Raw genomic sequence first — 141554 nt, forward strand, 5'->3', positions numbered from 1 at the left:
GAAAGGTTGATGGTCATGAAAAGATATATTTGTGGTTTTAAGAACCAAAAACCGGCTCAGCATCGTTTTACATCTCCTCTCTGGAGCTCTATTAACAACAAGCCGCTCAGCCAAGAAGACAGAACATGAGCCTCTTCTGATTTATAAACCCAAAGACCACATGGAGGTCTAACTTCAGACAGAACAGCTAATTAAAGAAAAAAGACAGTTTTTCATTCGGCACGAATTTGTGCACTTTTTGTTTGTACTTCCTGCCAGCTCGACGCTCAAATGTTTAATTTCCCTGTTAGTGGACTGTGAGTGCGAGCAGTTCTGTATGTGTTTTATAATCAGGCTGCAGTGACGTCTGCATGCAGCAGGTTGGTTTTGGCTTCACACTGCAGAAGAGAATAAAACCTGCAAGTTCTCTGCAAAAACATTTGTAAAGGGTGAAATGCTAAAAAAAAAAGAAAAAAAAAAAGGTCACGGTTAGCAGCTCGCCTCTGGACGGAGGCGAAGCAACTGGATTCATGGGAAATGTGGTCTTGGTTTGCTCAAGGGGACAGAACAGAAATAACTAAGACACTTTTTGGGGAAGTTGCTCTTTTTCCTGTCTGAGAAAGCCAACTAACATTTAAATGACATTTGTGTCTGTAGCTAATTTGTATGAGGAGTTTAGAGTTTCATTATTCAGACAGCATTAACATTCCTGTAATATCAGCATCTGCCCAAACCCCCCCCCCAAAAAAAAAGCTATTTAAAATGTATTTTAGTCTCAAAGGTTCCTCTCAGTCCATGCTTTAGAAATTCAAAGCAGTTTCAAGTGAACCAGCACACGACAGGCTGAAAACCAAAAATAATATTTGACTGTTGAAGCAACATCTATCCTGCAAAGGGGAAACATACAGAAGCTCCAGTTTAGGACAGAAAGGTGAGGGACATTATTAAAGGACGAGGAATACACCGCAACGGGACAGCTGGAGTTCAGCAGGAGACTAAACTCTAATATAAGTTCATTTTAAAAACTTTTCGGAAGCTGAAAGTGGAAGAATTGTTGAGTGTTTCATCAGAAAAAACACAATTCCTTCAAAATAAATGTTCTTTTTCTTATTTTCTAAACGATTAGACGCTTTAATGAGAAAAATAAAACACCAGAAAGAGTACGCACCGTTCTGTTGGACATTAAACAGAGCGGACCAAAGACTGAATGTCATTCAGGAGGCGACTAGTCAGTTGGCATTGAAGTCTATGGGAAAGTGTCTCTCATTCTCCCTGATTTATTAGCTCAGTAAATGTTTCCCCGATGAGTTTAAGGTCTCATTCGTTAACACAAAACGATCTTCACAGAAAAAAAAAAAAAAAAGGAAAAGAATCGGGAGCATGCCTACAATGTGATCGACAGACAGTACAAAAAACAAAAACAAAAACAAGATAGCCAACGACGCAATTAGAAGCCGGAGGCTCCAAAACAGCAGCTCACAAATTAATACGCGTCAGTAACAAAGAGGAGATTCAGTCTTTCAGAAAACAGTCCAGCACAGAATACACTGAAACACAAAGAAAGGACACAAAGGACAGAATGGTAAAGTGAAAATCTCAGCAAACAGCAGCAGTAAATACGGCGTTACACACACTAACAGGACTAACAAGGCCGTCTGGGGTTTTCCTTCGTGTTTCTGTCTAATCCACAGTGAGAGCATCAGAATTCTTCTCCCTGTGAGCTGTAATTAGTGATTGTGACTCTTTCTTCTCTCTGTGTGTGTTTGAATAGTTATGGGAAGGAAGTGTGACTACACCAGCACAACAAACACACACACACAGGCCTGCTCTGAGATTCAACATGAAAAGCTCCATTTCTCAGCATGTGACCAACGTGATGGATGATGGGATTCTTCTTTTGTATATATATAAAAAAGAGGAGAATGGCGGCGCATGTTTGGCGTCTGCTGCTGCGTTATCTACTCTGCGAGGATCTGATGTCCTGATGGCCAGCTGCTCTCTGTCTCTGAGCAGGATGGATGGATGGGCGGATGTCAGGATGTGGAATGACATCATGTCATTACTGAAGTTATTAATTCTCATACGTGAGCAAGTTGCTGTTGCTTTTTGTCCAACATCATCCACTTCGGAGTCATTTCCCTGGCTGATGCACAGATTACATGAACACTGGCACCTCCTGGTGGATAAAACGCCACAAAACTATCCTCTTTATTTCATATCATCTATTTCCATGCTTCATTTTGCTGTTGAATAATCTCAAAATATTTCTTAAAGTCTCCACTTTGACTTGAATTTTATCCTGAAATTATTATTTCACCTGTTTTTATGTCAATCAAGCTGCTTTCGACTAATAATTTACATATTTTTTCTTCAGGTATTCAGTTTTGACTTTTTTTTCTTTTTGCATGAAGACATTAAAACTTATTAAAGGAAAATTTAAGATTGACAGACTTTACGACGCAGACTGATGTCTCTCTGAATGTCTGTTTGTGTTATCGCCGCTCTCTGCAGGATCATTTTTAGTTTTTAGGGTTTCTGTTTCTCTGTGTGTTTCAAACATTAACTCAGTCCACTTTGACTGACTTCATCAGAACACATCAATTTCTTCACCTTTAAACATGTTTGTTCGTCTTTTACCCAAAGAGACAAATGTCACATAACAATAAATCGTGATCAGTTTCAACTAAGTGTTGATCATTAATATCTAAAAAATGAAAAACACATTCGTTTTGCTTGCATAAATTAAAAGCTTATAATATTAATTAGTCTCAACAATGAAAAAAAAAACCTTTCTGTGATTCATAATTACAAATAAAAAGCACACAGACAAACTGAACATGTGAAATTGTGCAGAAATTGATGCCACCTTCAGTCTGAAGTGAAATGAGTCCTTCCATTTAGTTTCAGTTTAGCATGAGAGTGAACGGCTCTGTGCTGCATTCACGAACCCTTCAAACGTCCGCGACGTGTATTTAAAACAGCTTGTTGCACAAAAATACTCAAAAAAACGGAGAAATAAAATGTGGACCAAGTGGTTTATTTTCTAACTGCATCTTGTTAAAAAGAAAAATTCCCTCCACTTTTTTTACTTCCAGCTTTAAACTGGATTGTTTGGCACTGTCAGCTTCTCCGGTGGGGATTATTCCCACAGCCTCTGAACGCCTCACTGCATCGTGGTTGCACTGCTGCAGCATTTGTTCTGAATCTGATGTCAGACAGTCAGATGGAGAAACCATCACCTCTCTGGACTCTGTCGGGTTTCTCAGGTCAGTGCAGCCAGTTTGTTGCTCACTTTGTAATATTTCTGCCCCTTCTTTGATGTTGTTGTGTATTTTTCTGAGTCTTTTGTGTTGAAGTGAAAGTGGGCTGCGTGTGTCGTTTCTCAGTCGCGTTTTGAACAGGAACTTTTATATTAACATTTAAAAGTCAAACTCTATAAAACAGGACATTTTATCAAGATATGTCACGTGTTCTGTGTGTAATCTAAACAAAAGCAGATAAATAAATAAATAAAATTCTCGATAATATTAACATTTACATAACTGTAGATGTGAATTGTGCGTAAAGAACATCCCATGTTGCAGCTTTCCAGATCAAATTTGATTTCAGTAACTTTAACTACTTTATTTTTCTGCTATTTAAAAAAATCTGTTTTATATGTCATGTTTTCTGCTAAATAACTGATGTGTATAAATATAGTGGAGCAAAAAGTACAATGTTGTAACAATGCAGCTACTACAACTACTTCATTCGGATTTTAAGACCTCTAATATATAACATCTCTTTCTAAAAATGTCCCTTTGTGCAAAGCGAATAGCAAAACTTTGAGATGAGAGAGCGAAGAGGTTGTAAACCACATGCCCTTCAGAAGTGGGTCGAACTAAAAGTTCTCGTAAACAAAGACATTTTTGCAGCAGCTGCAAAGACAAAAACAATTAAATCTCAACACATCTTCGCCTTCTGACTGACAAGACTTTCAGTTCTGCAGTGACAGAATTTCATTTCCCATTAAGTCCGCCCCTTCCTGTTCACCTTCAGTTCGACTGGAAGACAGATTCATTGATGTGAGTGACCACGTCGGAGACACGCTGAGTGTCGGACGTCCTGTCACTAACAACAGAGGCCTCCCCCTCCTCCTCCCCCCTCCTCCCCCCTCCTGGCTACTTCAAAAAGCTTTGGTGAAACAGACACGTTACTTTGATGGGGTTTGCTGCAGAGCGTCAGATGGAAGGCTCCTTTGGCTTTGCTCTGGCTCATAAAAGGTTTCTGAAAGGTCACCGGCGCTTGACCTTCCCTCGTGCTCCGCGTGGGCTTCCGAGGGCATCGGAGCGTGGACGGGCGAATCGACCCTGACAAACACAACAAGAGCCGACCCGCAGAGCTCTGACGGCTCAGGTTCACCGAATACCTTCCATCAGACACATTAGCTGCTCGTTTAAAGCGCATGAACTGAAAAAATGGCAAGCAGAGATTTTTGCAGGGTCAAAATCAGCTGGCTTTAACAATGACCCCTGTGTCGGGCCTGTCCAAATCCACTTACGTGGACTGCATGGTTACTTTATGGGGAAGAAAGGGGGGTATAGACGGATTAACCCCCCCACAGCGCCCCACAGGCCCCGGCCTCATTCTTCGCATTGCATCAGAGTTTGGTGCAGCTGAGTCCAACGACCTCGGCCTCAAACATTAATCTGCACTAATGGCTCATAGCTAAAGCGAGGCGACCGCCTTCAGATGGGAAACAAGCAGCCGTAACCGTGGCAACAGTAAATAACTCCCTCACATCTTGAGGGGTGAAATCGGACAACATCCTTTTATTTATAGCTCGGCTCCAAAGTAGTTGCAGGCACAATGCTGCCAACTGAGTTTAGCAACAGTTCGGAAAGTCCCCCCCCCTCCCAAAAAAAAAAACCAATAACCTCAGCTTCATTGGGATTAAAAATTAATTTAATTCAAATTAGAATAATTATCCGTTCACTTTGGCTGCTTTCTTTAATCCGTGCAGAGGAAACCCCTTCAGCACCTTTGGGGAAGCATACACGCGGTTGCAGCTTTTGATTGTCGAGGCGTGACGCTTTGACAGGCCGATCAGCATCAAGGTTTCCAGTCAGGATTTTAATCTGAGGCGTTTTTAAACTTCAAATCACAAATTACGTCACACATGTTACTGTGTGAGAACAATAGACATGAACTTTATCTGAATTATTTAGGATTTATGATGCTGTTCACACTGTAAATACAGTCGTGAAATATAGTTACTATATTTATTACAACAAATGCAAACAACTTCTGACATTATTGTAAAAAGTGTCTAAAATACTGATTGGGACTTTAGTTGTTGTCATATTTTCACATTTAAAGTTTTGTTGTTTTTCTTTTTTCGTTTCTCTCGAGCAGGCCTATTTTATTTTCTGTGGTGCTTTTCAGTCTCTTCTTTGAAACAGTCCCACCTGTGAAGCTTCGAAACGAAAGATTAAACAGGAAGTGTGGTTACTGCATCGTAACTACAGGCACCGGAAGTTTTACTCCTCCTCCGTAAAGGCAGTTCAAACTGTGCAGGAGACTGCAGCTCTGCATCTTTCACATGTTTGAGCTATAAACTGAAGATGTTTGTCTGATTAGATTCATTCAGGAAAAAATATGATGGTAATCTGAGACAACGTGCTGCAAAATGAACATTTGGTTGCAAATGAAGAGCATAATTCAACACGAATGAGCTGATTCACAGCTGAATGTTTGCCTTCATTTAATTTGAACTTTGTTCAGTACGTAGGTCAGAAAAGCGGACCGAACCAGATCTGTCTAACATCTGAAACAGAAGACGATACCTGCTGGACATTTGGTGCCAATTTGTGCGCTGGGCATGTTTGAGATGTGTTAAAAGAAATCCAATGATTTCAGTAACATCTGCAGCTCCTTTGAGCAGAAAACAAAGAGCTGCTGCTGAAATTGAGGCAGTGAGAAATGTGAAAGTGAAGCAAAACTGAAAAATTTGTGGCCTGCAAAAGCAACACAAGTCTCTTATACACGCCGTAAACCAGAAATGGATCCTGACCGCACTAAATCAGCTTTGAATAATTTAAATCAGCAAACGTATCCTGAAAAAAGTGAGTTTTGGATTTGAATTTAAATCCATTCAAACAGTCTGAATCTTGTGACGCTGTGTGAGGTCACTTCTGTCAAAGGACCGCTCTGACTCAGGGTCAGTGGGAGTTACAGTAACGGACATGACTCGGTGCCCAACATCCCACGATGACGGCCGTGACGGCATGTATTGAGGACTCGCTCTGCGTTTAGTATTTCAGCTCTATTAATAGTCACCCATGAGCCTCCACTGTCACAAAAACACACAAACACAAATACACACAGGCCTCAAATATCACATCGACCGCCACCAGGCTGCAGAGCAGGCAGTACCGCACAAAAGAAGATTTTATTCGCTTATTTCATTTCAACAAGCTGCTTTTCAAGGCTCTGCCAAGGTGGACAGCTGGTGTTTACACGTCCTGAAGGTACGAGTGGAAGCCTGCTTTGTTATCTCGCTTTGGATGTGAGCAAGAGCGAGACTCCTCAGAAATCTTCCCCACACAGTCAACAGTCCAGATTTTATTTTCTCTTTTTACATGTTCTCCGTGCAGGGAGATGTTTTCTGGCTGCTTTTGTTTGAAACCAGTCTTTGACAACCAGCTGGGGAAGACTTAAAGTTTTGAGTGTGGAGAGCCAGCTCTTGTGGTTACCTCTCTTTCTCACTCTTCCTTTCACAGTTTGTGTAAAAGCGTCAAAGGCGGAAAACAGTGAGCCTCCTCCTCCTCGTCCTCGTCCTCCCTCCCCCCCCCCAGCCCCATCTTTCCTCTGGAGGAAAAGAGGCAGTTGCCAAAACGCTGCAGCAGAGGGAAGGTGGCTGACGCCGACCACGAGAGAAAAATCTGGCTAAATCTCAATCGGTTGGAGCTGCTGCGGTGCCAACGTGAGGTTTCCTGGAGATTTTTGATATTTTTTGGGGGGGAGGGATATTATTTAAGTGGAAACCAGAGAGTCCGCAGCCATGTCGCCTTTCCTGAGGATCGGATTCTCCAAGTTCGAGATCGATCCGGGTCTGGCCTACCACGAAGAGGTGCTGAACGCGTACTGTGCTGTTTACATGAAGGAGGCCATCGACACAGGTCAGTGACTGTCTATAAGGAGACAAACAGCTTTTATTTATGTGCAGATTTCACATCATCTCAAGGGCCAGGAAATGTCCTTTAAATGGCTAGAAATCAGAAGACTATCAGATTTTATAGTTATCTAAACGCCGCTGATTTGATTCATTCAGCAACGGCTTCATCGTTACCAGCGTCTAGAGCTGATAACTGATGAGCGGCACATAAACGTGACTCCGGCTGCTGATAGGACGACAGTCAGCTGAGCTGAATCATCAAATGGATAGTTTTGATACAAATATTTGCGTGAATATAAATATGGTTGTAAAACTAAAGCAGACACAGTTTGGTGATTAATCAATTTGTTTTGCAAATGAACTGACTTTAATAATGGAAGAGCATCGATTAGTAAACTGAATATGTTTGTGTTTCGGCATTTTCTACTCTATTATTAAAACTATTGATCGCATCTTTTCATTTAATACATTCATTTACTCTTTAGTATTTAAACTATATTTCAAGTTCCTCTCCTCCTGCCCAGGAAATGATGTGTTTAGGGTCAGTAAGGCGACAGCAGTGTGTGTCAGGAGTAAATATAGAGCTGGTGAAGTTGCATGTTTATTTTTAGCCTGTTTGACCTCAGCTGACAGCGGGTGAAATGTCAAAACCGATCAGCTATAAATATTCTGAGGTTTAAAGATTTCATGTATTTTCGGCTCCTGTGTTATTGGAGCAGCTCGGCTCCAAACACATCTGGACTGATGGGATTCAACCGTCACTGTAAATGCTCCTCCTCCTTATCCTACATAATTTTTTTGGGGTTGTCGCGGTTGTTGGTTCGCGTCCAGCGTCACAACCTCCCAGCACAATAGTAGACCGGCAGCAGATATCTCTGCTCCGCATCTGACTGCTGGAGGATAGAACTTTAAAAAAAAAACAAAAAAACGGTGTGTCACTGAGAGGACAGAGGCCTCATGTGTTTCTTTTTCCTCTTCAGTAAAAACCACAAAACTAGTCCTGAGAGGCAGCAGACGAGTTTCATTTACACTTCTCTGACTGACTGGAGGGACAATTTTGCTTAGTTTTGCTCGACTTTGCCTCAGATCCAAAAATCTGTGACGTGGTGACGATGATGAAAAAACCCTCAAGATGGATTTAAATAAAATAAAAGTTTACTCATGTTTGGGAGACTACAGTGGCCGGTGGTTTCATATTTGGAGGTGAGAAGTAACCCGGTAGATCTAATCCATCCTCTGTTTCATGATCTGTTTTCCTCTAAAGATGAACATCAGGCTCTATCAAAGAAGACTTCAAACTGGAGACTGAGACTAAGAACTGATTCAACAAACGTTTACTGAGCTAATAAATCAAAGAAGAAGTAGGCACCTTTTCCCATAGACTTCAATTCGACCTTCCAAGCTCTTCTGGTTTGGCTTTACTTTACAGACCCAGAGTGCAGTTCCAGGTCTGAGACGGAAAGGTGTTAATTTGCAGGTGGATAATTTTCAGCAGAGGATTAATACACTGCAGCGACAACACGTGTGCGTCTGTGTAGGATGGAGTCAAAACAAACTAGTGTGTGTCCGTTGTGTTGAGACTCACGGAAATTTCTTATATTCAAGTTTTGCTCTCCAGATATCATAACATCTACAGTAACGTAACACCAGAATGACCCTGCAGTTGCTCATGTAACTGATTTTGAGCACCATTTCCTCTTTTTTTTCTCGTTGTGCTATTATGACCTTTTTCATTCTCAGAGTTAATAAAAAATCCTCGTCCACAGCTCGTCTCTGTGATCACGGGCACCTTCCTCCTCTATGATCTTATTCAAACATGCCCAACGAGCTGATGTGCTGCTAACAAATACATCTAAATCAAAATAACTAAACTTTGATCACACTTGTTCCCTGATTTTGCACTTTTTGTTAAATGTAAGATGTTTAATTTAACCACATTTGTCTCATTTTCATACAATTATCACAACAAACTCAGCTAATTATAAATGTCCCTCTTAGATTCTTATTTTTCAAATAAAATCTCAAACTCACTAACACTCACTAACTTCAGTGTGACTTCTGTTTTTAAATGCCTGCGTATAAAACATTTCTATATAATAATAATAATAATAATAATAATAATAATAATAATAACAACACAGAATTACATGAACTTTTAATTTGGAGCTCTCAGGCGAGGTTTAAAATAGAAACTCATGAGCGCACACTTGAGTCTAAACGTCTAAATGCCACCCTTGGTGCTTTTTTCAAAGAATAACACAGGAACTGTGTGACACCCAGAACACGTCACCTCTCGCTCTGCAGAAAGGAAGCGCTCATTCACACTCAGTTTGTGGAGAAACGGACATATTTTCCTCTCTGGGTGCCGTAAGCAGCACAGATGGTAGCTGGATGGCCGAGCGATGAACCGTTGATGGAGGCGGCGGTGGTGAATCACTTTTGGGAGGAAAAAAGCTTAGTGGGCTTTATTGTTGAGGCATGTGGCTGTTATGTAAGTGGATATATGGGATGTTATCCGGGAAGAAAAAATATGAAATCAGCAGATGTCAATAACGAAGGCCAGGATGTTTTTTTTTTTTTCCCCCCCACCAAACGCCCCCTCAGGCCATGTGGTCAAATATTCACATCACGCAAACTAAATGTGCGACATATTTTAACTAATAGCAAGTCAAGGATTTAACTCCAAACGGCGGTTTGGAGCTCTAAAAGAACATCTGTCACTCTGTACATCCATCAGAGTTTATCCCGTTTGTCCGGATTAATTCCTGCTGTCAGTTCGTCTGAATGTTATTTCACAAAACCTGAGAAGTTTAAGGCCACTGGGCGTTTGTACTTCTGTTCACTGTCCACGAATGTTGTCTTCAATCTAATCAACATCAGGGGGCCAATTTAAAAGAAGTCAGTGGGAAAATACTTAATCATTCAGCTGATAGTTCAAGTCTTCTTCAGTAGAACATGATATCATGACCATAAAACAGGGACGGCTCACCTTCTCTAAATGTGTTTTCCACTGTTTTCAAAAAATCCAATATGGTAATAAAAAGTTGATGGTGACAAATTTCCACAGTTGGGAAGACCTCACTTATTTTTGTATCTTATTAATGACTTTACTCAGGATATTTCGAATTGCTCTTCATCAAAAATGATGAATCTGAATTGTTCTGCTGTAGGATAACCCCGATATGAAAATGTTATGTTGAAGATGTTGACGGAAACCTCCTTAGAGCAGCTTTAGTGTTGTCAGTTGGTGAGACAAATCAAAATGAAGAATAGTTTTTTCTCGTTTCCTCTACAGAGAAGGGCCAAGTGTACAAGCAGAAGAAGCCGACCATGTACCCGCCGTGGAACACCACGTTCGACGCCCACATCCACCACGGCCGCATCATGCACGTGATGGTGAAGGACCGGACGGCGGAGCTGAAGTCCGAGGCCACGGTGGCTTTGGACTCGCTGGCGACGCGCTGCAAGAAGGAGAACGGCAAGCTGGAGATCTGGGTTGGTGCAGCATCCACAGACCGGCCGGTTCGGGGTACTTTAGCTCCGCCCAGATGGGCGTTTGGGTCAAAAGGCCGATGAATTATAAGTCCTGGTTGTCTCATCTGGCCCACGTTTGGCACAAACCTAACCAACTTAGCAGAGTTTCCTCCTAAACAGCCGACGTCGACCCTAAACTGACAAACAAAATAGAAATAAAAACAGATGAACCGAAGTGGAGCTGGAGTTCCTGCCTGGTCAGGGACAGTCTGTCTGTCTCAGAGCAGCCGCACAGCTCAACATGCATCATCATTCTGAATCTACCACACTTCCCCCTTTTTCCTCTCAGCCTTTTTTCTCATTAATTTCCGTTTCTCAGTCGTTCGGGCTGTTTCAGTTTTCCTTTCTCTCTGTGTTTCAGTTGGAGCTGAAGCCTCAGGGTCGGCTGCTGATGGAAGCCAGATATTTCCTGGAGAAAAGTGGTGAGTGGTCTGTTTAATGCTCTCGTAGCTTCAGTGCTTTTTTTCCAGGAGTCACTTGTGTGTGACCACATATTTATTTTCAAACAAATGGTCGAAGATAAATAATTTCCACATTCCTTCAACAAATATAAAAAGTAAATTTGACCAATTAATAACTAAAATATGTAGAATCAGTATATTATAAAGCCAACAACAAAAAGAGCAGAAGATCATTTACAGAGCACTTTTTCATTTTATTCATTTAAAAGCCTGGATGGAAATACTGCATAACAGAGCTTTTCTTTTTTAAATGGAAAATCAAACTTTGTGCCGTAGCTCCTTTTCTCTCTCTGACATTAACTCGACGCTGCGGCCGGCCACAAGTGTCACCAGGACTAAAAGGAACAGGCCGCCTCATCTTCCTATATTTAGAGCCATCAAATAGGAAATTAGAGCTCAGAATAACAGGTGGCACTGTGACAGAACTTCCTCCTCGACTGCGTGTGAAGGCACATCCTGCTGCGAAGTGTGTTACTGAGCTCTGACTGACTGATCATGCAGACTCACCTGTCTCTGACTGACAGGAGAAAATGGAGATTGTTGGGATTTGTGTGTTTCCTGGAGCTATTTCTTGGCGGTCAACGATTGCAGCTGTAGGAAACATCTTGGACTCACTTTTATATTCAGAACATTAACGACAATATGAAGTAAAATACTGGCAGTAAAACTTCAGTTTTATCATTTTATGATTGACGTGCTTCATTACAACTAGCATGGTTTTCCAGGTGGACTGAAGTTGTAGATCAGATTGACTCTTTTTCATCAAAACTCAAACTCCTATTGATGCCTCTCAGTCTGTGGCGAGTAAAACTGTTAAAATACTAAGTTTATTGGAGAGTTTCTCTGAGAACAGAGCCTGAGGGCTCAAGTTGTTTTTTTTTTATTGATCACAATGATTGAAATTTGCGGTGCGTTCAGTGACATTTGGTCAGAGTTTGAGTGATAAGCATCACTGCGAATACATAACTTCGAATGAATTTTTCGCCCCGGTTCGATTCCTACGACAGCTGAAATCTTTTCTGTTTTGTTTTTCATAAAAATGCAAGAAAAGGAATAACCTTTAAATGTCAGGTTTTCCTTACAGTTGTGAGTGGCTCCCCCTATTTTTGGATGCCTTGGTGCCTTTTGTCTCTCAGCCAGATGTTACAGTGGCATTAAAAACAACCAACGTTAAAAATGCTGAGCTCAGCTACGTGGTTGATCAATTCAAAGTTTCACAATGAAAAATTCTGAATTAGGACGGAAGAATTTGCAAATACGTTCTAAATATAAGGTTTATTTTCTGCTTCGCTGACCTTTTGACATTTACAAAGGAGGAATTTAAGACGACAGCTGCTGCAGCGATGGGAGGAGAAATCCCAGACAGTCGGAGCTGTAAGACGAAAACTGAATCCAGTACAGATGTGAAGTTGTTCCAGCGTTTGCAGCTCTACATTAAGTCTGTTTTCATTTTAAGAGGACGATGTCCTGCAGGAACATCAAGGAGAAGAAGTAAAATATTCACATATGAAGAACATTTCAAGAACAGGCGCTCTAGTTAAATTTTGACCACGTTGAAGTGTTAAATTTAGCTGATGTCATCTTGTTAGTATGAAAGTCTTTGCAGATAGTCTCAGAGGAGCAGAAAAGGTGAGAAAGCTGAGCTCAGTGACGTCCCTGGTCCTACTTTTTTAATGTTAAAAAAAAAATAAAAATAAAATAATGGTCCTACGATGTGTTTCAGATGCTGCCGGTCAGACTGAGGGAGACCGCGAGTCAGAACGCGAACAAGACGGACTGTTCGCACTCCACCATCGCCGCGGCGCCATCAAACAGGCCAAAGTTCACGTGGTCAAATGCCACGAGTTCAGCGCCACATTCTTCCCTCAGCCGACATTCTGCTCTGTCTGCAAAGAGTTTGTCTGGTAGGCGAGCGGCCCTCAGACGTCACAAACTGCCAAATCAATCCTCTTTTTCACTTCATCTGATTTTCTCCCCCGCAGGGGTCTCAACAAGCAGGGGTACCAGTGCCGACGTGAGTGCCGCCTTATTTTCCACCGCTCTTTTGGAGGTCTTGGCGATGCTGCCTTCCCTCTGACCCTTCTCATCTTCGTGTCTTTTAGAGTGCAACGCAGCGATCCACAAAAAATGCATCGACAAGGTCATCGCCAAATGCACGGGTTCGGCCGTGAACAGCAAAGAAACGATGGTAAGTCAGCAGTTCAACCAGAGTAAACCACTGAGCGCCGACGCAATCGTTCCGAGCAGTCACTCTTAAACCTGGCAGTTGCTGACGCAGAGTGTGTGTAAAAGGTCTGTAAAATTGTGGTTTTAAATGCTTACTAATCAAACCATCAGCCTGCACAGCAGTAACGTTTACAACAGATGCTCCTTCATTTTGTCTCACTTGCCACTTTCATCTTCTCGGCCTTGTTTCACTTCCACCTCAGCTGCATGTCTGCCGAGTTAAAGCATCAAGGCTGTGTGTTGGCAGACACGGCAGACCTGCCACCCACTGCCCAGATAAAGAAAGTGCTTCTGCTGATGAGTGTCCCAGTCTTAGGTTCATTTCTTTCTTTCGTTTTTTTTTTTTTAAGCCGAGGAAAGTTGTGTTAAATGACCTGGAATTATTTCAGCAGTAGCTCTAAACTATCAGTCTTAACTGCTTCAACTACGGAAACATCAGACCTTCCTTTGCAAAAGAAAAGGAGGAAATATCACAATTACAACGCCTCAATGTCTCTTTAAACTTTTTGAAATTTACAGCCCAAATTTAATATCATCAGGAAAAAAAAAAGAAAAAAAAAAGTATTTATTATAACTAAATGAAGTCGACTTAAAAGGAAATGTGATTTTTTTTTCAGCACCACGATCGCCCTGCTCATCTTTCCTCAAAGTGTTTATGAAAGGAGATGATTTAGACTTTTGTTGTGTGCTCGCTGTGTTTTGCAGATCCACAAGGAGCGCTTCAAGATCGACATGCCCCACCGGTTTAAAGTGCACAACTACAAAAGCCCCACCTTCTGTGAACACTGCGGGACACTGCTGTGGGGGCTTGCCAAGCAGGGGCTCAAATGTGAGGGTGAGAGGCGGGAATTTTATGATTTCTGTGTTGTGACTTGTTCATCTTAGCGTTAAAGGTCACACCTATTTTTGTGTCAGTTTGCCGTCACGGCCTAATAAAGGAAAAGCTCATAATTACTGCTTTTGGATTTTGTTGTTGTTGTTGCCAATGTTACGGCAGAGCAGAGATTTAAAATAATCTGACTGATCTGGCTGCAGGTTTCGGTGGATTATTTCCTGAACTGGATGACAGTGTGTCATTAATTTGATCCAGTTCTTCACATCATAGTGCAAAGTAGTTTATTAAATATCAGTATTTTTCTTATAGCTCTAAATGGCTGGTAAACTCTGAGTAGCAAAATGAGTAAACTCATAAAACAAGCAAAGGAAAGTTTGATTTAGCTGTGAAATTTAAAATCAGGACGTCCATGTGTTTATTTTACTGGGCCGCTAACGTCCACAACAGCTGCCACATTTCCGGTCTGAAATAGTCACCAAATTCTTTGCGTGCGTTGGATGATTGGTCAGAAATGGAGCACAGCTGCCGCAGCAGGTGGGAAATTAATCACCAGTACGAGCCAACACAGTTAGTTGTGCCGGCGCAGGCAGACACACAATGGGAAGAATACACGGGAGAAAAATATGAGGAACATGAATTCCTTTAGCCTGATAATTACTCAAAATTCTCTTCACATTATAAAATGTGAAGATGCGCAGCGGTAAAAGCAGGAAAACATGAGAAAAATACAGTTGATGAAATATGATTACTGTTGTCGTCGTTAACTCTGGTTTCTGTGCAGAGTGTGGGATGAACGTTCATCACAAATGCCAGAAGAAAGTTGCCAACCTGTGTGGGGTCAACCAGAAACTGATGGCCGAAGCTTTGGCCATCATCGGCAGCAAACAGCAGGTCAGACGCAGACATCCTCTGCACATTATCCTAAAATAACTTTATATAACTTACTGTGGCCTTTCTTAAACTGAGCTTTTTCAATTGATTTGAATTGTAAATTTGACCCGAATAGAACCACGAACTATTCAAACCGGCTGTAATCTGTTAAATTTTTCGTTTTGGTGATTTTGCTGCCCAGTTAAGACTGAAAAAGCTCCCCTGTATGTGAACATAGAGCCGAATGTGTGATGCTGGTTGTACCTTTAATCTTCAGGCCAAAAGCACCAGAGAATCTGAAATCATCAGTCGAGAGGGTCCGGTAGGTGTCGGCCAGCCGGGGGTGGTCCGGGCTCCGTCGGGGTTAATTATGGGTTTAGCTGCCACGGCTACACCTGCAAACAAAGGTACCCACGCTCTAAAAATCATGCTTTCCGTCACACCTGGGACTCGGCTTGTGTTTTGCTGACGTACCTGCTGTTGCAGAGATGCAGGGAGTTTCGTGGGAGGGACCGGCCGACGTCGGCGGGTCTGTCACCGAGGCGCTGACGGAAGAGGAGCCCCTGTATGCCGTCCCGAGGAAGGAGAACCAGCCCAAGTTCACCATCGACGACTTCGTCCTGCACAAGATGCTCGGGAAGGGCAGCTTCGGCAAGGTACTGGATCTGACCTGAGTCACAGAAAAAAAAAAAGACACAAGTGACGTCAGAACTGAGCAACACGGGGGAAAAAGTGGCTGCAGCCAAAACAACATTCACACTTTCAGGGAAAAACGTTTGTTTGGTGCAAGACTTGTGGTCACATTTTCACGTAGCCTGTTTCCACTGAAAACCACAGACCTGCTGGTTTCACACGAGTGAAAAGGGGGACATGAAGCTGGTGGGCAACAGGAAGAGAGTAAGAAACACGAGGGAGGCTCAGCGGAGGAAAATGTCACACCTCAGAGGAAAATATTCAAATTCATAGAAAACAGATCTGCCCCCAAAGTCTTATGGTCTGTCTTTCCGCTAAATTCGGCGAAAATCGGTTCATGTGACAAATGTTCTTGCCATGTTTACAGGTGTTTCTGTCCGAGCTGAAAAAGAGCGGGAAGTTTTTTGCAGTCAAGGCTCTAAAGAAGGACGTGGTCCTGATGGACGATGACGTGGAGTGCACCATGGTGGAGAGGCGGGTCCTGTCTTTAGCCTGGGAGAACCCCTTCCTCACGCACCTTTACTGCACCTTCCAGACCAAGGTAACGACCGCAAACATCTGGACACGCACATTCGCACCGCAGACCTGACAGCTCGGTGATTTTGTCCGTCCAGGAGAACCTTTTCTTCGTGATGGAGTATCTGAACGGAGGGGATCTGATGTTCCACATCCAGAACTGCCACAAGTTTGACCTGCACAGAGCCACGTATGTTTGGGGAGACGGTTCCTTCTGGTTGATGTCACTGTAAACGTTTGACTTTTTGTGTTACATTTGAAGATGAGGAATTACATTGACACCAAGACTTTCCAAACTTTCTGTCACTTTGCTGGCTTCCTCCGATTGACTCGATCGGTTGAACAACACATAGATGTTTTTGTCCCTCCACAGCTTCTACGCAGCTGAGATCATCTGTGGGCTCCAGTTCCTGCACGGTAAAGGAATCATTTACAGGTAAATGTGGTGACGTCTCAGACATCCAGGACACCAAACTGAGGACCGTTTCCTGACGTCCTGCTTGACTTCCTGTTCCTCTGCAGAGACCTGAAGCTGGACAACGTGCTGCTGGACTCCGAGGGCCACATAAAGATCGCAGACTTCGGAATGTGTAAGGAGAACATGATGGGACAGGAAATGCGGACCTCCACCTTCTGCGGGACGCCCGACTACATCGCCCCTGAGGTGAGCACAGATCGCACAGAGTAGAGCTGAGCTTCCTGTGAACACACCAATAAGGCGTTTCACGTTTTACAGGTTGAGTCAGAGAAGGAATATCATTCCCTGATTAGCTGTCTTTGGTGTTACTCGTGTTAATTAAAGACAACTGCCTGTGCCAACGGTGTGTGATTGTGCGTTTGTGCATCAGATCCTGCTGGGTCAGAAGTACAACAGCTCGGTGGACTGGTGGTCGTTCGGGGTGCTGCTGTACGAGATGCTGATCGGGCAGTCTCCGTTTCACGGCCGAGACGAAGAGGAGCTCTTCCAGTCCATCCGGACGGACAACCCCATTTACCCCCGCTGGCTCACCAAAGACTCCAGGGACATTTTGGTGAAGGTCGGGACACCGTGTGCGGCCCGTTAAAGCTGTCTCTGAATGTTCAGGGATCTGGTCTGGTCTGTAAAGGACTCTGTCTTGTTTCTGTGCTGCAGCTTTTTGTTAGAGAGCCCGAAGAAAGACTGGGAATGAAAGGAGACATCAGGCAGCACGGTTTCTTCAGCAGCACCGACTGGATCGCTCTGGAGCAGCGGCAAGTAGCACCGCCCTTCAGGCCGACCCTGGTGAGTACAGCAAGGAGTCTAAACCGACCAACTGACTGCAGGAGTGGAAGACCAACCAAAAAAAATAAATAAAAATTCCTGTGCAGGATCCAGTTCTTCCCTTTTCCTCCTCCAGCAGTCTGGTTCAAATCTTTTCATTTTTCAGTTTGTGTCGTTTAAAGCAAATGTTAAAAGTCTGCTCATGAATCTTGAAAGGGGGCCAGTGATGAAACTCTCAAATGGGATTCTTCTTCCTGTCTTATTGAAAATCTGTTTTCACAGTCGTCCCCAAGTGACTGCAGCAACTTCGACAAGGAGTTCATCAACGAGAAGCCTCGGCTGTCCTGCGCCGACCGGACGCTCATCAACAGTGTGGACCAGACGATGTTCAGGAACTTCTCCTTCGTGAACCCGGGAATGGCTCACATCACGGCGCGCTGACTGCCCGACCAACAACCTACTACCTGACGACCAGCACTTCACTGTTCAACAAACTTCAGAGACTTTTAGACGCTGAATGTCACGAAGCCCAACTGCATACATACATGTTAATAAAACCACTAAGGGGGTGTTGGGGTGCGAAGCACATACAAACACAACTGTGTTATCATTTAACTTAAAAATAACAATATCCACATGCGCACACACACACAAAAAAAACCAAACAAAACAAACATAAAAAGGTCTTTGCTGAGAAGATAAACCAAGACTCTTTCCATTTACCTCATATTCCCCCTTAAATTAGCCACATCCCTGAACTGTCTTCAGTGTTTAGCAAAAGAAAACGTGCTTGTGATGAACTTAATACTTGACGTAGTTGATGTCTTTGAGTGAACCACACAGATATTTGGTGGCAGCACTTAAATCAGTTGTCCTGTTTTACTTTTTGTCCTATTCTGTAGGAAACTGAGTCTTTTATACCTCCATTTCGGGTGCAGATGTTTGTTGTGTAAATAAATGTTGTGTAATCTTGTTGACACACTGTACTGTTGTTGATCTGGTGAATCACAGGGTTTTTTTTTTTTACGTATATTTTATGTGTTTTTATTGATGCTGTTATGTGGATAGCTCCCTGCTGTAGTAATAAAAATATGTGGTTGGTTTTTATTTTAGACCACCGTCTGTTTTGTTTGGTTTGTGTAGGATTAGTCATCTGATACACCGTGCAGAGGCAGAGGTGCTGATACTGAGAAGAACTCAGTTTTTCCATTTGACATTTCTCTCAAATATATATTTTCCTTTTGCAAAAAATGACTAAGAAGTGGAGAAATTCTCTAATTTTATAGTGTTCGGTCAAATGAGAGAGAATTGGCGTTCAAAGTTCGCCAGCTATTCAGGATTTTCAAATGTAATCTTTAAAGTAAACATTCAACAGCAGTAGGAACAATCATGCATGAAATTATTTATCAGGGTTAATGTCAAATATTAGTTATTTTCATAGTAATATTATGATTTGCTCAAAACTGTAAATTTCCAGCTAAAGGTACATTGTAGACAGACATAAAGAAACTGAGCCGCTCCTCTGCAGTGTTTCTTTATTTGGAGTGTAGTGTGACATCAGATGTGTTCCTAGTAATCAAAGATAATTTGGTGAACAGTGATTACTGTAATTTCTCTCTAACACGGCTCCATCCAGACACATCGGTGTCATGACATTACAGCCTTGCTGTGGTTTGGTGAGTAGCTGGATGAATCATAATGTGATAAACTGTCTCGAGAAGAAGAAAAAAAAAAAAACAAAACAAAACAAAACAACATTTTCCACAAACAGTGGAAACTACATAAATAGAAAATGTGTGAAAACTGTAAAGATACTGAACACAGTTACAGTGGCTAACAAGATTGATTTGGACAGTCAACTGAGAGTAAAAAAAAAAAGCAAAACAAAAAACAAAACTAGTCAAATTTAAACCCACAAATACGATGGACACATTTTCAGATGTAGCGTGACTGACTGTCTCTCTTTCATGATAACAAATGTCCATTTAAAATAAAATCCCATAAATACACTTGAGACAAAAAGATGTTGCAGAATCTGCCTGAGAAACGTCACATTTTTTACATTTTTCCTCACTCTCGTGTTAATTCAGTGATACTTTTTTGGCAAATTTTACGTGGTGCCAATTTTTAAATGTAAACAAATATGGATAAAAAAAAGAAAAGAAAAAAAAAAGGTTGTGATAAATGGCTTAAATTGTTTTTTTCTTTAATTCAGGTTTGGTTTTAATCCAATATCAAATTAAACAGCATCACCAACATCAGTACCTATAATATAGGATTTTCTTGCTGTTGTTGGGACTATTTTGATTACCGCCATATTATTTGCCAAATATGAGGCATTTCATTTTCCAATTCTCTCTTAATTTATTTTCGTGGTACAGAATTTATTGATTATAATATATATATATATAAAAAAGAAAAGAATATTCCTCACTTCAGGTTTAAATTGTATTTTTTCTTCAGAAAAAACTATGATCAACTCTTAAATTTAAAAGCAACAATTCATTGAGGCTAAATGTCATGTGTCTGCTGTCTGAAATATTAAACTGACTTTAAGCCCTCCTCTTGGCTACATCTAAGCCTCAAGCAGGATATTCTGCTGCAGCTGTGGCATTTTTTTCCCCCACTGAGAGGCTGTTTTTGTTCCCCGAGGCCACAACGTGACTGACCATACTGGGATTTTTCCGTCATTCTATAAATCATTTATTTGTATTTGCCTAACTGGGTTGCATTAAAAAACCCAGTGACAAGCTGCGGCTTTGTGGTGACTTTCCGAATAAGCATGCTTTCAATACAGTCGGGCTGTTTACACTTGAAATCAGAACCTTTTTAAAGTCCTGTTTATTCCATGTGTCATTTTCCTGCTTCAGCCTAATAAAATTCACCGTATAAATGAAACCGCTTTCTTCTGTTCAGATTCGTCTCATTTCATTTACATACTTCACCTTTCGAGGGTCAAAACAAAACTCATTCATTAATCTCCTCCATACTCAGACATTACATTCCTTTTGTTCAACAGACAGGACACACACACACACACACTTCATGATTCTACATTTACATAATTCCTTAGGTACACCTTGTTTATTGTGTAGTTATTTCTTTAATTACTTGGCATCGAAACAACTGGATGGCTATTGTGTAATCGCACAGGAAAAAGGTACTTCATTGTGTTGATACTTTGTCTTTGTGAGTCCACAGTGGAAACATGTCTGTCCAGAGTGGGTCCTTAGTGGGGCTTAAAGAGATCCAGAAGCAACGTGCTGCACAAATTCAGTGTGTAGAGTCCGTAGAGCACAGTCTTTTGAAACGCGTTCGACTGTCATGGCTTGTGAAATTCAGGTGAACTTAACATTTCTAGAACTTCATCTCTTCTAAATAACAAAATGGGCTATTTTCAGGCAATATGGTGCAAATCTAAGATGATTTTTTTTTCTTTTTTTTTACTTCATTGTTTGTTTGTTTTTTATTCCTCCCCCCAGCGTGAGTTCAGGAGCACGCAGGTTTTCATCGACTCCCTGTTGTGCTTGCCGCGCTGCTGCGGTTGAGGTTGCGGCTGAGCTGGGGGAAGTGGACGGTGGGCGTTCTGGACGTGGGACCGTAGAGGCCGAGGTTTCTGGCTGTGGCCGATTTCCTGGGCTGCTTTACGCAAGGGAACGGGGAGAAGACTTGGTGCTTCGGGGTGGAGGGGGTGCAAGAGAACGTCGGGGTTGACGGGGAGGTGGAGATGTGAGATGTGGTGAGAGAAGAGAGGGAGGGCGTGGAGGGGGAGGAAGTTTTGTAAAATGCAGAAGAGGCAGGAAGAGGCAGCGCAGATAAGCCATTGGCAGAGGAAGAGGGCGGGAGGCGGGGTGTGGAGTTTGGCGTTGGGGGGGACGGCGGCGTAGGAGAGGATGAACAGGAAGGAGCGAGAGAGGCCGACGTCAGGACCGGGGAGGAGGATGAACTCGGGGAGCTGGAGGAGTGGTGAGGTGAAGGCAGAGCTATGGAGGGAAATGGTCTCTCAGAGGCAGTGCTCCTTTCTGAACCTGAGGAGTTGGACTCTTTGTGTCGGTTTGAGGACGGCGGTGGAGGGAGGAGAGGAACTTGGGGTGCAGGCTTAGACTCTGGGAGTGTGGGTTGTGGTTTTGGGTTTGAAACCTTGTCCTCTAGATCCAGAGAGTCCACCTGAGCCACCACCTGTGAAACCTCTGCTTCCTTCGTCTCCGGTGGAGCTTCCTCACATGCAGAGCCGGTAGCAGAGGCATCAGAGGGGCTGCTCTCTTCTTTCTGCTCCTCCTCGTCTCTTTTGTTTTCCTCAATCTTCCTCTCCCTTTCCCCCTCCAGACTCACTGATCCTCCATCCTCCTCTTCATCCTCATCTTCCCGTTCCTCTGAATCTCCAAAGCCCAGCTGAGCTCGAGCCCTGGCTATATTCCTGCGGTGAACCCGGATGTGAGCTCGCCAAGGTGACCCGGAGCTCCCCGGGGACCCAGAGCTGTTGGACGGCAACGAGCCACAGCGATGCCTGGACGGGGAGCCCTGATTCGGGGTCGGAAAAGCGGGTCGGCCCCCTGGGAGCGTGGATGTGCCGGTGGAGCTGCGGGGGCTTCTGTACGATTTCCTACCCAGAAGGAGGTGGTTGATCACAGAGCTGGACGGGTTGAGCTGGGAGGCCAGGACACGGGTGGCTGGGCACTTGTCTGGAAGGACGGGTGAAAAGTAAGGGGGCAAAAAAAAACAAAAACAAAAACAAAACAAACAACAAAACAAAAAACCAAAAAACAACAAGAACAGACTTACTACAGGTAAAGTGTTGAAGTCATGAACACGCAGAAAAAATAAGACTGTCTTCTATTATAAATATGAAACATTCTCCAAACTGATGCTTTAAACACATCTTCTCACTATAGAGCTGTATTTTGCTTAAATGATCAGGGAACATTTTTGGACATTTATACTGACTGATATTGATTTCATTGCTTTACTGCTTCAGCCGGACTGACAGAAATGATGCTGCAGATGCATCATCTGACACTAGAGGGCGTCCTAAGCTTTTGGATTTAACCTCTGAAGGCTTTTTCTATCAGTCCTCTTACTGATCGGCAGTGACAGTTTGGGATTATTGGTGAAGTGTATAATCCTTTCTTTTAAAAAAAAAAGGAACATTATATAATATGTACAGTAGTGTTCAGTATTTTGGCTTTTTCCCCAAAGTCAGTAAACCATGTTAATGTAAACAAGACTTTATAAAAGCGGATTGCAGATTTTAGTTGGTAAAAAGAGATGAGTTTGTGTTTTCAAGGGGAATAACATCAGATCTCAGTGTAAAGCTGTTACACAAGCCTAAAATCACAAGTTAGTATGTTTATGGAGGGCAGAGTTAGTGTTTGTTAATGAAGGTTAATAAACAGGAAGGAGTTCAGAGAAAACTTCCACCAAGCAGCTGGAGAAACTTGACCCGTTTGGGACATAATAGGACATAAAAAAAAAAAAATCAAGTTAAACCGGAGACACCAGTCACTGCTGAAGATACGTTATCTGTAACAGACTAAATCATGTGATTTTAGCATTTAAGTACGAGTCAAAACAAGTGCAATGCTTTTCCACTGTCATTTTGTTTTTTCTGGCATCTGCTCCCATTAAAGATGGACCAGTTTCTATTTAAAAATTCGAATTCCAAAATAAAAATTTATCCACAATAGTAACAGATGTCTCCAAATAAAATGTTTAGAATAAGCTGGTTTAGTATTTATCTACTGCAAACGCAACAAACCCATCACCAGCTGGCAGCAACAGAATCCCTCGAACCAACCAAAGAAACATTTCTTATTTTATAAACTAAATAAAATTAAATGCTCCCAAAACGTCAGTCAGAGGCAGCAGCTCCTCTCGTCTGCAGACTCTCAGAGAAAACGAGCGTGACTAACCATTTTTATGCTCTGAATTTGTTTTCTCAACACTGCAGTATCTTTGATAAAACTGAACACGTATCCAGCCTGCAGCATTTTGAGAGCATGACATATTTTTAACCCAGTACAACCATAACCTGATTGTGTTGACAGTTACACAACCTGGAAAAGATTCACTGTTTTGGAGTCAGTGGATCCTTCATCAGATTTCCAATGTTTTGTTTTTTTATTCCCCTCCCACCTGACAGAGAAGATCAAGGGAACGCTCTCGATGGTTCAGATCAGCATATAAAAAAAAAGTTTTGGGTTTTATTCCTAACAATTTAAATTTCAACTGTGAGGCTGCATAGTTTGACTGGTAAGACAAAAAAATCCAAAACAAAACATAAGCAGATCCCCTGAAATCAGCCCATTGATTCTGAAACAGCAATAAATCAGCCCCGGAACACCCAGTCTAGGAGGGTTCAGCACCAGTACCGTCTGTGTGTTGGTCTCTACTGTCGCTAGGTTTGCTGAGAGTATTCTGAAGAACTCCTGGACTTGGGGTCACTTCAGGTCCAGGTCCTACAATCATTTATCATCATCGTCATTGTCATCATCCAACAGCTCTCTCTTGTCTATTTACTCTGTTCTCCTCATAGAAATGTTGGTGTTGGACAAATACCGCCACTGTAAAGCCTTTTCTGTTACCACAGTAACTTTCAAACAGATACCAAGTTTGAACAATAAAACAACAACGGTTTATACTGCACTGACTTTAATGCATATTGTTTATGTATTCAGTAAAAACTGACATTTAGTCAACGTGATGTTTGATTTCAGGGATCAAATACCACATTAAAAAAAATTATAGATCAATCTTGTGTCACCCTTTCATTCGTTACGGCTTCAGCCTGTTAGCAGATCTGTGATCTGAGCCAGTTTTAGAAATATATATAATACACAAATAAAAAAAGTCACCTGTGCGTATGTACAGTTGCATAGCCTGTTGCTGCTGCCGCCTCTTGATGCGTGCATATTGCTTCTTAAGAGCGCAGATGTCAGTGCTCATCCTCTCCATCATCATGCTGTTGATGGCAGCTTGGTGCTCCGCCCTGGCACCACCACCTCCTCCACCGCCTCCTCCTCCTCCTGCCCCTCCGGCTCCCACTGCTCCGGGGCTCAGCTCTGCAATGTTTCCCTGCTCCGCTCGCTGGTCTGGAGGTTGGGAAAAAATGTAATTAGTCAAAATATGAAGCCCCTTGGCTGCTGTTTTCTGTTTCTGATGCTTTGAGAATTTGATAAACTGAATAGATTAAGGTCAAAGCCAAACACACAAATCAGACGTAATCCAATGTGTCTTTTCAGGTCTTTTAAAGCTCCTTTTCTAACTAATTTGCTCACCCAAAGATGCTTTAATCCAGATTATCTGACCACTCAATACTCAAAAACTATAAGCCTCTTGCTGTTATCTGAAAATACTGGCTGAAGACTGAAGGCAGACACAACCAGCCTTTGTTGTCATGTACTTCAAAGACTTCTGAGAGCGACCGCTCCAACAAACTGAGTCACTCCTTCCTGTTTTCATCGGTTCTTTTGTTGGGATAAATTTGACATTCACTGCTTTTGTCTTTAGCTTTACTGAAGAAATGTGCCGTTTTTCGGCAGCTCTTCCTGCTTTTGTGCTGCAAAGACCAAACTTAATGTCAGATTTATCGTGAATCCTTTGGGCAGTCCAGTTTGTTTACCGTTTGTGCTCTCTCAGAGCGACTGTGACGATTCACTGATGTTCATTTGCTATTACAAATGAGCAAAGCTCCCTTTTTTGAACCAGGTCAAGACTGTTGTGCTGAGATTTACTGATGAGGTTAAATGAAGAGCTCTCAGTCGTTTTGAGATCTCCTTTTGGAGTGTGACGACTACAGTTTCAGATCTTTGCCAATGTTTTGAACTAAATCCCTAAGGCTGTTTGCCTTTTTCCCCATGTTAGTGAGAGTTGCTGAAGGAGGAGGAAGCCGGGATTTGTCTGGAGGAAACAGATCAGAGACGGTTTGTACTTGGAGTCAAATTGGGGCCAGACCATGAAGATTTGAAGCAATAACCTGCCTGAGACCACTTGACTGCTCATGCTGTTGCCCCACAGGGTTTACCGCCTTAAATCCCGTGTACCGTTTTTTGTGCATGCTGCACTGACCTTTCAGATGTTTCTGGTATCTCTGCAGCTCGGGGGCCAGGAGGCCACCCAGGGGCCCGAGACATCCGAGTGCAGTCACCACAGAGTCTTCGTCATCCATGTCGGCGTCGTCATCGCTCTCCCAGCTGCCCAGACCACCGCTGGAAGATAGAACAGAAATAGAAATAAACCAAGACAATAATGAAATGATATTAAATGTTTTTCAAAGGGCACTAAAGAAGTCTTCAAAGCTGTGATAAGTGAAGTCCAGAGATGAGGGCCTTGAAATCTGTTTAAAGAATTACAATGGGAAGGAAAACAGGAAGGAAAATAGAATTCCTTTCACTGCCATAGTGAACAAGAGATAAAATGAAAAAACGTGAACTACGCTGTCTGTAATATATGAATTTAAACGTCTACTGTCATCAAGTCAGTGTGATACTGTATATATTTCAGCACTGTATATATCCATAGTGCCTCTTTTGATGAAGGGCTAATAAAATGCTCATAAAATCCAACAGACCTTCCATTGGATTTGACTGAGGTAGGGAACGGAGTGATGTTGTAGGTGTATTTCTCTCTCAGCTCAGCCAGTTGAGGGAAAGGAAACACAGCCATGGAGTAAACCTCCTGAGAGATGGACAGAGAGAAGAGGGATGTAATGTTAATAGTCTAAAATTAATGAATTTGAATTTAACATTATTAGGTGATTATCTAAAACGGCCTGAGCAGTTTGGATCATTCCGTACCTGCATGAGTTCTGCAGGATCGATGAGGTTGTGCTCCAGCATCTCCTGAGTGAGACAACCCATCGTGCAGTAAAACTCATCAGCTGTCTGACAGTATTCGATCCTCCTGGATAGGAAAGAGGGCAGATGGAAAGAAATAGCGAGAATACGCATTATAAAATGTCAGTTTTATTACTGAGAATTAGATTCGGTTCATTTGGAATCATCATGTGATGGTGATGTCACATTTAAACTTGATTATTTACTACATCCCAAAAACAAACACCAGGATCATCCCGAACACACCAGCTGTAATTCAATCAACGGTCCACTTACTCTCCCAGTCGCTCCCAGATGGCGAGGGCAACCCGAAACAGCACCTCTGACCCCTCGAAGAAAACCGAGTCCCAGATCTTCAGCACGGTGGACGCCGGCAGGCAGGTGGCGAACATGGTGAGGAACCACTGCATAGTGAAGACGTTGGTCAGCGGAGGCTCGTAACTGCCTGAAAGACGGAGACCTGCGCTTACAAAGACACGAACGCACAAAATTCTTCTGCATCTATACAATCACACAGATCTGCACCTCCAGCTTCTTTGTTGGCTGTCTTTTGAAGGTGGTGGAGGTGCTGGGACAGTCTGGGAAGCTTCACACGCAGCAGGTCTCTGAACACCGCCATGTCCACTGACATTAAAGATGAGATGGTCAGAGATTAAACATACATCCAGCCAGCTACTGAAGATAATTCATTATTTAGTTAAATCTTCAAAGAGCTGCTTTGGTGAGCTGTATTAACCTTCAAAGTCTATAATCCCAAAACCAATATATTGCTTTCATTATCTTCTTTTTTTTTTTTATATCATGGAAATAAAATACTTATCACATCAGGTTCCCAGAGGCCAAGTTAACATATTTTAAAGGGATCTTTTGAGCGATCAGTCAGTGATTAAAAAAAACGTCAAAGATAGTCTTCCATGAAACTACTTCAATTAATAAAAACTGCATATATTTATATTTCAGAACCTGATAACAAAACATTTTCTTCATTTCACCTGAAAAAATTATTGACAACTGTTGCAGATTAATTTTCTGATTGTCTGTTTGGCTCTACATCGGAAGAAAAGGGTACTATCCACAGTATTCTAATACGAAACTGTATCAGCAGAGTAGAAACATATTTTTCCCCTCTCCAAAATAAAATCTTGTAGTTTTTGTGGGATGAAGAGTTTATGTAGCATTTTATCCTGTTCAGACTTCTGGTTGTTTCATTGTGTTTACCTGACAATGCTCGAAGGTTGTTGGCGAAATAACTCTCTGGCAGCACTTTGTCAATGAGATAGATCATCACCTGGATACAGAAGAGGTCAGCATATTGATGTTTGGTCGTAATGCAGAGCATCCCAGGAACTCCACTGTAAAGTCTAATCAATTTAAACCCAAGGATTTCATAGAGCATATACTTCAATTTATACCTTGAGTGCATCGCTCTCGCTGCCCTCGGTCACTTCCAGTATGAGAGCAGCCAGTACGTTGAAGCCTTGGCAGTAACCGACAGCTTTATTCCAGCGTGCGTACGCCAGAAGCACCCTCTTCAGCACCACCCGGTCCTGCTCTCCTTCCTGGCCACAGTAAGAACTGCAGCCGGTCCTGTGTAAGTCCTGAACATGAGGAGGATGTGCAGTGTGAGTTGTCTTATTCTAAGTTGGTGCGCTGAGTGGATGAATCCATTTACGATGGAGACAAAAAGACAAACACAGAAGAGGCTGCAACTGGACTTTGCCCTGTTGATGGAAACAGTTATTATCTGAGTATCTGAGGAAAAAGAGAAAAGAGCACCGGTGTTTCCATGATGCAGCTGCTGCCGCTCTCTGACGCACAGCCATTAGCAAACATCTGACTGGACACTGCTTTTAACAATTGCATCATTTTACTGTCAATATTTGCTAAAATAAACCCAAATAGAAAATATCAATGATGGATCCTGATTCTGAAAACTATTTTTTATGTCCATTTTGCCAGAAGATGAAAATCACATGGAAACTCAACAGCTCGTATCTTTGTTGGATAAAACCTACATATTCTTGAACCTTGGTGGCACAAAGCGGCTACAGACACATTTATTCACTTGGCAGACACTTCAAACTAAAGCTGCCTGCAGAGGATCACATTACAGCTTCGGGGCAGTGAAAGGCCTTGGCCTATGTAGTAACTGCTACATCTATTAAATAAGAACACTGATGGTTCCACACTGCACTGCTGTATCAAGACACACACAAAACTGCAAACTGCACACTTTCAGCGTCCCCCAGCTCCCAACACAAAAATGCTACTGTTACCTTGACGATCTGGATGCCGAGGGAGTCGTCGTCTGGGTTGCTACGCTCGTTAAAGGCGAAACGAAGGGTCTTCTCCCAATCGATGGAGATGCTGCGGAGGTACTGGTCTGCTAGTGTTAGCCAGACCTGCACAACAACAACAAAAAAAAAAACTTTTACTTTTAGACAGTGAAGGCAACCAAGGAAACGGCGCTGACATTCATCGTCTCCACTGAGTTATATGAACAAATATTTTAATTGCACAGTTGTTCCTCCGGCGCTTTGCTCACTGTGACTCATTTTGTTTTTCCAGTTCACGCAAGAGACAAGATTTCATTGTTTTTCTCCTCGGGCACGATGAAAGTAATCGCTTCCATTTTCTTGCTCACTCATCCCAAGAGATAAAGCTGAGATGTGCAATGAATGAAACTTTGTAGACAAAGTGCCAGAGCATATTGTTATGTGTCCCTCCACACTGTAAAACCTTGCTTGGGGGTTGACAATACCAAAGAAAAATGTACTTTTCCTTTAACAGTACAACTGAGCCATCACTTTCTTTTACTAAATACCTTCTGGGTTCAAAGCAAAAGTAAACAGAGGAGCAAAGCCTGGCTAGCATGACAGTATAGACACAAAAGGAATTTAGCATGGAAGATATTTCTAACCCAACTGTTATGGCTCAGGGTTGGCACAGGCATTTTTCCCAGTATGCAACAATTACAAGGCTCCTAAATGTTGAGGCTTGCTGAACACAGCAAAGCACGACACAACCAACAAGGCAAAATAACAATTGTACCGACAAAGCCACACATCTCACTTTGTTAAAAAGGTACTTACCCGCTTCCTCCATTCCTTTGGTATGCCCGTAGGAAGCCGAGCCACTGCTTTGAGGGCGTCGTACCACTGCAGGGAAGAAAACACACAGTTTCACTGACATCCAATTAACCAGCACACAACCGTAATGGCCGTGCATATGTAACCTGGCAACCACACAATAGTGACAAATTTAATCAAGTTTGAAGTATAAAAGCATCTACAAATCACTAAAAGCAGAAATAACTCTGGGTCTTGACAAATCAATTTCTGCTGGAACATGTGGAGCTGAAAAGATGGGACTTAGCTCACCTGCTGGAACCCATTTTTTCCCAGCGAGGGTTCAATGGTAAACTTCAGCCTCGTGTCAACTCCTGGAAGCAGAAAGACAAAGTTAACACGACCAACTCTTAAGACCTACACATGACGAAGACGGAGTCAGAGAGCTGGTTTAAGATTGTCTGGAAGACGCACATCCATCCAACAGTGTTGGACTTAAACCAGCTTGGTTTAGTTTTTACACCTTCAGTCCTCCTCACAACTGCACACCTCCACAAAACAGGAAACTATTTCTTCTACAGCAGAAAAGCCGAAGTTGTGGCTGTTCTTTGATTTGTGAACCAAACTGATAAAGCAGAGGTATATCTTCAGGATTATCTGACTGTATTAAGGGAACTGGCAGATTTTTTTAATCTGTCGTTTGGACATTTAAAGCTGCAGCTGTGCGGGGTCGCTGTCCATTTCCTCATGGTGCTGAAATCTCGTTTCAAATCTCGCCTGGCTGGAAATCCCGTGAAATTTCGTTGCACGTACGCACAAACTTCTTTAGACAACGTTTAGATCCAGCGGGCTAGACCCCCAGATCCGAAATGAAGTTTTGATCTGAAGTTTAAAGAGGGAAAGTCCTGACATACTTCGGCTCCGGGCCAACCAGCTCCGGCTGCGGCCATTTCTCCTCCTCCTCCGGAGAGCGAGTCTCCGGAGAATCGGACTCTTGTCTCACTGGAAAGCCGATTAATAAAGTATGAAGAATGTATTTCTCATCTTTAGTATAAAAAGCCTCTTAAATAAAAGACTTAATCGGTGTTTCACCTGCACTGCCCGCCTCGGTCTTTGTGTCCTGCGCCATTGTGAACGATCGCCGCTTTATTCCGCGGTTTCCTCTCGGAGCTTTGGGAGAGGATTAACACGGAAAACCCTCCTACTTCCCTGTCACACATTAGTCCAACGACACTGACACAAAACACGTGTTTAATTGACACAAGCTGCACCAGCGCGGTGCATAGGGACAATTTGAGGGACACTATGAGGGACAATTTAATGGACGAGGAGGAGACGAAGAATCCTGTAAAGAATAAATACAAGTCATCATTACAGACCTCTGTACCTACAGATCATATGGATAGGTGGTTATCACATCCCTTAGTTTAAAGATTAAAACTCATTTAATTGAAGTCTTTAATGAGTAAGTGATTTTATCCATCATCTTCACAAAATCACAACAAAAATCAACACAAGTCATTTGAGACATTGTAATTGGTTACTTTACCCAAAGTAAAGTTGTTGTGTTCTTTAGCTTGGCTTTATCTACAGCGGTGTGTAACTAAATATGTTTAAACATATTGTTTGGAGGCCACTTCTTGTGTCAAACAACATAAATCAGTGTTCATTAACTACCGGCAGGGCTGCATATCATTGAATCAGGTAACTGCAGAGATACATCAGGATTTTTTTGCTCGATAGCACATCAGTGACCTACATCCACCAAAGGAGAAGTGAAGCAGTGAGAAACATCTTACTGTGTCTGGCTTGACAAACACGAGCTCATATGACACCTTAAGTGGAGCTTTGCTTTAGCCTTGGGAAATCACTAAACAATTCATCAGCAGTTGCTGAATATGTCGAAATTAATGTCAAGCCCTTGATAGTTTTTAGGGGCACAAAGTTGCAGCACGAAATGGGTCACTAGCTAAATGAGAAAAGTCTGCTTTCAGAAATAAATTAAAAGACACAAAGGAAATAAAAAGCCAAGGGTTTCTGTGAGAGCAGCTGCTGCAGGCTGCAGGCTGTGGCCACACAGCCATAAGACCACAGGTTTACACAAATAATCCACCAGACTATTATTCTGCAGATGGAGGAGGGGGGGGGGGGGGGTCACCTGGCTCTAAGGTGCAGAGCAGCCGGGGTGCACTCCTGGATATCCCGTTCCTTTTCTTCAGGACGTTGCTGATGATGTTGCCGACCCCTCCCGATCCCTGCTGCCGCTGCTTCACGCCCGCCCTCGGCCTCCTGCCGGCGGCGGGGAGCCGCTCCTGCCTCATCGGGAACCGAACCGTTCAATCGACCCGATCAGCTCATCGCTTTGTCCCGCTCGGTCCGGCCGAAAAAGGAGAGACCATCCCGCTGCTGCTTCTCCAAAACGCGACGGGATGTTGAGAAGAGAATCGACGAGGCTGACGCTTTAAACGTCTTCCGGTTTCGGCCGTGTCCCTAAACAAACCACGGACCGCTCACTTCATCCGTCACGTCAAAAACAGCGGCGGAAACAACAGATCCTGCTGCTTTTTGTTGGACACCTCCTCATCCTCCTCCGGCTCGGCGTCACCGGGAGGAGGTGCAAGGATGGAGGGATGCGGTAGGATGGGCAGACCCGTGGGGAGGAGATACGGCTGGATGAGGTAATGGAAGGGAGGAAAGAGGAAGGAAGGACTTTTGTTTCTTTAACCCACTTAACGGATGGAAAAATCAAAGTGACTCTGAGAGGTGAGCAGAGTCCTGCAAACAACCCTCCTGCACAGAAAGGAGCTTAAAAAAAAATAAAAATAAGAATCATATGGTCCAGGATTTCATTTAAACCGAGCAAAGACCTGCAGCTGAGTAAAAACAGGCTCTAAATGTTTACTGATTCATTAAAATAAAATAAAAAAATCCCCCATGTTGACTTCCTGATACAAACTAAATACAAGTCCAGCAGCATAAGTTCACATTTCAAACCAAAAACAAACAATCACAGCGTAGCCATGTCTCCTATTACATCCCTTCCTTTATGGTCTATTTTCCTCTAAATGAGGCCATCATTTAGAAACTGAGACAGTAAAGTTATTAGGAAAGCAGTTACTGAGCTAATAAAATAGGTCAATTTCCCCATAGACTTCAATGCGAGAGACTTTTCTTTTTTTTTTTTAATTTGGCCTCCTGATGGTCATTAGATTGAAAGATGGCTGAAGGCATTTAGTGCTGAAAAATCCAGTGTGGATCTGAAACTTAGAAAACATTAAATGTGCGGAAAGCAAGAATACAAATGACGTCTTCAAAGCTGAACACATGACGCGTGAATTTATGATTCAGTCTCACAGGTATGGTAAAAGCTTCCGGAGTGGAAAACACATCCAGTCTGAATAAAGATCTGAATCAATATCAGCAAATAGCCCCAGTGATGATAATGAAAAATAAAAACCCAGATAATGAATCACAATAAATTCACTTGTTGGTTGATGATTCTCAAAAACGTCGGCCTATATATTTATTTTGGCTCATTAGAAGCAATTATATGGTAAAACTGACATTTTATGTATCACTCACCCAATGAAAGTAATAAAAGTTGACACTGCCAGAAGCTTGGCCGATAAATCTTCAATGACTGAATTTTATTACTGACCATCTTGTACGTTTCCTGTGGGTGGTGACTGTTTTAAAGCATCCGCAAATCACAGTTTACTCCATATAATTTTCAACAACAGCCCCGTTGGCGGCACGGTGCCATATTTAAGTTGATTACAGGACCAGGACTGGAAACAACAGCACAATCTGGCCTTAAATACATCTGTAAACACCTATTAATTATTAAAAAAAACCAAAACGTATTATTTTACACCTTACCTGCATGTGAGCCACCAAACTGCAGCATGTTGACAGAAAAAGAACAATTGAATGATTGAAGGAGAAGCTTTGAAGTTGAAGCGTAGGAAAAACTGGGATATGAAAAGAAGTATTCAATTCTTGAACGCTGGGTCCGATGCGCAAATTCAAAACAGTAATTTCTGAAAGGGCTGACTCTGGATATGGAGTCTGTGGTTGGTTTGCAAAGATCATACTGAAGATTTAGATGAGAGTTAAAAAAACCCAAAAAAAAAAAAAACCCGAAACAACAAAACCTCAAAACAAAACTACAACATTTTCAGAATATATTATTTATCATTGACTGTTCTTTGTTTGGATTTAAATAGCATGCTATACTACATAACAGCTCAGTGCAAAATTGGATTTCAGGGGGAACAAAATTTGATCAGATGAAACAGACGCTTTGTTTGAGATACCATTTTGCTTCTTTTAAAATATAAATAGGTCAGACCGGAGCTGTATGCTGCTGTTTGTTCTCAGAGAAACCAGGTACAGAAAATACATCGCACATTCACCAGACAACACTCAATCATACCATCTGCCAGAGACTGGTCTTATTTAATATTAAGGGAAAGGCAGTAACTGCATATTCTTACTTCGTTTTTGTGAGACGGCTTGAAGGCACGCTGTGATAATGTCGTAGTTCTTCTGTAGTTTGTGACACAGTCGGTCTCGCCTCCTCAGCTGGCGAAGGAGTTTGGCTGACTGCAGGCCCGTACGGTACCTCACCTCCTGGATAATGGACTGCAGCTCCTCGGGGGCTGAAAAGAAACACAGAGAGCATTAGTCGGCTCTTGGAACTATTTTTTTTTCCTGTGAAAAAAATTATTATATATTGGTTGCACCTGCAGGGTGTTGAATGTGAAATTGTGTGTATAAAATCTGTAGAGTTGTTGCCCATTTCACAAACACAACAGAGACTGTCTAAAAAGGTGACACTTTGTAAAAAAGAAGTCACTTCATACAGTGACGTCATAGTGTCTTCATACGGACGAACATGTGATGTGTCCATGTCACAGAAACAGCAGAATATCACAGTCATTTATCTTTTTTCCAAGCTGCAGGCAAAGAGGAAATCAAAACCAGAGCGTCGCTCCATATTAACAAAACAGTCTCCCATGTTAACCTTTCTGGCTGAAGAGCTATATGATTTTTATCTGAAGGTGATTCCAAGTAGAGCATTAAAGCCGAGGAAGTGCTAACACCTAAAATAACAATAAGGGACAACAGGTTGAAAACTTACTTCATAAGCTCACTTAATATACTAAAATGCTACTGACCAATCAAACAAATTTGTAGCTCCACCAGATCAGACCATTAACTGCACACATTAGACAGTAGTCATTTATTCTATGAGGCGTTATCAGAGCCCTTCCTCTTCCTGAGCATTGGCCCTCAACATTGTTTAACTTGACCAAGCCTCATATGTGTGGAGGGCAAACAGTGAACTTACCGGCTTGGCTGTGTTTACTGTAGGATTCCACTTCAACAGAGGATACAATGGCAGCATGACAATCATGCAAACATGCCTTTTAAGACTCCCAGGGAAACACTAGAAAATGAGCTGTCAACACACTAATTGTCGTGCGTGAGTATGTAAAGAGCCGTCTGCCGTCTTCCCATTGAACCCTTCACATTCTGATTATTACAGATACCTTTTATAGAATGAAATATAGGGCATGAGTAGTTTAAAATGCTAAAACCAAACCCTATCCTAAGCCCTCGAGGTCTTACCTGAGAAATACCTTCAATGCAAAACTACCCCGTATGTCGTGGTAAATGAAATTCCTTCACAAAACTAGCAACAGTGAGTTTATTATTTTTTCTAGAGAAGCAACAGCCTGTAGCCAACCTCACTGAAAGATTAGTTATCTGCCAGACATGACCAATGCACATTAAAAACGTTTCGTTATTTGATCACTGCAGATGTAGATGTGTAAAATAAATAAATAATGCTATTTCTTTAGTTCATTCAGTTCCTCTGGCTGCTGGATTGTCCACACATCTGTACACAGTCGGAAAAAAAACAACTGTGTGAAACTGTTTCCTTTACCTTAGTGCATCATTCTTGAAAGATGTGATCATCCTCGGTTACACAAAGTGATCCTTTATGTCGTGCAATGAACACACAGGACTAGAATACCTCCATATAGCTCATGCATGAGTCCAATACAAGCTGACATTGTGGGACATGTGCTACATATGTCTGTGTGTCTTTTTGTGCGACTGTTTTTCTTTTTTGTTGTGCATATTTAGCTTCTGTTTTCTATACTTTGTAAATGTTGTTTTGTTTGTTTTGCACTGGAAAATCTGCACTTTCAATGTCACACTAAAGTTTTCAGTATAGATATTGGGCCACTTGCAGCTTAGCAGTGCCAAATTATCTTAGAAATGTGCACACCGTACAGGTTTTATAACATCTTGGGGCAAAAACATAAACTTAATGCATGAATGAAAAAGCGACCCTGCTGCAGCTAATCCAGCTATCCTTCACCTTTCTGGGCCAGGTAGTTCATCTGATGCCGCCTGGTGTGCTTCTCCTGGAGCTCCTGCAGGAAGCCGGAGCCGGAGTTACTGCGGCCCAGGAAGGCGTCGGACCCGGACGCCTCGGTGGAGCTGTCCCAGCTGTCCGCGTTCCTCCTGCTGCCTCCGCTGTATGTCTCATACAGCTCCACCAGCAGGCAGTCCACGATGGAGGTCCGGGGCGCCTTCAGCCCATCACCCCGGCAGTCGGAGTCGCTGTCGCCGGGGACCGGAGACGGAGACAACGGCTGCTGCGGCGGCTGGGGCGACGGTGAAGTGCCATTCGGTGACTCGGCCGGGCTGGTCCACCGGTGAAAGCCGGAGAAGTCGTCCTGGAGGCAGGCGGCGGAGTGGACGGAAACGCCGCCGTCACATATGTCAACTTCCAAAAGTTCACTCCCGTTTAACACGAACTCCGACGCCATTTTATTTGTTAATTAACGGTCCGCTTCTCTTCGGACACTTTCATCATATTATTTCTTCTTCTTCTTTTTTTTTCAAACAGAGTTTTTCGGAGTTTAAACTTTTCCGGAGAAGTTCCTGGAAGACTCCATTCCTCCCCAGAAAAGGTAGAAACCCGTCGGACTGCCTCCTTCTGTTCCGGACTCGGTTTTCCCGCCCCCCCTCCAGGATGGGAAAGTGGACCAGCCCACTCCGCTCCATTTCTCACCAACAGGTGCGAGCAGGTGCCTCGAGCCCCGCCACGTCGACCAATCAGGAAGGAGCCAAAAAACAGCTCGACCAATCCGCTTTCACCTGGGCGGTCGCTAGGCGACAGTCAGTATTTCATTTAAGTAGAAAATATAAAATAATTAACTTTCTCATGTGCCAACAAAGTTTTTTATATATTAACTGTATTGTATTGCTTCTTTTTTTTTTTTTTAACAAAATGAATAACTATCCTGTTAAAACTAAACCTTTGTTTGGAAATATTACGCCGGGAGACATGATTTTATTTTATTGTCAATGTGGTTCAGTATTTGCTTTTTTACTTTTTAAAATCTTAACTGAAGGAAAGTAGAAGCTGATATTATGGGACCTCATATTGTGACTGAATAGGTTTAAATTGCTTGTGACAATATTGCTTTAGCGCATGCTAGAATCATAAACTGTACCTCTAAGCAAACAAAGTACACTAATAATTCACAATGCTAATATTTGTGTGTTCAGCCTATAGTTAGACAAATTGGGTTCAACATTAGTATTGGCCTAAAAAAATCCCCTAAGTGTTTGACAGTACGGTGGCTTTTGAGTGAGTCATCTAAGAATTATAAGAATAAGAATAAGAATATAAACTTTCCCAGTTTCCTATGCAGTTTGTTCCCTTCCATAAAAATTAAAAAAATATACAGGCATACAGTCATTATTTCTAAATTACATATCACATCTGTGCCAAAATGCGCTGTTTGTAAGCCACAATGTAGCCCTAACATCAATCTGGCAACTTTATTTGATTTATGAAATAAATATTATACAATCCTTGGCGAAAACATCACATTTTATAACAACAGCCCGATTCGTCAGATTTAACTTTTAAACTAATCAACTCGCTTCTGATTAATATATTTGCTCTTTAAAAGTATTCCACGTCAAAAATTTGTCTAAATTTAAGATTTTGAATATTATTTGTATCTATTTATTATAAACGCAGGCAGCATCTTCCTCGAGAAAATTCCGCTTTTCAGATCAGCTGACGCCGGCTTCCGTACCGGAGCGTCACGTGACCAGGAGTATAAGGAAGCGTTGTCTCAGAAACAGAAACAGGTCGCAGTCTGTTCTCGGTTGTTTTGTTTTTTTTCTTTTCTCTCCTCCGGAGCTTCCCTGTCAGAAACATCATCTCAGCCCGAGCTGACGGAGGAGAAACAGACGGACTCTTCTAAAAAAAATGGCCTCTAATCGCTTTTGTCCGCCGACATTGCTGAGTTTTCTCCTAATCTGCGTCACTTTGTGGAGCAGCGGGGTCTCCGCCAAATCAGCCCAGAGACCGAACATCGTCCTGATCCTCACCGACGACCTGGACATCGTTATCGGGGGGCTGGTCAGTTATTTATTCATTTACCACCTTTTTAAAAAAAAATAATAATAATTATTATTATTATTATCGCCCTGTTTTAGGCTAATGACCGCGTGCTTCCACCTGTGAGATTAATTTGACATTTAGTCCAGTCCGATCGAGCTGACGGCTCACATTCCTTGTTGGAAACATCATTTCGGCATCTCACAGTGTCAGCAGCCGAATCGGCTCCAGTCTGCTCCCCTAGGCCGAGCACACGCACACGCACACGCACACACACAAGCCCAAATTTAAGACTTCATCATCATGCAGGTCTGACAGATTTCAAACACTCAGACATCAACCGGCAAAGATCTCAAATAAGTCTGGCCTAAAAGAACTAAATTCCGATTTGCCAAGATATTAAGATATTAAAATTATATATAAATAATATTATAATATAATATTATATAATTATATATATATATATATATATATATATATATATATATATATATAAATAAAGCAAATATCCATTCATTATATATCACTGTAAAGTGGAAGTAATATCCATTCCAGATTTATAATGTAATCTGTGTATGATAAATACTCCTTTTTAATTCCTTTAAATAAATGAGATGGGATAGTGTTGGCCGTTGATGCAGGATGAAAACAAATAAGCTTAGTCATTGAGGCAGTGACACAGGAAAAAAGGTGCCTAGTCACTGAATTGGTTTTTTTTTTTTTTTTTTTTGGTGGCTGTAAGGAAAATAAGAGCTCATTGCACAGTTTTACATGGACTGAACTTTCAGTTAATGTTTAATTGTTTGCACCACATTTGTCTCATCACAGCAAATATTTTTCTTCCAGAGTCCACTTAACAAGGCAAAAAAACTAATTGGAGAAGAAGGGATATCATTCACAAATGCAGTAAGTATCATGACTCATGCTGAGGCAGCATAATTCAATCTTTAAAAAAAAAAAAAAAGCATTTTAAATCTGACCCATTTTCTGCGCCCCTTCTTATTTCCTCCTCTATCAGTTTGTTGCCAGTCCGCTGTGCTGCCCCAGTCGAGCCAGTATCCTGACGGGGAAATACCCGCACAACCACCACGTCATCAACAACACCTTAGAGGGAAACTGCAGCAGCAAAGCCTGGCAGAAGAGCGAGGAGGCCAACGCCTTTCCTGCCTTACTGAGGGCCCATGCAGGCTACCAGACCTTCTTCGCTGGGAAGTACCTCAACCAGGTGAAGGACAACAGACCATGTTATTTCTGTCAGAGGAATCCTCAAATGAGCTGAATAGTGTGTCAGTTTGCGTTTTCCTAATGAAGTCCGAGGTCCTTACCTAATTGGTCCCTTTTGGTCTCCTTCATTTTTATTTAATCAAAACGGGGCATTTAGTTGTTTACATTTGATACTTGCAGAACAAAGCAAATTGACTTTCTGTTGTTAATTTAAGCAGCTCTGAAATGTGCTTATCAGTGTTTTCAGGATTACACTGTTGTCTCAAAGTGCAGTATGGGAAATGATGAACAGACTGTTGTAACTCTGCATGGTGGGAACACAAAACAGTCTTGGACAAAAAATGTTAACTATGTTGTTAAACCTCCCATATTTGACTGTTTGTGTGTTTCAGTATGGGCACTCGGAGGCTGGTGGTGTGGAGCACGTTCCTCCAGGCTGGAGCCACTGGATCGGACTGGTAAGAATCAAAGTTCACATATTTAACCTCTTTAGAGATATTTCCTCCTTCCTGTCTGACATCGGATGATGGTGTTGGACATGTCATCAAAAGAAAAACTAAGCCTTCCTAAATCAGATCCAGTTCTGCTCGTTTCTCTTTGTTACACACGTTAGTGCTGATACAAGAAGTCAGTAGTGAACAACACAAAGACAACTCTGTTGGGCTTTTATTTCCCTTTTTAATGGACTTTACTCAGATCAATCTAATTATTTTCCATATTATCTTTGTAGTACACAGATGTTTTGATGAAAGTTGTGTTACTGGATGTTCTGCAGGAGTAGGAATAACCAGCAGGCTAAAATTGGATTTTCTTGGCCTCCAATAGGTCTGTGACTGGTTTACAGAAGTCATTACACAGAGGTCATGAGCAGAGTGCAACTTCAGACCAGTTTATCTTCATCAGTTCTTACTGAGCACACGTACACAAACTGGCCTCCAGCTTCTCATATCACACAGAGGAGACGTGGTTTCTGCAGAGTTGCTGTTAAAGCAGTAAATTCTATATTGCCTGTGCAAACCAGATTGAGAGGGAGCTGACACCGTGTCCAACTGCTGCCGTGAAGCAAAGATTTTAGAGCTTATCGTGGATCATGTGTCAGTTCATGTGACATGTGTCAATTTGAAATTTGCAAGGCTTGCGATCTGTGCTCAGAAAATCAAACAGTGTCCTGTTTGTGTGTGGGAAAAATTTCATGACCGTGTCTGCAGTAGAAACATGACTGGCATGAAACATTCTCAGACTGTTTTTTGTCCAGTGATTCTGTAGCCTGTTTTGATTACACCAAATTTAGGGCGTTTGATTTCATTTAGTTTGGACAAAATCATGATGATCGTAGTTTGAAGAGAAAGTGGTTGAAATGACCTGATCTAATTTAGCCCAGATTTCCATAATAAGGTTGAAATAAATCTAAACTTTTTCGGAGAAATGAAGGTCCGATTTTCTCAAACTTAAGACCAAATGTTAAATTTGTTGTCCTACTGATTGAATACTAAAATAAATCTTAAAGTTGCTGCTGTTGATTTCATATTCTGGTATTGTCATCTCCAGATGTGAAGGAAAGAGGGTTTTAAGCAAAAGTCAACAAAAGTCACATCATTATGGTTTTTATTTTCCAGGAGAAAAACTCTAAATACTACAATTACACCCTGTCAGTGAACGGGAAGGCTCAGAAACACGGAGCAGACTACAGCAAAGATTATCTCACCGACGTGCTGGTGAGGCGCTTTACAAAGAGCGTGTGCGTCCATTTCATTTTCTAGATCTAATGTATAATTATATCTTCTAAATATCGTGTTGAACCTCCCTTCTCTCTCAGGCCAACATGTCTCTGGACTTCCTCCAGTATAAATCCAGCTTCCAGCCGTTCTTCATGATGGTCTCAACGCCGGCGCCCCACTCGCCGTGGACCGCGGCCCCCCAGTACCAGAACAGCTTCAACGCCACCAAGGCCCCCAGGGACCCCAACTTCAATGTCCACGGGAAGGTGGGACTTGTGTCATTATCTGCTTTTAAAATGTCCCCTCTCGGTCTTTAGCTTTTTGACTGTTTGTCTCCTCAGGACAAACACTGGTTGATCAGACAGGCGAAGACTCCGATGTCCAACTCGTCTGTCCAGTTTCTGGATGACGCCTTCAGGAAACGGTCAGTCTCTTCACATCTTCACCTCCTCTGTCATCCTTCTCCTTTCTCCTTCTATATCTTTATTCTAGTCCGGAGTGTTACTTATTTTTCTTTCACCTTTAAACATTTTTTTTGTTTATGGCAGCCAGGCAAAAGCTTTTTTTGCCTGGCTGCCATAAACTTTTAAATAACGAAAGATTATCGCATTAATCATTTGCTCAGGTAAAATGATGTTAAGTTTCCCTTTTTCCTTTGGTCTTAATTGAAGCACAGAGCTTTAACAGCAGAGATAAAATAAGAGGCTCCCACCCAACTTTTAGTTTCACCTTAGAAAGGTTTCTCACTCATCTCAACCTGCAGGTGGAGAACTCTGCTGTCAGTGGACGACCTGGTGGAGAAGATAGTGAAGACGCTGGAGGTCAGAGGTGAACTGGACAACACCTACATCTTCTTCACCTCTGACAATGGCTACCACACTGGTGTGTACACAAACATGATTGTGTAGCGTTTTCTAGTGTCTGCCTAGAAATTTTGGAAAACAGAAATAGACACTAAAAAAAATCTGTCAGATAAATCTTATAAAGAACGTGTTTGCTCTGTTTTCTTTCAGGTCAGTTCTCTCTTCCGATGGATAAGAGGCAGCTCTACGAGTTTGACATCAGGGTCCCTCTTATGGTCCGAGGACCGAACATCAAACCCAACCAGACCAGCCAGGTACAAACACACGCAACAAAATATAATTTCACTGAATTTATTGGGATTAATCCAGCTCTTTGCTGTGTTTAACTCCCCCGTCTCTCTTTCTACCAATTCACCTCCTGTCTGTTGACCTCATCGTGTGTGTGTCAGATGCTGGTGGCGAATGTTGACCTCGGTCCAACCATCCTGGACATCGCCGGCTACAACGTCAACAAGACGCAGATGGACGGCACGTCTTTCCTGCCAGTTATGGTGAGACCACGACATTAATGTGTTGACACTAAAGTTACAGATGGAAAAACTGACCCAGAGGAACCAGCAACAAAACTGAAATCAGAAATGGAGGAACATCCAGCGTCTTTAGACTGGATGAAACATTAAGTCTTGCAAGCAAGAATTTTAAAGATAGAAATTATTTACTATTGTAAATACTACGCAATATGTGCAAATCAGTGTGTTCTCACCAGGAGGGGAAGATGAACAGCAGCAGCTGGAGAACAGACATCCTGGTGGAGTATGAAGGAGAGGGAAACAACGTGTCCGACCCCGCCTGTCCTCTGCTGGGACCTGGAGTGTCGGTACGCAGGGAAGCAGGGATGAAACCGAAGGATTATCTGTAGGAAAAGAGAAAGACAAACTCCTCTGTCCTCTCCCTTTAGGAGTGTTTCCCAGACTGCGTGTGCGAGGACTCCTACAACAACACTTACGCCTGTGTTCGAACTGTCGCTGCCTCGGCCAACCTGCAGTACTGCGAGTTCGACGACAACCAGGTATATTAAATTAAATATTAAATTATATCTTTAAAAAAATCTGATTATTGTATTTAGTTCCAAGCAAAACAACATAAGTTTGTACATCCAGAGGAGAGAAGATAGTTGGATTAATGTGGCATCATCTTTTTGGTGTTTCTTATATAATATTCCCCGTAAATCTATCAAGCAGCATCCATGTGATAATTCTCTCCAGTAGTTTTAAAAAAAATCTCCAAAAACGTGTTGTGTGTGTCCTCTGTAGGTGTTTGTAGAAGTCTACAACATGACCGCTGACCCCTACCAGCTGACGAACATCGCAGACTCCATCGGCCAGGACTTCCTGGAGAAGATGAACCACCGGCTGATGATGCTGCAGTCCTGCTCGGGCCAGTCGTGTCGGACACCCGGCGTGTACGATCCAAGGTCTGTGACTGCTGTCTATAAACTACACCTAAAAAAATTTATTATTTATAATAAGAGTCATCAAATGTAAATGTCCAACAGCAGCTATAATAGTATGCCGAATACTTTTTAAAATTAAACTGACCAATTAATCAATTTTTAGAATAATTTTCAGGGAAAAGCTTCATGCTTTTGTTACAGAAGACCTCAAATCAATTTGGAAATAAAATCTTCATTAAGATCCAAATAAATTACCAGCAACATAGTTCTGTGTTTATTTTGAATCATAGGTAGACATGTTGACCTCCTGTGAACTGCAGCTGAAAATATTTTGTCACAAGGGGAAATTAAAGCCACTTTCAAAATTGGTTCTTCTGAAATGTAAACAGAAGCACTGATGAATCTGTCCGTGTTTTCTCAGGTATAAATTTGACCCCCGACAGATGTTCACCGGCCGCAGCTGGAGGTTCAACAGACTCAGACAGACGATGAAATAAAAGCATCTTACCTGTGCCAGTCGCTTCTACAGACGGATGGAGAAGGGATCAGGTGGGCTCTTTATTAGGGGAAAATGAAGGTCCCGCCTTTTTAAAGATTTCCATTTGGGCTCCTGTTTATTGAGTTTGTCACCCAAGTTTGTAGCAGCAAAAAAACAAATGAAATGTCCTAACAGATGGATTTACAGATCTTAAAAAATTGTCTGTTGCTCTCTTCTAATATTTATTTTTCTGCAAAGTTCCTGGAAACTTTCCTCATCAATCCCTAAAAAGAATTAGCTGTGAATTAAATTGGTGTTTCCAAAAGAAGTACAAATAAAAAAATCGCAATTATAAGGGAAACGGAGAAAAAGCAAAGAAAATTATGTAGTAGGAAAGAGAGAAAGTTGATACACAATCAAAGTAATGAAATGAAATGATATTTTCAGGTCAAACTAATGAGTCAGAAAAAATATTATCAGGCTTTAAAGGTCGATCAATGTTCAGCATAAATATCAGTTAATATTATTCATCTGTGATTTATGGCACCACAAAATCTATGAAGCAGCTATTAAAGATACGAAGATATAAAAATAAGTAACTCTTTACCCCCCCAAAAAAAATCAACACAAGACTTTTTATAAGACACATTTGAGTTCACCAGCTAATTTCTCAGAATTTATGAGGATAATTTTCCAGAAAATGTAGGACGTTTAAAAAAAAAAAATAAAAAAAAAAAAAATCATTTGCTGGTTGATTTCTGTTGCATTCAGATGGTCCTTGTCAATTTGTCAGTTTTCACATTCCAGAAAACTGAAGAATTTATGGCATAAATTCTAAAGACTGCTTTTCATGTAATGTTGGCAAATGAGCACTCATGACTTCTATATTTCTGTGATTATGAATATAACTGAATTTAAAATGGTAAAAAACATCTGGAGTAACGTGACAAGCTGACTAGAACCAACTGAATGCAGTGAAGTGATGTTACCAACGAAAAACTAGTTCGTAACTTGATGGAAGTAAAACTAAAGTAGTAAGTTTACAAACGCAGAACAGCATTTTTTGCCAATTCTGACCTGCAGCTGGAGGATTCAGATAAACTCCGGCTTAAATTCATCTGTTGTGCAGAATTCAATAGATGTGAATGGGACCAAATATTTATCATTTCAAACAGTAGTGTGATGAAAGTAAAGTGCGCCTCCTGCAGAAAAATCAAACATTATAAACAGGAAGTCCAACAGAAAACACAACGAGTGCCTAGAAAGAGAGCCGGAGACCGAGGCCCGAATCCTTCATATTAAAACTGCACTAGAAACGCCGGAATAGTTCGACACAGAGCAGGACATCACTGAGTAAACGACAACAAACCTGCAGTGATGAAATTAGATCACATAATTTGGTCAGAGCATCAAATCATGTGATCTTTTATCTTCAGTGGGGGAAAAAAAAGACCCGTCAAAATCTAAAACTAGTCAGGAAGTGATTTAAGAATCATCAGTTGGCGTAAATTAATCTCCATCCCGCTTAAATTTCATTACTAACTCAGATAAAAACAATCATTCTCCATCTAAATATTTATATTATTAAGTAGTTTTCCTGTTTTAATTTCCAATTTCTTCTTTAAATTGTAAAATGTGGCCCAAAATGATGTTAGTGTTAAATCTGTAATCGATTGTTATTTATTGAGATAATTTATCCAGTTACGTCAGGATAAAAAATAAACAGAACGTTTTCTCTCCTCACAAATACAATGTTGATACTAAAAAGTAGAAAAACTATTTCATGCGATTAGTTGAATTGTTCAAATAAAATTTATTTCCTATTTTGTCCAACCAACAGTCCAAATCCCAAAGATATTCAGTCAACAATCATAAAAACATGGTATATTAATAATAGCAATATTTTCTGTGCATTTTTCTAAACTATGAGAAACGTTCATGCTTCTCTGTTCATTCATGACATTTAAATGACGTAATCAGGCGTCTTTTATTCCAGTTGTGGTCGTCTCCTCAGTATTTTCTTTAATCACTGTGAAGCTTTAAGTCTCTTACAACATTCATTTAAACCACTGAACATTGCACGTTTTCCAGCATTTCATGAAGTCCATTTAATAAAAAAAAAAAAAAAACAAAACTCTACATTGGCTCAGGACACAGAGAGCATAATTAAAAATATTAGTTTTGTTATTTTCTTTTATCTCATTTTGAGTAAAATTTGTGTTTCTAAGATTAATTCTGAATTTCTTATTTTGGGTGTGAGAACTTAAAAGGATTTAATTTGAGCAGTGAACATGTAAAAAGTAAAATCACTTGTTTCCTCCTTCAAACTTTGAGAACTCTTTTGGTGTTTCTAAAAAACCACCCCATGTTTTGAATCTTTCCTTTCAAGCCAATATTCTGTGACGACATTAAACTTCTTAAAAAGGCGATCAAATATTTTAACGTCCTACCAAAGATTAAAATTTTAAACATTTCCAGCAGGCTGACGTTCAGAAAGTCTGTCGAGCTTCGTCTGTGACGTCATTCTAAACGACTGAATTCTTTTTGTGTGTGGTGATTCTTTTTTTAAAATTGTGAATTAAGCAAAACGAACTGTTAGGTGTGAATCAGCCATTTTCACCCGTTCCACTGCTGCTGTTGTAATGCTTGGATAATAATGTTCGTTCAGCTCTTCCTCTGTAGTTTGTTCTCCATTAAAAGCTTTTAATGTGCAAACACTGAGATTTAAGTACACACGTACACACACACACACACACACACTTTTTTCACTGATGCACTTTCCAATCTGTCAGAACTGTTCTGTTGTTTTGGCACCTTTTAAGATTTATTTTTCAGAATAGTTTTTGATGATGATAATGTATTTTTGGCTTGTTTTTGTTCAAATAAAGAAATTGTCAAATCACAGAAGAGACTTTGTTAAATTATCTGCTTTCTACAGTCAAATATCTGTCAATTAACTTTTTAATTTTTATCTTCTACCGCTCATCTGTTTCTGGGTCATGGGGAGTTATCCAAATATCTTTCTATGAATTTCCCCCTTTAGATTTCTTTTAATTTTTAACATTTTTATTAAAAAATTACGTTTTTTTTTTTCCGTTTAGAATTTAAAATCTTAAGTTTTTGTCATATTATACACATTTTTCTCCAAAGAAGAATCTAAAAATGTAATTTGGTGTTCCATGAATTTGAATCAATCTAAATAACGTGTCGCTTGGGCCAATTAAAAGTTACAGTGTCCATCTACCTTTTTTTTTTTTTTTTTTAACATTTCCACTTTGTCTTTTCTAAAAATGTCTTCAGACGATCTCAGGTCAGTTCAAGTGTCAATCGAGCTGTGATTGATTCATCGTCCACATGTCCATCTGAACGCCAACTAAAATCCTCAGAAATGTCAAATCCAGACGAATCACACATTCTGTCGTACCTGTTCGACAACTCTGCCGCCCCGGCGTCAGCTCTCCCAGCCCTCCAGGACGGGCAGGAAGGGCAGGTCGGTGCTGCCCAGGTAGGTCCGCCCTCGGTGCTGGAACACGTCGCTGATGGCCCAGGTCAGCCGGCCCTCGGGGTCGTGAAGCGTTCCCACGAGCTCGCCGTCCAATCCCAGCTCCAGGACCAGAGCGTAGCGCGGCAGCAGGACGTTGTACCAACTCTGAGGAATCACCTGCAAACAGACACGACCAGATTCGTGGATTTATTTAGACCAGATAAACATTTTGGGTTTTGTCCACACTGATTTAAATGAACGTGACTTTTAACTCCTCGTGTCAAAACTCTCAAGAAAAACTTGATATGCGATATATTTTAATTAGCAGAGCTGAGATTCACTTTTAGTTTAATTTAGTACAACTTCTGGAATTCAATTTACCAAATTGAATTATGAAACAGGAAGCTCACAGCTGCTGTAAAATTAGCACATACGACGGCTATGATGTTTTAATTTTCATCAATCAAGATAGCCAGCAGAAAGAAAAATAAACAGGCGGGTTAGGTGCTATTTAACCACATTAGGAACAACGCAAGCTCCTTTTTTTGGATTTATTAAAACATGTTGATGAAATTTTGAAAATCATTTTGCAGTGTCTATAACTTTCACTCTGTACTTTGTAACTGTGATGTAATTAATCTTAAATAATCCTTTAATGTTAAACATCATCACCTGATTATATCCATCCCATAATAATCCTTTAATGTAAAACATCACCTGATTATATCCATCCCATAATAAGGATGACACTGACTCACCTTGGCCAGGAAGCGTTTGACTGCCGGGTACGGGGCGATCATATCCAGGAAGGGAGGCGTGAGCTTCCTGAACCGCGTCGTCGTTATGCCAACCAGGAAGGTTGCGTGGTCGCTAAGGCGGATGTTGTCAGGGTAACCAATCATGTTGTCCATGACGACCTCCTTGGTGCCGGCCTTCGGGCCCTTCAGCCAAAATCTGAGGGCAGAGTGAGAGTCTGCAGGTTAGCACCGCTACTGACAGATGTGTGTCGAGTCTTTGTGTTACCTTTGTGCGCTCACACCTCAGGATGCGTCCGATGCTGGTTTCAGCCAGCAGCAGGAAGTCCTCGTCGGGCGACAGGACGATGCCGTTGGGCATGTAGAGCGAGTCCAGCAGGACCTTCACGCTTCCTGTCTGAGGATCGTAGGAGAGGAGGCGGCCGAGGTTGTTCAGCTCGATTACCTGAAACATCCAACAGTTAGCTGAGCTTCATTAGTGTGTCTACAAAATATCAACAAACTGACACAGATGAGGCTGAAAGGTCCAGAGAAAGTTAAAAAATGTGTCCTTTTTCTATCTCAGTTTATTTAAAATCTGAGCTTAGTTTAGCTCAGCTTATATATTAAACTGCCTCGTTAGGTTTAGCTAAAGTAATCTTTCTTAGGCATCTTCAGGTTGTGTAACTTTTACTGTCCTTTGCTGATGTTACTTTAGCTTTGTTCACCTCGTATTAAATTCGTTTACATGCTTCAGTTAGCTTTGCTTTTCAGTTCAGTTCATCATTTGAGTTCAGCTTAGCTTTGATCACCTTCCCAGATGTAGTTAGACTTTTGTTTTAATTATCTTAGATGAGTTTTGAAGCGCTAATTTGAACCCTTTAAGTTTAATTAATTTGAACCTGTTTATTTACTTTGTAGCTGTAGTTGGTTTAGTTGAACGTTTCTCAGTTTAGTTTAGCAAAGTTAAGTTATATGTTAAACATTTAGATTTAAAATTAGATTTCAATGCAATTTGTGACTATTTAATTAAAATCAATGGCTGGATAAAATCAGGCCATTTTTTTAATTTTTATTTTGGCGAAAGTTTGATATTTATCACTTTTACTGGAATACAAATAATTGATATTTAGCCCCCTCTGAATTTCACTGACTGGGACAATGAGGAAGCAGGTTCTTCCATTTCTGTGGTTGTTTTGTTGGAAATAATCTGATTTTTTTTTCAGGTGCATCCAAAGCTCTTCTCTGCTGGAGCCTCATCAGTGGAGCTCCATGATTTCTTTCACTGAATGGACTCTCTTTTTTCTCTTTTCTGGCAAACAAGCAGACGGACGGCTAGAAAAGAAAAGTGTCCTCCAGTGTGTGTGTGTGTGTTTTTTTTTTTTTTTATAAAGCTGCAGTTTCCAAGCAACGCTGAAAGAAAAAGCCCTTTAAACGCGCTTTTCTTCGCGCCGTTATCTATTTGAAGCCTGAAAGGAGTCTTTCAGACTGCTTTTAAATCTGTAATCAGGTGACTGAGACCGAACCGGACTGATCCATCACCTCCAGTTTGACGTGTCTGCGTCCCCATCGGCTGGAGGAGTCTGTGAAATAAATGATCCCAGTTTGGGAGGAAATCTCCAGACCGTTTAAAAAGGCGAAGGGGACGCCGTCAGCGCCTGAAGGCCGAGAGCAGAGAGCAGGGATTTATTTGTGTTTTAGAATCTTTGCTTCATCTAACACAGCGCGGCCCAAACGCACACTTTACCCTGCGAGTTTGCCACCAGTAGAGTCTTTTCTCCCGTCGTCGGGTCGACGCTCCACAGCCCGAAGTAAGAATCAGCGACTATCAGCTGACCGTGGCGATCCAGGCGAACGCCATGAGGACGACCACACACGGGCTCGAAGTCCGTGCTGCTGCCTGAAGCCACAGACACACAAAACTCTAAAAACTGAATCTTTCTTTTAAAGCTCTGAATTTCAGAGATGTTCATAGTGGAAAAAAATCCACAATTCAAATATAACTCAAAAAAAAAAAAAAGACTCAATTTGAGGATTTTTTTTTTTCTTTTCTTGAGTTAATTTTTGCCATCGTTATAAATCTACACAAGTTAATTCAGTCGTTTTCCTCCTTTATTTCCTTTTTTAATAACAAATGACGGGATGTGTTGGAGGAACAGACAGGAAACAGGAACGAACCACATTCGGGCAGATTCTGTCCCATCTGCGTGACGAGGGTGAGTCCGTCGTCGGGGTCGATCCTCCACAGCTTTCCGTCCACTGTTCCCGTGTACACATTACCTGGAACACACATTAAAGACGATCAAATAAACCTGCTGATTTCACAAAACTGTCACTAACTCAGAATGACTGATTGTTGTTTTTTAATACAATTTAAATATTTCCTGTTTAAAGTTTCATAAATAATAAAAAACAATGTGACCAGCTGATGCTTTTTTTAATATCAGATGATAAAATCTAAATAGATTTTATAGAAACACACATAAAATCCAAAACACTCACCGTTTTCATCAGCAGTGAAGGATTCTGGTCCGTGTAGTTCACCGCTGAAGAGCCGCCGGCCTTTCTGCAGGCGGGTGTTGACGGCCAGCGGCCCCTCGAGGGCCGGAGGGGGGCCCTTCAGTCTGGAGGAGGGATGAGTGTTATGAGTGTTTATCACTGATGTGTGTGTGTTTTTGTGTGTGTGTGTACTCACACATGTGGTTTGGGGTCGATGGGTGAAGGCAGCATGTAAAGTCCAACAGCCACAGCAAGAAAAAGCACAAACAACGAGCTCCTTCGCCCCCTGAAGGGAAAACACACAAAAGCTCACCAAGAAAACTGAAAAATGTAAACAAGTCAAACACACACGTTTAATATAATTTGTGACACTGTGTAGTTATTCTATTAATGAACCGATATCCTCACATATTAAATTTAAATAATGTGACATTAAATATTTTTGTTATTCATTTATCTGAGTTAAGGAAAAGAAAACTCATGATGCCTTAACTAAATTTAAAAGCCTCAATTTTCCAAAATAAAAAACGGCGAACACGTTTTTATGGCGGTTTCACTTCAGTCTGAATGAAGGTGCACACAGTTCTGACTGTCAGCTGATTTTAGTCCCAGGCTGCGATGACCTTTGACCCTGATGATGCTCTAAAGGATAAGGAAAGAGCAACACTTTGGTTACACAAACACGGCAACACAAAGTGCCCTTTAAATTCTAAAGGACACACGGTGGTGTCCTTCTGATAAGATTATTCTACTCAGACAGTTTGCATAATTTCCAACCAGAGTCCCGATCCTGATCCTGATCCTGATCCAGATTCCTCCAGGATGCGTTCACTGACCCAAACTGATCACTTGATCTTCACCTTCTTGGCTTTGGTTTGTTATACTGTTTGTATTTCCCCATTAAATAAAAATAAAACCTAAATTTGTGCGACTGTTTAAACAGAAAAAAACTAGTCTCATCCAGATGCATCAATAAAAAATAAAAAGATCTGATTAGACACCAAATGTATCAGAGAAGTTTGAATTTCTGATCTGAAGTTAAATTTACATTTAAACACATTCATTAAAGAAGCTCAGCAGGCCACCCTGACCCTCCATTTTAGCCGAACCTGAAGCCGAATCGCAGATAAACTCACTCTGATTCGGTTAAATCGTGAAAAGTCGATTTGTTTTCGCGGGAAAAACAAACACACTTTAAATCGTTCGGTTTTTGAACGCAGTTTGGCGGAAAAGCCGCTTCGTTTCCGTTCAGATCGATCTGAATTTAAACAGTTTTAAAACTCACATGTTCGACTTTTGGGTCGACGTCTCTTCCTCCTGCTGGATCTCACCGGACTGAATGTGTGTGTGTGTGTGTGTGTCTGTGTGTGTTTGACGCCGAAAAGTGTGTAACTACAGCTGAGTCTCAGCAAATACTTCCGTTGAGGGGGGTTTCAAAATAAAAGCTGTGGTTCTTTGGGCACAAGTTTCCAGCTGATCTGGGACCAGAATTTAAAACCCTAAAATAAAAGTTGTTCTAAAATCAAATTATTGACCTTTATGACCTTTCATGAATTATAAATTAATGAAGTTAGTGACTGTTAAAGTTTTTTTTTGATGACCACAAAGAAGAAAAGTATCAACAAAGAAGAATAAAAAAAACCAACAACACAGACAGAAAACGTGAGAAATTTGATGATAAAAAGACGTAAGACGGCTGAAAGAGGTGAAACAAAACAACCTCAGACAGATGGAAAGTAAAAAATGTGATTTTATAGGTACGGATATTTATAGAAACAAGCCTGATTAAAGGTCCTCCAGAGGTTTTTATTTTGAAGTCTTTCTGGAGCTGTTCAGACCAAAGTCCTGCAGCTTCACAAACTTCAGGCTTTAATGGGAGTCTGGTTTTTGTTGTCTGAGGTTATTTGAGTTGGGGTCATTCAGAGGACAAGAGGGGGAGCTGAGCTGCGATTCAAACTTCTCTGAGCTGAGCAGACAGCAGCTTGATTAGCCTAGCTTAGCATAAACACTGGAGACAAATGGAAACAGCTAGCTTGTTTCTGGAGTAAAAAAGTTTTTTCCCCCCAAAATCTGACAAATCCAAATCTGCCTAAATACTTTTAGATCTCGACATCTGAAGCGAAGATGTAACTATTCAATATTTAAACTGAAGAATACTGTTAGAGAGGTGTTCAACTTTCAAGAGGCCTGAGGTGAAATAAAAATCTATTCAAATCTATTCAAATCTATCAAAGACATTCAAAGTCAAATCAGATTAGAAATAAAAAACTAAAATATCTCATTTATAACTCAAAACCTGAGAAGCCCGAAGAAAAGTTTTATAACAGACAGAAGAACACAAAGAGGCACACAGACTTTTTTTGTTTTTAATTTCGGCTTTAATAGATGCAGCCCGTCCTGTTTGAGAAAAGGCCACATTTGATTGATGGACAACAACAAAAACAAACCTGCCTCACAAACCATGAAACCGGTGAAACCTTCAGTTTTTGTCCCGCAGGTTTGTCCAACACTTTATAAAAAGGCACAGCTGATCTGATCGAGCTCAGGGCCAAAACTCATTCGACTAAATTATACCATCAGTCCACAAATTGGTGAATTTAAATGAGAAGATTTTGACTCAAAGCATCTCGTGTCCCCGTGGACAACAACAAAGAAAAGAATAAAATAAAAGTAAAGTTTTTGGCTTTTCACGTTCAAGTATGGGGCTGTTCAAACTGAGTCTGAGTCAAATGACATACACAAACATCAACACCGATCAGAGATGTCTACAGTTCGCTAATAAATGAAACAGCTCTGCCTCAGAATATTTATGTGGGGTAGAAACCTAATTTTGGTTTCAAGATAAAGTAAAATGTAAGTAATTTCATAAAGTTAAGAATGAACCTTCGAGCTCGAGAATAGTTTGCATGTTCTGAGTCCGACTACAACTTAACAGCCTTCAAACCAAATCTGTGAATACACAACAGGTATTGTTAACCTTTAACACTACTGGCCATAAAAAAAAAAAGCTTCATATGAGATAAATTCATCCACAAGCCTTATTTATAAAGCTAGCAGATCTGACGACATTTGAAAAAAAGACCAAAAAGTACTTTTCGAATGGCGTCTGAGTGGCGTTTTATAGACGTAATGTGATTTAATTAAACAGCCCGAGTGCGAACAGGAAGCAGGAACGAGGTGACAAACACGCCAAAAGTTTCTGAAAAGTTTCACAGTCAACAGCGAACATGGAGCAAATCATACAGCAGCTTGTTGAGCCAAAAACAAAATAAGAACAAAACGTCTCACTCTGTTTCTATTCGTTAAACAGAAAAATGATTGACTCCTTTTCAAATTAAGATGATTGTGTGTTAGATGTTACAGGATTAAGTACAGAGTGGGATAGTTTTAGGAAAAATCAAAAACCCGTCTTCCCTGAATTCAAAGTTAAAGTGCCCCCCAAAAAAAAACCAAAAGAAAAAAACTATTGGATACTTTTAGTCTGGATTCTCATTCAAACAGCCAAAGTTGTTCATAAGATACACAAACAACAACAAACACCAACATGGCTGTAAGATTCAATAACAGACTTTCGTATCACTTTAAATTAGAACATACGGAGGCAAAAAAGGGGCAAAAATAATTTGAATACTTGAAAATTTTGAGGTTAAATGTTGAATATTTCAAAATAGAGTCTGAATTTTTAATCGTGACATGAATATTGGAACTTCGACTTTTATGATTTTGGACAAAAAAAAAATCACCAATTCTGTCAGAGCAATTAGAATTTACAGCACATAAATGAAATGGCATTGATTCATTTAAATTTCTTTCATCTATTGCAGTCATTCTTTAAAATGTTGGTACTTGTGAAAGACTTTTAGAAAATAAATAACAAAATATAAGAAAACATCTGAGGCTAAAATATCAAACTGTAAAAATCCATTTTCAGATCTTCCCCTTTAAAAGCCAACCAGTAAAAGTTGAATTCACCATAAAGATTCAAACCTTTCTGGCCTTTTTTTGCCTCCACATGTCAACCCAGTGTTTGATAGTAGAATAAATTGGGGTTAAAAACCCGTTAAATAAACTCTAAATTATATGTTTTTCCCTCCAGTGGGAAGAAGCCTCTAATATATTTTTGCTCCAGGCAACACCACAAAAAAATATCTTTGGTTATAACGACAAAAGTTAAAATAAGATAAAAAAAAGTTTGACGCAGAAACGAGAGAACAGTTGCAGTGTTTGTCCACTGGACGGCAATATTGTACAACAGTGTTCTACAGCAACACAACCACAGCACCGTCAGCCTGACTTCATTCAGTACCTGCAGCTCAAACAACAAAAAGCTTTTTACATCCGGTTTGATCATTTAAACATTTGAAGATCGAGATTTTTGGGATTGTATTTGTCCTGTTTGTGTGTTCTTTCCTTAAATACATAAACGGGATAAACACTGATTCCAATATGTCTATATATATAATAAAAAAAGGTTTTTCTACCAAACTACATTTACCACAAGCCTCTTTGGCCTCCTTAAGCCGTTAATGATAAACTACATGTGCCAAAAAAGACGTTGCATATGTATTTAAGGCAACTATTTACTTGCATCTCCACCAAAGGTCCTTCCATGATCACAAAATTGCAGAAAAAGTCCTTGACTTTTTAAATGTTGTACCTTCTTTTGCACTTTCTATCTTAAATCTTAACCTCCCGCTGTAAATGCCCTCCGTCCGACAGTCTGCCGTCCTTTTCTTACTCTCCTCTGCCAGAAAAAAAATAAAAAGCTGAAATCCGAGTTGACAGGGAGGTCACGGCTGCACGTCTTAACTGGAGATAAAGGCACAAATGAAAGCGGACAACGCAGCAGTTTCAACCCGCAGCTTTCTGTCAGCAGCAGAATGGAGTGTTAGTGTAAAAAAAAAAAAAAAAAAAAAAAAAGTTAATTACATTACAGTGACTTCGTTTTTGAGGAAAATTCTGTCATTCACCTCAAAGTTACAGCCACGCTGCTTTTCTGAAAACAAATAAAGCTTCCTTCCTCCGTCAAATGTTTGTTTTCTACTTCCTCTAAAACCTTCAGTCAACTTCCAGAAAACCGCTCCATTATCACTCCTTCCCTCCCTCTTCAGGTCAGAGGTCACTTCAGTCCAACTCACGTCACTCTGTTCAGTTCATGCTTCATCAAACTCTGCTGGTGGCGTAAAAAAATCCAAACAAAGGCTTTAAATCCCACCAGTTTGTCACAATCAACACGTTTTACAGACAACCTAAAACTTTCTCTGCTCACTAGCATCTAAGACTTCTCTTCTGTTTTCAGTCACACTTCTGAATCTCACCACCTTTTATATCTTTATAAATCCATCTTTAACATTCACATTCTGAGCTACGGAATCTGAAGTGTGCCCATAATTACAGCAGTAAAATAAAGTAAGGAGTTTAGTTTCTATATGTTACATATGTCAATATAGATAAAGAAAATCAGATACCATCACTTTGGATAGAATTACTAGATTAAAATGGTTTCTGCTCTCAGCGCACCGACTGATGTGGCTGCTGATCAAACATTTATGAGATGAAATACAAAAAGGCAAGAACATTGGCAGGTGGAGTAACATAAAACAATTTGTTTTTCTAACTATTTCATTGAATTAATTCATGTGTGGTCTCACTTTACTGTCTGATTTGTCCTCGCTCCATAATATTAATAAAAACAGACTGAATCAGCTTTCTTATATTTAGAAGATAAATACTTTGGCACACCTGAGACTGCGTACGTAAACTACGTGCTCCTTTTCTGGATTTATAACAATTTCTCAATGTATTTCTGGTAGAACTTGTCAGATTGAGATCGACAACGAATGGTATCTGATGCTCATGTTGTTTGTGTAGTAGAAGTCTGGATTAACTATTCTCTGTGTCAAACTGTTGCTTTAACTCTGTAGAATAAACTAAGACTTTATTTTCAAAAGAAAAAAAAAATAAAACAACAAGAAGATTCACCCATATAATTTAAGAAAAAAATATGTACAAACAAATTAAATAAAACTCAAACTCAACACGTATGGCCTCGAGTCTTTCACAGAGGATAAAAAGTGGGACACAAAGAGAGCCCAGATGAACTGCATAAATCAGGTGGCAGCAGGACAGAGGGAGGAGGAGAAGCTGAGGAAGAGAGGGATGAAGGAATATGGCACAATCAGGTGAATCTTTGGTGCTTTGCAGGCAGGCGGAGCCGAATCCAACTCCAGCGTCGTGCCTTCATCCCTTTATTGTTCATCATTCATCAGCAGTTTCACGCTGTCCTCTTCTTGTCTCTTTATAATCCCTCGTTACGTCCGTTTCATCCCTCTCTCCGTTGATTCATACAACATTTTCTCCTCTGAGGATGTGATTGTAAAAAAATAAATAAACTACCTCCTCCGGGCCTCTAGGGGGCAGCAGTCCTGTTTCACGGAGGTTAAATCCTCTACGAGGCGCCTCGGACTTCCCTCAGCGCTTCCTGCAGTCTCTGGCGGTAGGCCTCGTAGCGGCGAATCACCGCGTCCCTCTGCTCCTGCTCCTCCTTGTCCAGGATCCGCAGGAAGTTGTGCAGCTCGGGGATGGAGAAGGCGTCCCACTGAGGAGACACGAGGAAATATTATTTATCCGTCACTTTTATGGAGGCTTGGTTACCAATGGCTGTTTTTAATGAAGTTTGGACCTTCTCTACCTAATTATTTCAGTTTTTATTGAATTATATTGTTTCCACTTTCAGCGGCCAAATTCTTCATTTTATTGTCTTGAATTCTTCCAGCTGAAGTTCTCAGTGTTTCTGTTTATTGTGATATTATTTTGGTTGGTGACATTTTTCTGGATTTAATGAGTTTATGGTGCCGTAGATTCTTGTGGAAAAAAACCAGGAAGTCAAAGGAGGACTAAAGAGGGACGTTACCATGACTTCTCCTGTCTGTTGTTCTCTCAGGACGAAGCTGAGCGTGTCGGCGTCGGGTCCCGCCACCAAGCGAAGAAACAACGGCTGCTCGCCATCCGCCAGCTTACACACATACACTGCAACACACACATGCACACAGTTAATTTAGTCAGTACAATATGAGCTTCCATCAAACCGCACACAAGCAGGCAGCTCTGCAGTGTGTGTGTGTGCGTTTGTGAGCAGCCCATGAAAGGATGGGTGTGGCACATTAACGACCAGTAATTTAAAAAAACAGAAAGATGGAGTTGGACTGAACTAGTTTAACAAAGCAATACAGACCTACAACAAAAACAACAACAACATCTGGTCCTTCATGGCTAATACTCTCTACTAAGCCTCGTATATAATTGGCTGAGGTTGTGCTCATTCTAATTTCGTGGCGACTTGGGAATATCTTTAAAGGATGACAGCTGGTCCAAAATAGGTCTGTTGGGTTTTTTATTATTATTTATTAAATTCATTAAAAAAACTTCCATAAATTCTTTAAATGAGACATAAAACAAGTTACATGGTCTTTGTTTTTTTGTTTTTTTGAATATAATTATACAAGAAACATTTGTGGTTTAAGTTCATGTATGAGACCTTTTCTTGTTCAGAGACGATGCAACAGCTGTTGATTCTGACAGAGTGTGTGTGTGTGTGTGTGTGTGTTCCTGCTGAAGTGTTGATAGTGGGGAGAGCCCTGTGGCATCTAGCAGCCATCAAGATGAGGGTGAGGCCTCTTGAAATACACACACACACACACACACACACTATGTCAGTGCCAAAGCATCTGATGCTGAAACCCGGCACGAGTGGCATGACGCACAATCTGCAGCCCTGTCGCTTTCACTGTCTCTCTCTCAGACACACACACACACACACACACACACTTACCCTGCTCCTCTCTGCGGCAGCGTTTGTACAGGGCGTATTTGGCCGGGTTGTCTGCAACTGTGAACTTGTTCAACAGAGCGACAATTACCTGCACACAGACACAAACACAGACACATGTTACAGTCGGGAGAGACTCAAAAACACACACATGATTTGTGTGTGTCAGTGACAGCACACCGTCCTGCTTGCTGATGATCATCGAGAAGTTTTTTTCATTTTGTGTTTGAAAGAGAAAATACAACTTGGACAAGTAAAGAAATGACGCCAATCAAAGTTGAATAAAGCTCAAACATCAGCCGGAGACTTCAGATCTTAATTAAGTTACTGAGGTGTGTGTGTGTGTGTGTGTGTGTGTCAGCCACCTGTCGGACTGTGTTATTGGAGCTGATGTGGAGGGTGTTGGTGACTCCTCGGGGCAGATAAAAAGCCTCCTCCACCACGGCTCCCCCTCCTCCTCTCTGACCCCCCCGCACTGTCACCGGCCTCCTCAAGTCCAACTGGACTTTGATGAAACCAGTATAGACCCCCGATGGACCCTGACAAAGAAAGAGACTCTGTTTGGACTTCACGTACGTAAAGAATGAGCAGAAATCCTGATCATATGAAGATGGAAATCAAAACACACACGAGGAACCTTCTCTGTTTAAACAATGCCAGTTTTTTTGTGTTTTTTTCTGAAGGACAGGTTCACTGAGTTCAGGTACAACAGTGTTCGTCTTTGGTTAACTGAATTAAATTTTACAGTAGCTATGTGATCTGTCCACACGAGACCAGTTCACCCAATCAGCCCTGTGAGTCCTGCAGGGCAGATGGCTGCAGACGGAGGAAGAGCTTCTTAATCCCATTAGTCCATATGGAGCCCGGAGGACGTGATCATATTTGGATAAACGACATCAGGAGGAACAGAAGTCAAAAAGCTCGACACGATGACGAAAAGAGACCCAGATGTCATAAACTGACAAAGAAATATAAATATGAAGGAAGACGGAAAGAATTTAAAAACACGTCTTCTCGTCAAGATGCTATCAGCTCTGACCTGCACGACGCTTCCGGCATTATTTTCTGATTTAATCTCATCCAACAGAGCAACTTTAGTCACCAACTGCTGCTTTCTAATAAAAATGTATTTGTTCTGTTGGACCTCCAGTCGCTGCTGGATACAACATGGAGTCACGGAGGCCTCACGGCGTGATGACAACTTCAGACACCTTTCACGCTGCCAAGGAAAACACCGTTGGGGGAGGAGGGAACAATAGCAGGAACCACATCACATCAGTCTGATGTGACTGCTGAGGAATGCTGCGAGCTGGAGGAGAGCAACGTGAATCATTCTTGATCTTGGAAAAAGCAGCTAAGCTTTTTTCCTTAAAGGTTCGTTAAAAGCTTTTGCATTTATGTCTCCGTTAATTTAACAGCTCTGGATGTTTATGTTCATATTTTAAATGTAACACGTTTGAGGAATATGTCACAGCATTCGTTCTCAGAGAATCTCAATCAGAACCGAACGTAACTGACAGCATCTCTAAAAAAGTTTTAAAAGGAGACAGCCCACTGGCTCAGCCACTGTGTGTGTCTGTGTGTGTGTTGTCCACTCACCAGTGTCATTTTCAGGTGGTCTCTGGTCACCATGTTGTACTGCTCGATCCGCTGCCTGATTTCCTCCCTGCTGAACTCGGTCCGCAGTTCTCTCTCCTTTTCCACATCCTGTCAGGACAGACGGAAACGTGACTCGTTAAATCACAAATGAACCAAGATCAAAGCGACGACGCTCTCCGTTTGGACGGAGGCAGGACGACACGTGGACACGAGAAGCTCTGTGTCCACATCAAGTCTTGTAAATGAAGAATTAAACCCGTTACTGTTTTTATATATACACGTGTGACGGTTTAGGTGTTTAGGTGTCAGACGTCTGTTGTCTGAACTCTAACACACTGTTTGCTCTGATTTCCTGCCAGATATGCAGATGTGTCTGCTTTAGCTCTACAGCCCAACACATGACCGGACGGCAGGGAATCTGTAGATTTAAGACTGATGACAGATCAATAATTCGCCACATCCTTCCTGAACCTCTGCACATTCCTCTTCTCTGTCTTTTGTCGTCACTTTTAAATATGCTAATGTCATTGGCTCTTTTGTCTTCTGCCACTTTTTTATTGTGATATTAAAAATCTAATTCTACAGTAAAACCTTCTTGGACTCACACAAAGCCTTCTCTGTTTTTCAACTTTTTGAATTGATAAAGAAAGTCTGAAATATTTACATCATCATTAGCCGCATTTACACATTCTGTAGTACACAGATTAAGGCATTTCTGTATTTTTATTTTTTCATAAAATGCCACTTAAAAAGTCTCCACATATTCAGAATCAGCACCATCTCAGTCAATGATTTAATATCACATCATGTATCTGTTATCTGAGAGAAGGTTTCTTTACCTCTGAGTTGGAGACCATACGATGTGGAGTCAGTCCCTGAGCAGAGTAACAGAGCTGCTTCGCCTTTTATTTGTTGTGTCTAATCTGTCATTAGGCGCCACTTTGGGGCACAATAGACCGTTTAAGGGCTCTTCATGTGACCCAGCCCACTTGTGAAGTAAAAACGAGGGAGGGGTTAAGGACCAGAGATCACATCTGTGGCTGAGAATAAAAGCACAACAACAACATGCAGCTTTGCCTCGTTTGAACACAAACACCTTCTGCCAAACGGCCGCAGAGACGCTGCGGTTGTACCGTACCGTTGTACAGGTAGCGTTTCTTTCTCCCATCAAAACGATCTGAGGCTCGAGCTGCTTCAGGGTCAACACATGACGAAATACACATCTCTAATCAGTCCAGGTCCCATGCTGAGCAAGTGACTTCTAAATTTAGACAAAACATGGTGAAAATCTGCTGCAGGGCACCCAAAGTCACACAGTGAATGATCCTACACAACGTGTTCCCAGGGACACAAAAGGCATTAGTTTGACTGCAGGTTGCGTGGGCCTGAGGAGTGTGCATGTGAGGGCTGAGGCTGCCACAAAGGTCAGCTCACCAAGAGCGTCCAGAAGCACTAAGCACACAGTATGCTGCTGAATTAATTCAGGGAGACAACTGGAATAACACAAACAGTGAGAAACCAGCAGCCCCAAACACTTTTAAAATTGATCTCAGAGTTAAAACTGACTCTGACTGATGAGGTCTGTGTCCGTGAATCGGAGGCCCAGCTGATATCTTCCTGTGTCTGCTGCAGAGTTGTTTTGAAGGATTTTTCCATCGCTGACAAAAGGTATCTCACACACAGGATAGGTGTCCGATTGGAGATGGAACCAGTAAATTTCAATTACAGCCTTTTTCATTAAAGGAAAAATAATCATCAGGTTACCGACTGTGAAAACAATCATTATCTGCTTCCTCACTGTAATTTAACGTTTTGTAGTTTACTGTTACGTAGCTACCACAAGTTTATTTCATCCATGTTAGAAATGAAATTATTTGAATGATCTTAAACAGATCACCCAGTCGATGATCACAGCATCTTATTTATTTTTATTTGATCTGCTCCAGCTTCAGCAGTGAGACGATTTAAAACTCTTTCTAAACAGAGAATAAACAACCACGAACTAAAGCAGCGGACCTCAGCTGTTTGACTTATTTTTAAATATTTTATGCTTAACCTACAAAATAAAACAATGCAGTCATTAAACTTTTCATCAGCTGCAGCTATGATCCACGTTTTCTCACGCTCTGTCCACCAGTATGTGAAAATAATCCCAGAAATTTACACACGCTCAGATTATATGGAATGAGATGGAAAAACTTCTGCACGAGTGCCAACACAGAGTCTTCAGCCTGAGTTTGATTCTGCTGTGTAGTCTGTGCTTACATGGGCATAGTGCAGCTTCCCTCAGCATCTATTAACACACACAGACACGCACGCCGCAGAATCCAGGGAGGCTTTGAAAGCCCATACACCCTTATATGGAAAATACACACTGCTCAAGGGAAAGCAGCACGAGCAAACACCACACACACAGACACACACTGCAGCTCTAACCTTGTGTGGACGTAATTGTGAGTTTGAGCTAAATGAAGCTGGACTTTTCTGCAGAACCTGTACCAGAACCAATGTTCTGCCATGAAAGATCGAATTGATTTCCATAAAACATTTCTGGTTGGCTCTGACAAAAACATCAGCGAGCATGTTAAAACACGTCTGACGTCACGGTGACCAAAATCTGTCAGTCAATCCGACACAGACAGACACTGACTCATCAGGATTAAAGGACGACACACAAGGACAACAAAGCAGATCACATGGACGCACACTAAGGCACGACAGCAGGTGTCTCACGTTTCAAGATGACTTAATTTAGACGCCCCTGTTTCCTCAGGTTAAATTTGACCTGAGGGTTTTTCCTGTAATCAAGCTCGACTGTAAGCACCGGCCAGGTCGAATGAGTCAAAGCATATTAACAGGAAGTGACAGGTAAGAAGATTAACGGACGTCCCTACTCGTGCTCAGCAGGGAAAAAGGCGAAACAGAGGAGGAAGAAACTAAAGGCACAGGAATGTGATAAATTACTTCCCACCAGGTGAATCCATCCTTTGTGACTGCGTTTGAACGGGTTCATTACATCATGTCCCTAAACATGGCGACCTCGTAGATTAAGTCAGTGTACATGAGCTGCTGTTACACAACTCCCTGACTAACAACACTGACTAATTTAATGGCATTCAAACAAAAGTTGCATCAGCTTTATGGCTGGAATTTAACATCAACTAAAACATAAATCACTGACTCAACAACCAGATGAGGAAAACAGGATCAAACATATTTAAAAGTTTATAGACTCACTTTGTTTTTGATTTTATTGTCAATATTTCCAGCTTCTTTTCCCTCATTACAAATTACAGCCTTGGAGGAAAAAGCTAATAAAATGTATTTTTCATTACACTGGAGCCCTTCAGGTGGTTTTGTAACTCACACACTCCCTGAAGGAGTTTCAACATACGTGTATCACCATCATCCATCCATACTGGCCAGTGTTAATATTTTTGCATGGGGGAGGTGATTGCACATGTTTTCTTTATGTGTAATTCAAATTTTACAAAAATATGAAATATCACAAGGCTTCAGTGTTTCCTCCAGACTTTTGTTCTCATCAGGGTGGGGGAGCCGCTGCAACAACCGTCACGGGACATTAAAACTCTCCACTTTGACTGATCATAATGAGACTGAATTTTTGCTGGTTTTGTTGTTTTATTTCATGATTCCTCAAAGCCATTATTATTTTTCCAAGTAAAAACATTTTACCTAGCAATGGCCAGAAGGGAAATCCTGTCATTTCAGAACCACAGAGACTTTTAGAGGGAGTGTCTGATTTGGGCTGTTTAATGTCCAGGACAGAGGGAGTTAAGAGGAACTGGGAGAGTGAGAGCGACTCCAAACAAACAGGAGAAGCAGAGCTACGCGGAGCTGCAACACAATGAGGTCATGTTCCTATTTTAGAGAGCAGATCCTCCCCCCGAAGCAGGAAGATCAACACTGGATAGACCGCAGAGAGCAGGACACACAGAAAAGACAAAGACAGTAACAACTTACCACAACATCTCCAATAATCCTGATAATATAACTCAACCATGTGCAGCGTTTCAGCGTTCAAAAAGTTTGATTTGCACCAGAAACAGAAATGATCACTTGATTTCTCGATCTGCCAGGAGGAAGCTCAAGGCGACATGTACTGTCAATCCAAAAAACAATCAATATTGACTGTTAAATACAGCTGCTGTGATGTCAAGATGTGTGTCAACAGGTTTTAAGGCTTTAATTATTGCTGCTGGATGCGCTCATCACATGTAAAAAATCAACATGGCTGCCAAAATGAACACTGAAGACATTCTGCAGACGCCACGAACACAAAGCACAGCCAGTGTGTCTTCAGAATGAGGGCTAATATTACTGGCTCTGCTGGCGCAGAAATGCTTTTAGAGGTGACGTTTAAAACCTTCAATATTGATGAGGAGGAAATATTAAAGGCACTGACTTTGTTGGTCTAAATGGACGACAGAGGTCTGTTGGTCTTAAGCTAATCCTGTTTTGACAGCAGATGTATTTGCCTGCACAGGACAATTAAAATACTTCCCCGGCATAAAATACGGACAGTTTCAGTATTTAATATTTAATTTAATAATCTCCTTTCTCCTGAGTGCACTTGTTGCAGGAAACACAAGAGCAGAAAAGGGAAAGAAAAAGAAGGAAAAAATAGAGCAGAACAGGCTCCACTTTGGCACCAAAACTGGAAAAAGCAGAAGTGACGAGACAGAAAAAGACGGCGAGGGAAAAACAGCTGTGGGCCTGAAAGGATGTGTTATCTTCACCTCCATCTGAAGCTGCTGTTTTATAAGATAATGGCATCTTCTTCCTCAAAACACACCTGCAGCATTCCTGCCTTTGTTTAGCACTGTCACGCTCATCTGTAAATAGATGACATCACCCATCAGGAGTGTGTCTGTGTGAAGACAAAACACAATGAGCTTGGGCTAAACAGGCGCTGAAGGACTAGAGCGTGTGCTGGTGTGTTATGGGCAGGACACACAGACTAAACACTGTGATTGACCTATATCTGTAAGGACAACAGAGGCATTATAAACCTACACAAGTGTTAGTCTTGTCTCTGTGTTTATCTTCATGCAGGTCAGTCTTTCCCTGGAATGACCAAAGTTAAGATTAAGTTCATTTTCTGAAACTTTGCGTGTTTCATTGAACTAAAAAAAGCTAATTTAATAACTTGTAATTAACTGTCTAGGACTAGAGCTAGAGCTTTTACTGTGACATAACCAATTCTCCGTTGTTTTTTCTCATTAAACTGGAGAATCAGCTCTTTTTAACAAGCCTGATTTCTCAGTGGGTGACGTTAATCACCCCTTGGATCAGTCTGACCCTTTGACTGGAGCATCACTGCTCTTCCTCAGTTCGTCTATCCCCCCCCCCCCCCGCCCCGGACCCAGAAACAGATAAGCAGTAGAAACTGAATGAATGATTGTTTAAATGAAAGGAAATATTCCTGGAGTCCTGAAAATGGCTCGATCATCTTCCTTTGAGATGTTTTTCCTCTTCAAACTATCCCATTTTTCTACCCTGTTCGCCTTCCACGCCATCCTCTCCATGCTACTTCCTGTTGAGTCCACAGGGGGAAGCTGAGATGTGCCACACCTTTCCTCCCAGCATTCCTGCTAATGGTCACATGTACCTACTGACGATGCATGCAAGTAGCAGCACAAGTGGAAGTGCTCACACCTTTCCTCTGTCAAAGACATTCCTCGGCTAATGGACAGAAACGGACACTCAAACTCTAACACTTAAGTGGACATTCCTCAGCTAATGGACGCTCATACAGCAGATACAGTGGAGTATTTCTAATGCCTTTTATAGATCTCCGCATCTCTGCTGTGCTAAATACTGTGTGTGCTATCCAAGGGCTGTTTTTAAATTTTGCATAACCCCTAATGAGTATTAATTCACAATTGGGCAACTTCCAGATTCCAAGTGGAGAAAGAAACCTGTTTTTCTCTGATGTTTTCAACGTGGAGCAGAATTAATTGAAGTGTAATGTTTATATAATAACCCTTAAAGTCATCCAATACATTTACAAGACATTTACAAGTATCATCACAGGTCTCAGCAAATAGTCAGTATAACAGTGACCAGTTCAATGATTTCCCACGGGAATTTTCAAAATATTTGCATATTTTCATAGAAATATACTGCCTGTTGTGTGCAATAGGTCAGAAGATATCATATAAAAATGTTTAGTGTGTCCTCAAATTGTTTGTTTTGTTATATCAAGTAAACCAAAAGAAACAAAAAAGTAACAAATCCTATTTAAGAAGCTGGAACCAGACAATGTTTGATAGTTCTGCTTGAAAAAGTAGTGAAATGAAATGATTATCAAAATATTTCTACATGGAGATAATTAGGTGCGTTTCAACTTGACCTGATTCGGCACAAATTATAAAAAAAATTGTCAATTATTTGGACCTCAACCCAGTAGGTCCTCTAATTTGAGGTACAATTACTAAAAAGACTTAAAAGCAAATAAGCCTCAACAATCCACTGTTACCTGATTCATAAATGGCTGATGAAAACCAATTTCTCCAGAAGAAAAGAGGAAAATGATGCCATTGTCTTTGCAAACGGATGAGTCAAACCTGCAGACTAAACCAGCTGGACCACATGGAGACAGCAAAACAATGTGAGCCCGACTGGACTGGACTGTGTTTCCACTGTGGTTCAGTAACTACAACATAGGACATACAGTTACGCTTCAACTTCGGGTCTACGATGGGACCACCCAGAAAAACTTGCTCCTTCAAGACCTTTACCATGAAGGAGGAGGAGGAGGAGGAGGAGGATGGGATGAAGGGAAGTATAAGGATGGAGAAGCAAAAGGGGGAGGCATGAGGAAGAAGAGTAAAAACAAGAAGAAAAGAAAGAATGAGGATGTGAAAGGGGAGAAGATGACGATAAACATACAAGGAAGCAGGCGAGACATTTAAGAGGAACAGGAAATAAAGTTTTTCTACCTTTAGCTCTAATAATATTACATCATGTTCAATGAAAGCAGAGTGTCTGCAGTTGCCTTTTTCTCAGACTCGGCCACTCGTCATGTGGTAAACTTGGTTGCTTTGGGGATAAGTGTAACATTTAAAACATGACGCAGTTACTCTCCAACTATTTTGATTGTCATCTCACACTGGAGCCGCTGTCTAAACTTCTTACTGCCCACTGGGGAATGTTCTCATTACAATGAATAATGTCTTTCATTAAACTGCTTCATACTGGGAGGAAGATACTGTTTGGCCACACAAACACGGGTCATAGTTTAGTTACAAGTTCTTCCTGGATTCAAGGTTGCAAAATACAAACTGAAAAATAACAACTAAACCACGAGAAGCCTTGAGCAATAGACCCAAAGAGGTGTGTTTTGTGAGTAAGCATGTGTGGGCTAAGATTATGAAACTTCATCGTCTGACCTTACAGGAACACAGTGAAGGCAGAGGAAGAAAAAAGGAGTGCGTGTTCAAAGATGGCAAGCCAACAATGTGCCAAACATCCTCTGGAGAGTTTCATACAACAGGAAGCTGAACACATGAGGCCTGACAGCGCTGCACCAAAACACTGTTTTCATGCTCAAATTACACAAGTCCATTAAAATGTCAGAAAGTAAGGTATGAGGAATGTCTTGGGATGTTTGTTTTATCGGAGAGGCTGTCCAAAAACTAAAAAACTTGACGTACAGAAAAATAATAAAGTAGGGTTAAAAGAACTAAAGAATATTTGGGAAAAGCACTGAGCCCAATTGGCCAGAACTTGTTGGACAGACTCTTCGTGATTTGAATCCTTAACTCTAAATCTTTTGTTGGACTTTTACTTTGGCAGATGTGTGCGGTTTACAAACTAACTTTCTGACCAACAGTTGGAAACCAATTTAAGAGCTCATTTTGTGTCATAGACCACCATAAAAAGTCGTCACCGTGATGCTGCAACTGGATGGTAATTAACAGAATACGATAATAAATTGTTATTGTTTTCCACCCATGTAATCATGCTGATGGAAAAAAGACTGGCATGATCTTCACACTAAACAGAGTTTTATCTCTGGAATTGGGTTTTTTTTAGAATGTTATTTTGGAAATGTTGGAAAAATTCCTCAGTCATATGACTAATGAATTAATCAACAGCTCCAGGTGGTTACAGCACTGGACGAGTACAACCTTAAAAGGGAACAACTTGTAAAAGTAAATAAATACATGAATTAATAAGAGGACTGATATGGCCACATGTATCAGTATATGCATTTGTATGTAGAAAGGCTCAAGACGTCACAGGCCACATCACAAGATTAATGTCTGCTGCAAAAACTTCAACAGTAAAGGGCAACCATGAACCAAAAGTCCTGCATCATCAAATGTCACGTCAAAAAACATCTTCAGAAAGACATTTAATGAAATGGTTCGAAAACCAGCAAAGCCACAAAAAGACGGAGGATAATTAGAAGATACTGAACGCAAACCAAAAAAAAAAAAAAAAAAACAGCTGTAATGATTGATAATAAAAATCAAAGATCAGGGTGGAAAAGTCCTCACAGCTGCCTCAGTGACTCAGGTATGAAGTGAGAGAGCAGCGAGTAAGTCACCATGAGTCACATCTGAAAACTTTATTACAGTATGTGTGTTATTTGTCAGCAGGGTTACGCAAAAGAATACCGAGCTGGTCTGCAAATCTGGATCCTTCGCTTTAAATTTGATGGGTTTCCTCTGAAGTCTGGTGCGTGTTGTTGGAGTTTGACTTCAACTCCAGTTACTCTCACACCGTCTGAAACTCCGCCTCCAAGCCGCAGAGCGCCATTCACACGCAGTGAACATGTTTACAGGGATGACCCGACACCAGGCAGTCTCCGTCATCTTATCACCACCACGACAAAAGCCAGTGAGCCCTCGTCTCACGTTTGAACGGTCCCACATCAAATATCTAACAAGCTGCATTCACACAAACACAACTGTGGTTATGTTCTACAGTGTTGCGTCTGTCTTATTTTTAGCCTGGGGCTCAGTTAGCAATGTGGCTCCAGAAATGGAAACGTGTGTTGGTCCAACAGACCTCGACAACTGTTGGATGGATAGAATTTAGTGGAGGATACACATGTTAACAGGTTAACTAAATTAGAATGATGTACACTGAGCTACCTGGAAAATACACCACAAAACACACACAATGTTGAGATGAATTTAGAATTTAGCTAATTAGCAACCCTAATAAATATCAATAGACATAAATCAGAAGATTTTCATTAAGCTTCATCCTCATGTCCAGGTAAACACACTCATTTGAACAGCTTCACATGTATTGATCAGAAATTTAAGGTATTTCATGAGATTTAACTTTATCAAAAATGTTTTTTCTTCCTTATTGAGAGCATGATAAATCCTTTTTAAATCACTCAAACCAACGTGTTTTGATGATTTTGCAGTGTTTTATGTCAAGGCACATTCATGGCTCATGTGAACAAGATAAAGAGTCTTAAATTACATAATGTGGCATCACAGGAGGACTGGTCACTGCTGTGACACAATGAACACAATGAAGATGTCAAAGGCAGGTGTGTCTGTTTGGGGCCTGATAATGGAAATGGGGAAACAATACCTGTGAGATGTGCGAAAGACTATGATGTCACTCTGGAGTCAGACTAACCTCAGCTAGAGTGGAAAATCCCTTTATAAAACACACACACACACATATTCCCACACCACGCGCTCGCCAAAACACAGACTCAGTGATGTTCAGCCACCGTGAGCCAAATGCTAATGTTCAAAACCACCGCACACATCAACACAACGATCAGCAAGAACAATCAGAAACCACAGACCTTGAAGGTTTTTATTCAGTGCGTGCATGTCTGCGTGTGTGTCCCTGTGTGTGCTTGTGCGTGTGATTGTTGCTTCACTTTAAGAGTCACATGAAACTCCTAATGACAGACAGAGTGATGGGTTTGTTGGCACACAGGTCTGCGTCTGTACCGTCATTATGTGTAAACACAACATTTAGTTCGTTGTGGTTGGATGATTTGGGTGTGAAGGATAATCTACCATACTGCCAAAACCAAAAATGCTGTTTCATGGTATTCTAATACACATTACATTGATTTAATAGAGGTTTGGCTGCATTTATTCAGCAACAGGGCTCCAGTAATGATAAATTCATTCATTTTAAAAATGTTACCAAGTATCCAGGTTTGAATCAGCACAATTTTGGCTAATTTACAATTATCACTCAGTAAAGTCTGTTCACTTTTATCGGGGATAATAGCAATTGTGAGCATTTAAAACCATAAACCCTAACCTCACCTTCAACACATCAACACACACGTCATGTAACCTTGCTGCATCATTTCTCAGCATTCGACTCTCACTTTCTCCTTTGCACATTAAAGGCAGAGCCAACCACCTCAAAGTGCTTTGTGGTTTTGGTGATAATGGCGAACTGGGAGATCACAGCCAGTCTAAACTGCTCCCAGATGAGATTCCAACGCAAGGCTGGTATGTGGTGGATTAGCTCGCACAGCACATAGGCATCAGCAGAGCCGACAGACACCTCATTACTGATGATAAAAACACAGAGATGGCAGGAAAGGCCATGTAGAACAGCAGGACGAAGTTTTAATTTAACTACATTTAACTAAACAATTAAAAGTACTCAAAAAAAAAACACCAAGTCATGACTTTAGTGATATCTCTAACACACTGTAGCAGCAGCATCATCGTCATTTGATGAAGGAAAAGGGTTAGGGTTATTTCTGCTAAATCCTGCATTACATTTTTGCCACAAACAACTAATTGTCTTTAAATAATCTCTAAAAGCATGATAAACTCAAAGGAATGCCAGGTTACAGCTCCCGTCTGTTGCCCTTTGACCTTGTAATGTGAAGCTACAGGTGGATGGAGGTAAAAAGGGGTGGGGTGGGGGTTAAAAACCGCTTGACCACCTGTTCCGGGGGGTTGGACCACAGCCGGACAGTGGAGGGTTTGTTTGCAGCAGCTGTTTTGTACGATTCATAAACTGTAACCAGGCAGACCACTGCTGGACAAACTGACTGATAATGGGTTAGTGTTAGCAGGGCTGCAGCTAATGATTATTTTCTTTGTGTATTAATTACCAGAGGAGCTTATTGCCATCTTAGCTATTTCTTACTTTTTTTGCCCACAAAAAAAAAATAAAAAAAAAATTAAGTGTGTCAGTGTTAAAGAACTTTGCTCACCTAAAATCTAACGCTTGAAAAGGTTACAGAAGCCCTAACGGGTTAAATCCTTCCCATAAACTCTAAACTCTACATCATAAAAATCACATTGGCTACCGAAGACAGAGATTAGACTGATTTTAAATTTCCACTTTTTTAACTGTAACACAGTCCTGACGAATATCTCCTGTTCTCCATGACGCAGGTGGCTCCATTCAGAGGCAGATTTATCTTATAATAAACTGCAGCCCACTGCTCTGTCAGAGGAGGTGTGTGTGTTTCCAGGCATGAAAGCACTCTGGGTCTGTTTGTAGAGATAGCGAGGGCTGCGTAGTTTAGAACAATTCCACTTATGTTTCCTTTAGAAAAGCAAAGTACTGCAAAGGCAAAAGAGTCTCATAAAAAGGTTTACGTAACCTGCAAACAGTCAACAGAGACGTTCCTTCAAAACAAATCCATTTCTAGCATCACAGTGTGAAGTGTGTATTTTTGTGGTTGTCTATGATGCAAAACTGAGACCTTTTACTGGTTTTCAACTGCTGGTTGGATTAACAAGACATTTAAACATTAAATCAGTTGGGGCGCTAAGAAATGATCGTTGTTGTTTTCTGGCATTTTACCTACCAGACCATTTCTATGTTACTTTATAACAACACCCTGTGTTTGTTGATTGTTAAAAGTTGATTGGAGAGAGTTCATGCTCATCTGGATTTCAAATTAAGATACACAAACACTTGTATGATGTTGGATCTGCAGGATGACCAACATGTGACAGCTGAGGAAGCAGAATCTTCTTTTTGCCCTCTTTATCGGCGACTTTGCTTTTCATGTGCACACATTATCTTTATTCACAGACCCGAGACTTTATTTACATCCTCAGTGGGTCATGGCTTTAATCTCTATCAGCGTGGCCTAATAGTCTTTGGAAAGAATCAAATCTGGTCCAGGACGGCTCGCCTCTGACTCAGAGCTGAACTTATAGGCTTATACTGTAGATCCAGTATCAGACAGGAGGCTGCTGCCAGGCTAAAGCTGAGCCCTGACAACTAATGTTTGCCAAATTATAACATCATGGCAGAAACTGTGTCAGTGGTGTGACACAGTTTTCGTCAAGGTTTTAAAAACAAGAAGGAGAGGGACAATAAAATGAGAAGGCCTCCCTGGGATGGGGTGAAATGTTCTCGATGAAACATTTGGAAGATGCCCTTGAAAGCTGAAAACTTCTGGGCAAGTGAAGGGACCCGATTGAGGCTTGGAAATCCCTAGTTTAGATCAAATGGTTTATATTGTTTTATAGGTTTTATGCATCAGTTTCACTAAACATTATAAAAAACACCTCAGTGGAATTAAACATTAACTTTTGGAAAACAACAGCCATATAGTAAGAGGTGTGGGTGTTGCTCAATAATCAGAAAACTGAAAGCGTTCTGGAGGAACACGTGACACCAGGTGAAGCAGCTCGATAAGCCATCAAGGTGTGTTTCTGTGACAGCATTTAGCAAACAACAACAAACCGTGGGCGGCCTCACTGGTGTTGAGAGAACAGGAAACAGAGCCGAGAACAGACAGGAAGTGACATACAATGAAGGCTGATGGAGGGGTGAGGTTGAACACAAAGAGGACGGATATCTCGATGGGGGAGAATGTGGGAAAGGGGGGATTTGGATTCACATATGCACGATGACAGGAAAGAAAACACAAGATAAAACCTGCATTCGGCTTTTCAAGCCCCATCTCTGAATTTGTACACAAATATCTTCTTTATTCTGGTAGAACATCTATCCCGGTTTTGAACCTTCATTCAGGTCCAACTCAAGTTAAGGAAAGTTGTTCTTTGGTCATCTGACAATGTTTAAGGGGGTCAAAAGGCCAAAATGGGGGAACACTGCAGAGGCATAGATTAAAAAACTAATTCAGCTTACAGGTAAGGAGATAACAATGTGCTGCAAAATGAGGTGTGCTCCACATAAAACCTACTGATATCAGAGTAACGTTACTGTGAAAGAGTGACAGATAAGATCTGTATCTGTCTCCCTCTCCTGCCGTCAGTCTGTCTATCAGTCGCCCTTGGAGATAAAAGCCATAAGGTAGTTTTTCACACAGCAGCAGATAAGGGAGTTCAAATCTAAGCTCAACAGTAGACAATGACTTCACTTTAAATTGATTTGAGATTCCACAGAAAAATTCCCATGACCAGAAACCCCCCCCCTACAAAAAAAGTAGCGATAAGGTATTTAGACTGGTCTAACCGGACACATGAAATGGTTTGTAACGCATCATCAAAATAATGGCAGACACCTGGAGAGGGCTGCAGGGTGCGGTCAGGTAAAAAATATTGCAGCATAAATCTATCTGCAGCGTAGGTTATGGGGAGTGATCACACCATGTACCATACGCCACGATGTCAATGCATTCAGACGTAAACACTGCCTGACCTTGGCTTCTTTCACAGATCAGCTGTGGGAGCTAGACAGTTTGCATCAACACACACTTCATGGAACGCCTCAAAAGGAAATGGCACTTCCTTGTTTAAGACTGACATACAGAGATGAGCCCTTCTAAAGAATCTATGACACTGCTGATTAAATCATAAGCTGATTTATAAGAGTTCAGGAAGTGGAAAAACACTGAGGTTGTAAGGGGGTCAACTGTGAAGGAAAGAATCGCATATTAAATAATAAAGAATGAGTGCAGAAGCCAGATTTGTGAAATGTTGACTGTCACCTAAACACAAGCAAACATACGGAAACGTTGTCTGAATAAAATACTGCATCATATCACGAAGGTCATGTGTCAACAAGTCAAAATGGCCAGGTCTTTGGTTTATTATGGCTGTGGTTGGTTCCAAGAACAGCTCCTGATATCCAGACTCCATACATATTAACTTATTTATGGCACGCAAACACAGGTGAGTGTGAAGCCAAGTGCAACACAACCACAGTGTAGAACTAAACTGTCCTGACATTATGTGGAGCACTTGACAACTTTGTACAAAGGCATGAATTAACAAAAAGCTCTTGGGGTTAAAAAATAAGAATAATTGAGGTCGGTGGGAGTGTTTCCCAGCTCCAAAGTCACATCTGAAAAACGGTAATGTGTCACACAGGAGGCTTACAGTCTGTGAAGATGATTTGAATTGAAGATGAGCTGCTCTGGCTGTCCAGTGTGTGTGTGTGTGTGTGTGTGTGTGTGTGTGTGTCCGAGGAGGCTGGGTGGGATTACCCTCTAGTGTTTTTTCATGAGACACACAGGCCCACTGGTCAGCGTGACATTTCCCCGACAGAAAGCCCATTCACTCACTGAAAAGGTGGATGGGAGGGTGGGCGGACGTGTGTGTGTGTCTGTTGACAGGGAATGGGTATAAACCCTGCCTCAGTCTGGAGATAAATCCTCTGCTGGCCAGACTTTTTCATCTCATTTCCTTTTTGACCACCGGCCCTTCAGCCGTTGCTCTCGCCTCTGTTTGTCCAGCGTCTCTGTTTAAACTCCAGCTTATTAAACTCGTCTTTCTCGTCCAAACCACAGCCTGGAGACTTGATTAAAAACTACAAGTAGCCCAGTTGTGCAAGTGTAACTGCTGCATCGCTCTAACTATTATCTCAGAGCATTCGGTGGACTAACATCCGCAATTTTCCAATCCAAGAATGCACCATTCTTTTCAGGCAATTAGCACTTTCAATGGCTTTGTAAAGGAAAAACATTAAAGTGGATGTTATGCCTGGCTCAAATCTGCTTCAGAAATGGAAAACATTCCCATTGTTACCACAGCTGCTGCTAAAAGGCTGCTGGGAGGAAAATGTATTTGTACCTGAACAAAGTTCTACGATAAACTGAATTCAGGCCAATCATAAAGCTCCACCTTATCTTATCAGAGCTGTATTAGATTACGTGTTTCAATATCTAACAGGACAGAATATATACAGACTTATGTTGACATGTTTTGGACAACAGAGTCTCCAAACAAGAACCGCTCATTTCATACAGCATTCCTACACATTTTTCCCAAAGGACAAGTCCCACTGGTCGTAATTACTGCCGGCACGTGGAGAACAGACTGCTTCTAACGTCCCATTTCAGGTCAGGAGCCAGAGCTCCAGACTCTGTAGGTCACAATCTCTCTTGCCAGGACTGTATGGGCCACATTGTGCATCCACACCACACACAAACACACACTGTCATGAGGAATGAGGACCTGTGTATCATGGAAAAGTGAAGGGTCATGCATCGCTGAAAGTCATGTTTCTCACTCTCCTTCACACACACACACACACACACACACACACACACACACTTTGAGTGGGCAGAGAAGAAGAATAGCTTGATTATGTTATAGTATGCTGGGTCTTGAGAGTTTGGCACAAACCAGCTGTATTTACAAGACAGTCTGAGAGACTGAGAACGTGTGAGAAAGCATCTGTTGGAGTGAGAGCCACCTGAAAACTGAGGCGGCCCAGTATTTACTCAAGGACCTGAAGAATGACCTCATTTTTTGAGTCCCAGACACGATAAAGCTGAACGTCTTTGATTTTGGCCTGATCCAATGTTCAGTCCAGAAACTAATTCTCACAGCCTGCAGGCAAAGAAAGCTGACATAAACAAATTTAAAATCGAGGATTTCATCAAACCTTGTTTCATCCAAAAAGAGCCACAAGGTTGGGGTAGTAAAGTAACAACCACTGAACCCTGATCACAGCCTCCACCTTCTACATTTTAATATTGAACAGTCTAAAATTAAAACTCCCAGAGACTTGAAAAACCACCCAGTTATTGTCAAATGAAAATGTAGGCTAAACCTACCAGCTGTCAAAAAGGGGATTAAGCCTCAGACTGGTTGTTATGCAAATATTTACTGTAAATTGTTCCAACACTCACCAAACAACAGTGACAATTTTGTCATCTTAATGTTGCCTACTGCTCCACCTAGCCGATGCCAAAACCTTTATGATTTGAACAAGTTAAGGGTTTCCTGGTGAATTTGAGATAGATATATAATATTTATAAATATATATAAACTTTCCTGAAGATTGCACCAACAGGTGAACCAGCTGAAAAAGTGACAATTTAATATAAAAATGTACACTTTCCTCACACTTGACAACAGCCGAATTCAAGAAAAACTGTTGAATAGTATTAAAAATTAAGCTTTTTTTGTATACTACTTGTGATTTTTGCAAAAGAAATGCGTCAAATGTTTAATCGGCGATTTTTTGAATGGAGTTCTGCACGAAGACTCCTCGGACGGACAGCTTGGCCAGCTCAAATGGAGATTATACAAAAGGAAGTTTTTTTTTTGTTGTTTGTTTTTTTTAAATGTTCACAGTTTTCATCTCACCTTATTTTCTGTGATTTTCCCGGAAGGTTTCTTGAAGAAAGATGTCCTGGCCGTGAAAAAGTACTCTTCGGAGTCCTCCTCCAAACTGCTGTAGCCACTGCTCATCGTGCTATTCCACGTCATTTGCGAGGAAAACTTGCCTGCCGCCTGAAAAACTCCCTCCGACCCCCAAAAAACAACAACTACAACGAAACTATCGGCTGCAGTTTGACTGCTCTCTGAACGCGGTGACAAACGTGGAGGAGCCGATAAAGCTCCGTGTGTCGGCTTCCTGTTTCTAATCCGCTCCAACGGCCGTCCCGGTCCGCCGCTCCGGTCTCACACAACCCGCGTTATTCTATCCTAATTTTACTCCTTTCAAACTAATTTCACTGCCTCCATTTTTGCGCAGGAAGGGGACTTGGGCTTTGCCTGGGTGCGAAAGCATAAACACCACAGCGGATTTCAGGTGAGTTAGTCCGGTTTCTCCCAGTTAAAGTCCACTTTAACGGGCGCCGGTCCCGTTACACTGACCGACGTTACGGAGACCCGACTGTGTGACAGCTACAGGAAGGCCCCGCCCACTACGAGCAGCGAGGCCGAGCCAACCAATCAGCGGCCGCCCAGTACGACTCGATAGCCAATCAGCGCTGGAGCGACGCTGGAACGGAATCAATCGATGGTTTACGTGTTATGATGAGAATTATAATTATGATTATGATTGATGACAGCTTATTTTTCTTTGTTCCCATGAATGTTTGGTCTTTTCTTTCTCCCCTATTTTGCCAGGACTTCCTGTATATTTGCATTAACCTCCCTCACTGGGCAATATTCTGACAAATCGCCGCAATATGAGTTAATTGTTGAGCGAGCTGACAGACGTACGAGTTAAAATGTGCCTCTACTGCCTTTTAATTCCCCTATAATAAAGAATAAAATAATTTTTTACACGTAGGAGCTTATTCAAAGAAGAATAACATAATCAGAACAACCGGTCAAATAATAAAATGCTGTGTGGACTCATTATGGTGTTTTTAGTCTGGCTTTCACCAAATTGCTGACAGGCTTCAGTGGACTTTAATTTTGCCCCTAAAATAAAATGTAAACAAATATAGACATCAACAAGCAAAGGTAAACGGCAAATTGTTGAAGAGAGTTCAGTCATGAAAGGAATGTAAGTGTGGACAAGCCCAGGAGGAAAACCGATGATGTCATAAAGAATAATGTTCCCTAAGATGTGATGTCACCAGTGATGTCACAGAATGTAGCTTTGATGGCTGACCAGTGATGATGTCGGAACATTCCTTTGATGTTGCATTCTAGGTGACTATATGTAGACCTATTTTGTCTCTTTTTCTTACTACCCAGTGCTGAAGAAAAGTTAGCTTGGAATTTCTTCGTCAAAACTATTTTCCAGAACGAGGATCATGAACAAAGCATCCGTCAAGCCAACCTCAAAGCCGTTGCGGTTTCGGTACCGCAAAGTGGCCCCCACTTCACAGGTGGATGAAACCCTGTTTGGAGCCCCAAGACCTCGAGGGCCCATAAAATATGAAAAAGGCGAGACCCTTCAAATCGTTACAAGTAACTTAGTTCGCGATCTCAGAATCCCGAGGGATCCTCAAGACTCTGTCTGCCTTTCAGCTGCTGACTTTCAGAGAATTACCTCAGCTTCCCAGAATAAGGCCAAGCAGGAGATGAAGGCCTTGAAGGAGGCATACCAGAGGAAGAGAGAGCAAGACTATAAGAATGCAGAGGAAAGGAAGCGCAAACTGTTTGAGATTGACCAGGTCCGCAAAGAAAATCATGCGCTGACTAGGCTGGAGCTCGAGGCCCGGGATCGTGCCCAGTGCTTGATGGAACGCACCAACAACTTGAAGATGGAGCAAGAAGAAGAGATCAAGAATCTTAACAAAATAATTCTGAATGTCAAGTGCCAAGCAATCCGGGACGCCCAGATCCAAGAGAAGAAGCACATCCAGGCCAATTTGTCCAAGGAGAAGAGGCGTTTGGATGCCATGATGGAAGAGGATCGCCTGAAGGTCTTGGAGAGCGAAGCTCAGATTGAGGAGCTGCGTAGAAAGCAAAAGTTCAGTGCACACCAGAAAATTCACCAGCAGGCCCAGAAAAAACGCCAAGAAAAGAAGGAATGGCAAGATGTGACAAAAGAGCTGGACAGACAACACATGGAGAAGGTCCAGGAGAAGTTGAACCAGGAAGAGCTTGAAGCCTTGGAGAGGAGGAGAAAGGAGAAAGAGCGCCTGCAGATGGAGGTTAGACAAATCAATGCTGAGACACAACGGGCCAAAGAGCAGCAAAGAGCGGAGGAGAAACTGGCCGAGTCGCGCATTATCGAATACAACCAGAAAAAGATGGCACGAGAGGCTAAATATGAAGCAGAGAAGAATCGTGTCAAGCGGGAGAAAGAGCTGAGGATAAACATGGTGCGGGCTCAGCAAGAAAAAACAAAAATGCAGATCGCAGCACAAAAAGAGAGCTACGACAGGAGGATACAGGAAATTGCAGACAGAGAATGGAGGATTCAGCAGAGAGAGCTAGCTAGAAAGAAAGTACAAGGTGAAGCCACGTTGAAGGCGGCTCGCTTGCAGCAGGTTCGCTGCAAAGAGGAAATGCTGTCCGTGGAGGCCGACCGGCAGAGGGCCGAGTTTGAACGGATTCTGAAGGTGCAGGAGGAGGCGATACTCAAACAGAAGAAGAGGGAGGAGGAGCAGCTCCAGAGAGCGCTGCGTCACGCAGAGTTGCTCCAACAGCAGATGAAGGAACGTGAGCTCGCAGCCGTGGCTAAGAGGATGCAGTACTCCGAGGAGGCCGATCAGCTGAGGCAGGCAGAAGAGGAAAGACTTCAGCGCATCAACAAGGTCAAAGAGAAGAAGCTGAAGGAGCTGCAGTCCACAGTATTCTCTGAAAAGCACCGCCAGGACGCAGAGAGGAAGGCTAACGACTTCCTCCAAAATCTGCCCGGGCAGAGACGTCAGCTTCCGCCACTCAGGCACAAACAGACCAGTCAGATCAGCTGCCTCCCTCCTTTTTACAAACCCGCTAAGGCCACCTTCTTTCACAACTGACGGCCCCCAACCACCCTGATCTTCTGATCCAAGTCCTGACCTGCCCCGACACCCCTTCCCTTTCCTTTACCTCCATTATTTCTCTTTTTTTTTTACCTCACTCACACATGGTTTTCTCCAGGTGCTCTGGTTTTCCCAACAAACCAAAAAACTAATTGAAAAAATATTTGTTTTTTGGCAAATTTAAAGCAAATGACACTTTAAATTTTGAAAATAATAATAATAATAATAATAATAAATAAATAAAATCATGTACATAATGCTTGTATATGTGTGTTTTCTCCAAGTGCTCTGATCAGAATACCCAAAACCTTTAAACTGTCAACAGCATATAAATAAACAATAAACCCAATGGGGTTTCTCTGGGTTGTACGGCAAGACAGATTTTTTTGCAATGAAGATAATTTCATCATTCAAATAACAGAAATAAACTTGGAATTCTAAGATATTTAATTGAGTTGGCATTCATCTTATTAATGACAAATCTCCTGCCTGTCCCGTCCTTTATGTACAAGCAGAGACGTTTTCTGCTGCAGCATCAAATCAATTTAAAGGCCTTGATGTCCCTGAATTCAAAACTGAATTCAAGACTACTGCCGGAACATTCATAAGTCTTTGTGAGAACGTTAAGGCCGCTGAACAAATATCTTTTATCCAGGAGAGCTACATCTCTGCGTGTTTCCCTCCATGCTGAAGCACAGAGAAGCTTCGAGCTTGTAGTTTTGACTCCAGAGGCAAAATAAGAGCTTCCTTTCTCTGCTCACTCCTCCTCCTCAAACCTCAGAACATTCATAACAAAGCATGAAAAACACACCACCGACAAGAATATAAGTTACCCACATTCCTAAAATAAATGTCAGAGGTCGGCTGCAGAGCAGCAGCAGCAGCAGCAGCTGCTTTCATCAGTAACCTGAAACACAGATATTTGGAAGATGCAACAAATAAATGAGACTCTTACCTCGACCAACAGGCAACAAACTATGAGTAGATTTCTACGTTTTTTCCTCTGTGACATGTTTGTCCTGCTCCAGCCAGCATCAAGTGAACTATAAATACGGACACCAAAGGCTTTTGATAGCTACTGCTGCTGGTGGACTGATGCACAGAGTGTTTAATTGCTAAGGACAATGTAGAAACCTTTCTAACTGGGTGGAAACTGCATTTTCAGACATTTTAACTGCCTTATACTGGAGGTACGTCTGCGTGAGGTTCGTGGGAGGTATCGCTTCAGTTTTAACTTTATAACGACACGCAACCATTTAAAAAAATTAAAACAATGTGATGTTTTGTTCATGCTCATAAGATCACCTGCTGTGAATGCTTTAATGAGGCCAGAGCTGAAGCTAGAAGCAGGATAATTATCCTTTCTGAATGTGATTATGCCCCCGAGGTGTTTGGTCAGTTTGTTTTGTGCTCAGTCCCGACAAATGTTTGCTTTGCCTCGAATTCACTCAGTCGGGCCTCGAGCAAGAAGCTCCTTTTTACTATCAGTGCACTTTTTCTTTGCAACTAACCCAGAATCAAGAATCAAACGGAAAGCAACAGAAAACAAAGTTAAACCAACACCAGAACGTTAATACTGACTGTCAACAACAGCTTGTAAAGCGCAGCAATAAATCTGTTTATCTGAATGTTCTCGTGGACTTTAGCAAAATGTTTTTCTCCGGGCAGCTGGAGGTTCAGGAAAAAACAAGCCAAACCTAAATGAGAAGTCCTGTTGCCATGTGGTGTGGTTTGGTTTTACCATCAGGCTTGGTTCTGGTGCAGAGATCCAGCCGAGGTCTTAACCTTTCTCAGCAATACCAAGTAATAAAACAAATCACTGTGTTTGACCAAAATAGGATTTGATTGTTAACACTTCATATCTTTTTGATCAAAAAACTATGAGAAAGGTGTTGAAAGTGTTGGCGTTTTGTAGAATATCTCAGGACTCATATAAAAATCTGATAAGCCCATTAATGTAAGAAGCTGCTCTGTAGCTATAGTAAAAACTTTTACACACATCGATGTCATCCCAACCTGGTGCTACCAGTGCTCTGCAGTTCATGGACTTTTTTATGATGTGTTTCTCATGCGGTTTAATATGAGCTTCTCCAAATGTACCCAGATGAGCCCCTATAGGTCTGTATGGTGTCGTCACACAGCATAATAAAACAGATGCAGCATGTTGAGGCAGCCGGCGCCGCGAGCCACAGCTGAGTTAACGTGGTCGTAAACTACATCAGAGTTTTACTCCTGTTTTCAGAGGGTGGTGTTAAAAGTCTACTCCGGACCTTCATGGGCCGACAACTGGAAACTATTACTGCAGACAGAGATGATTAAAACAACTATTTTCAGCTACTTCTACGACAGCACACGTAATTAATGATTTTTAACACTGTGTGTTTGTGTATCAGCCCACCCAGCTGCAGAAAAAAAGGTTCATCTGCAGGGTGAAATCTACGGTACATCTGCACTAAATCAAGCCAAACCCACACACACACACACACACGTGTACACATGCATACTTGAATGCAGCCACACTGAGAGCAACCAATAGACTTGTTGGGAGATTTTTAGACAGACAGGCTCTAATTTAAAAGCAGCAGGGTTAGAAGAGGGACCAAAAATAAATAAGACACACGTGGGGCAGCCAAACCAGCTTTTTATCCTTTAAAATACTGTAGCCATCCATCACACACACACACACACACAACACAACACAACACAACACAACACAACACAAAACGTGCACCACAGATAAGCAGGAATGACGTTAAAACTGTCCATTGTGCTACAGAGGAAGGCAAAGGCAGAAACACACAAGTTAAAAAGCTTCAGTCGAACCAAAACACGTCTGTCATAATCTGTTAATATCTGCCAATAAAAGAGACATTTTCCCATAGCCTTCAATACATTTTTTTTTTTTGTGGAGCTGGGCCTGATAGAATGAAGGTTCAATGTTCTTCAACGCTGGCCTGTCTTTGGTCTGCGCTGACTCTTTATAATTATGATTATAATATAATCATGTTGTTAAGACACACACACAGATTGAAAGGTGAAAGTGTGTGCGGTCACGGGTTTGGATGTGTTGTCCAGTCACTTTGGCCTGGAGCCAGTCTGGTTACACATTACTGACATTCCTGTGCAGGCAGCTCCGGACCAGCATGCAGACACTCTGTTAATTTGATCAACAGAGAGATTAAAAGGTTAAAACTTTCCCGTGGCGCCAAAAATAGTCCATAAAAATCTGTCACAACTCTCAGTACATAATAATTTATTCACCAAACATGACTCGTTAGGAGCTCATTCCCTGATAAATTAAAGGACTAGATTCTTCTGTGTGGGATGAAAATCTAAAACTTAATAAAACTCTTCCACATTCAGCTCCGCTGTGGCAAAACCAAACTCAGTGACAGACGGTTGTTCGCTGTGTATTTTGGGAGAATTCCCCATTTAAGTATCTCTAAAAATGTGTTTTCTGTTTACATTTTTTGGTGTCATTCGAAAAAAGGGAGAAAATCTCATCAATAAATATAAGTACAGATTAAACACCCACCGATAAAGCTCTCTTATATTATCATTTACCTTCAGTTTTCACGTCCTGCGGCGTATAAACAAAAGTAGTTCTGAGTGAAATGTAGTGGAGGAATGTAGTTTGTTGGTTTAGTGAGTTGGATGATCTGCAGCTCTGCATTCATAGTTACATTACATACATTCCAGCGCAGGAACTGGTGTTAATGTTTACTAAGAATAGGCCCGAGAAACCGCCAGCGCCGAGTTATTTCAGGTACTTTCTCACACACTTCTGGACTGTAAGGGCTTCCCGCCAAATAACTATTTCAGTAATTCATTTAAAACTTTTCAGTTGTAGTTGGTTTCAAAATAAAACAACAAATTCACTCATCCATGATGTCTAAATTGATCTTAAAGTCCAAGAAGAATTAAATGTCCTTTTGTCATTTCAAGGAAAATGAAAAGAAAAAGTACATAAGAGAGAGCTTCTGGAAAAACCCTGAGTGAGACGGCGGGGTTTACCTTCAGCTGATGCTCCGGTTAAACATTAATCTGGTTTGGAAGCAGTACGTCCAACATGAAAGCATCGAGCTCAGGTGTTAAAGAGCTTTTCATCCAGATCAGATACACTTCTTTCTACCTTTAGAGTCATGTGGTCGTTTTTATATTCAACGTTCATTAAACTACAAAGTCAAAGTATGAAAACATTCATATAAGCAGATCATGTTCTGGCGTAACTTTGGTGTCACATTTCGAAAAGTTAGAGGAGCTAAAACAGCAGCCTTTATATGTTTATCTGTGAGTGTGTGTGTGTGTGTGTCTGTGTGTGTGTTACCTTTGTGCGTAGGCGTGTCTCTTCTCTAATTGAAGGGCTGTAAAGGTGGGTGTGTGTGTTTTCAACTACTTTAGAGGTGAGAACCAACAGTCAGTGTGTTTCTGCGGGGAAATGGGAGTCTCTGTTGGCTCTGTTGTCAGAGTGAACCGGCTGACTCATATAAGCTGCAAGGAATTCTTCCAAAAATTCAAATTGAAGTCGCCAAGTGTATTACTTTTAAGAGAAAGACAGAAATCTGAGTTAAAACTTTACATCTTGGAAGGACAAATGACGGGAAATGTCCTAAATAATGAAACAGTATCAAAGACGTGACGCCTGTTTAGGTTGTTAGTTTTCTGTAATTGGAATCAGAGCAGACATGATTAGATCTTCATCGAGCATCATTTCCTGCATTGTCGAGCGTAATTAACCAACTTTGCTCTAACGGTAAGAATCAATCCAAAAAGACAATATAATATCAGTAAAAATAAAGCTGTTGGATTTTAAACGCCAACAGCTGACCAGATTCAGAAAACAACCTTGTTAATCGTGTCACTGCATGCAAGACTAATGAAGTCAGTCATTAATGAGACTGAACAGCCAATCAGAAGGCTCGCTCAAGCCGACGGGCTGATGGCAGGAGCCAACATGGCCAAAAAAAAAAACAAAAAAAAAACAAGCCCACAGGTAGCCTTCAGAGAGAAAGGTTTGATTGGAGGCACAAGGATTTATTGAAGCAACGTTTGGATTCCTGCAGGTGGAAACAAATACAGAGTAATTCAGGCGTCATTCAACTGCAGTAAAACACGAACACAATAATAACAAAACGCTGAAGGAGACGTTGGTGGTAACGCAGCCAGCCGTGGGGCACGAGGAGTCCCATACCACCTGTGTGTGGAGAGTCCTTTGTTTTGGTGTTGGATACACAACCTGAGCTCCATGTTGCCGCAGGGACCCTGAAACTGATCCACTAGCACATGAAAAGCTTTGAATGCAGAACATCTTCACGGAGATTTCAGCGTGTGCTGGTCTTTCCAGTGTATTTGTGAATTTCAGGTGCTGACAGACATTTCGTGTGTATTTATGGCGCAGTATTTCATCCTGACAGACAAAACACCGAGTGCCTCCTGATCAAAGAGGGGAGGAATGCTTTCTGAGGATCACACACAGCCTCGGTGTATCACTTAATCACAGGCAGGCAGCCTTAAAGTCCGACCCTGCAGCTGGGCGGGGGGGCAGAATTACACCCTGACTGATGGTTAATGTGGGAGGGGCAGGGCTGAACCAGCAGCATCAAAAAGAGCTACAAGGAGCTGTTTCTTCTATGTCTGGTGGAAAATGTGTTCCTGTTCTCATGTTGTGTATCCGTCCGAATCCGTCAAATTTTTTTTTTTGGCTTCAATGATCATTTTTATATTTTCAGTTATACGAGTGTGGGGCCGTTTAGAGGAAAGGGAGCCTTCACTGAAAATAGCAAATTAAATGGGATGAGGAAACACAGCCGGGCTGAACTCACTAAAGGTGAAAGGATCAACACAATGACTGAGCTGAGAGATATTGTGTTACCATCCTAACACTCTCACACAGACACACACACACAGATTTACTGGCATGATAAGATCTTCTTACTTCTCCCGCTCTTCATCTCACCGACTTTGGCTGAATTCATCTTAAAACGACAATCTAAAAAATTTTCTTATCAAAAAAACAAAAACAAAAAACTAAGCTAAAATCAAATCTACATGAGCACTGAGCACAGTCGTGTTGCTGTCCAACTCTGACAATTTTAATAAAAATAAATAAATGGTATCAAAACGCAGGTGGGCTCTGTGTCATTTCACACTGACGTTGGCGTGCTGGTGGGCGAACGCTGCATGAATGTCGAATGTGTGTCAGCGAATTCTTTTCCCGCCTGCTCGGTATCTGAGGCTGAGATTGTCTGCCTGGATCAGAAGATAAGAGCAAACAAACACACACTGTATATGCAAACGCACACACAGAGAGGGGAGTCCGTCGTTGGGTCCCGCCCTGATACCGATCTGTGTTTTCCTTTGAAATAAGCAGAAAAAATGACCTATAATTTGCCTTTGCAGGGTTCAGTTTTCAGAGGCTTTTATTTTGTCACAGACCTGCAGAGCTGTTGGGCCTTTAATTCACAAGGCTTCAGTTGTAGTTTGGTGCAGAATTTAAGATTTGAATAATGACCCCGCTGTCCCTAGAAGCACATTTAGATGGTCCAGTAAAGCTGCTTAAATCACGAGGCTGACTCTCACAGGAGCAGCGCGGGGATTAACGGGAATTTGTCATTATTGCTTTAATTGCAGGCTACTAAACATCAGTGTTTGTTTTTCTTACAGTCTCCATAAACAGCTTGATATAAAGGAGGAATATTAAACATACAATTCTTTAGAAATGGAACTAAGTGTGTTTCAGTTTCCAGATTTACGTAAGACGCTTTGCAAATAAATAAAAATAGCCAAGTTGCAAAATGTATTTACAATCTCTATTGTTGTCCAAGATAATGTTCACTCATAGAAACCAAAGTATGAGAAAAACCTGGTTATGTTAATTCAGAAAATACAACATTTAACCAAAAACACCTTTCCTAAAACTTTTTTCATCAAAAAGTAAATTAAGAGTGAATTTGTCCTCTTCAACAACAGACAACAGATGTGTTAGTTACAACAACACAAGAAATGTTCCTCGTCTAAGTCCCAAAAACCAAGAAGAGGAGACGCACAATATAATATACAACATAATTATGCACAATTATTAATCTTTTAATTATTTTTTTAATTTTAATTTTGTTTTAATGTACTATTTTTATCTTTGTCTGAGCCGTCTCCATTTTTATTGTAAAACTATTCATCAAAAATAATTAAGAGAAACAAGAAATTTCCTAAAAACTAAAAACATAAATGTATCAGCAGATTTGGGGCTCAGCTGTAACTCGCTGCACAGTCGGCCATGTCAAAAAAAAAAAGAGGAAATCGAAGGGACTCGTCTGCTGTTGGGTCTCTAAGCTGTCTGCTGGTGTCCTGTTTCTGCAACAGGCAGCTGACGATGGGGGAGCTTTGTCCGTCAGACCTGCATCTGACCGAGAACTTAATCCTCCACAATCCACAAAGATTACAGACTCATACTGGCTGCTACAATTCATCCTTCTGTCGGAGTCTCTGAGTGTCTTTGTCTGCCTGAGTCTGTTTCTGTTTCTGACGATGTCAGGGACAGATGGGAATAAAAAAAATATCATAAAAAAGTTCCGCTGTTCAACCAATTTTCGTTTGTTTGTGTGAAAATACAGAAGCGGCCGACTGTCTTTGTGTTTTTCTGCCGCTCCTCACTACAGTCAGTCTGCGCTTCAAATGTGACGTCACAATAAATTACTGTTTTTGTTTGTTTTTCATGTTTGTGACGGGAAAATAAAGGCTTTGGAGATCAACTGTCTGGTTCCTCTCGGACGTTTGACCTCTTGAATGCGCCGTTTCTGCTTGTTTCGGTACAGAAACTTCTCTGAAGCTGAATTATGTTTGAACCCAGTAAATTATTTAACACACCGAGTTTCGTGGCAAAAAAATTTATGAGAAAAGTGTAGTTTGGTGTAAACGGTCTTTTAGCAGGTACGGATCAACGTTAGCATTCAATCATAACGATTCCAATAGTCCCACAATATTTAGCTCCATTTTTGGTCTCCTCCACCTCCTGAGGGGAAAATCGGTATCTTGAGCTGCATGATCAGACACTCTGAACTGTCGACGTAGATTTGGGGCTCGTAAAGTGAAAGAAAAAAGCTGCATGGACGTCTATGGGAAAATGTTAATGAAGATATTGTCGCTGTAGCTTCTTGCGTCGCGTCACTGAGAACAAAAGCTTCTGCTGAAGGAAGGTAACATGACCTTTAACCGACGACAGCTCAATCCCTGCAGTTTGTTTATCTAGTTCCATCCTGTGAACACGTGTGTCCCTCCCTGCCTTTTATGTAAACATGTTTTATCTCAATTTTCTCCCAGACTCTCCGTGTTTGGCAGGTAAGTCTCTGCTCTGTTTGTCTCCTCCTTCACACAATGAGCAGCTGATTAGACGACTGGAGGGAAGAGGAGATGGAGAGAGATGGCTGAAGAGGAAGAGAGGCACGATAAGCAGACGGTAATGATGTTTGTTTAAAGGAAGAGCATCATAAAATCAGATGGGAGGGAGATCCACAAATCTGACATTAAATATGACCGCACTGTTAGCAGCAGCATTGGTGTCTCCACTGGCTCCAGTTTAACTCGTTTAAAAGAAGAAGGAAAAACAGGACAAGTTGAGTATCAGGATACAGAAACAACGTTACTGTTGAGAAAAATAGAACCAAAATAAAAAAAGTCAAACTATTTTTTCTGTAAACACGCAGCTAAATATATAAAATATTATGTTATACACTGTGTGTTAACGCTCACCAACTCTGAAACCTTCGTTCAAAAGGTTTTTTCCTTAAAATCTAAAATGGTTGCGTCTCTGTGTGTGTAGCTGTGTTGTGAGGTTGTGTGGAGTTAAACCATGTGGAATAAAAGTGTGTGTGTGAACTTTCTTTTAACCCCGAGATGATTTAATGGCTGCAGCTTTAGGAATTTGCCCGGCTGATCTGAGTTGTGTGTCTGTGTGTGTTTGCGCGCCCCACCCCTGTAGTTTTGCTGAATCTCTACATTTCAGCACCACAGCAATGTCCTGGTTTGATATTTTCCCCCCACTGAGAAGCTTTTCTGACTGAGGAAAAACTGTTTGCTCAACATATCAGTCGGCCGTCGACGCTGTTCGTGTGGAGACGAGACTCCACTTCATCTAAACGTCCCGTGGAGCTGCATGATTTCATTAACCAGCCCACGAGGGTCTGATCAGATGGAGACGTAAACAACGTGACATTCACAGAAACGTAACGTGCCGCTCCATCAAGGCCTTCGGTGCTCTTCACAATGCTCATCCACATTTTTTCTGCTTTGCTGGCTCAAATATTTGACAAAGTTTCTCTTACACACGTTTATCCTGCAGAAAGCAGTGACGCTTCGTTAGCTCTTCTGAAGTTTCCGCACAAAGATTTCAGTGTGCGCTTTCCCTCCTGCTGGTTTGTGTGTGTGTTTGTTTCACCTGTAGCTGTTAATGAGTAACCATAAAAGTCAGAAGGAAAACACGTTAAAATTCCTTCTGCCTTTTTCAAATTTACTTTAGTTCCTTCTCAAATATTATCTTGTGCTGCCGCTCGGCTCTCCTTCCTGCTGACTTTTAAAATCTTCTTGCATTTCTCAAACATTATTTCCGCCGTATGTCACAAAATTAGAAGCTCATGAACAAATAAGACTCTTTTTCTGACAACGTTGCAGAAACGATTAAAGGCAGCATGCTAATGTTAGCACGAATCTGACTGAGTGAAACGAAGAGGAGGGAGAAGCAGCAGATGATTTATGTGTTTTTGTACGAACTCCTGCTGTTTTCTGACGTTTCATTTCTGGTGAATCCTCTCTGAGGTGTTAATGAGCTCCATTAGAGCCGAAGAACATTCCTCTCCATCCGGACTTCCTGTTTGTTCTTCCTCCCTCTCCTCTGCCTCCGTCTGCGTTTGTCTTTCCAAGCTGACAGGAAGTGAAACTCTGCGGCCGCTTGGTCCATTTTTTTTTTCTGTGTAACCCCTCATCTGGACCAATCACAGAGCAGGAAGAGGAGGAAGAGGAGCTCATGTAGGATTCCCTTCTTACTTCCACGATTGATCAGCTAACTAAACTGCTGTTTCAAGTAGCTTTTCAGAATAAAATCAAAACGAAGGATTCGGTTTCACGTTTACATCTGTGAGGAATTAATCTTTACATCAACAAAGTGAACAGTTTTTAGTATAAAAAAATACCTGAAAAGAGGTTTCTGAAAACACCTGGAAGACGCTGCAAGATTTTTTAGAGTACTTTTGGAGTTTTCGCACAGCACATGTCCACACTGACCTGTGGTGCAGGAAGCAGAACTATCTGGGACTGTTTTGGTTTTAAATCATCCGACAAGGACAAAACTTCTATTTATGTTTTGTAGCTGTGTCAGAATTTGAAAAAGTGGAAACACAAACAATCTGTTCCAAAGCTACATATAAAAAAATATAAAACATAGCTCGGTCAAATAATTTCTGCTTTATTGAAACAGAAAGGTAATTTAGTCTTTTTATGACAGCGTGAACGGTGTCTGGTGTGCTGCAGATTCAGATGATTGAATTGACTGCTGATCGTATTACTCAGTGCTGCAGTGAAACAGTCTGAGGTTTGTTTCTGAACTGACGATAACAAAGTTTGACGACCCAGACTGACGTCAAACTTCAAATTTTATCTGCGCTTGGTGTCTGGTCCTCAGCCGTTGTTGCCATTTCCAGCTTAATTGCTGACCATCCAGAGAATTTATCCATTTAAGATGGGAGCAGATTGATATTGCTGCTTATTTGATTTGATTCATATGGTAGTTGTAGTTGTGTGTCGGTTTTAAAGGACGCAAATTGTGTCTGTCATATGAAAAAGCAGCTGTTTGTTTTCATGTCGAGCTGAAACATCTGAGGAACAACCAAGACCTCAAAGTGAACTCTTCTTTATGCTTAAAAGATCTTTTCCCACAATACTTAAACATCAGCAGGAAGACTCTGCCCACATAGTCCCGACCGACGCACACCAACCAGCTGCAAACACACAAAAAATGTCTTCTTTACTGACACCTAAGAAGCCACAAAGTCGGACTCAGCACCGCTGAAAATGTTCAGCCTGGCTTTGAAATGTGCTGAGTTGATATTCCTGCTGAACGAAAAAATAAATCAAGAAACCACCTCAGTGTCTCTGACATTTTCGGCGTTGGTTCAGAAAATAAAGGAAGATTTTTTCTAAGATGAGAAAACAACAGAAACTCGTCTGGCCAAAAAAAACAAAAAAAACCCCAAAAACCATAAATATAAATATAAATAAAATATAAAGTGATCAGACTGACATAAAAAACAAAGATACGCCATGAAATCTGTTTTTCTTTCCATAATCACACAAAACAACACGTTTTGAACTGTCAACATTTATGACCAGAAGAATCCATTCAGATCCACATCAGTCCAATCTGAGCATCTTACTTCTTATTGGGCTGCTCAGCTGTAGGACATTTAAGGCCACAGCGCCCTCTTATGGCGATACACAAAATTACAGCAACAGGACAACTTACTCATACTATCACTGCAGAACTTTAACCTTTAATAAATAAAATGATCTGTTGTTGATATTTTATTTTTCCTTTTCCTCTCGTCTTCTTCATAACTTCATTCTTGAATGTCCATTTTTAAATAATAAAGATCAGATGAAAGACGTTCATTGACGCAGAAAATGGCTCTGATTAAACCGTATAAAGACACAATAATAAAAATCGCTGATGTGTTGATTAAATAACAAACACAACCTGTCAGTGCTCCTGTGCTGCTGTGTCAACACATTAACACACTGCAGTGTGTACTCACGTGGAATTGTGTGTTGTTGTTGTTGAGCTGGTCCTGACTGAGGGGGGAAGCTGCAGGGTGACAGTCCAGTGACACTCGATCCCGACAGGAAGTGTGACAGGTGTATTTACAACCTGCAGAGAAACACACACACACAGAGGGTTTGTCTCTGATTGTCGTGATCATCTGCACGGACTCACACATGCAACACAATGAGCCTTTGTTGAGCGTGTGTGCCCACAACGTACATGCAAATCTGACTCGGCCTACGGAAACCGACAACATGCAAATTCTGACCTGAGTTATGATGTTTCAAAATAAGGGCGTCAAGGATTTGACCTTTGCTCCTAAACTCCGACAGAAACTTTAAATGAAACTTGACGTTTGATGTGAAATTTTACATCCTGTTCGCGTCTGTCAACTACGAAAGAGAAGTGCATTCTGGGATTTAATGAATGTGAACATAAATGAACATTAAATCAGTCGACACCTAAAATGAATCATAAGTCAGTTAGAGGACACGACCTCTGAACTTCTTCTTATTGATTATGTTATCGTTCACAATCTTTTCATACAATCACATATGACACAGCTGGTTTATGTTTTCTTTTCCCCCATTTCTTAAACAAAAGGTCAGACCTTCAAATAAAGCACCTGTCATGCTGAAACACACACACAGATCCAGCGGCACCATTAGATGCTGAACTACCTCCGTCAGAGATCGAAGCTTTTTGCTGAGTTCATGTCCACAAATAAACATTACACACTCCGACACACACACACACGATGCTAACAAACGCCTGCACAGAGTGTGTGTGTGTGTGTGTGTCGTTTGTTCCTGTGATCCTACCTGTCGACCTCTTTCTCACGTGCTGTCCGACTTTATCCGACAGTTTACACATGGCTGCTCCCATCTCCCATCTTCATCTCACACACTCGATAGCCACCTAACATCTGTTACATCATCCAGTGTCTACACAAACACACACTCGATAGCCACCTAACATCTGTTACATCATCCAGTGTCTACACAAACACACACTCTCTCCCCTCTCTCTCTCTCTCTGCAGCCTCTCTCAGAGTCTCTCGTCCGTTTACGGCTTTACTTTCGTTCTCTATCAGACTTCAGATGCTGATTTGTGCAGCCACCATTCCCCTGTTTCTCTCTCTCTCTCTCCTCTCGCTCTGTGTGTGTGTGTGTGTGTGTGTGTGTGTCTGTTGTTGTGCTGAGTGGGTGATTTAACAGTCAAATGGAGGCCTCGGTGTGATGGACGGGGGGGTGTCACTGGACGGAGGACTGCTGAATCAGGGATTCAGTCACTGTTATTTGCTCACTGACGTAGTTTGTTATGACTCCTGTGTGTGTGTGTCCAGTTTCCTGTTATCTCTCTCCTTCTCTGTCTCCATTCATCCTGTCCTCGGTCTTTATCCCTCTTTACAATGAATCCGATCCCCAGAGGAAGAGCCTCCCTCGTCCGTTCCAATGTTTTTGCTGAGTCACTGTGGACGGATGCTGAGCAAACGTTCATCATCATCCAAACGGCAGGTGGACGATCCGTCTTCAGCCACCGTGTGTTTATTTATTTACACAGTGAAAAAAGAGCAGAAGTCAACTAAAAACTCAAAGCCACCAAAATTGAAATCAGATATCAAATCAAAGAGATGTCAGAAGCAGTAAACCTCGAATCGTTTCTCTTTTTTTACCGAGCTTGATCTAAAAATTAAAAGATGACTTCAGATAAAAATTCCTCTGCAGCTGCAGCTTTCATCATCTGACATGTAACCTACAAATAAACGTGCCGTGCTCTCTCACACAGAAATTTATAGTTTAATAGTTTGTGAGAAACGGTAGTTAATTAAATATTCCAGTGATGATTCAGGCAAACAGGGGTCAAAGGTCAGAGAGCAGAGCCTAGACAGTTATTTTCTCCTGTGTGTGAAAGACTTTTTAGGATCAGGACTCTAATCAGGTCTGTGTGTGCAGACAACAAACAAACAAACACACACACACACACACACACACACACAGAGTTCTGCAAGCTTCATACAGTTAGAAAACACATTATTGGGCAGGAGTTTCCCAAAATATGTTTAAAAATTTTTACCACTGGAAAGGAGCTGATGACGAACTCATCCAATAAACAAAAACTGACTGTGAGTCCAGATTTTTGGACAAATACAACAACACAACATAACACAACTCGCTGCTGTGACTGAATGTTAGGAAACTGCCTGTTATTGCCACTATAGTTGAATCCAACAGTAAACAGTGTGAGTGTGTGTGTGTGTGTGTGTGTGTGTGTGTGTGTGCGTGCGCAGCCATTCGTTGTCTAGTTCTTCTTAATCTTCTTTCTTCTATTCACAACTTTGTGTTATTTATATATGAGTTGTGGAGCATCAGACTGAGAGGAATGAAGGTGTGTGTTATCATGACACACACACACACAGTCAGTAAGGAGCTGCAGACACTGTGGCCTCTGTTTGTGTGTTTTAGTTATTTTCTTTGACTTGAAACTTAAAAATCGATTTTAAAAAAGGAGTCGATCAGGTTTCTTCCTAAATCTGATGTTTGTTTTTTTTCAGTTTCTTCTTGTTGACCCTAAACAGGTTTATCATTCGATGAGGACTTTGGACAGAAGGAGACGATCTGTATCTCTGAGTGGTTAAAATCTGATTCTTCCAGTTTAGTCTGAAACACACACACAGACACACACACTCATCAGGACTCACCCGAGCTCCTCAGCAGCAGACCGACCTCCAGACGTCCGGAGCGTCTCATCACTTTTGGAAAGCGATAGAAAAATCCAGACATTCTCCTCAAAGTTTTACCGAAGTGTTTGCCAAAGCCCATCGCTGACACACAAAGTCACACACACACACATTTGCACACACATGTGTTTTCAGGATCCAGATGTTGATTTAAATCCAAACACAAGTTGATGTGGAGACAAATTCAACAAAATCCTCATTCAGCCATCCATGATGTTTCTGTGTGTCTGCTCAGGACCGCACTGAGCCCCGAGTGTGTCTGTATACACAAGTGTGTGTGTGTGTGTGTGTGTGTGTATACGCGTGTGTGTGAGAGAGAGCGAGCGAGAGACAGAAAGAGTCATTAGCTGCTAAAGGTTTTGTGTGTCTTGTCTCTTGTGAAGCCAAACTGAGACAGCGACTGAACAAACAAGAGGATAACAGCTGACACACACACACACACACACACACACACACACACACACACACACACACACAGGTCTTCCTATACTCGTACAGGACTCACTATAATAACACATTCCCACAGAGAGAGTCACCAACAGTCGGCCTCAGTATTTCTCACGCTGGTTCAAAATGAATCTTCCTCATCAGTAAACTGTTTCCTTCTGAGGATCCGTTTTTGTTTTTTTTTTTTCTTCATGAATTAAAAAAAATGTGTTTATTCTGGTTGGCCGGTTGAGAGTTTAGAGTTTGAAGTTTAATGCTGACGTCGGCCTTTCTCACAGGCTGTTAATGCTAAAATTAGCCAGACAGCAGAACTTTCCTGTGACTGACTGCTAATAAACTGAAAATGAACACAGCCGTTCCTTTCTGATTTCTGATCTGCAGAAACCTGACAGCAGAGCTCAGGTGGAATTAGTCTGCAGGACTTGTTCGTTTTCTGACGTCACAGCTGCGGCTGAAGGTGAAAAATTGTGTGAACAGTGTGAATTGAAGGCGACTGTAATGCCCCCTGCCTTCACAGTCGGTGTACTGAATCTGCTGCAACACTAAACCCGAGCAGACAAAGAGCTGCCACTCGCCGCGGCAGGTTCCTGTTACTGAAAGACACAAAGAACGAGAGACCTAGAGAGAGAGAGAGAGAGAGAGAGAGAGAGAGAGAGAGAGAGAGAGAGAGAGAGAGAGTGAGTCTGTCCTTATCAAGTCTCCTCCGACCCAATTTAAAACGTGAGAAGAGACACTGAACTGGACACTTTAAATCAAGTAGACAAACTTCCCCTCCACAAATAAGATTAAAGACGTTTTACTCGACACGCCATGAAGATATTTAAGCATGAAATTCCTTCAACGTGGTTCAACCAAAAACAAAGTGAAGTCGTCGTACGTCCTCTAACTTCAGGATGACATTCACCGCCTGAGAAAAATTCATGTTTTAAAGAATGAACCGAGCAGGACTGTGTGTTAATGAGTGAACCAGTAAAGCTGCAGGCCGTCCAGGATCAAGTTTCTACTTTATCTAAAATAACTCCTTCTCAAGGAGCTCACGCCGACGTGGCTGACCTTCAGATGGACTAATGGACATTTAACTGGCTTCCTGATCTGCAATCAGCCGTGGAAACGCCTTTTAAATGAGCACAAATATCAGACCACACTGACAAATACGCTTAATATACACATCAACGTGCCCGCACACAAACACACAAAGTGCATCAGCTGCTGGTAAAGCTGATGGAAAACAAAGGCTTCACTGAGCAGACTGGTTGTCTGTAAACATAACGAGGTTAAAGAGCCAAATGGACGCAGGCAGCGTCTGTTTTGTGTCTGCTGGCCTCCTTTTGTTCAGAATATACGAGTTTAAGGAGCTAATAGAGGCGACGGTGACGTTGATTTAGATATTTACTGTCATTTGATCTTAACCTGATCAGATTCATCTACATTGACTTTCACTTAGATTATCAGAGTAAAAAGACCAAAGAGCAAAGCAGAGACGACAAAACAACCGGCGACCTTTATATGACGAGGAAATCATTCAGTTTGTGCTTTTAACACCCTGAAGGATGTTTAAGGATTGAGCTGCTGCCAGAACACACACACACACACACACACACACACAGAGAGATAATCCCGCTGGATTAAAGTGTAGCGGAAAAGACTTCCAAAGATTTGCAGCAAATTTGTGTTTCTTCTGGCCGGATCCAACAGATATTAACCCGGTTTGAAGCTACACGAGCTGAAAATCCACCTGACTGACTTCGACACCAACAAACAGCACCGTGGCAGCCATGTTTGGATGACATCACACCAACGTGCGTTTCCTCCTGCTGCTGTTCGCCGGGCTGCAGGAAATAAAGCGGGAGGTCCAGTTTGCGCTGGAGGAGACACTGACACTCAGACCTGAACCAGATCCTCGACATACCGACTGCATTCCAGCAGATGAAACCTTTTTTCATCCCCGCCCGTTGATGTCATGAGAGCACTCTTCATTCAGACGTGTGGGATTCACTCCACTTTAGTCTGAAATGATTTAAGGGTTTCTTTAAGAGATCCACCTGATTTAAGGTACTTAGTGACTTTAATAGGCAGAAAATCCTGTTGACTGACCGGATTAACGCCTTTTAAAGACTTATCTCTGAACTATTGGACGAGAAATATGAACTTCAAATCAACACAGGCTGACGAACAGAGCAGAAAGTTAAATGAACTAAATTACCTGACTTGACTGATATCTGAGAAGGTATTTGTCACCTGTTGGCAAAACAGTGACGGCCATCAGACGTGAGCTGGTGACTTAGAGAAGAATGGTGTGATTATTTCAGCAGATTTATGAGGCATCAAATGAAAAGTAATTATGTTTAAGTGGGTTCACTCCCTGTAAAGACCTGAGCTGTGACTTCGGGAGGCTCACCGCCCAAACTGTCACCACTTCTAAAGAGAAAAGAGAAAAAAGACTGATTCTGCACCATCACAGAAAGAAATGAGCCGGCTCACCTGTGCAGGTGAGGCCCTGATGGAAGATGTAGTGGCAGCAGACGTCGCACCAGCTGTGTCCCCCCCCGGCCTCGAAGCTGTGTCCCTCCCCGGACTCCTCCTTGACCCGGGGGTCCCTCTCTTCGGGGGAGAAGATGGTCCGGACGTCGGGCGGTCTGAAGCCCTTCTTCCTGCCGCGCTGGGGGCCCCCCCCGGCCCCTCTCCTCTCGGGGCTCGGTGAGCTCCACGCCGCCTTCAGGCTCTCCAGGCTGGCCGGCTGAGGATGCGGATGCCGGCGGACGGCTCTCACCACCGCCCCGCCTTTGGCGGCCTTGGAGATCCGCACCTCGGCGCCCGGCGGCGGCCACGTCGCCTCGCGGGGCTCGCGCGGACTCAGCGGGGCTCCTCGCAGGTGAACGGCGCGCGCGTCTAACGGTGAGTCGTCGGTAACCGAGCGGCGCGCGGGGTCGTAGCTCCCGGCCTGGTGCACGTGCCTGAACATCGCGCGCACTCGACAGGTCGGCGGCTGTGAACGGAATGAGAGCTCGCGGGCGGAGACGTGATGACACCGGGCGCGTGCCTGCGGTCGGTCCGGTGAACGGGCCGGAAGTCCGCCCACAAAAAAAAACAAACAAACAAAAAAAAAAAAAAAAAAAAAAACAACAAACACACACACACCGATTTTAGTGTTCGGTGTTCAGATGTCACTCATCTGAAATCTGCTGCCGTTTGGCTCCGAGTTCATCTGAACACACAAACTAACTAAACGAAGTTAAGTGTGTAAATGTGACACAAGGTGGCGCAGTTTGGCTTTCTGCTGAAATCCAGGTGATTTCCAGTTTTATTTAAAATACATTTTAACCAACAGTTTAAAAAAATAAAATAAATAAATGTCTCAAAGCCTCATTTTTTTTATGTTTTATTAAAAAAGTGCAAATAAGCAACAAAAATGTTTTTCCTCTTTTTTTTAAACAACACAAATGAGCTGATTACAAAAAGCTGTCTGATTTTTAAAACGTTCTGAGATTTTAAAATGGACAAACTCTTTGTAAGACATTAAATAGTTCCTGAGTCGTAATGCACTGAATTTCCTGTGTTGTGTTTCACATTCTCAGACTCCCTCCAGTCTGCATCGTTCCTCTCTCTGTGTTTCTGCATTCTGAAAAAAATCAAGTAGTTTTTTTTTTTTTTGGCTCAGTTGTCCTTTGCGGCGTTTAAAGATTAGCACAAAGGAACGAAGCACATCCTCCTGCAGTCTGTTTCATTGTCGGCGTGTTTGGCAGGATACAAAAATAAGTTCTTTCATTCTTCACGCTGAATGGAAAGCGTTTCAGGTGATTAATGCTGTCTGCTGTCCTGAAGGTCAAAGAGCGCTCCCTGATCAATGCTGGTCGTCCTCGTCGTCACTCTCGAATGCTGCTTCCTGCACAGATGAAGAAGAGTTTTAGGACTCAAAGCGTTTCAGGTTTTAGAGGTCGAACGTTTTAAAGAAGGTGAGCTCCACGTACGTATCCGCCCTGCTCCTTCACCCAGGATGAGTAATACTCGTTCAGATATCGGGCTCCGTATCCCAGCAGTCGGCTGGACGGCATCCTGTTCATGCCTGACAGACGGCTTGTGGCCTGTCGGGACGCAGAAACAAAACATTTTGATTTGTCCGTTGACCTTCTCGGGTTTTTAAAACCAGAAGAACGGATGAGAAGAAGAAGGTGGACCTGAGCTTTCTGCACTCTATCCTGATTGGATGGGAAGTCCATCAATCACACAGTAACCCCGCCCCCTAATATATTTTCCTTGAAACTGGACCATCATGGAAGAAACTGTGCCCATAAACTCGTTATGAAATCATACTCCGCCTGTTTCTCACCTCACACATCACGGCGATCTGGGTTTTGGGCGATGCATGTGGTCCAGGAGAGTCGGGGTTCGGGGACCTGAGGCCCATCCTTGTGAGCAGGCCTGAGATCAGCCGACTGAAGAAACTGTAGTTCCAAAACAGCTCTCTGGCGATGGACATATCTTTCAGCTCCTGGTGGAGGCGAGAGAGGGCTGGTTAGTTTTCCAATAATTCCCAGGACTCTTAAAACAGACACTTCCAGGAGATCACTGCAGCTGCTTGTCTCAAATGTTTATAAGCTGCACGAAGCTGTAAAATGATGTTTATCTGTGGACTCTGCCTGGACCTGTGGAGGAAAACAGGCGTGTTTGGGAATAAACTTTAGGTTTGAAGGGAGATTCTGACCTTCTCGTTCAGCTGGTCTCCAGCCTCCCTCAGCAGCAGACCGATCACCCTCTCCACGTCGTCTACACAACAGAGCACAACCATTGGAAACCATTTCTGCCTGACGTCTTTGGCTCATTATGTCAGTCTCACTTTGATTATTTGTCATCACGCATCTTCCAACATAACAGATGAATGTCCTGATATAATAAAGTGAAGGTGTTGAATAAACTTGAAACAAGGGAGATAAAACTGTCCTGTGTTTTTACTGAAATGCGTCACAAACTCACCTTCTTGTGAATCTGCCTCTATGTCTGGAGGAGCGAAGGATATTTCACTGGCGATTGCCATCAGTCGGCGTGCAACGTCATCCATCTTGTCCTCATCTTCAGGTTTGTCTGATATATGAAATCATGCAGGAGAGACTTTTTATGGCGCATGAATATAAACACACACACACACAAAAAAAAAAAAGAGCATGCAGCGACAGGTCTGTGCCATTGTTGGTTCCTGTGCACTGAGGAGAAAAAAAAAAACAAAACAAAAAAAAACAAAAAAACAACCACATACCAACCAAAAACCAAGATGAGGACACACTTGTGTCAGATTGAGTCACAGGCAGGTCAGTGAAGACGAGGAACCTGCAGCTGCACTTTCTTACACATTACTCAGAAGCACGAGAAGATTCGTGAAGTGGGATTTATGAGCTCTCCTTCTAGTTGAAAAAGTGACTCATGTTGATTGGGAAGGATCAGCAATAAAGAATCAGGAGTTTCTATAATGAAACTTTTCTTCTGGTTATTCACTCTATCACCACATTTATAGGAGATAATATAGATAGATATCAGTGTGTGTTTGTATATTAAATATACTGTACTACTACTAACTGTCACTTCTTTGGTTACATCCTGATACCCACCATCTTTAAAAGGTATACATCTTTTGTATTGGTCGTCCAGCATGTCGGGATTCTGCAGTACATCAGCTTCTGTTTCAGGTTTGACACATGCCAAAATGCCCCGCAGTCTTTTCCACACCTTCCTCTTCTTCTTTCTCTTCTGTGTCACATCTTTTTCGCACGCGGCTGGCGTCTGAGGCGGGGCTGTTCCGTTTGCGTCTGTGTAGCCATTCGGAACAAGCGTGGTGTCCTCAGTTGGAGACTCGGGCTCCTTTTTCGACCGTTTCCTCGTTGCATAGGCCATCAAGATCCTGAGCTCCACTGTGTCGTCCATGCTGGCTGTGTCTGAGGTAGGCGTGTCGTCGCCGTCCTTCTGGGTGGATATGGGGTCGTAGATTTCTATATGCCCATTCGCCATGTTGGTTTACTGTTCTTAAAGTAAAAAAAAAAAAAAAAAAAAAAAGCAAAACATCAAATCACTGGACACTCAAATATTATGAGTTTCTATCATCTGGTCTGTTGTGATGTCATTTAAATCTGCAATAAATCAAAGTTAGTTGGTTCTATTTCCCATTCTGATATTATTTGGCCATCTATCAGTAGCTCCATTGAGAATTATTTGAATATTTTAATATCAAAGAGTAAGACGTCCAGATTTTAAACGCCAGGGTGAAAATTGAATATTTTCAATTGGAAATAAATAAACAAACAATCTGTGAGCTTGGAGATGTAATCCTGCGAAGGCTCTTTCCAATTTTGTTCAACTTTCCTTCCATTTTTCTGGACAAATCAAACAGCTGATTAATCAACAACCAGATCTAAAAATGAATTCATAATTTCAGGGCCCATTTTCCAAACCTGTGTTCTTAATATCCAAAAGTGTTGCTCATCTTCATATTTTGGTTCAACATATGATGAAGGCTGCTGATCAAACTCTCCTGAAGACTTCAAACAAGATTTATGATTTAAAAAAAATAAAACTCCATAAAAATATACTAAATCAACAATATACAAAAGGCATCAAATCCTCAAATTAAAGAAGCCAGAATAAGTTAAATGAAGTTTTTTTTTTCCTCATAATGATGAGGTTGTTTTAATGGCTGCAGTGTCATGGCTGACTTTGGTCCAGACATGTTCTCCGTAATGTGTGAGTCCATGGACAACTCGTTTAGTGCTGTAACACAACGTAAACACAAAAACGGCCTGAACAACGAGCTAGCTGTGTGTTTTAATGTCTATTTGAGTCACAACAGACGAACTTTAAAGATGTTTAGCTGCCGTTCAAAGTTACAAAAAGCTTCTGAGACGATGGCTGAAGCGCCAACAAACAGGAATAACATCTGATAATTCAGTTTTTCAGCTTTAATCCGACTTTATTTGGACTTCATTAGAAGTTTTCGCCGTTAAACTCGTTAAAGTTCAACTTTTATCGGTTAAACCAACGCTCGAAAAAAATAAGTGTAATAAATACATATTTTTTTTAAAGACAACAAAAGCTAGTTTACTTACAGTCCCAAACGTCGAATAAAGGATGAATTATAACAAAAACAGAAACACACGTCGGTCCGACCGGAACCGAATCATCTGTCGAAACTGGTCTCTGGGAAACAGCTCTCCTATTTAATGGTCGGCTCGTGACGTCATCACGCAAGGGCGACGCGCGATGACGTGACGACACGAGTTCATAACAATGCAAATAACCGAGCACACGCATCAATTAAACAAAATTTAATTTCTGTTCAGAAAGCAGACGTTTCGCGGAAAGAGTGGGGCGACAGATGGTTGGGCTGAAATTTTAAAATAAAAAAAATCTCACTTCCTCAAATTTCCGAAGGACAGAAAGTGAAACGAAGCGGGGAAGAAAAGGTCTTAAACTCACTTTATTCAGTTTAAAATGACAAATTTCCTCAAACGATGTTCCACCTGTACAGCCTGGACACGCTTTCATCACCACTCCAGGTTTATCTACACTTTTTATTTTACAGGAACATTTTAAACTCTATCAAAGTGCAAAGCCACTGAGGGAAACATCCAGAATGTTTCTGTGACAGGAATAACACAAAAACTGAACTGAAAATGAAACCTGCTGTTGTTCGTCACTGATCAGCTCGCCACCCTCTTTACAACTGAACTGCTATGATAATAGAAATAATTAGAGGAAATTGGGACTGAGGTCAATGTGCTAAATAATTAGAAACAAAAAATGGCATGTACTTTTTATTTACTTATTTAGAGGAAGTCGACCTTTTATTCCCGGAAACCCATCTGAGTCATTTGTACGGGCCTGTTGTATAATTTCACTTGTCAGATGTCCAAATTGTGCACATAACAGACTAGCATTATATGATTAAGCAGGGTTAGCGATGATCGACCATTTTTATTTGTTAGCAGACATCAAAATATTTTTTCTCAGGCTTGATAATCATTAAATGATAAATAAACAAATCAGATCATCTTAGTGCTCTGTGTGTAATGTGTGTAATGTGTGTGTGTGTGTGTGTGTTGCTTCTATCACTTCTCTTCTGCAAAACACAAAGAGCAAGATTGACTTTTATATTTGAACTTACCAAGCACATTTGATTTTCAACCTGACAGCTGTTATTTTTGTTTTATTGGCAGGAACAGGCTTCCATACAACCCAGTAAACATCTATCAGAAGGCGCCCAGACAGTTTTCCTTCTCTACTGACTTTGACTCTTTTTCATTTGTGGACTTGAGAGTCGACTTTAAGCTCAGAGTTCATTTCGTGGCTGTTCTGGGTTTTTCGATCATAAAAATCATGCAAACTTGGAGGGCATCTCTGGTGCTTTCAATCTTGATTTGCGTGCTCAACTGAACAAAAGATAAAAAAACTCCCGAGCAGCCACTCGGCCTTTTATTGTTCCAACCACGGCAGACTCGTGGCTCCAAGGAAATTCCTGGCGGTGACTCAGGTTGATTATTTACCTTTACAGGCACATGACAAAACTCTCAGTCTTGTGACTACCTTTGGAGAAGCACAGCTTCCAGTAAAGTGCTGTTGGTTTGGGAAATGGTGAACGCACGCACTTCTTCCATTTCACCTACAATCTGAAATTTAAATTTTACCACATTCAAAAATTAAGTACTGAATGAAATGTTAAGCAGCAAAGCTGTGGAAGACTAACAAAGTGTTTTGGTTTTTTTTTGTTTTTTTTTTTTATGAGAGTAAAGTCTGAGTGATTTATTCTAAAATAATTTCCGAACAAGTTACGGCTTGTGAGATAAAGTTGAAGCATTCTAATATAACCCAATGAAATGACTCACGCTGCAGTGACTGAGACAATGATTAACAGGCCTGACCTGTATAATCGCAGAAAAGGATTGAGAGGATTTCAGAAACATGACGACAGCAAAAGTATCTTTAAAATCACACTTCAAAACTCTGAGGAGGCAGATTTTATCTCAGTAACTAGACCTCTGAGGCTCCAGTTTCTTCTTCTGTAACTTTGTGATGTCACCCCTCCCAAATCATTACTTCAGACTGAAATCAATCATTACTGGAAGGATAAATTGTATGAAATTGTACAAAGACGTTCATTCAGAAGATGATTCCTTTTGATTTTGTCCTTACAAACAATTTATTGTCTCTGTATTCACAAACGTCACCACGTGAAAACATTTTGTCGTAATGGGACAGTTCAGATATTTTTTATTTTGGATTAGTTTACACAGAAATTTCCTGGATCCTTCAGCTCAGATTCAGAATTTAGTGGCGTTCTCAAATAAAATAAGAATGACTTGGAATTGTGGGCGTTCGTGGTGGACTAGAAAGGTCAAAAATGAACCGGACTGGAAAACCCCACAGCGTCACATCTTCTTTTAACAACGGATGAAAATAAAGCAACAAACTTCAAGTAATCCCATCATCATCATCGTCATCATCATCATCATCATCACAATCATCATCACAATCATCATCACAATCACCAGAAAATAAGATATACAAAAGCAAAAGAACAACCAAACACAGCCAGAGTAGAAACTCAGGCGTAACTCATTTAAATCTATAATAATTTCATTGTTTAAACAACAATAATGGCTTCTTCTTTTTTTAATTTTGCCAGAAAATAATCCCAAAGAAGTAAGAAAATGCCATGCATAACCAACGCTGATGAGACACATAATTTCAGATAAAGTCTTGTTTCTACTGAATGGAGTGATTAGAAGCACACGTTTGTTTGTGTGTGGCTAAGAAGGGGCCAAAATGTGTCACCTCAGTCACTAAATAGAAAATGAATTTAGCATTCACAGGTAGTTCAGTTTAAGGACTTTCATTTCCACACGTTTCTGTCGTTGTGTCAGCCACCGCAGACGTCCTGCACTTTAATACGGACTAATAAACTCTGCCTCGTTTTCACGTGTAAAAACTGGGAATGTCTCCTGAAATGTGCTGAAATGATTTCTGTTAAGAGAACGGCTGAAAACAAGGCGGCTTGTTGAAACGCTAAGTGTTTTTACTTCGTCCCAAAGTCACACTTCGGTTTAACGTCGGCAGTAGTTTTGACGGATTGAAATAAAACTCAGCTCAAGTTATTCACATTCATCATTAAACCGTCGTTTCATAAGAAAACTGTTATAAATGCTGGAAAATCTAAAGCTGAAGTTTAATTTTTCACCCGTGAAATCAATAATTTAGCAAAAAATCTTAAAGGTCACATATTTTTCTCCTCAAAATGTGATTTATTAACGGCCCATGCAGTCTAAAGTTGAACCTCCATCAGGTCTTTGATAATATTTCAGGTCCAGCTTCTATTTTAATTCTGTGGAAGTCTCAGAGAGGACCAGGTCCTCCTGTTGCTGCCAGAGAGGCCTGAGAGAGACAAATAAATCTCTGTGTGGTACACTTCAAAATAAAAATACAAGGACATTTTCCAAACATGGAACCTTTAAGTTGTGGTCCACTTGCTAGGATTTTTATGCTAGTTAAAGGAATATGTGATGGCTCCAATAAAACCTGCCTGTTTTAGTTTTTACTGGTGAAGAACAATCACAACAGACTGACATAAACCGTCAGTAAAAACACTGAAATGATTAATACTGTGGATCTTACAACATGTCGTGCGTCGAGAAGTTTTAAAAGCCAGACTTCTACAATGGCTTCTCGCTCTTTAAAATATTCAACGTCCCCACAAACACTTTGGGGAAAAGCAGTTTCTACTGTGAATATCAATTTAGTTTACAACAGGTTATATCTCAAGAGACCGCACAGGGTTGTTTAAAAGTTCAGTCCAGTGAATTACATGCACACAAAAGAAAAGTAAAATAACAAGACAATCATAAACCCAACCAGCACTGAAGTAAAATTGCACATTCATTAGTCCTCGGTGCTAAATGGTTGACTATGTTAAAAACATTAATGTAATGTAAACGATTAATAGAGAAATGCAAAAAGACGCCATCTACTCATATTGCATTGAATATGGCTCAGATTTTTTCTCTTCTTCTTGGATAAATGCTGCAAACACACAACCACACGCACACATACACCATCATGACACAACACACAGTCTGCAGTTGTGTACGTGCTGCACAGAGCAGAGAGAAGTCTTTTTGTGTTGCAGTGTCTCTTTTTACATCTGATATGGAATGGGACACACCGCCACACAGACACACACACAGACCGAGAAGTTTGATGCCAAAAGCCTTGTTGGGTCAGAAGTACCAGATAAACACAATCCAAGTAGGACAAGTTTGAAGTTTGTCTGAAATCAGTAGTTAAGGTCAGTGATCCTTTGTTTTTTTTTTAACATAGTCCGGTTTATCCTCCATAATGTCCACCGCCTGATTATTTGACCGTTCAAAGATTATGTGCTGGTTTTAAGCAGAGGGGGCTGCTGATGCAGATCTGGTCCTGCCAGTGACTTCCTGTGTCATGGCTCTCACCATCTTCAAATAATTCTGAATAAACTTGAATATGTGAACAAAACTAAGGTCACCTGATATCCATTGAATTATTTTAAAGAAACTTTTGTTTTATTCTGGATATAGACAACGAGAATAAACTAAAATCTGGTGCTATGTTTGGTATGAAACAAGAAATATTAATATCATCTCTAAATATCAGCTGTTGACATCTTAAGTATTAAAATGTCCCAAAGTACAGCATGAACCTAAAAACTGATTATTTACATTCACTTCCTGCTTTAGAATTTGTTGTAGAACTTTTACAAATTTCTAGTCTTTTAACACCACAAAGGAAATTAATAACTATCAGATTTAACTATCAGGACAACTGAGCAAGTGTCATAAATCAGTCAAATCATCACTAAAGGGAACTTGGTTGAGAAACAAAACATTATTTCCTGTTTTTATCTCCATCTAAACTGTCTAAATCTTCTCTACCAAAGGCAACAGCTGTTTTTAACCTCAACACCTGTCCAAACATTTAATAAAGTAAATTGCTGTGTTAAGTCGTTTCAGGAACCTTCTGAACCGTTCTTGTATTTGTTGTTTGTTATGTGATTGTTCAGTCTGTCATGGAATCAGAGCTCTGACCGCTGACGCTGAATTAAAAACAATGTGATCGTGGCATAATTTGGTGGCAGCTTTGATTTGTGAGAGAAACCCAACGGACCGACAGATGATTATTGACAGCGTGGACACCACATCAGTGTAATGTCTTTGGCACACAGGTTTTAATGGGGTGAACACATGAACCCAACTATTTCTATGACCACTTCCACCAGTTCTGAAATGAGCCTTTACGTTTCCGACAGCTTTTTAATGCATAGTAAACGCACGGTCGAGCCACGGCGAGGTCTCACTGACCGGCCGGTTTCCCCAAACGTCATTTATGACCAAAATAAATCCCTTCGGCGAGCAAACTAACGACCAGTGCGCCTGCATCCTGAGCCGCTAAATGGTCTGAAAATCAGTCAATCAATCAGCACAACCAATAAATACAATAAGAATAAATAAATACAAATAAATAGTCGAGCGTTAAAATCTCCACTGCGGTGCTGCTGTGAGCTGATGCAGTTCATCGCTGCTCCGGTCCGTCCCTGTAAGAACCAGACTCGACACTTTCACAGATTTCTTCTCCACCAGAGAGTCCGACAGACTGTGTGTGTGTGTGTGTGTGAGTGTTTGGGTGTGTGTTTGCGCCTCAGACTGCCGTCTCCAGGTCTTCCTGGGTGGTGGAGGATTTGTGTTGTCGGCCTCTCAGGTAGGTGGCCAGATCTGAGTCGCCCTCTGCTTGATCCGCTGGCGTTTTTCCCTGATGGACACACACACACAAGTGTTTCATTTAACACAAAAATAAAACAACCATAAAGCAGAACATAGTTTTAAAATCACCTCCTGGTGGTTATTTGCTCTGGTTGACCAAGAAAGGCACACAGGAAATGTCTCAATCTCAAGAGTTGAATAATCCAAATCCAAACATCATGATGCCACAGTTGGCCTTTGTGTGAAATTGTGTCCAAATTGGTGTTTGAATTTGTGAGTTGTGCACTAAAATGTGGCCTTGACTACAGTCCACCTTTGCTTACAGTGTGGAGGCATAACAATGAAGGTCACATGTCCTCATCCATGACTACAAACAACTAAAACAAATAAAGTTATAATCTGATGATAATCTGCAGAAAAATATAAATCAGATTTTCACCTGTAGACATTACAGCTGATGGCAAAGAGACAGAAACACCCTGAACCATTTTGTCAGTAAATCATTTATAGGTCACACTGGTTTCTGACAAGACTCTGCAGAGTGGATCTTTATATTGTGTGTGCGTGTGCGTACATGCGTGCGTGTTTTCACCTGGAAGTTGGTTTTGTCAAGTGAAGCCCCAGCCTCAACGAGCAACCGACACACTGCATGCTGCTTCTCAGAGGCTGCTTTGTGCAAGGGAGTGTCTCCTCTATGAACACGAACACACACACACACACAGACACAGACACCAATCAGACGTAATCAGATATGTGCATCAACCAAACCACATACCACAGTGAGAACTTATAGCTTTGATGCATCTTTTGCATTGATGTAAAAGCTACATGGAAGCTAAATGTGCTAAACACAGAAAAGTACAAGAACCCTAAACCAGTAGACAGTAACAAAAACATCTTCAAGAGACCAACATACTTCTCTCTGTCTGTCAAATCCAGAAGCACTTTGGAGCCTGAAGAGACAGAAACAAAAGAAAATCAAACATTTCTAGAGAAAACGTCCATTTATTGTGTTGTAGACAAAACTACAAAACATAAAGTGCACCACGAAGCTTATTTGAATGTGAATTCTGCACCACGTTTATGCCGAGTATTTTAAGGTGTCATAGTTAAAGAAGAAAGACGTTTTCAAACAGGCACAGCAAACTTCACACATTCGTGTTATTAGTGTCTGAAGACGCAACAGGAAGCACAGTGTGACCTGTGTGGGTTCAGTGTTTTTAGTTTCTGCAGCTGTTTTAAATATTGCAAAGCAAAGTGGCTCCACAGGAGCAGCTCTGCTCTGCTCTGTGTACTGCTTTATTAAAAATGATGTCCAGTTTGTTTGGCGGCCCTGAAAAGACAAACACCAGCTGCTCTGCTGCTGTGTCTTTGTTTTTGTGTCTGTTGAATTTTGAAAAGCAAAGTTCCTTCAGGAAGCTTCTGGAGTTTATTTATTTAAAATGCACCATGCTGCACCTTCATCAGTGACACTCTCACCCTGCTGCAGGATGTAGCTGACCAGTTCCGTGTGTCCGTTCTGGGCTGATATATGTAACGCGGAACAGCCTCCAGAGTCTCGGACCAACAGGCTGATGCCTCGACGCACACACTCCGACAGCTGCAGAGATTCACACACAGATTTTCAGGAGACAGAGAGGAACGTCTCTGCTCTGCAAAATTCCCAGTAGATACAAACGGGTTAAACTGGTGTTAATGACACATTCTGTTACAGCGTGTTTGTGTTCTGTTGCTGTACTTTACCACAGTCAAATCTCCCGAACTGGCAGCTGACAACAAAGCTGTAAATAACAAAAAGACAAAAAAAATCCATCATGTAGTTTAGTTTTAACTTTCAGTTTCATTTTCCTACAAACCCCTGACCATCATGAAATAAATGTTGCAACAGATTTGGGAGTTTCAAATCTGGCATTCCTAAAGTAACATTAAGTTGTGTTGCAATGAATCATTTTTGTTCCTCTTTCGGAAAGCAACAGATAAATCTACAATTTATATTCCTTTTACTGCTTCATGAAACATGTGAGAAGAATGTCACCAGAGAAATTATGAAACAAACCCAGTCCTGATATTTAGTTGTTCATTTATAAAACTGTAGACAAATATTTAGACAGTGTTTGTTGTTGGGGAAAACTGAAAGTGGACAAACAAAGACTTGTTGGTACATGCAAGGAGGAAATACCGTCCAAGTAACACGGAGAGTACCGGGAATAACAAAGACTCTGCCGACCAAAAAAAAAAAAAAGGGCCACAACAAACACCCATTAACAAAGACGAACCACGAATGGGAACCTGAGAGAAGTTCTTTATGTTGAAAATTTCTCTAACATTCAGATAACCCTCAGACCCTCAGACCTGTTTTCAAAAACCAAAACATCTGGGAAGCTCAGTGGGGACATTCTTCATTAGTAAAGAAGGTGAAGAACATTTGTTGGCCTTCCAAATCAAAACTACAAAGTCACCCCAACAGAAAAAATGAACTTTGCTTTCAGTTTCAGTTTCCACAGCAATTGAACGACAGTGTGAAGAGATTAAGTGTGTTTGTGTTGTTTTGTTTTTTTTGTACCTTGTTCTTCAGCTGTCAGTGGAGCACTGAAAAGAAAAAAAAAAAGCTTTTACATGAAGTTTTGTGGTTCACATCGCATCAACAGGTGCTTTTAGATCTTCTATAATATCCCATTCATGAATTGTTTAGTCTATAAAATGTTAGAAAAATGTCCAACACAAACTTCCAAAGCCCAAAGTGAGCTCTTCAAATGTTTTTTTCATCCTAAAAACAGTTCAAAGTTACAAGGAATTTATATTCAAATAAAACTGAAGAAAATGAGTAAATCTGTAAAGATGGAAGGAGCTCGGTGTATAAAAGGACAAATGATCTGCCGTACCCAGCCGTAGGTTCCACCACAAGATCTGGCATCCCTGTGGACGATCCCTGGTTCACCACAGGGCCCTCGTGGTCCAAGATAAATACCTCGTCCTGGCATATCTCCGTCACAAAGTGGAGGTGCTCCTAAGAAAAGATGCACACACGAACAGGGAATCAACTCTGATCTGACGGACACTTCAGGAATAATCAAACACGGATCAGCTGTTACATTTTCCAGGACCAGACAAAATGAAGTTGTTTACCTGAGCCTTGTCGATGCGATAAAACCGATCAGCTGACGTGGCTGCAGAGCAGAGGCGTGAATGACAAGATGAAGTTTGCACAGATCAAACTGACCTATTTAACATTACTGTCCAACAGCATCTCATTTATCTTGTTTTATTAAACAATTTCATCGGCCTCTTCAAAAAACGTTTCATAGATAGTTCTTTTATTTGCATGGCACCTTACAGAGGTGGAGTGAGGTAAAGTTGGAGGCTGCAGGTGAACAAAGCTCCAGATTTAGTTAAAAGGAGGATCTAAAAATAAACTGCTCCTTCCTGAGTCCAACCCCCGCAGAGCTTTGACAAAGACTCGCAGTGACAGCAAAGATGTTGAAGCTTTTCTTCCATCAAGGTGGTTGGAAAAATCTGAAACTTTTTTAAGTGTTTATGTCGACTCACAATCCAAGAAGCTCCAGTTGGGAGACAGCCTGCTGGATGAGCTGGTCCTGGGGACACCTCTGGTCTCATCCTGGACACAAAGACAAAAACAATGTCTTTATCACCCATTATTCACTGGACTAAACATAATGATAATAATCAGAAGAATGAGAGGCATTCAGACAGAGGAGGGACGTACATCTATTATTGTCTTTAAGTGTTCAAACAATTAATAACAAGACAAAGACAATCTGGACAAGGAGACAGTGAATAGTGTGATTTCAATTATTGCTGGCCTCAAAAACAGCATTTGTTCACTTGGATTTTACTCCTCGTGAGAGTCAGTCTCAAAACTCTACAGCTGTTTTATTGTATGTGGCCTCTTTTCCACATATAATATAAAAATTTTTGCAAAGAATGTGAGTAGTAAAATCATGGCTCAGAATTTTATTTTTTTTTTTGTATAAAATAATTAATTCAGAGACAACCAAAGTTTTCCCTGCAGAGGGACTCCCCAGAAGTCATGTACCTGATAGTGCACACTGTGGCCAGTAGATGGCGCCTGGTGTAAATCCTAGCAAGCACAGCAGACAGGTTTCAAGGTTAACAAGCAGCCAAAGCATTTACAGCAGAAACTTCCACAGATGTGAACTCGGTGTTAGCGAATGCTCTCTACAAGAGACACACAGCTAAGTGACGGCTCTGCCCTCCCATCACTCATCACTCTACACAAAACCAAGAGCGGGAATCATGACATGATGAAGAAGGAGGAGGAGGAGGAGGAGGGAGAATCACCGATGATGAAGATGATGGCGATTTAATGATTTAATATTAAAGGGGGAGACTCACCTCTTGTAATCTGTCAATATAAAGTCTGCATGTCTCCAGGTCACAGTCCCCCCTGACCACCACAATGCCGACTGGGATGGCTGGAACAGACACACACACACACACACAATAAGGCCAGTGGGCGGCAGCAGAAACCGTGCTGAACCTTTTCTTGAACTAAACTTTTTAGTTTACGTGTTGCTTTCATTGAACTTCACAGTTTCCGCCACATTAAGAAAGTACTGCTGATCTATTAAAGGCTCTATATTAATACAGTGAACGTATCAAAGGTCAGTTTCTTAAAACCCCCCAAAAAACTCTTATTAAAGAAATTAACACTTTAAAATAAAAGACTGAAAATGTTTTGGGTTTAAAAAACAAAAATTAGACAAAGATGTTAAAACGTTTCACTAAGCTGAGAAGCTGATAATCATGTGCGGTTATCACGGTCATCTGATCCACTGCTAATATGAAATGGAGTCACTTTAAATAGAAACTCACACACACAGTAACACAAAAAGAGGCTTACAGATATCTCGCAATCGTTCTTTGTCGTACTGTAGTCTGTCATACTCCTGGAGGCTGATCCGGTTCACTCGCAGCCGCAGACGATCTGGAACTGCATGAGGACTAGAGAAAACATCACACACACACACACACACACACACACAGAGGCATGTATGTGCATATATATACACATACAACATTCATACATGTCCACATAGATAGGGAGAAGCATAAAATATGCATACATGCACACACAGACACGCACAGACGTACACATCACAAAACGAGTCTAACCTTTTGCAAAATAATGACATTTAATTCTCCATCTTCTGTTTAATTTCACTTCCTCTTAAAGTTTAGAAGTTTATTTTTTTAACTGAGCTCTGAAGTTCTAAGCTCGACTTTCTCTGCTGACTGGAGATTGTAAAAAAGATTGTAAAGTAAAGATCCCTCTAGTTGAAGATTAAAAAAAAAAAAAAAAGGCTGTTCTATGCTCCTGCAACACAACCTCAATTGTGCGTTTGAGTTTGAGGTGGGCCGACACTGTAAAGTCAGTGTTTGTAGGCAGCGCTGCCTTAGAGCAGATGGAGGTGGAAGTGGAAAACAGATGTCAGAATCACAGTACAATGAGAAAACACTGTTGGTCGACCCATTCGCAAAAACTCAAAGGCTCAAAGTCTTACCTGCAAAGGAACCGACAAAATGAGGCGCATTTATGGCTCTCAGTCAAAGCTGATGCAAAAAATATGAAAGTATGGCGAGCGAGAGCCAAAGAGCGGAGCAGAGCTCTGGGTCAAGATAAAGTTAAAGGGACGACAGCCGGAGAACAACAACACAAGAAGCAGAAGCACATTGAGAGGTAGAAAGTCTTCAGCATGCTACCACACACACACACACACTTTCTCACACTTTCTCCACTTATGACCCACAAACACAACACAAACAACAACATTCAGAGGATAGGACTCAACAACAGCTCAACCAGTATGAGTTTCTGAAAACGTCATTGACAAATTTGTTTAGACTGATGCTGCAAATATTGCACATCGTTAAAAAAGTTTAGATTATAATAATTATCAGTTAATTTTGGGGTATTTTGACAAAAATTATCTACATTAGACTGAAAGTTTAACCCTCACAGGAGAAATAAACTAATGATATTAAATACATCGTTTTCACTTATTAATTATACATATATTCTGAACTTCAAAATAAAAGTCACCACATTGGATTTACATGCATTTTTCTTTATACTGCCTTTTTCCTAATTACACATTATTAAATATATCTAAATAAATTATTCATGGTTTAAACTGATCAATATCAATTTAGTGTTTTCAGTGTCATCAGTATAATCAAATCAGATATTGGTTGAACCACAGACAACAACAACTCATTCATTCACATGTACACAAAAACAACGACACGGGGCTGAGGTACTTACACAGAGAAGGAGTCGGGGGGAGCAGAGAGGCGGCGCAGATCAGCTGCACACACCTTCTGAATACTACGGCCGTACACACACACACACACACACACACACACACACACACACACACACACACACGCACACACATATGCACACAGTCACACACGCACACACACACACACACACACACACACACACACACACAAAGGAGAGGAGTAACGTATGGCAGAGGAAGAGGCAAGAAAAAAAGAGAGAAACAACAGAAAAGGAAAAGGAGGAGAAGATGGTGTGAAAGTGTAGATACAGGAACACGGCAGAGGAAATAAGGAGGAGAAGAGGCAAAGAGGGAGGAAAAGGGCAGTACAAGAAAAGATAGAGAAGATTAGGAGAGAAGGGAAGGATGGAAGAGGAAAGAAAGGGAAATTAGGAGGAGGGAGTGAGAGGTGAGGAGAAATAGAGGACAAAAGGACAGAGGAGATTAGGAAGAGAGGAGGAAAGATGAGGGCATGGGGAAGAAGGAAGCACAGGAGGTGAGAGAGGAGACAAGAAAAGAGTAACACAAAAGAAAAGAAGGAAAAACAAATGTAAACAAAATGACAAATAATTAGAAACATTGGAAATATTGAAAGAAAGAAGCGAGAATGAAAGGAAACAAGACAAAGAAGGAGGAGGAAGAGGAGGGACAGACGAAGAGAAGCCCAGAGGTGAGTGGACAAACAGTGACAGCACAGCAGAACGTCAAGCAGAGACAACGATTCCTACAGCTCATTACTCGACTGTCTAAGGTGAAGCCACATTTACACACAGAGATAAACACCCAGAATCCTTTGTGCTGCCAAGATGGAGGAGAGGCAGTGAGGTCACAGGCTGACACAGAAACAGTGTTTTGACACAGCAGGCGGCCTCGGTGCAAAGCGCCGCCGCGGAAGACAATCAGTAAACATCTCCTTATGTTTATCTTCTGGGTGTCGGTGTGTCATGGGAGATACCCATGATGTTCTTGTTTTGACTAATCTAACTGGACGATGTCACATTTCCCTCCTTCGAGTGCGGTTTTTGGCGAGATGAAGGGAGACGAGGGACTCTGAGAGGAGTGAATGTCATCTCCCACTACAACAGATTGTATGACTCACTCAGCGCAAACCCTGGCTTCTACAACACTGTTGGTCTATTTCCTGTGTGTAGTGTGTGTGTGTGTGTGGGTTGTGGGGGCAGGGGGACTCACTCGTTCAGTAGGGGCACAGAGGTGCGTCTCTTGCTCTTCTGGACCATGTTGGCCTGATTTCGGAGGGAAATGCGGAGAGTGGATGGAGCCAGTCGACACGGCTCACCGTCCACCTACACACAAACACACAAATACACACACAAACACTCCTCGATTTATCTCATTCTGCTGCAAACATTCATCATGTCACATTATTTTATTTTGGAAAAAGACCACTGTTTCATTAACTGTTGATTACTAATTGTTAATGTGGATGATTATAGCTCTCAAATGAACCTCCAGCCTGTGTGAGGCTGCTCTTCTCGCACCTAAATAACACTATTTTCCATTACCTCTGACTGAATATAATAATAAGAGTATATCTATTCCCACAGGATTTTTTTTTTTTTATTCCTTCCAGAACTTATATATTTTCAATATATGATAAATTATTTTTTACGTTGTTTCTATTGTTGCACGCCCACGCACAAACTTAAACTGCTGATTTTGAAAACACCTCATCCGTTATTAGTTTAAGTTCCTCTTCTAGCTTTATTGTTGTTTATTTGAAGTGAAACGTATTATTTGGATCTATTATGTGCATGTTAAGCTCTTTTTGAGCTGGTAAAAAACCAATAACGAAAAACAACACAGTCAGCAGTGAAAGCACAACACATATATCGTTTGTAGTGTGTCCTCACTTGCACAGGAACAGTCTTGAAGGTGGTTAACACAACTTCTCTGCACTGGTGAAGTCTCTCCCCGTGTCCTCCGACCTGTAGCGCGGCCTGGTGGACGAGAGGGAAACATACACCTCAGGAGCGACCTCATCAAAAGAGACCTCCATTCTTTCTTTTCTGAATCCTGTGTTTCTCTCACCAACGAGGCCATGGTGAAGCCAATAACCTCGATGCAGCCGTCATCGTGGCGCTGGGGCTCAAAGTCCCGGTGGTCTCCTGTGTTTCCCCACGGCATGGTGCCAGCACAGTACCTGTACAGACACGGACACACAAAATGTTTAAAACTCAAATATCAGACATTAATCTATTAACGAACTATATCATGTGGAATCCTTAGCCCATTCAAATGAGCCTACTGAGTTGTGTTGCCTATTGATTAAAAACGTAAGCTAAAGGCCAATTTCAATAGATTATTCTGATTCTGTCAGTGTTCAGTTCTGCATAATAGAAATGAAAATCCATACGGTCATTATAACACATTATAAACTCTGACTCATGTTTTATAAAATTAATGTATGCCCCGATCTTTCTTTTACTAATTCTAGATTTCAGATATATTTAATGATCTTCAGTGGAAGAAAAAGAAAGAAGCAGAGTGACCTCTGTGTGTTCACCCACCTGGGAATGTTTAGAAACACAATGCACTGGAACTTCAGCTCCTGGATCTTTGGGGTTAGATCTGTGCCATCACACTGAGGAGGAAGGAGAATGACAACTACGTGACTGGTGGTGTGAACCAGGGGATCACCAGAAGGGCTCCAAAACTGAGCTCAATGATTCCGTCCATTGTGCTCAGAGGGTTTCGGTGTCCTGCTGGAGGACACTTGAGCGAGGCGGATGTAAAAGGAGCAGTTGAAGGACGCCGCTTTTAATCACCCAGCCGACCTGCTGCCCAGACGTGTCGACATGGAAAACGATACGAAACCCAGAGAGAGAGAGTGTGTTAACACTCACCACCACTCTGACGTGCTTGGACAAATCCCTGGAGCTTCTCTGGAGGAAATCTGAGAATGCAGCCTGCACGCACACACAGACAGACAGAAACAGAGAAAGAGACCCAATCAAACAGAATTACAGTTCATTACATTTCCCTCATTAAAAAGCAATAACTCCCCTGCATGCTTCCTCTCCGAGTGCTGCCTATCATTTCTTCCTTCCACCATCTCTCACAGAATCTACAAATTTTAAGATTTTCTAACATTTGAATGTGACCAGTTCAACAGCCCCACGCCAAGAAGTGAATTAGAAAAGAGCGCCGATAATCAGAAATTCTTCAAACAAGTGCAGAGTAAAAGGTCAAAATGAATTATTGAGAAGTGACGTCTGAAGGTTCACTGAGACATTTGGGACACCGATCGACTTGCACTACTGACACTGTTCATTATTCATCTAAAAGACAAAGATAACATGACTTCCACTTGGATTTAGGTCTACGCTCATCACTCTTCATGGTTTTATATTCTGCTTTGTCTTCACCACCTCTCTCGTCTCTCTTTCATCTGCATTTCCTGTTTGATCTCTTCCCTCTCTTATTCCTCTAATTCGTCTTCTTTCCCATCATCCCTCACTTTCCACAAAAGAGGAAACTTTAAGCTGAACAAGTTTATGCGTGTGTGAATGTGTTTTAATAAGTCAAGAGGGACACTCACTCCTGCATAGAACATCTTGTTGCGGAAGCGACTGTTGAACTTTTCCGGGTTGGCCTCTGGAAACACAGAATCATCCACAGAAAAAAAAAAGGAGATTGCATTAAACGTGCTACCACGATAGTAGAAAAGAAAATGCAAAAACACAAAGGGGTAAAGTAATGGAGTGAGGAACTCTTGAGCCATTTGTGCATGAATATGCATGTTTGTATCTGGATTTATCCTTTTTAATATTTTATTTTATTCTGCTCATGTTTCCTCTACAACGGTGGAGTGGGATGCATTAACTGGAAAGAGAAGGACTTGATGGAATATAAATAGAGTTAACACAGGGTGAAACAACGTTAAAATGCCTTTCGCCCACCTCTGGATTCGTGGAACTCAAGGGTGACGTGAGCGTCGAAGCCCAGGCTGAAGTAGTTGTTGAACACATTCAGAGGCAGCTGAGGACAACGGGAAGTGAAAGCAGTAGAGTAAATATGATACAAAGACAGATTATATCCAGATGGAGCACCAACCCCCCTCCCTTCATGCGTCTCATTATGCTCATCCATAGTGATTCTACTATCCAGCACAGATCACATAACAACAATTATCATTGTTGCTTGTGAGGAGGGTTCACCAATCAGACAGTCTTTGTGGAAATGACTGCATCAGGACTGCATCTGTGGTGACAACTTACAGCTAATCGATCACTTCCTGCTGCCCTGGGTTCAAATTAAAAGTTTTACATGTCAGTGTGAAAATACACACACACTCTAAGGGCCTGACCTTCTGTGTTCCCTCCTCTGGCTGGACAACACTTTTCTCTACGAGGAGGTTCCACCTGTCGAGCTGGACGACTGATCCGTCCTCCACTTGACACAACACTTTGGACACCGGCTCATCAGTGTATCCCTGCACAGAGACACACAAACACAGTTCACATTATTGCATTAGGAGCATAAAGTCAGCAGTTGCAGAATGTTTATTATTACACACACATACAGAGCACAGTAACAAGTAAAGTAAAGTAATCTTTTATCTTTTCTTCTGCAACAAGTGATACACACAAGGATACAATATGATGATAGTAGTACTCATCCTTGTTAAGTCACAAGGACTTTCACACTCAGTTTGGAGCTTTAACAACTACATAGACGAGAAAAGTAAAAGGAAAGAAGCAGGAATAGAAAGGAATGGATAAGGAAAGGATATGGAAAGAGGGGGAGGGAAAATGGAAAACGGCAGTGCTACACTAGTTGTGTGGTAATGAAATACAAAAGATGCATCTTTATAGAGATTTGTAGAATGTTTGATCACTTCAGGTTTTTCCTCAGACTTCTGTCTAATAGCAGCAACAAGAAGTTTGATGTATTATCACCGCTACAAACCCACATAAAGAAAATTCTAATGGAGGGTGTGGGTGCCTGTAAAAGGTCTCTTCTTCTTTGTAGCAGTACAGTTATGCAATGTGTGTCTGTGTGTGTGTGTGTGTGTGTGTGTGTGTGTGTGTGTGTGTGTGTGTGTGTGTGTGTGTGTGTCAACGGGCAGGTTCTGATGCTGCACTTTTCCTGATTTTAATAAGAAAACTTGCAGCAGCCTCCTCCTTTTATTTTTAAGAGGAATGATGCATGTAATCTTTTCTGTTTTTCCCCACTTTGAAGGTCCCTTTCATCATCTTAATGTTACATTTCCATAATGTTTAGCGACTTCACGACAGATGGATTATAAACGGCAGACGGACAGAAAAGTGAGATATTTGCATTAAAGGGTAAACAATTTTGAAATGTTGTAGGATTGTTATGGATTTAAAAAAGTTTATGTATGGTTTTCAGAAAAAAAAATTACTTGACAATTAGTACAGCATCAACTATATTTTACATTTTAAATTTCATTTTAAAAGGTATACTTCATCTCTAAGTCACATCTCCTCCTACGTCACTGAGAGACTTGGAAACAGAGCAGCCTTCAAACCAAGCAATTCCCTGTAGCCTCCGATCTGCCCTGAGTCAGAACCTTTTGTCTTCTAAACTAAACAACGGCCGAAGCTTCTGTGGAGCCACAAACCTCACTACCTGCTCCCGGAAATAAACCTTGTTCAGAAGATGAAAATACACACAGCACCTTTAACAAAAAGGGGAAAATGACCCGTACACTTATCACTTTCTGTCATAGATGTTGAGTAAGTGGTCATTACTGAGCCAGAGCACTGAGCTATAATCAGTGATTGTAACTTTAAAAACAAAAATCTTTTGGAACATGATTAATGCTAGTTTTTTTTTTTTTTTGTACAAACATAAAACTTGACTGATATGATTAATTTAATGTGTGGATTTTAAATGCTTGTATACTTGTAGTCTCAACACATGACTGTGTGGTGTTTCCTTGATGTGTTGTGTTGTGTTGTGTTGTGTTGTAAGGAGGTCTGATGGGGGTTAAATGTCACGGTTCAGAGGATGAGATACACAGGAAGTGAGCGCTCTGAAGTTTTTCTGTCCGAGAGGAAATTCATTTTAACCAAATCAATATTGGTCCAAATTAAACATCTTTATTATTTGCCTGAGCCATTTATTTTTCATATAGCCTGTAGATTTATTACTTTCTATTAATTTATTTTGGATGTTCTGGCGTAGTTATTGCTTTTTCTTTCGTCTCAGTTGTATCTTAATATCTTTTTTCCAGCTGCGATCAACCCACAGAGATTATTGCACTTTGATATAATTTTAATTTTAATCATGATGTGGTTAAATAATTTGACCTCACAGTGATTAAACAGACAAAACAGACACTCAGGGATGAATTAATACAGGGAGGAGAAGCTGCCACATCCTGTCGTTCTCTGTCAACTCCGCCACACAAGTCAAGGCTAGGAACTCACCCCGCCCCAGTTGAGCGTCCTGGCGAGGTCATTTCCTGTTCCCAGAGGAAGAACAGCGACCGGGGGCTGGGGATTCATCTGCAGCTCGTCAAGAGTAGACAAGATCCACCCCACCTATACAGAGACCAAGGTTCAAATGGAACATATAAATTTTATCACTAATGCTGGGAAAAAAAAAGTAACGACAAGCATCGGCAGTTTTTGGCAACTTATTCAGTTAAATGTGCTGTGCTGTCTTAGCTTTACTTACATGAATACAAATATATGTGTATTCTGAGCCAGTTCTTTTTTTATCCTCTATTTTTAGTTTTCCAAATAAAAATCAATGAAATATACAGAACAGAATAGAATGCAGTCTCACCGTGCCGTCCCCTCCACAGGCCAGGATCCTCAGATTTGGCACTTTCCGATACAGCTCCAACCTAAACAATTCCCAGAGTGGACACACAGCAGAAAGGCTGGTTGGAGAATGAAAGCAGCTTCTTTGGCAGAGAGCGCTGCTGATTGGTGTCGAGTGGGTGTAATTGGTCCAAGTTCCATGTAAATTGCATGACCCATGGTTAGTGTGTTTGAATGAATGAGGACAATGACTAAAACTGAACTGGGAGGATTTAGCATATTTTCTCCCTCAAGCAGTGGATTGCGATAAGCGTGCGTTGCAGGGTGAAGATTTAAGTGGGACATCATCACTAAATTGGCTGCAGAAGATGGACAGTTTTAAACTGAATTCACTCTTGACACTCATAAAATGTTTTCTAGTTAAAAGACTGTCAGACTCAGAGTGTCACGTTGACTTTATTCTGAAGGTTTAAAGAGAATAATTTGTTATAAAAGCCCAGCACTTTTCTCCTCTGAATGGTACTTACGCCTCTCGCAGCCCGCCTTGTGACAGGTCAAACACTTGTCGCGGGTTCAAGATCCACATAAACATCTGTAACACCTTGGCACCCTAAGGACAGGAAGACGTACAATAAAAGGTTTCAGAAATGCAACATTATTATATACCACAACAGGGACAAGTCTGAGAGAAAAGAAGTAAAACGACACTACAATACAGGTTTTTGGTTCGTGAAATCAAAAATATATCTTCCAATGGAAATCAACACATAAAAAAATGAGAATCAAAAGAAATATGGGGCCTTTAAGCTGTGAGTCTGAATCATCTGCAGGTTCAGCTTGTAGTAAAATATCTCATTCAAATCCAGCATGATATAAGAACAATGGTGAAGTTCTCCAATAAAATCTGATCATCTGATAAAACTAATCCCATTGATTTCATTTGAAATAAATCATCTCCACAGCATCCTGTTGAGATCAAGGCAGTGGAGGTGTAAATTAATAACAGATCTTTCATTAAAATCTGTCATGATGCAACATGAAGTTATCTCTTTTATGACGGAGTTCAGACGGAAGGTGGCTGGTTGAATCCACCATCAGACTGAAAGTGAGTCATTTTCCTGAAATAAAACATACTTGCTGATCAAAAGACGCAGAGTCCTAAAGTCACAAGCAGTCACTCTGACAGTAAATTACATTACACACATGACCTTCCCCCCTGCCACTTATCCAGATTAAATAAAGATACCTGCTGTGTGTGTAAAGAGTTTACCAACCTGGTTGCCTCCACTCTTGGGGTTGACAAACACCAAAATGGGCTTCATGAGAGGGGAAGGGAGCGGCTTCAACATGAACGGGCGCCATTTAGACTCCTAAAGGATAAAAGGACGGAAGAGAATGGGAGGATCGTGAGCCAAAAGCCACCTCAAACCCGGTCTGAGACAACTTTTAGAGCAAGAAGTGAAAAATGAAACAGTGCGATCAGGAAATAAAAAAATAAAAAGCGCCAATACTCTCTGTCATGTTACTTACATCCAGGCCCTTTTTGCTCGTCCTTCGTTTGAAAGACGTCCGCTTTTTTCTTCTAGCAGAGTTCTTAAGTGAGCTCTGGGGTACAAACACAAACACACACACAAAGTTCAACTGTTAGTTCACTGTCAGTACGTCCCCTGTGATGGTAATTAAATGTGCAGTGAACCATGCGATGTAAGTTTGTGTGTGTGTGTGTGTGTGTCACGACAAAGACACAAACCCAGAGTTCCCTCACACAGATCAGACGTGTGTCAGCTCATATCACATCATAGCCAACATCTCCCTCTCTATATCGCACACACGCACACACACGTACACACACACAGAGATCTTGACACAGTCCTTTTAGAGTTTTATATTTAGATCCAACATCATTTCTCATTAATGTCACCAAATGACAGACGGTGAACTGCATCAGCCGCTGGACTGTCTCTGTCTTTGCACTGGGTGTGTGTGTGTGTGTGTGTGTGTATGTGTGTGTGTGTGTACACCTGTGGTTTCCTGACTTTGATTATCCAGGAGGGTGGGACTATGACACCAGCGTGGGCCCCCAGGGAGCACGGCTCCTCAATCTGGTGCAGCATGAAACACGTAACCTTGTTGTGGAACTGCAACCCAAAAAAAAAAAGTAGTTATTGTTTGTTCTGTTTACTGATCATCTCATCAAAGTAAATATGAAATCTAAGTAAAAAGATGTTTTGTTGGCGAGTTACTCACAGCCTGTTTACACCAGGAACAACTGATGGCGATAATTTCTTTGCTGTGGAAGAACTTCTGCTGGAAACTCTGCAGAAACAAACAGAAAAAACCCGAGGTTGACTTTGGGAACAATAATAACTCAACAGGATTACAGCAAGTGCGTGTGCTGGTCTCTCCGTGTGTGCTTACTTTTCCACACTGTCTACATTTGCCTTCTTGTCTTCGTCTGTGGACCCAGTGATGTCTCAGGATGCTCTGCTGCCAGAGAGAGAGAGGGAGGGAGAGAGAGAGAGAGAGAGAGAGAGAAACTCTCTGACATGTTTTTCTCACAGTGTAAAAATGACGACAATAATTCCACCTCTCTCACATTTTGACGCAATGGAGACACTTACATCTCTGAGGCATCGGGATCCTCCCTCTCTAAAGGTCGGCTTACATCGAAAGTTGATCTTTGCAGAGAAACAAAAAGAACAAACACTGAACTTTGGTACAAAATATAAGTAACAGCATAATATACAACCAAAGGTTTAAGAAATGGGAAAGCCTACATGAATATAACTAGACTAATCATAATTTCACAATTAAAAGTGAAAACTGCTGACATAAAAAAGTCCTGCCCTTTATCCCGCTGTGATCTAACCCATCCAACTTTATCAGGACACAATAAGGATATTTAAAGAAGATATAAAATGAATTCATTCAAATCATTTGGATAAATTAGACAATAAAATGTATGAGTAAAACATGACTATAGGTAAAAGTAACTCTGTGGGTGTTACCTTCTCTAGTTGCTCTATGCAGCCAGTGTGAACAACGATCTTACATGCTGCACATTTCCTCCTGGGGGCCGACTTCTTAAAGGAGAAAACAGACACACAACACCAAAAACACAAGCAGCATGAGGATGGAAATCCAAAAATACACAGTGTGTTGAAGGTGGTTCAGCATCTCTCACACTCATGACTGTAATTAACTGGGCTGAAAAGCAACAACATTTTCTATTTTAGGTTCAATAAAATCAGGCTTGTGCGGAAGCAGATTGATGACAATCCATCTGACTGCTGTAGACATTCAGCTAAAATTCAAAAGATTCAAGTATGAATGTCTGTAGTTAAGACTGGACCACGTCAGCTAGTGCGGCTAAAGACAAATATATTATTCCTGCTAATGAAAACTAAAGCTTGATATCAGATGTGTAAGAAAAAACTGAATTGATGGTCCAGAGACACCTCATCCATTTATCACACAGTGTAAATGGCAATAAAAAATAACAGGCATGCACTCAAGATGCCAAAGTGCTGTTTGCTTTCAATAAATATTATTCCTTCACTGCCCCTCCTTTTACAAACTAGTCATTATGTGTAATAATACGACAGCTGATAATGGAGCGGTCACTGGGTTTGCTCTTCGCTGTCACACTGAGCAGGATTTAATGACACAGTGTTTCCTTCCCATTAAAAGAAAACAACAAAAAAAATTAAACTAAATATCAGTCTGGTGAAACACGGGTAAGTTATGGGCCCAGCTGTTACCACACAGGTTTCTAGCTGGTTAACATTAAACCGTGCTGACAATATTCATGACTTTGACACTCCAGTCATGGATTTAATGAGTTTATCAGTTGATTAGTAGAGCCAAATGGAAATATGCCACCATTTGATCTGACCTATTGTGAAATTATCAGTAGACGTCTCTCTCATTATGTAAGAGTCTTTTACAGTCTCTTCCTGTCCCAAAAGGCCTTTTTTGGTCCTTTTGACCTAATTTTCTTCCTCTTTGTATTCACTTGATGTAATTATTTTCTTATATTTGGGTAAATTGTGCTCCTGCTTTGTTTCTAGACAGATTTGTTTTTTTGTTCTGACCATCCCTAGATGAGACAAAACAACAGTAACAGGTCGCTTAGCTGACACACTGATATGTAGGAGATGCTGTGTTATTAACTTGTTTTTTTCATTTCATAATTGTACAGTCAAAGTAGACTTGCAAACAAAACTACAGCTGGCACGTTAGTGTGCCTCTGTGAAGCTGCCTCAGCTGCAGCCTGTACACTGCCAGCTTTTTTTTCCTCCTGATGACGAAAATTAAATCTTCCGTATCCAGCCAAGAACAGGTAGGAATGTGTTTGTTCGTGTCATCCATGACTTCTGAAAGCAACCTTAGATTCCTCTGAGGTCAGACCGTCCTCTTAAGTAGGCCAATCGCACGCACGGCTAGTGGAATATTTATCTAATTAAATTCATGACAGAGGGAGATTTATTTTTGCTGCAGCTCCGTCAAACTGGCAAAAACGCTCTGTAATTGCACACCATGGATGGAATTGTGCAGATCTGCCATTATATTATTTTGAGAATTAAATGTTATTTCTCAGCTCTGCATTTCAGATTCTGCTCCTTGGAGGAGGTATGAAGAGGACGGAGGGAGATTTCTACTGTGTGCTCGTGATTAAAGCACTTTCTCTGCTTCTCTGGGTAACGTCTCTATCTGCTGCTGCTGCTGCTTTGTAGACATGGTTCACCTGAGTGAGTGTGAAGAATCCTGTTTAAAGTAACGCTGGATTACTCAAAGTTTCAGGCTTCAAGGCACCAAAAGGCTCACTTGCAGAAAAAGGCAGATAAATGTTAAAAATTTGCTGCTTTTCAATAAACTGTCAGTAAAAGAGAAGTCTTCACACACACACACACACACACACACACACAGAGGAGTGGTCAATGTGTCCATCACTCACTGCGGTCTTGAGCAGGCAGGTGTCCTCTCCGAGATAGCAGAGCTCCCCTGAACAGCTGGTCTCCATCCACAGATGATCCCCGTTCGCAGCGTTCTCCTGCAGACGCAAAAGAGAGGGAGAAACGGATATAATAGCATTATTCCCAGGCACATTAAACTGCAAACATATGCACAGAAACAGTCAGCAGTGGAAGCGGGCAACAAGTTTGCCGAGCACGTAATTGCCGCTGTTGAGTGGGTGGGTAATTTCACAGTGCATGTTGATTTAAATGTGATAATCAAATCACTACAGGGGCCGATTTCAGTGCAAACACACACACACACATATACATATATACATATAAACATGTAAGGATGTATGATTCCATGTGTGTGTTATCTGTAAAAGTACAGCACTAAGGTTCACTATGAACATTTCAGAAATAGCCTTGTGGTTAGTTCACAGTTTTATTGACTCAATCAACCAAAACTACAACTTTTTTGAAAATGTATTAAATAATAAAGTCATTAGTGACATGTGGCCTTTCACCAGCAATATCTGATCAATTCATCAGTTGAGAGTACAAGTGAAGGATTGCATCAAACTTGAGGAAATTCCCTCAGGCGGTTCATGACAACTGGACGGACGGTTTTCAAACACGAAAGAGAAGATATGAAACCTGACAATATCTAGTCAGGAAACAGATCTTAATTATACACCAAAACTCAACGCAAATAGATCATCTGGGTCAACAGAAGTGAAGCTATATGTGATGTGGTAAAGATGCTCTTTGCCTCTTATGAGAGTCCGAGTCACTTGTTGATCTACTGTCATTACACTGCTTTGGAAAAACACCTCTAAACATGAAATGGATTTTACAGTTGTTTTCTCACGAAGATGCTTGAAGGAGATGAGGCCCCTGGACTGTGAGCAGAGGGGGCCGAAGCTAATCTCTCTCCTTGCTCAGAGATTAAAATTCCCCTGCTAAGGAAATCACTCACAGCCACTCATACACATCTACAGAGGAAAATATTAAGCCTTTCCTTCTGACTTTGTACTTCTGCCATGTAAAAGGAGCCGAAGCGCTTCAGTAAATCAACCCACCAGTGTATGATAATGACTGAATCTCTGATGTGCATCAACACATACCAAGCACATTTTACTTCCTATCCATTAATGACACATGGTTCATTTCGTACCTGAGTTTTTGGGATAGTAGTGTGGATCAACTTTCCTCAACTCTATAGTGAATGTGTTTTGAATGATTTTTTTTTTGTCTGTGTTTGTTCTTATTTTGAGCCCTGTGTGATTTAAATTGAAAATAAGATGGTTATACAGAAGCAAAAACCTCCCCCTGTCACAGTCATTCTTTCCTTGTTGAATTAGATAAAAATAGACGCCTGCCTTTCTTCTGTGAAATCTGTTGTAAACAATGTAAAGTTTGCAGCAGTTGTGAGTTTTGTTTTTTTTTTTGCCCACTCTGTTTAAGAAACATTACAAAGTCAGAACCAACAGGATCTTCAGATATTTTTAAGTAAATATATAAAAGATATAAATTATGGTATAAAAGTAATAGATGCACTAAACCAACATTAACAAACGCCCATTAACTTTATGCTGCTCATATCCATTTATATCGGACTGTCTTCTTAAAGAAATAAAAATACTACCTCCGCCCTGTTGCGGTTATGGATGACACAAACACCAACACCGAGCCTCAGACTGCATCCACACTGACACTGAACTTGGTTTGGTTACGTTTAGTTCAGCTCTATCTGACTTTGTGGGACAAAGATTTTAGACTTAGATGAAGAAAAAGCTCCTGAGTACAGAAAATGTCTCCCCTTTCCTTTGATTTTATGATTCCTTTTATGATGAAATGACCGTTAGACAACATTGCACGCACTTATGAATAATACAGGGATTAATTTTTGTCACCACAGATTGCAGATTGCCGAGATATCAGCAACATAAATTTTGCATGTGTTCATCAGGCAAGAACAAATTCTAAATTTTTTTTTAATAATTATTATTTTTTTGTGTGTTTTGTAGAGTTTGCTTCGCATTTTCTGCATCATCTTGACATTTCCCACAGCATTGGCCCTTTGTCACTTCTCGAAAGATAATTTTTCATTTTTCATTTTTAATGGCTCTTGTTGTTTTGTGAGGCATTTTCAGGAGTGGAATCCATTAAACCCCTCAAAAAAGTCACATTCCAAAAAGTCCTGACAAATAAGAACTTTTTCTTCATTTATACACATACACAAAGTAATGATCAACAACCCAAAGGAAAAATTGTTGTTTTTCCATTTTATATGAACATATGGCCGTTAAAACCAGTCTGCTGACAAATCTGTTGGCATGAAAATCCAAATGTCATTCAGTGACTCAGCTGAACAGAACGAGGACAACACAGACTGTGTCTTTGTGCAGTATGTGAGCCTTCATGAGGATAAACTTAAAGAAGATTTTAGCTCTTTTAAAGATCCTATGTCATACAAAGGAAGACGTCCAAGCTCCAGGTTATATATTAACACTGAAAGTGTTCACGTTTCTCTGGCTCTGCTATGGCCTCTTGGATTGTCCTGCCCCGTTTTCGCTGCTTGTTTTCTCTTCATTCTTGTCCTAATGGTGGAGTTGGCATTAGTGCAACTAAGCACTTAAGACCATCTCCACTGTTTCCCTCTCGCTGTTTGTTTGTACTTTTTTTGCATGTTTTTGCACCATACAACACTCCTGTTTTATGCATTTAGCTTTTTGTTATGAAAATAAATTATTATAATTTATTCTTTATTTCATGTTAGGTTCTGTTTATTTTTCTTAGTGCTCAGTCAAGTTTTTGGTTCTTACAAAAACAAATATATCTTTATATGTGTATAAATACTTCAAAAATAAAAGTCTAGAAAAGTCAAGACATGTCAAGATATGGGACCTTTTAACTCCTTTTATATCTTGGTTTTGCTGCAGTAGGTCCTACAATTGTGACCATCAAGATAAATCTCTATCTCCAGTTACATATGAGAGGTAAATGTCTGACCGTCCAATCCACACAGGCTCGTAGCTCCTTGTTGGGGCCGTTGGATGCAGGAGGCAGAGAGGGCTGGGGTGGGCCGAGGTGCTGGAGACCTGAGCGGGAGATGGCCTTCCTACAATGACACAAAGAAAAAACAGTCAGTTCACTTCAGGACTGAGGAGGAAAAAAAAAATCAGCTCAGTCATCCATATCTGTGACACAGGCTTTTTCTCTCACCACAGATTGGCTAAAAATCACACAAAGACCAATGTTTCAGTATAATTCAGTATGTAAATGAATTATTCACTCTCCATGAGCACATTTCAGGGGTTCAGCTGCAGATATTTGGTTGAAGAGGACTGGGAGCAGCTTGGAGGAGACGGTGCCAGCAGCACTTTGAGAGGGGTGAGAGGGAGAGACGCTGACAGAGCCAAGTTGTCAGAGGATGAGTCAGCAGCCGTCGTTCTCTGCCTGTTTCAGTCCCTGACTCCTCTCCTTCTACTTCCTCTTCGCAGTTTTTTAACTGTGTGTTTATTTATCTATTTCCACCAACACCCCCTCCTCCAAAGAGCCAACACTCCGCCCATCACATCATCGTCTGCCTACACTCCATCTCGTACCTGTCCAGGATTTGGGATCGGCCCTTAACATCTTACTATGAGCACAAGTTTTGGTTTGCAGTTGCAGAAAAAAGGTGATGTAATGTTTTTTCATCCACCATCAGAGTCCAGCTGAATCTGAACCAATATGTGAACGCGGTTGTGGAATCGTTTGCTCATGCTGCCAGAACCCTGTCAATCAAATCTCATCAAGCAGCAAACACATAGTCCTGATGAAGCAGTCTTTAAATATCATTCTGCCTGAAAAAATTACTTAAAGGATTAGTCAACTATGAAAAGGCTGATTATTTCTCTGTCAATAAACTAATCAATGACTCAGCCTGTTGTTGCAGTTCTATTATACTTCATACTCCAGGCAGCCTCTTAGATAAGCATGGCTTGTCTAGTAAATTGGTAATTAGTGCAATGAATTGTGTGTGTGTGTGTGTGTGTGTCCATCAGTGGAAAAGGTTGCACAGAGCATCTGACCTTCCCTCCCTGTTGAAAGTTTCAGTGGCCGTCTGTCTAAAATTATCAACCAGGACAAAGAGGGGTCCACTTACACAACCTGTAACCCGATAACACACCCTGTAACACACACCATGACATACACACACACATTCATGACTGTTGAGATAAAAATAGTATTGCGTGGGTGACAACAGCACAAATGCAAGGACTTATGGTGACTGGACATATGCCACATAGAACAGGGGACCACACATACACACGGTCACACAATTGCACAGTTAGAAACACACACCTCACACAAACTTCAGGATTGCGATATCATAAACAAATCTACTCGGTATAATGGATATCCAGCAGAAAGAGGAAACTATTAAAGTATTATTTCACAGCTGAATTGTTATTTGGCTGGTTTTAGTTGTTTTGTTTGTTGTTGACGTTGTTTCTCGAGTCTTTCAGATCTGAGGACACAACAACAGGCGACAACTGACAGTTAACGGAAGTAACTGGCTGAGAGCGAAGCTACAGATGCATTAGAACCAATTGTTTGGAGGAGAAACTGAAGGCAGAATGGGAGTGAGTGTGTGTGTGTGTGTGTGTGTGTGTGTGTGTGTGTGTGTGTGTGTGTGTGTGTGTGTGTGTGTGTGCGTTCACCTTCATCTCTACCTGCAGATCATTGACCAACATCTGTCCTAAAAACAGATTTTAAAAAGAGCCAAGCTGTGAACATCAAACACACACGTATACTGACACACTAACACACACACACACACTTAACCCTGGTGCTTATTGCCACGTCTAAGTGTTGAGCAGTGAGGACGATTATAAACTGATTAGGTTTGATCAGATATAAATGAATAGGTTGTGTGTGTGTGTGTGTGTGTGTGTGTGTGTGTGTGCGTGCATTTGTGTGCTTCTAAGTACACAATGTTGCTAACAAGCAGAGAGGGAAAGTCAGAGACCCGACAGCCACGGGGTACTTGACACACTCCTCACTGAACAGGAAAAAAAGGGAGTGCATACTTAAATATGAACACACACACACACACAACGGGACACCATTATATTTGAGTGAGTCCTAATCTACTAAAAGCAGAAGGGATCACAGGCATTAAAGCTCACTTCTAAAATCTAAACAAAAAATCTGCTGCGTGAAGCCACATGACTACACACACACACACACACCAAACACAAATCCACACATATACCCACTTATCCTCAGTTATTTTAAGTAGATTTATTCTCAGAAAATGCAGAAAAAGGTACATCAAACTAAAAATAACTCTTGATTAGAACCATTTAAATAAGCAGGCTGATGGTTGAACTCGATGTGGAACTACAAACAACCAGATCCAAACCTGGACTGGAAGTGAACTACAATCACTCATTTTGAATTTTGTTTTTCTGTTTCATAAACCGTCCACAGTGTAACCAGCTCTCTGAAGCCACCTCTCAATCTTGCAGGTTGAAAAGCTAAAAGCAGGAAATATTTGGTTAGTTTTGCTTCAGAGGTGACTCAAACCATCAACGAACTTCCTGTCAGCCGATTAACCACGAATGGCCGCAGCTCCATAAGTAATAAAAATGAAAAGAGTTAGGATAATGAAAAGCTCAGACATAGACTTTATTCAGTTTTTTTTTTTTTTAAACTGGTGGACACTGAGTTGTGTGTGTGTCCTCAGTTGCTGCCAACAGGGCAGGTGAAGACGATGCTGAACTCTGGATATTGGAGCTGAATTCTGCTGCTCTCTCTATGTCTCTGTAATGCTTCCTCTGCCTTCCTCTCCTCCTCCTCCTCCTCCTCCTCCTCTCTTCTTGTCCCTACATCACCTCCAGATCTCACATATCTTCCTCTAATCTCCCTCTTTTCTTCTCCCACTGATTTGCTCCTCCTCCCTCCCCTGTCTTCCTTCGCTCTCTTTCTTATCCTCCCTCTTGCCTCCTCCTCCTCCTTCTCCTCTTCTTCCTCCTGCAGAGGTGGGTTGTCGGCGTTGCTATGACAACGGCACAGCGGGACCATTGGCGGCTCATCCAGTAATTATATTGGTGGAGAATCATCTCTGTGCCTGTGTTTGATTCTGCTTTAACTTTACAGTAAATGCAGCTACTTAAACAGAAACCTTACCACCCTATGTGGGATGACTGTATGGACACACACACACAGAGTCCATATACTTGCTTCACTTTGCAGCCTCCACCATGAGGATGATGTAATCTCTGTAATTTCTCGACGTTTTTCTAAATACAGAGCCAGTGTAACCACATATGGGGTCAACAGTTACTACAGTAGGAACTGTTTATGGAGTTCACTACCATTCAGGTGATTAAGGAGGGAGGAAAATAGGCCTCTCGAGGTGGGTGGCATCACAAACCTACACTGCTATAATCTTTTCAACGCCACCGCTGCAGTCATTTAACCAGCGTCTGAAAAATCCCCGTGCCGGGGCTGAGCAGCCAAGTCGGGGTCGCGCAGCCAAGTTGGGCTCGTGATTAACGGCAGAGAGCGAGAACAAAAGTGATGGCCACGGAAATAAAACGGCAGCTGCAAGTGGGAGGACTGGAGCTGAACATCCTCTGACTCGCAGAGCAGAAGACGTTCTGTGATTATGTGGGAGAAATTGGGTTGACAAAAGAGGCACAACTGCACCAGTGTGGGTTTGGTGTGAAGCCAGTTTCTCTGCTGTTTGTCCAAGGTGTAACGAAAAACTTGAAATTTACAGATTCAAAAGATAATCTACATGGCACTTACAGTCATTTTATGCATTATTGAGTCTGTAGTCGCCTATTAAAGCTGTTAAATGTGGCCTGTTTTGCCTTCATAACCTCTTATGTTCCATCTTGATTAAAAGCATTAACTTGTTTATGTTTATTGAATCCGTTTTAATGAGTTTTCTGAAGCTCAAAATGTCACATAATTACACTGTAACACTCTAAGTGCAAAGCTAAGCATAAAAACAAGTTCTGTTTTCAGGTAGTTCTTTGAGCACATCCACGTGTCAGACCAAATACTCTCCTAACACCTCATACAGGTAATTTAATCTGTCAGTGAATCAATGTGGATCTTTTTTAATGATAATACATTCAGTGAAATTGAAAATTGGTTCTGACATCCCCTGTGCTTTGTTACCTTAAGATGAACTGCCACTGGTTCTGCCTGTGAGATGAGTCAGGGAGAATCATTTTCCACTATATTTCTGTATTTGATATCATGATTCACACTCCACTCCACACCAAAAAGACAGGAGCAGCCCTGAAAAACTGAGATCAGTCGGAGCCATTCAACATCAGCCTTCACATGTAACAGGGGTGGATACAAGAACACGTGTCAAAGAACTGATTTGGTCATTATAATATTACCTGTTGCTCTGATTATCAAAAGTTGAGGGCAAAGATTAAGGCAGCAGCTGCTGAGCAGCTTCACTCACCTGTAACGGAGAAGCCGCTGAAACCAGCGCACCTTTGTCCCCCTCACACTCCTCCTCCCGTGTCCACTAGGCACCGACATTCGGCATTATTATTCCCAAAGGCTCAAACGTTAAAAAGTCCAGAGCTGCCTGAATCAGCTGGCAGTTGTTTCCCTCCACACTCACAGCACAGGTCAGGTAATTATGCCAATCACCATGTCAGTAAGAGAAGACAGAGTTCAGGTGTCTGGTGTCAGGTCTCTGTTTCCTGACTTTTTTTTTTTTTTTTTTTTTTTAATTCAGGGGAGGGTTAAAGCAACAAGTTGCTCAGGGTAAGATTTTGCTTGAGATTAGGTCGAGGTAAAGGTCAGACTTGAGCCCTGAGGAAACAACAGCCAGTTCAGAGTTAAATTCAAATAAAATGAATACAATGAATGGAAGTTTCTTAAAATAGAAACAAAGATGTGTGCATGTGTGCGTGTGCACGTGTATCTGAGAGCAGTGGTGTCCAATGAGCTATGAAACTGGATCCACTACACCTCACATCCGCCCTCAACTTTCATCTGCCTCTGTTGTGAGATTAGAGGTAATGGGCAGACAACATAATTTAAGATGTTACAGGGGCCGTGTTGATGATTTCATCACGTTTACCATAAATGCTTCATCACAGCAACAGAACCTACAGTGAATAGAGTAATAATAATTTTTTAATAATAAAGAATAATTTAGTGTTCTGTTTAAGTTTGCTGAAAATACAATTGGGAAAGTCCTTGTGGCTAAAACAAATGACGTGTGTAATTAAATTACGTGGCACTGATTGAAGCTATGTAGCACAGAGAGGTAAAAAATACCCACTTAAAAGCAGGGACTTTGAATTTACAGAAAAATAAGGGTTAGGGTTAGCTAATTTGATAATTGCTGAATTGCAAAAAATTTCAAATTTCTTTTCTTCATCGTAAATGATTACAATTAATGTTTAGATCAAACACGCAAATAATCAGCTGATTGTTCTGAAAACGGAAATAATTATCAGCCAATCAATGATCTATCCCTAAAATTCAATCATTTACATTAATTCCATTGGAATTCTCAAAATTATCAAATTCATGATGGCGATTACAAACATCGACCTAAAAATAGCCAGTATTTGTGTCACCAGATGGATGAAACGTTTTCTGAATGTTAATTTTCTCCCTTGTATTCTCCTTTATTCATCCTTCTATCCCCTCCTCTATTCTTCCTTACAGGTGAATCTGCTCTATTTTTGGAAACATTACGTAAGAGATAACCTGGCAAGGGCAACCTGAGAAATGTGTGCAGACAGACTAGTGCATGAGATCATACTTGCAAATATGCGCACACACACACACACACACACACACACACACACCAATTTGGCTAAGAGAAGCCTTCGGATAAATGTTTGTGCTGCACCGTTTGACTGATATGGAGCTTTAAAGGCCAAGAATACCAGTACTTAACTTTTTAGCCCTTTCATGCTGATGGAGCGAAGAGAAATAACATCTCAGGGGATTTAAATATCTCCTCTACGGCAAGGCTTTTTTGTTATTAACGGATTAATTGTTTAGTCCGTGAAATAGACTGTCGACTTCAGAGCTCAACTTTACATCTTCAAAAGTTTTTTTTTTTTTTTTTTTTTTTTTAAACCCTGAAATATCCAAAATTATATAGGTAGTTGTTTGTGTCTATATGCCAGCCTTGTGACAGACTTAACTTGTACAGGGTGAAGCATTATAGATGGATGGATCTTTAGCTGAATTGATCATGAAAATAATTGTTAGTCTCAGTGGACCAACTTTACTAACCACCACACAAGATGAACATGCCAGCGTGACAGATAGCAGCATTAAATTTCATATAAAAACCTGAACTCATTCAGATGTAAAAGCTTCATCTACATAGAGCTCAAGCATTAAAAAAACTATTCTGTCCGTCATTCAGTCCAATCTAGTAAACGCAGGTTCTTTTCTTCTGTTGCTCCACTTCTGTTTCTTTATCTCTCTGCTTTCAGTGCTTTCAATCTCATCCCAATTTCTCTACCTCCTTTCATTTTCTTCTCATCTCTCTGTCTATGTGGGTCTGTGTGAAAGGCTTGTTCATTGCCGCTGGTGACACAGCATCATGCATGGGGTGCGTGTGTTTTTGTGTGCGTTTGTGAGGCAGCCATGAGTGGGAGGACATGGCCATGTCTCTACATGTGTCCTCTCAGGTGTCCTCAGGCACACACAAAAACTCACATAGAAACAAAGCCAGACTTTGAGACAAATCATAATCAGGAAACACACACAATAATCCCTCCAACCACGACCCACGGGATCAATCAGACCAACGCTCAAATTCCTTTGTTGGCTTGCAGCATGTGAAGTGATGATCAGACTATGACCGAAAATCCGCCACTGTGGTCAAAACCACCAGCCAAAGTCCACAGGTGTCTGAATAGGAACAGAAATTGCCTATGGCTGTGTTCAGGCCAAAAATAGCACAACCTCAAAAACAAATTTTCATGAAATTGATCTGTTTTTGGTTCTATTTAGGGTCTATTCTTTTGAGGGAAAAAAAAAAACCATCCAACCTATTTATGCTCTGTAATTGCCTCTTTATGCAGTAGTTTTATTGTTATTGTTCCCACATTGAGTTTCAATTCCCCTCACACTCACAAAAGATTTAATTGTATCTTCCTCCTATCAGCCGCAATGTTTACTGTTCACTCCCCATCAGAAGCAAAGATGCTACTGCTAATGCAAACAGAAAACTTCCAATTGTTGCTCTAACATGGACCATGAAATGTTACATCTCGGGTTCAAGTCCGGCAGAGGAAACGCTGCAGACTTGTCACATTCGGCCCTCACTCTAGCTGGGTATTGGAAAGTGATGAGACAGCCTGGAGCTAGCTGGTGAGCACGTAACTTCAACAGCAGATTAAAAGAAAACCCAGCATGGACTGTTTCTTGTTGAACTGGAGAATTAACAGCTTCTATTGCTCACGTTGGCTATGCAGCAATTGCAAAACATACAAATAGCTCTTTGAAAAAGCCCTGGAAGGTGCTGCCAAATTAACCAAGACTGAAATCTTAAGAATTACAGCTTTTGGTTACACAACTAAATTAGTCCAGTGGGTGGCTGCCAACACAGAAAGCATGGAGTAGTAATAAGAATACATGTTCTTTCCCGGAGAGCGGCCAGATTATTTTTTCCATTTAAGTAATGAAATAGATTTTGTGGGGCTGCTAATTTATTAGTAAAACAGAAATGTATAATGTCCTGGATTCATGTTATATACCACTATGTGTGGCTTCTGGATCCAGCCTCAGTCTGACCCCGAGCACACAGAACACACAGGAACATGACTGCATACATACAACTGACAATAGCAGGAAGAAATCAACACACAAAAGGCGACCACGCTGAGAAACAAACACACACGCACACACACAGGCAGTACAGTGATCTTCAGATAGCGCTCCGAGTGTGGTCATTTAAAGTCAATCTGAACAAAACATTTCCTTATCTGCAGACACTCTTCGATAATCACACACACAATTTCCATCTCCCTGCCTTAGATTGGCGAGTGTGTTCTTGTGTGTGTGTGTGTGTGTGTGTGTGTGTGTTGAGGGTGTGAATGGTAGGGTTGTCATGGCAACCCCATTCAGACTTCCTTTCCAGTTTTATCTGAGCATGCAGCATTCCTCCCCATGTCTGTCCGTCTTCCTCCCTGTCTGTCTGTCTGTGACCTTCTCTCTCTCTGTCCATGAAAACAAAGGTATCTGTGGATGATTTTAGTTGGGTTTTGACATCTGCTGATGCACCTGCCACCTGCTTGAGTGATTTTACCCAGCTGTTCTCACCTCCCTGCTGAGCCATGATGATTATCTATCAAACAAAAAGCCAGTCGATGCACCTGTGGATCCTGACGGTCCTTAAACCGGCGCTCTTGGCTCAATTGGTACACTTAACTCCACTGTCACTCTTCCAGACCTGCCGTGACCCAGATAAGGGATGTGGGCGAGAACACGCTGATTCACAACCACAGCCTGTGCAGAGACAACATGTTTGTGGCTTCAGAATCATTATAAATCTTTTTTAAAACATCTATTTGGACATGGTGGTCAACACAGTGTGTCTATAGTGTCATCATCTTCATGTAAATGAAATATAGTTATTTTCAATCTTAATCAATTACACCCGATCTTTTCCACAATCCTTGTCTTTTGTGCACAACTGAGGTGCAACAGCTAATTTGCTTTGTAGGAAAAAACACTGGAGTTTGATGATCATTATCAAGCTAATTTAATTTACTTGCAGTGCCACGCTGAGTCTCCCAATTTCTCTCAAATTCCTTCCCCAAGACTGGGAGCTGCTTATCTGATCAATTCCTCAAGGTGAGCTCAAACAGCTGCCTTGTTCATTAAATATGTGACAGCTGCAGTGTGATGGGGTGGAGAAACTCATTCTCCCTGAAGCTCAACAAGTGTGATGTTATATTTGAGAGAAATTTGATAATGTCTTCTGATGTCATTGTAGATCACTGGTTATCTCAAACAAGGTCAAGCTCCTCCAAAATAAAAGGTTTCACACCACATGGGATCAAATTAAAATTTGTAATATGAAGTGTGAATCCATTCACATGAAACCCTTGTTAGTACAAAACCAATTCTTGACTGTTCAATAAATTCATTATTGTGTTGCTGTGGTCACGTTTTAAAGCAGCTCTGACTTGGATCAGTTTTTTATCAGCTTTAGTGAGTTTAAAATTAATTAAGGTCCACTTCTCTTTTCACTGAGATTCTCTGACAGGGAGTGGGTGTGTGAGAGCGGCTGTGGCAGCAGCTACACTATCGATGCTTATTAGCTCGCTGTCCTCACACATGCACACAAAAGTTAACACACAGGCACTTCTGGACTATGCAATGTTCTTGTGAATGCAAGTACAAGTGGTGACCAATAAAACACAGAGCGGGAGAGGGAGAGGGAGAAAGAGAGAGTCACAGACACACAGGAAAGCAGTGTGTAACAAACTGAAGTGTTACTCTGAGGGCCAGATGTTGAAACAGCACAAACAAGTAAAGTTTAATGGTACAACAGAGTAGAATAGAAAAACAGGCACGTGGCACTCAAACATGAGCTAATAAACAGATATTCAACATGAAATATAAATTATATCTTATTGGTTTGAGAACCTCTTCATTGTTTCATATTGGCGTAACTCGAACATCTTTGGGCTTTGTTGATGTGACAAGACAGATCTAGAGATGTTGATACCTCGAGCTCTGGAAAACACTGGTTGGTGTTCTTATCCATTTCCTGATGAATTCATGGTGACATTATTACCTGTAGCTTGAGACAGATGAGCATGAGATCAGTCTATACAATTCTTTTAAAACTATTTGTTACATTAAGACTTAATGAAAACTATTTAGACTGAAGCCATGTAAAAACCTGAATTTTTACATTACATTTTTGTTGTGTGTTTTGTCTGTGTGCATGTGTGCGCATCCGCTTGTGAGGCTGGATACAGGAAGCCTGACTCTTTCCCTCTGACCTTCCTCCCTCTATTTATAAGCTCTCTCTTTTTCTTTCTGCAGCACAGAGTATTTCATGCTAATGCTCATAGCACACTAGCTTTTACACAGTTAGCATTGTAGCATGAATTAACCGTTTGTATTAATGTTGGATTTTATTTTGAAGTACCTGCCGGTGATGGTACATTTGCAGCTGACAGTTTGCAGTCTTGTTTTGGGTAAACATCACACGTTACACTTTACACTGCACACTCGTGTTTGGAATTAGGACACAGCTGACGTCTCCGTTTCACTCAGTGCAATCTGCTCACCTGGCATGATGGGGCAGAAACCAAAGACATGTTACTGCTCATGATTTCAATAATAATAATAATTCAAGGGTTATAATCTGACTATGTTTTTCCTCCATGTTGAACACAGAACAGATGCGGATTTGATGCCACCCTTTGCTGGACAAGGTGAAGATCTGCGTGTGTGTTTGTGTGACTCTGCCCTTCACGTCACTCCTCCATTGGCCTACATTATGTCTCCTCTGGGGGTGGATGAAGAGGGGCGAGGGAGAGAGAGAGAGAGAGAAAGCAAACGAGGAGGGCAAGTCAAATTGGAGAGGAAGAGGAGAGTGTGAAATGGAGAGAAGGAGGCCACGTGAAGTGAGAGGAGAGAGGGAGTGAAGGAGAGAGCATTTGTAGGCGGTCTTTGGCTTTGCCCAAAGCCCTTGGCTTCTCTCCTCGTCCTCCTCCTCATCCTCATCATCTCCTTCACACTCATTCCTTCCTCTCCTCAACCTTATCTACCTCTCTCTTTACATTTTTATCCCTCCATCCACCCACTGTTTCCTCTACACTTTCTTTTTTTTTGGTTAAATTCAGATTTACCTTACATTTATTTAATTATAATAACACAAAAAAGGTTAACTTTATGTTTACTTATCACCATAGCTGCCAAAATAATCAAATACTTCACTGCCTCATTAGTTGACTGAAATTAGCATGAAGTTGCCTTCAAAGTAAATCTGTCCCTGCAAATCGTACAAATTGTGCAAATTGTACCAAAAAAAAAAAAAAAAATCTACTACACAGACACGTTTTTCTGTCAGTGTTTCTTGTCTTTAAACTTAAAGGTATTAAAACTGCATAAGAAAAATATAAATATATAAATGAAAAATTTCACTTGAACTGATATAAAACCTACAAGAGGTCACGAAGGTCATGAAGGTTGAGAACCAGACTTAAGTCATGATGGCCACAGGCAAAGTAACAAAATAAAAAAATAAAAAAAACAACCAGGAGGATTTTTCATCCAATCTGTTTTCCCACCCACTTGTTAGATAATAGAAAATAAATAGTAATAACACTTATTAATGGTAATTTATTACTTGACGAGTTGTAAAATCTAATTTGCCAAGTAGCTGGCTACATCTACCTTTAAATATATTTCAGTATCTATTTCAAAGTAAATAGAGCCGTTATGTCATTGCAGCAGAATATTTTGCTGTATTATAAGCTCTAGTGGATGACTCCTCAGTTAGTCGGCAATAAATTCTGTTATTCATCTGTTGAAAAATATTTTATTCAAATCAACGCAAAATGCACTTATGTATTTAGGTTGAGATTGAAGTTTGTACAGGATTTACTGTTAGTGAAGAGGCAAACGCTGCTGTTTCACTACCAATTTCTCTCTGTGTCCAGCAGAGTCAGCAGTGAATCTTTTTCCAGAACTCCCACTCAGAAAACCCACTCTGTTTCTATAAGTAGGAGAGAGAGAACGAAAGTGCGAGGAGCATTTACCGTCTGTAAGCTAACTACTAACAGTCAGCGGTGGAGAGCCAACTCAACATACTGCTGAAACACACTCAGATATGAGGAGTGGTTTATGGGGATTTTTTTTTTTTTTTTTTGGTAAAGTGGGAGACCAGAGTTCCCAGAAACTTCTGGGTTGTTATTCTCCAGAATGAGGCAGTGTTAAAATATGAAAACAAGGTTAAAGTCTTATGGACATTCATGGCCCAGAGTAGACCGACACACACCCATTCTGGTGCAATAATATTAAAGCCATTTATCAGCCCTGCTTCACTAAACTATCAACTACAGGACAGGGCTGTTAATTGCCAGGTAATGTTGCAGTGGAAAGTTTGTCAATGGAAGCCTCATGGGAGACATTAGTGCCTGAACACACTATACTCTGTTAATGAACTGTCATTAACAAAACACATACACATCCTGCAGGTGAGGGGTAAAAAAATTAAATATTGATTTCAAATAGCACAAACCATAATAAATCCTCACGGGTTATTATTTTTGTGTATGCTTGTGGTCGTGTCACCTGCATGTTTGGGCAGTTGACACGACTCAAAACTTTAGGGGAGCTTTTTAAAACACTTACAGAAAGTTTGCTTGAATCACAAATTTACTTTAGGTTGCACACACTACAGAGAGACAAATGGGTGTTAGAGGAAAAGACAACATCTGATACTGCTCTGCTAACAGCATCATAACCAGAACAGGACCTGTAACCTACACTTCACTGGCTAATAACAACAGAAGTGGACATGCATTTTATCTGTTTGCTCATTATCATCAGACTGAACAGGTACGTTACTAAGTTAGAGGCATCGCCGTGGCACAGGGGCCAGACTAATTCCTGCAGCTCTAAACCCAAAGCCTGCATATAATATCAGTCAGTGTAACAGTCATTTAGCAGGAGTTGGTGCCCTGGGAATGCTCTGTTTAATAGAAAAGTATTTGTGCTCCAGAGGTAGGAAGTACAAGTTTTGTCAGGATGTTTCCAACAATACTAAACATCACTCATTTCTTTATGAAGTTAAAGGGATGATACATCTCTGCAGGTTTTCCATCATGTTGGACTGATGTTCTGTGATGAGTGATGTGACAGATTGACAGATTACGACACACGCACACACAAAGACCTGCAGAGCGGCAGCAATAACACTAAATGTGTTTCCCACACTACAATCAGTTAATACATGTCGTGAACCAGCACCAGAAGACAGGAGTGATACTCCCCTCTCCTCACCCAAGCTCTCCCTTTTTTCTCTCACATCTTCCTCTGACACCTACATAATTACACAGTCTGTCAGTGTGTTTGTATATCTTGGTGTGTGTGTATGTGTAAGAGCTAGCATGTAATGTGGGGGAGGCATCAGATTCATGCTGTGCATCTGTATCTGACCTTTACTGCTCAGAATAGGCACACACAGTGAGTAGAGAACAGAGAAAAATGAGAAACAGATAAGAGACAAAGCAGTAAAAGAAGATTAGACAGAATAGGGCCAAGACTGGGTCGAAAGGAGGGAAGGACAGGAAAAGAAAAAGAAACAGGCAAAAGGAGTGGGGTTGATAGGTGAGTGATGCAAAAGCAGAGAAAATTGTGAAGTAAAAGGGTGAAATTATTAGTTGATGAACTGGTAAGTCGAGAGAGAGAAACGTATCTGCGCTGAATTTTCCCTAGTGTGAGAATTTGTACCCTTTCCAGCTTTTTAATGTAGTGAACT

General features: G+C 41.3%; 7 protein-coding genes and 1 pseudogene across 19 annotated transcripts in view; 3 read left to right on the forward strand and 5 right to left on the reverse strand.

The window, feature by feature from the left end:
* Positions 1 to 3135: 3135 nt before the first annotated feature.
* On the forward strand, positions 3136 to 18207 carry prkcq (protein kinase C, theta). Its single transcript, XM_029495020.1, has 18 exons — positions 3136 to 3245; positions 6741 to 7139; positions 10431 to 10630; positions 11031 to 11091; positions 12854 to 13034; positions 13113 to 13144; positions 13233 to 13318; positions 14062 to 14191; positions 14973 to 15082; positions 15339 to 15468; positions 15548 to 15717; positions 16122 to 16295; positions 16369 to 16460; positions 16644 to 16706; positions 16793 to 16934; positions 17119 to 17307; positions 17403 to 17531; positions 17793 to 18207. Exons 2-18 carry the CDS (start codon positions 7022 to 7024, stop codon positions 17949 to 17951), a joined length of 2166 nt encoding a protein of 721 aa, XP_029350880.1. The 5' UTR covers positions 3136 to 3245; positions 6741 to 7021; the 3' UTR covers positions 17952 to 18207.
* A 1127-nt stretch (positions 18208 to 19334) lies between these two features.
* tbc1d30 (TBC1 domain family, member 30) lies at positions 19335 to 36455 on the reverse strand. 3 transcript variants are annotated; one of them, XM_029495610.1, is made up of 15 exons: positions 35804 to 36455; positions 33906 to 34070; positions 29722 to 29783; positions 29434 to 29499; positions 28618 to 28743; positions 27754 to 27939; positions 27560 to 27629; positions 26867 to 26965; positions 26618 to 26786; positions 26303 to 26408; positions 26077 to 26183; positions 25575 to 25714; positions 24362 to 24598; positions 23879 to 23965; positions 19336 to 22192 (listed from the first exon to the last, which is right to left on the reverse strand). In XM_029495610.1, the coding sequence occupies exons 1-15, from the start codon at positions 36255 to 36257 to the stop codon at positions 21018 to 21020; spliced, it is 3249 nt and encodes a 1082-aa protein (XP_029351470.1). In that variant the 5' UTR covers positions 36258 to 36455; the 3' UTR covers positions 19336 to 21017. The 3 variants fall into 3 exon arrangements, with proteins under 3 accessions (XP_029351472.1, XP_029351470.1, XP_029351471.1); XM_029495612.1 differs by lacking the exons at positions 33906 to 34070; positions 35804 to 36455 and adding an exon at positions 31568 to 31881 and having other exon boundaries at positions 19335 to 22192; XM_029495611.1 differs by lacking the exon at positions 23879 to 23965.
* A 385-nt stretch (positions 36456 to 36840) lies between these two features.
* gnsa (glucosamine (N-acetyl)-6-sulfatase a) lies at positions 36841 to 46429 on the forward strand. Its single transcript, XM_029495326.1, has 14 exons — positions 36841 to 37870; positions 38696 to 38755; positions 38868 to 39074; positions 39466 to 39531; positions 40690 to 40788; positions 40890 to 41057; positions 41133 to 41215; positions 41555 to 41673; positions 41805 to 41908; positions 42044 to 42145; positions 42361 to 42471; positions 42553 to 42663; positions 42908 to 43068; positions 43469 to 46429. Exons 1-14 carry the CDS (start codon positions 37718 to 37720, stop codon positions 43542 to 43544), a joined length of 1620 nt encoding a protein of 539 aa, XP_029351186.1. The 5' UTR covers positions 36841 to 37717; the 3' UTR covers positions 43545 to 46429.
* A 316-nt stretch (positions 46430 to 46745) lies between these two features.
* LOC115036916 (adipocyte plasma membrane-associated protein) lies at positions 46746 to 51590 on the reverse strand. Its single transcript, XM_029495327.1, has 9 exons — positions 51528 to 51590; positions 50439 to 50528; positions 50246 to 50367; positions 49922 to 50023; positions 49491 to 49643; positions 49286 to 49401; positions 48049 to 48209; positions 47768 to 47963; positions 46746 to 47186 (listed from the first exon to the last, which is right to left on the reverse strand). Coding segments are annotated over exons 1-9 (1152 nt in total). The 5' UTR covers positions 51530 to 51590; the 3' UTR covers positions 46746 to 46976.
* A 1007-nt stretch (positions 51591 to 52597) lies between these two features.
* Positions 52598 to 76695, reverse strand: rassf3 (Ras association domain family member 3). 2 transcript variants are annotated; one of them, XM_029495515.1, is made up of 7 exons: positions 76178 to 76695; positions 66413 to 66415; positions 59670 to 59777; positions 58436 to 58609; positions 58074 to 58161; positions 57162 to 57271; positions 52598 to 56840 (listed from the first exon to the last, which is right to left on the reverse strand). In XM_029495515.1, exons 1-7 carry the CDS (start codon positions 76298 to 76300, stop codon positions 56691 to 56693), a joined length of 756 nt encoding a protein of 251 aa, XP_029351375.1. In that variant the 5' UTR covers positions 76301 to 76695; the 3' UTR covers positions 52598 to 56690. The 2 variants fall into 2 exon arrangements, with proteins under 2 accessions (XP_029351375.1, XP_029351374.1); XM_029495514.1 differs by lacking the exon at positions 66413 to 66415 and having other exon boundaries at positions 57156 to 57271.
* An 888-nt stretch (positions 76696 to 77583) lies between these two features.
* On the forward strand, positions 77584 to 79242 carry LOC115037188 (cilia- and flagella-associated protein 45 pseudogene; annotated as a pseudogene).
* Positions 79243 to 97824: 18582 nt separating this feature from the next.
* Positions 97825 to 101467, reverse strand: LOC115036552 (apoptosis facilitator Bcl-2-like protein 14). 2 transcript variants are annotated; one of them, XM_029494761.1, is made up of 7 exons: positions 101327 to 101467; positions 99839 to 100249; positions 99210 to 99317; positions 98941 to 99002; positions 98566 to 98727; positions 98207 to 98320; positions 97825 to 98121 (listed from the first exon to the last, which is right to left on the reverse strand). In XM_029494761.1, exons 2-7 carry the CDS (start codon positions 100233 to 100235, stop codon positions 98080 to 98082), a joined length of 885 nt encoding a protein of 294 aa, XP_029350621.1. In that variant the 5' UTR covers positions 100236 to 100249; positions 101327 to 101467; the 3' UTR covers positions 97825 to 98079. The 2 variants fall into 2 exon arrangements, with proteins under 2 accessions (XP_029350621.1, XP_029350622.1); XM_029494762.1 differs by having other exon boundaries at positions 97980 to 98121; positions 99839 to 100244; positions 101327 to 101456.
* Positions 101468 to 102408: 941 nt separating this feature from the next.
* Positions 102409 to 141554, reverse strand: part of dgki (diacylglycerol kinase, iota) — a 50287-nt gene continuing 11141 nt past the window's right edge. Inside the window, exons 1-34 of one of the 9 annotated variants that reach the window (XM_029494760.1) lie at positions 132227 to 133116; positions 128057 to 128165; positions 125041 to 125136; positions 123092 to 123166; positions 122705 to 122761; positions 122502 to 122570; positions 122331 to 122399; positions 122105 to 122221; positions 121614 to 121688; positions 121358 to 121453; positions 120611 to 120693; positions 120106 to 120166; positions 119745 to 119858; positions 117656 to 117781; positions 117249 to 117327; positions 116888 to 116943; positions 116193 to 116255; positions 115857 to 115930; positions 115378 to 115489; positions 115200 to 115286; positions 114520 to 114632; positions 113310 to 113372; positions 111888 to 111988; positions 111380 to 111459; positions 111060 to 111104; positions 110552 to 110621; positions 110132 to 110172; positions 109888 to 110012; positions 109569 to 109594; positions 108749 to 108786; positions 108485 to 108605; positions 107922 to 107958; positions 107598 to 107697; positions 102409 to 107054 (exon numbers count right to left, since the gene is read on the reverse strand). In XM_029494760.1, the coding sequence (XP_029350620.1) occupies positions 106944 to 107054; positions 107598 to 107697; positions 107922 to 107958; positions 108485 to 108605; positions 108749 to 108786; positions 109569 to 109594; positions 109888 to 110012; positions 110132 to 110172; positions 110552 to 110621; positions 111060 to 111104; positions 111380 to 111459; positions 111888 to 111988; positions 113310 to 113372; positions 114520 to 114632; positions 115200 to 115286; positions 115378 to 115489; positions 115857 to 115930; positions 116193 to 116255; positions 116888 to 116943; positions 117249 to 117327; positions 117656 to 117781; positions 119745 to 119858; positions 120106 to 120166; positions 120611 to 120693; positions 121358 to 121453; positions 121614 to 121688; positions 122105 to 122221; positions 122331 to 122399; positions 122502 to 122570; positions 122705 to 122761; positions 123092 to 123166; positions 125041 to 125136; positions 128057 to 128165; positions 132227 to 132279 (2742 nt within the window). In that variant the 5' untranslated portion in view covers positions 132280 to 133116 and the 3' untranslated portion in view covers positions 102409 to 106943. Of the gene's footprint in view, positions 107055 to 107597; positions 107698 to 107921; positions 107959 to 108484; positions 108606 to 108748; positions 108787 to 109568; positions 109595 to 109887; positions 110013 to 110131; positions 110173 to 110551; positions 110622 to 111059; positions 111105 to 111379; positions 111460 to 111887; positions 111989 to 113309; positions 113373 to 114519; positions 114633 to 115199; positions 115287 to 115377; positions 115490 to 115856; positions 115931 to 116192; positions 116256 to 116887; positions 116944 to 117248; positions 117328 to 117655; positions 117782 to 119744; positions 119859 to 120105; positions 120167 to 120610; positions 120694 to 121357; positions 121454 to 121613; positions 121689 to 122104; positions 122222 to 122330; positions 122400 to 122501; positions 122571 to 122704; positions 122771 to 123091; positions 123167 to 125040; positions 125137 to 128056; positions 128166 to 132226; positions 133117 to 141554 lie in introns of those variants that run through there. The other 8 variants (XM_029494754.1, XM_029494753.1, XM_029494755.1 and 5 more) reach the window with 8 other exon arrangements.

The sequence above is a fragment of the Echeneis naucrates genome, chromosome 23, assembly GCF_900963305.1.
Source record: "Echeneis naucrates chromosome 23, fEcheNa1.1, whole genome shotgun sequence".
NCBI classification, from domain to species: domain Eukaryota; kingdom Metazoa; phylum Chordata; class Actinopteri; order Carangiformes; family Echeneidae; genus Echeneis; species Echeneis naucrates.

Bases quoted from the DNA above. Each gene is read 5' to 3' on its own strand.
- LOC115036552 (XM_029494761.1), bottom strand. From the start codon at position 100,235: ATGGCGAATGGGCATATAGAAATCTACGACCCCATATCCACCCAGAAG. The intron at 99,318-99,838 runs GTGGGTATCAGG...TTCATATATCAG, and splicing joins ATGTATACCTTTTAAAGATG to ACAAACCTGAAGATGAGGAC. The intron at 99,003-99,209 runs GTGAGTTTGTGA...TCTGTTGTGTAG, and splicing joins AGAGGCAGATTCACAAGAAG to ACGACGTGGAGAGGGTGATC.
- gnsa (XM_029495326.1), top strand. From the start codon at position 37,718: ATGGCCTCTAATCGCTTTTGTCCGCCGACATTGCTGAGTTTTCTCCTA. The intron at 41,216-41,554 runs GTCAGTCTCTTC...CTCAACCTGCAG, and splicing joins GATGACGCCTTCAGGAAACG to GTGGAGAACTCTGCTGTCAG. The intron at 43,069-43,468 runs GTCTGTGACTGC...GTGTTTTCTCAG, and splicing joins CCCGGCGTGTACGATCCAAG to GTATAAATTTGACCCCCGAC.
- tbc1d30 (XM_029495610.1), bottom strand. From the start codon at position 36,257: ATGGCGTCGGAGTTCGTGTTAAACGGGAGTGAACTTTTGGAAGTTGAC. The intron at 26,787-26,866 runs GTGCAGATCTGT...TCCGTCTTTCAG, and splicing joins AGCCAACAAAGAAGCTGGAG to GCAGTTACGAGCCTCCGCTG. The intron at 24,599-25,574 runs GTCAGTGCAGCA...CCCAACCTCCAG, and splicing joins ATACCAGAAACATCTGAAAG to ACCAGCGAGCGGAGCAGGGA.
- LOC115036916 (XM_029495327.1), bottom strand. The intron at 50,024-50,245 runs GTGAGTGTTTTG...TGTGTGTTCCAG, and splicing joins CTTCACTGCTGATGAAAACG to GTAATGTGTACACGGGAACA. The intron at 48,210-49,285 runs GTGATGGATCAG...TGGATGTTTCAG, and splicing joins GCAGACACGTCAAACTGGAG to GTAATCGAGCTGAACAACCT.
- prkcq (XM_029495020.1), top strand. From the start codon at position 7,022: ATGTCGCCTTTCCTGAGGATCGGATTCTCCAAGTTCGAGATCGATCCG. The intron at 7,140-10,430 runs GTCAGTGACTGT...TTTCCTCTACAG, and splicing joins GAAGGAGGCCATCGACACAG to AGAAGGGCCAAGTGTACAAG. The intron at 14,192-14,972 runs GTGAGAGGCGGG...GTTTCTGTGCAG, and splicing joins GCAGGGGCTCAAATGTGAGG to AGTGTGGGATGAACGTTCAT.
- rassf3 (XM_029495514.1), bottom strand. From the start codon at position 76,300: ATGACGTGGAATAGCACGATGAGCAGTGGCTACAGCAGTTTGGAGGAG. The intron at 58,162-58,435 runs GTGGCTGACACA...GTCTGTGTGCAG, and splicing joins CCAATAACACAGTCCGACAG to GTAATTGTCGCTCTGTTGAA. The intron at 57,272-58,073 runs GTAAGTGTGTGT...TGTGTGTTGCAG, and splicing joins CTGCCGCAGAGAGGAGCAGG to TGTATGTGTGTAAGCTGGCG.